The sequence below is a fragment of the Acartia tonsa genome, chromosome 12 (genome assembly GCF_053477335.1).
Source record: "Acartia tonsa isolate MP-2025a chromosome 12, ASM5347733v1, whole genome shotgun sequence".
NCBI lineage: Eukaryota > Metazoa > Arthropoda > Copepoda > Calanoida > Acartiidae > Acartia > Acartia tonsa.
This window is the reverse complement of record NC_137271.1, coordinates 23,972,827-24,117,005: the sequence shown is the minus strand read 5'-3', so window position 1 is coordinate 24,117,005 and position 144,179 is coordinate 23,972,827. Positions and strand designations below refer to the sequence as shown.

General features: G+C 32.4%; 3 protein-coding genes across 3 annotated transcripts; all 3 read left to right on the top strand.

Annotated features, from left to right (window-relative positions):
* The first annotated feature begins 1,929 nt into the window (after positions 1–1,929).
* Positions 1,930–21,348, top strand: LOC145334520 (carboxylic ester hydrolase-like). Its single transcript, XM_080179978.1, has 26 exons — positions 1,930–2,029; positions 3,402–3,494; positions 4,846–4,908; positions 5,134–5,164; positions 5,292–5,347; positions 5,825–5,860; positions 6,331–6,403; positions 7,084–7,150; positions 7,528–7,584; positions 8,172–8,263; positions 8,886–8,923; positions 9,124–9,193; positions 9,601–9,656; positions 9,971–10,043; positions 10,550–10,625; positions 10,795–10,868; positions 11,264–11,356; positions 16,332–16,384; positions 16,863–16,942; positions 17,314–17,347; positions 17,564–17,599; positions 17,939–18,015; positions 18,997–19,080; positions 19,419–19,527; positions 19,882–19,973; positions 20,498–21,348. Exons 1-26 carry the CDS (start codon positions 1,976–1,978, stop codon positions 20,589–20,591), a joined length of 1,761 nt encoding a protein of 586 aa, XP_080036104.1. The 5' UTR covers positions 1,930–1,975; the 3' UTR covers positions 20,592–21,348.
* Positions 21,349–21,916: 568 nt separating this feature from the next.
* Positions 21,917–26,375, top strand: LOC145334521 (C-type lectin domain family 17, member A-like). Its single transcript, XM_080179979.1, has 8 exons — positions 21,917–21,996; positions 22,164–22,250; positions 23,069–23,158; positions 23,488–23,543; positions 24,518–24,619; positions 24,879–24,948; positions 25,491–25,549; positions 26,262–26,375. Exons 1-8 carry the CDS (start codon positions 21,946–21,948, stop codon positions 26,317–26,319), a joined length of 573 nt encoding a protein of 190 aa, XP_080036105.1. The 5' UTR covers positions 21,917–21,945; the 3' UTR covers positions 26,320–26,375.
* A 21,556-nt stretch (positions 26,376–47,931) lies between these two features.
* On the top strand, positions 47,932–135,747 carry LOC145334018 (uncharacterized). Its single transcript, XM_080179296.1, has 26 exons — positions 47,932–48,008; positions 59,484–59,532; positions 66,434–66,500; positions 66,950–67,016; positions 67,470–67,529; positions 84,620–84,675; positions 86,529–86,572; positions 87,008–87,047; positions 94,151–94,277; positions 96,422–96,472; positions 99,353–99,424; positions 102,522–102,561; positions 103,182–103,270; positions 109,584–109,654; positions 110,602–110,753; positions 111,494–111,554; positions 112,337–112,599; positions 113,012–113,073; positions 113,679–113,754; positions 114,358–114,474; positions 115,621–115,659; positions 125,859–125,987; positions 128,313–128,683; positions 130,624–130,685; positions 131,699–131,732; positions 135,303–135,747. The coding sequence occupies exons 1-26, from the start codon at positions 47,992–47,994 to the stop codon at positions 135,361–135,363; spliced, it is 2,277 nt and encodes a 758-aa protein (XP_080035422.1). The 5' UTR covers positions 47,932–47,991; the 3' UTR covers positions 135,364–135,747.
* The last annotated feature ends 8,432 nt before the right edge of the window (positions 135,748–144,179 follow it).

Sequence of the window (144,179 nt, the reverse complement as noted above, 5' to 3'; positions counted from 1 at the left end):
GGCACTCAACTTAATGAACCAAGTTGAACTTAAATAGGATATGAGAAAATCACGTCCAAACTTTTTGTCTCTTATTGAAAGACGGACAGACATTTGGAATTAAACAGTAGCTTTGCTACTAACAAGGATGATAACATCATTAAAATCCCAATGGACAAATGAGAAAAGATAAAAACAGCTGAAATATTTGTAGAGTAGCATTGTTTTGTCATATTGGATATAGTACAGACAGTAATGAGGGGGTACTGGATTGTTTATTGAATTAGTATCCAATGTTTTAATACCTCTTTTGGTTGCCTTTATTGGTCTGTTGATTCAAAACTACTATTGTCTAAACTTTTTAACTAATACTTTCTTATCTACATAAGGGGCATTTTGCTTATAATCATTCAGGATATCCACTAATGCAATGTATTGTTCATTGTCTTAATCCTTGAGTTCGCTTCTTTGTCAAAAAATAATTTACCAGACATATATTTATATAACCTCCAAAAATATTGAAGCTATACATCATTGTTGCGCTATTTATGGAAATATTTGGTCTTGTTTCATAAAAATCTGTTGTGAAAGCAGTTTTATTCAGGGATCTACAGGGATAAGTTATTGGCCGATAAATTGATGTATATCTTCAATGGTAAACACAAAATTACCCCTTCTGTAATTAAGAAAACATTATTATAAAACTTTGGGGACTTTTGTAATTAACAGCCCAATATCCTCCTCCTCTCTGAATTTTATTGAGACATTGGATTATGATATTTGTGTGTTTAACCATTACATTGATCAATCTGTATATTTTAACAAGGATTTTAACAAGGTCACTGGATTTTGATTGGTTAGTTCTAAACTAGAAGTGCCTAAACTTTTTAAGCAATAATTTTAACCTTTAGAGGTATTTTTTTTTATCATTAGTGGAGATTAGATTATATTGTAAATAATTTTTTAGTCCATTGTCTCATCCCTTAAGATCTTTATCATTTATTATTTTTTTAAAGACAAAGCTTTAATGAAAAAAAAGTTTATTTGTTTGAAATATTTTTAACATCACATATTTAAATGTAAATAGACTATTCAGTCATACCAAGCCAATAACTTTGGTTGATTATATTCTTGTATAATTTCTATCTTTTTTAATCAAGCAGACCATGTATAAATAGAACAAGGATGACATCATACTTATGTAGTAAACTTCTGTAAAAAGAAAGATATATCAGAACTAAGAGACGAATGTACAAAGTACAAAGTAAATGCTCTTTAATTTCAATCATCAGGTATAGTTCTTTCGTGACAACGCCTCTAAAGGGGCGTTTCGTCATATTTTCACAGTAGCTTTTGATAGGTTAATTTAGGTTCGGTACTTGCCCCGCTGGGTTAGCAATTGACCCCGCAGTTATAGCCCCCCGCAAGGGCTAGAAATAAGATAAAAGCTACTGTGAAAATGCGACAAAACATCCTTTAAGAGGCGTTGTCACGAAAGGGGCTATACCCCAACCGTCTATCTTAAATGTCAGCTGAGAAAAATATTTCTAAAAGAAAGACAGACAAACGGACATACATAAATGTGGAATTATACAGCAGTTTCACTTTAAAAACAAGGATGACAACATCCATATGAAGCGAAGCACTCAAAGGACAAACATACAAAATGATTTATAGAGAAGATATCATGTGGATAAATGTGCAAGGATTCTTAGAAATCACAAAACCTTTCTGAAATATTATAAAAAATATTAATGAAATATATTTTGACGTCCATCTTTATTTGCAGCCGAGAAAATCTCATTTCCCCCATAGCGTTACGGACGGACTGACGGGCATACATGAATATGGAATTATAGAGCAGTTTTGCTTTAAACCTCTTAAAAAAACTGGAAGGATTTAACGCATCTTAAACATTAAAAAAACTGTTCAAAAATAAGCTTAGTTGATTTTCAAACAATATACTAGAAAGAGCTTTTTTTATGGATTTTTAAAAATGTTATTATTTTTTATAATTGCGTTGTTGCGATTTAATGATATTTTTGGAAAGGTATTTGTTTGGTTAATCTATCTATTTACCTTTCTATCTATCTCTTTATTTATCTCTCTAACTATTTAATTGCCTTTTAATATGTATCTATCTAGTTGCGAAGCTACTCTATAATTCATTTATCTATTTATCTAACTATCTATCTATAAACCTATTCACAATCTGTCAATATATATACCTATCTACTATCTATCTATCTATAAACCTATTCACAATCTGTCTATATGTAAACCTATCTATCATTCTATCTATAAATCTACCCACCATCTATATATTTATATATCTTTAAACTTATCTACTATCTATCATTCTTTCAATAAATCTATCTACTATTTATCTATCTATAAACCTATCTACTATCTATCTATCTATAATCTATCTAATATCTATCTATCTATTTATCTATAAACCTATCTACTATCTATCTATCTATAAACCTATTCACAATCTGTCTATTTATAAACCTATCAACTATCTATCTATCTAACAACCTATCTAATATCTATCATTCTATCTTTAAATCTACCCAATACCTATTTATTTATCTATCTTTAAACCTATCTACTATCTATCATTCTTTCTATAAATCTATCTAGTATCTACTATCTATCATTCTTTCTATAAATCTATCTACTATCTATCTATCTATAAACCTAACTACTATCTATCATTCTATCTATAAATCTAACTACTACCTATTTATCTATCTATAAACCTATCTACTATCTATCATTCTATCTATAAATCTACCCAATATCTATATATTTATCTATCTTTAAACCTATCTACTATCTATCATTCTTCTATAAATCTATCTACTATCTATCTATCTATAAACCTATCTACTATCTATAATTCTATCTATAAATCTAACTACTACCTATCATTCTATCTATAAATCTACCCACTATCTATATATTTATCTATCTTTAAACCTATCTACTATCTATTATTCTTTCTATAAATCTATCTACTATCTATCTATCTATAAACCTATCTATCTATCTATTAACCTATCTACTATCTATCATTCTGTCTATAAATCCAACCACTATCTATATATTTATCTATCTTTAAACCTATCTACTATCTATTATTCTTTCTATAAATCTATCTACTATCTATCTATCTATAAACCTATTCACAATCTGTCTATCTATAAACCTATCTAATATCTATCTATCTATTAACCTATCTAATATATATCATTCTATCTATAAATCTACCCACTATCTATATATTTATCTATCTTTAAACCTATCTACTATCTATCATTCTTTCTATAAATCTATCTACTATCTATCTATCTATAAACCTATCTACTATCTATCATTCTTTCAATTAATATATATATATATATATCTGCGATTAGATAATAGAGACAGTTCGAGTTGAGACCGATATCGGAGCTATTATTGGCAGAAAGAAGTTAGATGACAATGGCTTTGAGTATATCAGCTTTATGGTAACAATATTAGAGTAAAACACTAGAGGGAGAAAGGGTTTAGTAACTGAATCTCCCCATCGCACTGTCCTTGTGTCCTTGTGCCGTTGGGTCATTGAGTTTCAACCAATGGTGTGGTGTGTATTAACACAGCCAAGTAGCAGAAAACAATGTGGTAGCAGACGAATAAGGTCATTGAAAAAGGAAGGAAGGTAGTTATCTGTATACATCTATACTATAGATCTGTTGTAACAATATAAACTGCGAACCAAAAAAATAGGCAAATCTGAATTTGTAGCATAGCAGCTTTAATATTCATTTAGGATGATTTTACTGTAAATATAAAATATAGATGCAGCTTTTGGTTACAAGTTTCCACCGTTAATTTTTCATTAATCAGCACCAATGAAGCACAAGATCTCAAAAACAGCATTTGCTTAAAAACTGGTGAACCAAAAAGATATGCAAATCCAAACAAATCAATGGGAAAAATGATTTTTTTGCACTTTTTTCTTGTTTTAAAGATTGATTCTGATAAATTGAGAATTTTTTAAGGGATTTATGCATTAATTTTTATGAAATATAGTATAAGGTAGAAATTAATGATTTTTAAAATAAGAAATATTAGGAAAAAAATAAATTTGACCCCTATCACTTTAGAGGTCAGCTGCTGGCCTCCAGTTTAATGGATGTAGCCTAATACATGTTAAAGATAAAAATTAACCTGAAAAGTATACAAAAATGCTTTTTATTGTGTATTAAAAACAAAAAAACATTTTAAAATAATATGATTATAAACTTTAGGTACCAGTATAATTTATCGTCCATTGTCTCTTCCCTCCCTGGCCCTTAGTAAATACCAGAATAGTCTGCAGTTCGTTATTACCTTCCTCCCTAGTCATCATAAACTTTGGATACCGGTTTAATGTCAGTCCAATGTCCCCTTCCACGATGAAAAAGAAACAGTATAATGTACATAAAGGGTAGTTACACGAAGTGCATTTAAATTAGAATTTAGTGAACTGCATATTTTTCTCTGTTCATTAGTTTAAACTACATCTATATGACATATATTTGAAAGAATTTAAATTTTCTACCAGGTAGTTCCATACTATAAAGACTTGAAAATCATGTTTTTAAGATATTTGCAACTTATATGGCTGTCCTGTTTTCACAAAAATAGCATGGAAACTATTTTTGTGGTGCCTAATTGATTGTTATTTATTGTAATACAAAATTATATACGTTAAATAGTATTCTTGTAAATTATGCTTTCAATCAAACTTTTTAAATGCACTTCATGCAACTATCCCTTTAAGCATTAATGTCTGTTTGTCATACTTTATGAATATTGTCATCCTTATTCATTTAGGGTGTGCCCTATGCAGAGCCCCCTGTGGGAAACCTTAGATTCAAACCTCCGAAGCCTGTAAAGGTAAAATAAATGTATAAAGAAAGTAGGATGTCTTGCTGTTTGTTCTCCTAAACTGTGAAAGTTCCCATAGGTCCTGGAAAAGTTTATATACATTTTTGGAAGAGAGTAACACCAAGCTCCCAAGAAAACTCAGATTTTCAAGGAAAGTACTATATTATCCGTTCTATTAAAGTCATGAATTATAAAAGACAACTATACCCCTTCATTATTTCATATTTGTTTTAGGGATACACAGAGTTTGAAGCTTTTAAACCAGGTAATAGATATTTAATAATGGATATATCTATATATCTATATATCTATCTATCTATCTATCTATCTATCTATCTATCTATCTATCTATCTATCTATCTATCTATCTATCTATCTATCTATCTATCTAGGAGAGCAATGTTGCCAGGCAGCCATAGTAAAATCAGAAACCCCCGTGTTTACAGGAATACAAATATTTTGATTATAATCTTAGTAGCGAAGCTACCTTGTAAATATAATTTGAAGGTTGAGACATTTTAACGTCAGTATGTCCAACAGCCAAAGGTAACTTATGGCATCAGTGTATAGCAGACGATGAACTATTCAGTTGCATAATCCTTGTAAGTTATCTTAATTGTTTTTATTTAAACTGTATCTTTAATGTTTAGGTTAAAATTTAATACATTTTTAGAATATGATCTATATATTCAGCCGCGATGGACTTATCCTCAAATTTAAACCCGTTTGGATGCTTTGATTTGAAATAAAGATTGCCATATTTGGGCAATGCATTGAATTCATAATGAGTTTTGAAATTGTAAATGCTTGATTTTCCCTCAGAATTACTGGTTTATTTTTCTGTAATCATTCTTTTATGAAATTAGACATAATAAAAAAAAAACTAGTTTTTGTTGCAGAAAAATATTTGTATTTGTGATAAGGATCTGAAGATTGTTTGTTTTTATACATTCATACCAAGGAAATCAGAATTTATTATTTTTAAAATTTAAAAAAATTTATAGATTCTGAGATAATAAGCAAAGGTATTTCTATATTCAAGGCATTTTGTTCATTTGGCAATTCCTATTAAAGTAAGGAAATATAATTTAATTGTATTTTTAAACTTAAATTTAAAAAAAAAATGGTAGGGTCATTTTTGAGAGGATGGTGGTACCCTAACCTCAAATAATTAAAAACCTTTCCAGGACCTATGAGAATCTAAACTGTAAAGGAGAGCAATATCGGATCAGTGGTAAGTGAGATCCTTCGGTACATACACACATTCAAACAGACAAACACAGTGAGATCCTGTTACTTTAATAAGAATATATTTGGCAAAACAGAAAATTTATTTTTATTGATATAATTGACTCATTTTAATGAATTTAACCCTAAAAAGGTTATTCCTATTATGATAAATTAAAAATAAATTCTTCATTAAAATTTTAGAACATAGATCTGTCTAATCCCAAGCCTGTAATGTTATTTTTACATGGAGGAGCTTTTGAATACGGCGGTGGAGGCAGCAATTTAAACTATTTATTATCATTATATAGAGATAGAAAGATAAATATTGCTTAATATTGACATACTTACATTTTAAGACTTGATTATTGAGATGCTTAGCTTTTTACATTGTGCTTAACCATTTTATAATAGATGGACATTATGTATAAAAATATGGTTAAAAATAATGATTTTAAACCTGTTATGAGCTTATGTCCATATATGATAGATTGATAAACAGATAACCGGTTTAAATCAGGTAGGAGCCTATGTCTCCACTCCGAAAATCATAAAGATGGAAGCATAGACATACGTATATATGGAGAGATGATGATAAAATAGCCTAAAACCGGTTGGGATCCTATGTTCTTAATTTGCTGATAGGGGAAATATAAACTTAGAGATAGCTGGATAGCTAGATAATAGATAACTTAGCTTAAAACCTGTTGTTAGGAGACTATATCTCTTTTATTAAACTCTAATAAAATAATATATTGTATTAGAAGGATAGACATACATAAAATTAGACTTATAGATCGATAGACAAATGGGAAATAGTTTAAAACCTGTTAGAAGCCTATGTCCCTACCCTCCTAATCAAAGAAGATTTATTACAAGGATAATTGAACAGATAGATTGATGGATAGAGAGATTGCAACATAGATAGATAGTGAAAAATAGTTTTAAACCCATCAGGAGCATATGTCCCAACCCCGCTAATCAAGGAAGATGTTGTTGGCGTTTCTATCAACTATAGACTAGGAAAAAATTTACTCATTTTTGTTCATCTAGGATATTTATGTATAATACAATAAAAAATAAAATAATGTTTATCACCGATGATGATAAACAAATCTACCTCTTCTTTAGGGGATATTGGTAGTTTGTAGCATCTTGGGTTTAAAAATTGGTTTTAATCTTATAATTGTACATTCTATATCCGCGGAAAGCTGTTTGTAAGACGAGGCGGGGCGAGTATAGCTTTAAAACCGATTAATTTCCATTGGATAGCAACTGGGGCTATCAAAACTAGTTTTAATCTAATAACCTTTATATCAATCCCCAGAAAGCTGTTTATAATACGATGCTATAATTAACTATTAAGAATTGATTAAAATGAGTAAATTTATTATGAAAAGGTGCTCTTGGATTTATAACCTTTGGCAATGATCTTGCTCCTGGTAACTTAGCTCTTAGGTGAGGCTATCTATAATACAAAGTAGAATGATGTCTGTCCGTCCGTCCGTCCGTCCGTCTGAAGCTTAAGATCTCGGTATCCACTGAACCGATCGGATTCTACTCTTCAGGGAATATACCAACTGGTCCTGTGGTGGTTTTAGGCTATTTTCTTGGGGGGTGGGACACCCCCAACCCCCCAAAAAACAAAAAATCCCCCCCAATTTTTTTTGTAGGAGATATCCCTGGTCCTTTTTTTTGCAGAAGATTTCCTCGGTCCTGTTTTTTTTGCAGAAGATTTCCTTGGTCCTTTTTTTTTACTAATTTCACCTTAACTTTTTTTATCAGCCCCTAGAGGCTAGAGGCGAAGCCGCTAGTTTTTATATTTTTATATAATGGATATATTATTACTTGGATGTTGCACTATATTTTCATGTGTTATACCGCCCGCTCTGGCTAAAATAAAGATATCTCCCATCAACCCCCTGAGCCCAATCCCCTTCTCTCATAATGGATGAATGAAAGGGCCAACAAATGAGGACCAATGTAGCCACCTAATTTTATGACAAACTGTCCATATATCCACGTATTCTATATTCATTATCTAGAGATCAGATAGAAGCCCTGAAATGGGTGAAACGTCACATCCATAATTTTGGCGGAGATCCAAACAAGATCACTCTCTTTGGACAGAGCGCAGGTATCCAAGGATCTAAAGGGATAAGACAATGGCCGATAAAATTATATACATCCCCAATGACAATACACTAATTAACTCCTTCTGTAGATTACAAAATATTGTTTAAAACGTTCGGACACTCATCTTAATGAACCAGCAAATCAAAATACATTAAAGTCCTCAAAGTTGGTAGGCCAATAAATAAGAAAATGTTATTATAAAACTTAAGGAACTAGTGTAACAAATAGCCCAATGTTCGCTCCTAATTGCTTTCATGATGTATTTCTCTTCTTGAGAAAATACATTTTGAAACTCTATAGTTTTTCATTTCTTATATCCTAAGCATCCAAATTGACACCATGGAAACTGTCTCAATTTTGTATAACTTTTGCGGAACATTTTCCAGTTACGTCATATTTTTCTTTCCCGAAAAAGGGAAGGGGGAAAGAAAAAAAAGGGAAGGGGGGAAGAAAAAAGAGATGGGAGAAAAGGGGGTTTTCCCCATCTCTTTTGAAGAGATTTTCTTCCCCCCTTCCCTTTTTCGGGAAAGAAAAATATGACGTAACTGGAACATGTTCCGCAAAAGTTATACAAAGTTGGGACAGTTTCCATGGTGTCATCCAAATTAATCTATTTCTTTTAGGTGGTGTTAGCACAAATGCCTTGGTGATGTCCCCAAAGGTAAAATATAACTTTCAAAAAGATTGCTTCAAAATGTTTTTTTTCTTCAAAAAATCACAACATTGTATGAAAGAAATTTTTTTTAATGGCTGGAAATAATTTGATTTATAAATAATGTATTTTTGCAGTCTTTTGGCTTTTTACAAACTCCATAAAATATAAATTACATGACTATTATCTAATTTCAAAGTTTGATCTAGACCCGAGGTATGATATCTAATGCTATAATGATGAGTGGAACAATGATGATGCTTAGGACTACATTTAAAGGTAAACATGCATTTTGTTTAAAGAAATAAATCAAAAAATGAGAGTTTATTATAGTTTACCAAATTTAAACCTTAAAGCTATTAGAACCTTATTCTAGGAAAGTGGAGAGTTTGTGTTACATTTTAGTTTGGGGGATTTTGTATTCCTTCGAATCCTTTAAATTTGGATTTTAGTAGGCTCCTTTGCCCACAAGGATGAATGGATCCATAAAAAATGCATAATAATGGTGAGAAAGCGAAAAATGACTTTGACTCATTTATAGTCAGAAATTCGTTATCAAACATTATTTTTAGCCCTCTAGCTTTAATAGGAGTTGAGATAATAGAGGGGGGCGTTTAAGATCAGGAAAGGGGCCCGACTGTTAAGGGTTAAACTAAATTCATAATCAAAATTATCCTTTTTTAAAGGTAGCCAACCCCAAAGGTTTGCCAGATTACTTGCCAAGGGCTTGGGATGCTCAGAGGTATCAATTATTCTTTTTAATTAGTTGCTAGCTGATTACCAATAACATCTTGGAGCTCTGTATTTGACAGAGCAGATTGGGGATAGAAAAATAGCCTTAAACCATTCTAAGACTGAAAACTGAAGATAGAACAGCCTAAAGCCATAACAAGATCTATGTTTAGCTTACCTAATATGGAGAATTCAATAATAAGATCTAATGCTTCAGACAAAAAATCCTTACAACTTTACATAACAGGATACACTTACATTAAATTTATAACAAAAACTACAGGATTTCAAAGTTAAGATAGTGCTATGTAAATATAATTTTAGGAAAGATTTGATGCTGCTATGCTTGAGTGTATACAGAAGTTTCCTTTCAAGGATATCTTAAATCTAACAAGGAAAGTCTTTATATTAAAATAGTTATTTTTTATCACATTATATTATATATTTCTATTTCAATTGTTGTAAAAGTTGTCTATAATACAATAGAATATATTATTTTTCAGTATGGCTCAGAACCAGTTATAATCCAGCGGTTTTGAAGCCAGACTGGAATTCACATTGAAGAACCTTTTGATATAGTTTGCTACAAAAGAATAAAATATACATACATCTATCTGCCTGTAGATAAAGATATCAATAAGTTCTCCATTTTAGGAAACATCCTATAGATTCCGGGATAGATTTAGAATATTCTAAATTCAAGTCATGGGATGATTTTAAGCCATTTTTCAGCCCTTCCCTGATTCAAACATAGATCTTCTAGATGCCAGAGGCGCAGTAAATTATAAAGGACATCTATTCTTGATTGATGCAGTTTAGGTTAGCAAGATCTTATGGTACCGACAGACACACCCGTAGACATAAATCCTGTTACTTATTATATAAGGATATGCAATTTTAGGACCTCATTTACATTTACTACGGAGGGTTCTAACTTTCCAAGAGGAGCTTGGATACCTTCTGATGACAGCTACTCCAGGAATAAACACATAAAATAACTTTTATAGTCAGTAGATAAAGCATAGGGTAGAACTATAAGATTGAAATATTAATAACCTATAATTAGAGGTTGGGGAGGTTTAATTATATTAAATCTTAAAAAGACAAATGCTTTTTATTTGAGTAAATTTTGTTAAATGTGTTTACAGTGATCCAGTGTTGCCTCTTGAAACTGTGCTTGCCATGAAGAATGGTTACTTTGCAAAAATTCCAATTATGACAGGTGTTCTACATTGATTGAATATTTCCAATTTAAAACTACAATCCTCTGTGATTATCATTAGGAAACCAATTATGAGGATTATTGATTGGTTATTTCTTGCATTGTATTGCAAACAGAGTTTTGCAGATATGAAATGTACAATTATAAGATTAAAACGAGTTTGTTTAACCCTGAGATGCCGAAGGCACAGGCTAAAAAACTGATTTTAATCTTAGAATTGTACAGTTTTATATTTGTAGAAAACTGGATATAATATGTTGCTAGACATAATTTTTCAATATGGCTGATAACTAGTTCCAATCCACCAGATATTGATCGGTTTTGAAGCGATACTGGAAAATAATTTCAATAGGGACAATTGTATAAGATTTGTAACATGGACAACACAATTTCAGGAACAGTTCTGTTTGATGGTGGGGTTCTTATATTCAAAAACAATTTTGAAGAATTCTTTGATGATTTTGGCACCTCTGCTATTCCATTCTCAGGTTGTTGATATTAATAATCTAATTATATTTTTTTATGATGAAATAAATCTACTACATCTAAGTAAAAATGCATTTGGATGATCATTGACAACCGCAGGAATGGCCGTTTTCGTTTTGTAAAACCAATAAACAAATCCTTTTGAGAAGATTTGTGAATACATTAGTAGACATTTGCATATTGACATAAACCTTGTAGACTCAGAATTTATACACGTTTTAAAAGTACAAAGACAAATAACCACTATAATACTTCTTAAAAGTTTAATCAATATCAGATTCTGTTTTGAACATTTTAGTAAATACCAGGGATAAGGGATGGGAAACCTGACCGAAAATTAGGTCTCAGCCTCCTTTTTAAAGTGATGGGGCAACTTTTCTTTTTTGCCTATAAAATCAACTCATTTTCGCCAGTTCATTATTGGCTGTAGGCTAATATCCAATAGCCTGAAACTTGCTTTTAGCATTAACCAATTAATTAATGGGAGACCAGTTACGTGCACGCCGTCCATCCTGCACCGTGCATCAATGATCCTAGGAGCTACACCAGAAGAGTCCTACTGTGCTGGAAAGGTCCTAGGGTAGATGCCAGACTGAATTCTGGTCACTTCCCCCAGTTCAGGGGGTTTGGGTGGGGCTAACAATCCCTCCCTAGAAAAAAACCTGCTTATGTTCAACCCGCACAAAGTAATGACCAATTTAACTTTGGGCTCGGGAACGAAGTAGAGGTTGGAAACAACAATATGATGTTTGGCTGGGAAACCGCTAACGGACCAGTCAGGCGGATGATTCTGAATTCCCGCAGACCAGCAAAAATTTGCACCTGGAATGTTCGGACAATGTTTCAGTCAGGCCAGACAGAAAACATTTGCCGAGAAATGCTAAAAGCCAAGGTTGACATCCTGGCTATCACCGAATCAAGGTGGATAAACAATGGAGAGTTTAAACATCATTCTGGCTTGAAAATACTATACTCAGGTCATATGAATGAGGATCTAGGCCATAATCAAGGGGTGGCTCTTATGCTGACCAAGCAAGCAGAGCAGGCCATGATCAGTTGGCAACCCCATGGTCCTAGAATTATGGAGGCTTATTTCAAATCCTCAGTTAAAAACATCAAACTGAGAATTATAGTAGCATATGCTCCTACAGAACAAGCAAATACAGAGGTCAAAAACGAATTTTATGACCAGCTTGACTCTGTATTTAAAAATGGTCATAAAGAAAAGGATCTGACCATGCTCCTAGGAGATTTCAATGCTCAAGTGGGGAGTAATAATGAGAATTTAGAAGAAGTTATGGGCAGATATGGCCTAGGCTTAAGTAATGGCAAGGAAAATGACAATGGTGATAGACTTGTAAGTTTTTGTACTGAAAACAAACTTGTCATTGGTGGAACCATCTTTAAACACAAAAAGATTCATACTGCCACCTGGAGATCACCAGATCAAAGAACCTTTAACCAGATAGACCACATATGTATATCTAGACGCTTTAAAGGTTCTCTCCTTGATGTCAGGGTTGAAAGAGGACCTGATGTTAATTCAGACCATTATCTTCTATCTTCTAAAGTTCGGCTTAGATTTAAAAAGCAGGACACAAAGCCTAACCCCAGGAAGAAATATAATTTAACAACCCTCCAAAACTCTGAAAAGTTGCAAGAGTTTAAGCTCACTCTAAAGAATAGATTTGAGTTGCTGACTTTTCAAGAGGAAGATGGAGTGGAAGATATTTGGCAAGGTATCAAAAAAGTTTATAATGATACCAGCCAAGAAAAATTAGGTTTCAAAAAGGCTAACCAAAAGCCGTGGATCACTCAAAGATCCATTGATCTCATGGATCAAAGAAGAGAGGTAAGACAAAAGACACTCTCTAGAAACTCTCCAGAAGATAAAGACCTGTATAAGAGGCTCAGCAGGGAAATCCAAAAAAGTGTCAGAATTGACAAAAAAGAACACTTGGAAAACCTTGCCTTGCAAGCAGAAAATGCTGCTAATCAAAATAGAATGAAAGATGTCTATGAGATTACTAAGAGCATTGCAGGCAAAGTACACAAATCAGGATCACACATCAGGGATAAGGATGGTTCACTCCTTAAAACTGATGAGGATATTCTAAATAGATGGGCAGAACATTTCACTGAACTGCTGAATCTTCCAGTTCCAGAGGAAGAAACTGAGATTCCACCCTCAGATGCACTTGACATTGACTGTCGAGCGCCAAATCTATTGGAAATCAAAGAGGCCATTAAAAGTTTGAAAAATAACAAGGCCGCAGGACCTGATAACATCCCAGCTGAGGTCATGAAAGCAGACCTAGACACATCTGCTGAGGCATTCCTACCTTTGATCACTAAGATATGGAATGATGAGTTATGCCCAGAGGACTGGAAAAATGGACATATCTCAATACTGGCCAAAAAAGGAGACTTGACCCAATGTGGAAACTACAGAGGGATAATGCTTCTTTCAGTACCTGGCCGTATCCTTAGTAAGATTCTTCTTAATAGAATAAAGAAGAAGGTTAATGAAAAGCTAAGACCTAATCAGGCTGGATTTAGACCAAACCGTTCCACTATTGATCAGATAACCTCTCTAAGAATCATCATAGAGCAATCCAAGGAATGGAACTCTGAGCTTTTTGTAAACTTTATTGACTACAAAAAAGCATTTGATTCTTTAGACAGGAAATCACTCTGGAAAATCTGCCGACACTATGGCATTCCAGAAAAGATAATCAATATCATTAAAGCTATCTATCATAAAGGAGGTGGAAATGTTATGTATAAAGGTAAACTATCAACCTTTTTTGAGATTGTAACAGGTGTCAGACAAGGATGCCTTCTCTCTCCCTTCCTTTTCCTCCTTGCCATTGACTGGATCATGAAGAACTGTGAAAGCAATGATGGCATTCGCTGGCAGTTATTTGGCAATCCCAAATATTTGGGAGATCTGGACTTTGCTGATGATATTGCTTTGTTAACAAGCAATAGAAGTCAAATGCAAAGAAGGACTAACATGATAGCTGAAACTTCCAAGAAAGTTGGACTTGAAATAAATGTTCCAAAAACTAAAATACTCAGATTAAATGCAAACTCCCAAGAACCAATAACTATTGGAAACCAAATTCTTGAGGATGTTAACTGCTTTGAGTATCTTGGAAGTAAAATTGATGAAGCTGGAGGCACTTTGACAGATGTTAAAGCTAGAATTAACAAATCTAGAACAGCCTTTGCCAGCTTGAATAAAATTTGGAATTCCAACAACATCTCCATAAAGACCAAGTTAAGACTTTTCAAGTCAAATGTTCTGTCTGTTTTGCTGTATGGGGCCGAAACTTGGTTCCTAAACACAGCAGTGGTCTCCAAGCTTCAGACATATGTCAACAAATGTCTTAGGAGAATCCACAAGATCTTTTGGCCAAACAAGATCACAAATGCTGAGCTTTTAGAGCGCAGTGATATGTCAGACATCAAACTGACAATAAAACAGAGAAAATGGAGATGGTTGGGGCACACTCTAAGGAAAGGGCATGATGATTTAACCTATCAAGCCTTGACTTGGGACCCCTTCACAGGAAAAAGGAAACCAGGTAGACCAAAAACAACCTGGAGGAGGGAATTCCTTGAAGAACTGAGTAAAAAGAATTTTTCATCTTTCAGTGAAGCCTCTACTGAGGCCCAATTCAAAGATAAATGGAGAACCATTGTGCGTGGCCTATGCTCTGGAAAGAAGAGATAAATGGCGATGATGATGAATTAATTAATAACCAATGCTTCCCCCAGTTCCTAATTGGCTAAATTAATTCAAGCAAACATAAATTTCTGCTATTAGAATGAAAACAATGGAAATTTTCTGCTATCAGAATGACTACAATATATATGATGTTCAATCACATCAACTTATTATTAAATCTACACATTAATAAATGTCCATATAGCAAAACATAAACAGAGAGATCGTTTTTTGAAGACTGCGTAGGATTCAACATTTTATACTTCAGAACAATGTGAAAAACTCATGTCTTTAGACAATTTAAAAGTTATATTTCATTTGGAATTGATAACCCACCTAAATGATTACAAATACAAAACTAGTTCAATATGTAAATAAAAAGTGTACTGTGTTTTGTTAAAAAATATTTTCATTAATTTTGGTAAAAATTATTGCACACTTAATTAAACTTTTCTGTTAATTTTTAACGTAAAATTATTTTTTTTTAATTCTTAATTTATATGTATGCTATGGAACAATTAGTTGATAGAATGTTACCCATGTACTTATTCAATTCTACTTAATTTATTTATTAAAGCTGGGGGGCTAAAGCGGTGTTTATTTCTATATACAAATTTTGGGGTGAAGTAGATCCCCCCTTAAAATGTTTGAAAATAAATCAGATTTAACCATCTCAAAAAAAAACTTTTTTTTAAATGGGGGGGGGGGGTGGCGAAGTAATGACCATCTTAACGGGATTCTACTTAAACCCACTAACATATTGGTTCTTTGAAAAGTTTTTATTATATTTTATGCTAGGTGGAATCAACTACCTGAATTCTATTCTATACTTTTTTTCTTTGCATTCATATAATAGCTATTTCATCATTGTTCATAGTTTTCAAATCTAACTACTGCGTCATCCCGAAACTAGTTTTTTAGGCCTAGTTGGAAAATAGGCCTGGAATAATATTTTCTTACGTTTCCCATCCCTTATCCCTGAGTAAATACATCTTTTTAAAGAAATGTGTGTAAATGTTTTGAAAACCTCAAATAAGTGCACTTAATAATCACTTTTTTTAACCTTCTTGTATTACTTTTAACAGCAAGCAAGTCACGATTCTTCATACTTGGTTGACTAAGTTCTTTATTCTTAGAGCATAAACAAGCAAATAATATTGAGGGATTTATATTAGCAAGTTTTTACTTGATGGACTAAAAAGTATATCAATAATTAATATACATTTTTTTTTATTGCATGTTAGATTCTCAAGAAGGCACCCGTGATGACCTGATAGACTCAAAAGTGGCTCTGAGGAATGTTCATTAAGATTAAACAATGAAATTAAATCAATTCAAGTCTATTGAAGGCATACTACTATAGGGGTTTCAGCAGCTATATAAATAGAATTTTTCAAGGAAATTTTTAATCTTGAGTTAGATTTTGCTTTGAAAATTAGTGTAAAAGTAAAGATTGATGACCCAGACGAGACAACTACCAGGTTCCAATAATGTAGACCTTTTTGTAGGCAAGCAAATTGTTTTGGCTTTTTTTGTAGCGACTTGGATGTGTTAATATTTATGATGCTATTGGCTGATATTCTAAGACTCAATTGATAGTCAGCAAAGGGTCCCCACCCATGAACATACAGTTATCTAACCCCTACCCCTTCTATTCTTTTACTTTTATCTTTCAAAGTCCTTCAGACAACAAATCCAATAATTGCCTATACTAAAGACTAAAATACACAATTTTTTTGTTCTTCAATTATTCAATGAACAATAAAATTGATAGGTTTTACAATGGTGGTATATATAATATGCTTGAAGCTCTTAATGAAACCATTGATCTCATCACTGATGTCTATTTTCTTAGGTATTCTTTATTGGATCTTGGAAAGAAAACAAAGTATAAGGTTTCGTTGTATTTTAACAGTAGCATTCCTCATAATTATGGCCACTGGGAGGGGCTGTAACCCTGTGTGACCAACTCCTAACCCAGCAGGACAATCATCAACATTTACCTAACCTATCAAAAGATACTGTGAAAATACATGAAACCTGCTACTTCAATTGCTTTTTATGATCCCTTTTTATTTGTTTTTTTTTAAATTTAGTTCAGTGTTTTATAATTGTGTAATTGAGAATAATTAACATATTAAAATGGTACTAAATGGTAATAGAAAAGTATGTGTTCGATTTTTGAAATAAAGTTGGATTGTTAGTTGAAGTTATGTTTTGTTTTAGCCCTGATCAGAAGATTGCTGAATATGCCTCTCAGGAATTCATATTCTGAAAATATAAATCAATTTCAAAAATCTATCTGAAATTTTATTAATTAATTTATCAAGCAAATCTATTTTAATACTTTTTTCTCAAAGTAATTTATATTCAAAGAAAAATATTTGCTGACCTTTATAACTTTGCTACATCAAACTTAAATTGAAATGCAACTACTGTTCAAATGTTAAAATCTTTTAAATGTGAATAATTGAAGTATGTTCCTGTTTACAACTATCTTTACTCATACAAGGTAATTACTTTTCTTTTATTACAATGAATGAAATACTTCTCAATGATAATAAACAAAAACATTCCTCCTGTAGTTTAAAATTATCTATTAAACAGTTATATATGGCTAGTTTTAAACTGGCAAATCAAGTTCTAATAAAAGTAACAAAAAACTTAAGCTAGCTAATGAGGAATTGTGAGTCTAAACTCTTGTTACCATACTAATTTGTACTTTCCCCCCTTTCCCTGGAAAAATTTAAAGGGAAAACCAAGGCACTTTAATAACTCTAATGCTCTAGAATAAATGTATATTTTCTTATCTTTTTTATTCTTGTGTTTCTTGACTGTTGTGATAATGCAGGGTCTGGCATCATTCCTGCCAATGTACATGCTCAATTCTGGAGAAGAATATGGTCCTGAAGCTATTCAAGCTTTTAGGTAATGCATTTATGAATTTGTCATTGTATAGATTTATTGAAAATATCCAATAACCTAAATATTCATGGATCTCTTCTGTTATTAACTTGGTCTATCTTTGATATCAGTATTACACTATTTGTCTATCATCTGTCAAGTTATTAATCTTTTTTATTAATCTTTATATAAATTAGTTGATTAATACAGTGTGTTTTTTTATGAGAACTTTTTGAAAGCAATTTACCCCACTTATATTTATCAGAATTTAATGATTAACGGCTTATTTTCTTCATTTTTTATAACCATTTTTAGAACATCAAAAAATATTTCAGTTTTTATTTAAAAAGTACAGTAAAATCAAAAGTTCAAAACTTAGGTGTCAACATCTAAAACAGGTTTTAGCGCATTTTTCTTAAACTCAAATCTTCTACCCTTTGCAAGAAAAAAATTGGATTTTTAGTAGTCCACTTTAGGGGGCCAGTACTTCCTCCGTGGTTGAGATATGGCCTTCAAACTTTAATATGTTCTAGTACATGTTCCCAAAAGTATCTGTTTCAATTTTTAACTCTGTATCTCAACTAGTGTTTTGCAGCCATTCTTGCAAAGGGTAGAAGATTTGAGCATGAGAAAAATGCGCAAAAACCATTTTTGGATGTTGACTTTGAATTTTTTATTTTACTATACTTTTTAAATAAAAACTGAATTATTTTTTGATGTTCTATAAATAGTTATAAAAAACGAAGAAAATAAGCCATTAATCATTAAGTTCTGATAACTTTAAGTTGGGTAAAATTGCTTTTAAAAAAGTTCTCATAAAAAAAAACACACTGTAGATGTATTTATAAGTTATTCTATTTATATATCTAATTATCAGCCTACCTATTCATCCACGAATCAATCTTCCTAACCTCCAGTCAATTCAGTCTTTATATAATTAATTTTATGATAAAGTATCTCTGAAGGTATCTATCAATCTATCTTCCAATGTTTTAATGAATCTAGACATGTATCACCAGTGCATGGAGATGAGCAGGGGAGATTATTTGATCTTATGATTTCCTCTAATGAACAAGATCATGAAATGAGGTAAAAGTTATCACATTATAATAAAGACAGTTTTTCATGGATAGTAAAATTATAATAGGATTATTTATATTTTTATTTACTCTGGGGAGTAAAAGTCCTGGGCCAATAAAACAGGTATTAATTTTATGATTTTTATTTGCTTCTTTGGACTTAAATTCTGCAAAATATGAAACAATACATGATCTTTTAGTTTGTCTCAGAACTAGTTTTAATATAGCAGGATTGAATCAAACTTGTATCCATACTGGAAATCTCAGTACAACAATTTAATTGTGAAATTATGCTATTCATTTTGAACAAAAAACATCATAATTTACATTTTGTTTTCTTTCATTTAGCAAAGTAATGGTAAAATATTTTACAAATTTTGTGAAGTATTGGAATCCAAGTCCAGAAGGTCAGGAGTCATTCAACATGACCAAGTGGGAAGAATATTCAACTGAAAAGGTAACTATGATGGAACAGTCCTAATAATTCAAAAATCTAAAAGCAACGTGCTTATGGATAGAAGAAGGGCTTGGCAGCTGTCCATTAGTTACAACTATGCCAAAATTTTTACCTGTTAAGATTTTTTAAAATTAGAGATCGCCATATTGAGTCAGGTTTAAACCTAAATCAAATTATTAAATTGTAAAATGTAAAATTCCCTGAGTCTTACAGCCGGCTGCCCATCTGTAAAAGGAAGTAAGAAAATATGTCTAAATGAAAAGATTATACTTCAAATAGCTTAATTATGGACATAAAGACAAGCAAACACCTATCAGACCTCATAATGATTTTATAATTAAATGTTTCTGGTAGAAATATCTTGTAATTGACAAGCAGTGTGAGATGAAGAAAGGAATAGCTGAGCAGAGAATGAGGTTCATGCAACGTATGGTCTGGGACAGAAGGTAGGCTAACCAAGGGATCTTATGGGATAAAACAATGAACTATAAATTAATGTATATTCCCACTAATGTAAATCAAAAATTACCCCATGTAAAGTAGTTTATTGATTAATAAGTTTTGAATCAACTATTTTAAACAATACAATCAAAATTCCATAAAATTAACCAAAACTTTTGAGCCAATGAATAAGATAAAGTGTCTATTTTTGCCTGGAAATAATTTAATAACTATACTGCTAGGCAAAACTTGAAGCACATGAACCTGGATACCAGGTGGTGGAGGGAAAACCTTTAAACCTTGGGGACCAAATCATATATTAATTCTATTATGATATACTTGATATGAAAAAATGTTTAGGAGCATTTTGAACATCTTCCACAATGACCACAGAAATTACATGTACATTTGCAGACCTATATCTAACTAAATTGCATTTTTGTGCCAGTTACTTTACCCCAGCTAATTACAGGCAGTTATAAGTAAAACTGATATTATAATAACTTAAGCTAACATTTTGATAATTTAGGGAAAACAAAGCTGAGCGGAATATTGAGATGAGAAATTATATGAAGCAAGTTCAAGAAAAGATGATCATCAAGGACAATTATGTCCATAAGTAAAAATAGCATAGCACTTTATAATATCCATACTCAAGATATTATTTCTAACAACTTGGAGCTTCTTTAACCATTAATTCTCTTTTCCAATTTATTAGTGGGTGCCCAAGTCAGAATTTTCTCATATTTAATAATGCATAATTATCTTCCATTAAAAATCCATGTAAGCCGAATTTATTTCAAGGATAAATTTTAATTAATAAACACCCAGGGATCTAAAAGGATAAGACAATGACTGATAAATTTATTTACATCCCCAATAATAATATACAAAATTAACCCCTCTGTAGATTAAATTTTGTCAAGAATAAAAAAACTTTGGGGACTAGAATAATCATGGGACCCTTCTTATTATCACCCAATCAATTAACTGTTGAATTCTATTGTGTGATTATCCAGCTGAATAGTGTCTTTTGGCAAATTCTTTTCCTTCCCACAAACAAGAAATATATACATAGAATTGAAAGCCTTAATCCTACAACAAAGTCTTATTTAAAATTTTATTTGATTAATTTTTATGAATATTATTCCATATTATGTGTCTTTGTGAATGTAAACAAATTCAAGCCAAATTCCATAAAGATTTTCATATTCCTAATTTAGGTTTTATAACAATTTAACTGTGAAAAATATTTAAACCTAATAGTACATTATATAAAAAAATTGGCACGTTTTTTCATTTTGCAATTGAAACTGTATATTGTAATTTTATAATTTGTTTTCTAAAAACTGTTTGCTTACGTTTTTATCATTTCAAAATAACAATTGTATGAAATTAACATTTTGATTTAATTTTTAGATTTTTCAATGATTTTTTCTATTAAGAAACTTCTTATTTAGATTTTAATCCATTCATATTGGTTAAAATGTTAATCAGTAATGCTTTTGATTATTATTTATTCATTTTTATTATTCTTGCTTATTAACTTTTTTTTCATTTTATATTCTTTTCCAAATTGTCAATAAATTGCATAATATTATATATTTTTAAATTTTACACTTGCCGGCCACTTTTCAATTTGATCACTTTATAAACAATAAACAAAATAAGAATGAGTTTATCCATAGTAAAATAATTTATTTTTTTAATTAATAAGATAATTCATAAAAAAGTGTATGGTTGACAAAGTGTGGTTATGTTATTCCTGCCATTGTATTATTAGATGCGCATTTCAATTTACATGTTAGAGTTAATTTAGATGTGGAGTAATAATAATAAACTAACACTTAAAGAGAAGCTATGCATCAAAAACTGAAGAGATAATATTTGCACCAGATAAGAATTATAAAATAATATCTAATATAAAATAAAATAAAGAGATTACTAGGTTACTAGTTGTATCTAGTACACAGAGATATGAAGGGGTTATTAGGATTTGCTGCTCTTCTGGCCTTTGCCTTGGCACAGGTGAAATATTATATTCTAAAAAATTTAAATCTGTTAAGAATAGAAACCCTACAATATTTCCATAAAGACCATATTTAAATTTTAAAGATTGTTCACTTAACATTTTTCAGCTTATCAAATACTTATATTTAAGTTTTATATTATAGTAAATCAATGAATTATTTTAGGAAAACCATTGCCCTGAACAATGGCATCTGGCTGATGGTGGTCATGAATGTCTGTATTTTAGTCATCTTAATGAACATGTAACCAAGGTATCTATCTATCTTTCTATCTGTTTTTCTATCAATTGCATGTGATTGTATACCACGAATGCATGTATTTCAGTCATCCTAATGAACATGTAAGTGTAACCAAAGTATCTATCAATCTTTCTATTTAACTATCTGTAAATTGCATGTGACTGAATGTCATGAATGCCTGTATTTTGGTCACCTTAACATGTAATCAAGGAAAGTATCTATATTTGCATTCCATTATCTATCTTTCTATTATATTTATTGCACATAACTGTTAGAGATCATATATTTTAGTCATCTTAATGGAAATGTAACTATTAAGCCCCTTTGTCCTTTATTAGCTATCCATCAATTCTAGATAAACTAAGGTCCTTGGCTGATATTAATATATTTTCATTACCTTATTATTGTATCTATTCCTAGTTTCTTGTCATTTTTATGTGCTATATAAAATTGCAACAATATTTTCATTACCTACCTTTCAAAGAATTAAAAATCAAATTGTTTGTTTCTTGGTTATTTAAATACCATAATTTGTTATTACTCAACCATTAATCTATAAATTTAACTCGCTCCTAGACCATAATCAATAATTACCTTGCCTACCTATGAAAGAATTACTTTTTCTATTCCGAATCTCCTCGACATTTTTAAAATATAAGATATCCTTTTTGTATATATAATTAAGGATGCTAAGATCCTGTTCTATATTGTGTTAGTAAATCAGTATTTGCATTACCTACCTATGAAATAATCACACTATCAAATTGTAAATTCTGTGTTATTTGTTAAATATGTTTTGTTATAAGTTATCTATCAGTCTTAATATTTAGGAAGATGCCAAGATCCTGTGCCATGCCCGCCATTCCTGGCTCCTTGACTTTGATGAGGAGCATGCAGCTAAAAAGTACAATCAAGTCAGGGTAAGTTGCCATATATTATTAACCAATAAAAATATAGATAAAATTACCCTATCTGGTTGAAAAGATTGCATAAGATTAGTTTGAACTAATTAACTAAGCTTTAAGAACACAAAGTTTTGAAGCAAACTAATCAAGAAAAGTGTTTTAAACTGGGTACTAATTTAATTAAAGTCCCCTCACACACTTAAATATACTGGAAAAGATATTCTTATGAGTAATTAAATTATATTATACAATTTTATTTGTAGACTTTGGCATAACATAAAATGTCTTCTTCCATGAGAAAATATTTAATTTCCTAACTACATTCTAATTTTTTTTTTATTTAGAGAATGATCCATGAAATGGTTGGAGATATATACGATGATATGGGACCTGGACCAGTGTAAGTATTCTATATTTTTAATCAACCTTTTAATCAATCTAGCCAGGAATAGAGGGGAAATTGAGCTATATATTGGGGAAATACATTAATTTAATGGCTATTGTCTTATGTCTTCCGATCCCTGCAATCTAGCATTAGCTAAAGTGCATAGCCCTCAAGAATATATATATTTAACTAGGATGGCAGAACAATGGTAGGTAGGAGCTACACTGCATGGTCATCATAATGATCATAACTATGGAAACTATCTATCTAGGATGCATGACCAATGATGGGTAGGAGCTACAGTGCATGGTCATCATGATGACCATAACTATGGAAACTATCTATCTAGGATGCATGACCAATGATGGGTAGGAGCTACAGTGCATGGTCATCATGATGACCATAACTATGGAAACTATCTATCTAGGATGCATGACCAATGATGGGTAGGAGCTACAGTGCATGGTCCTCATGATGACCATAACTATGGAAACTATCTATCTAGGATGCATGACCAATGATGGGTAGAGGCTACACTGCATGGTCCTAATGATGATCATAACTATGGAAACTATCTATCTAGGATGCATGACCAATGATGGGTAGGAGCTACAGTGCATGGTCATCATGATGACCATAACTATGGAAACTATCTATCTAGGATGCATGACCAATGATGGGTAGAGGCTACACTGCATGGTCCTAATGATGATCATAACTATGGAAACTTTCTATCTATGTATCTAGGATGCATGACCAATGGTGGGTAGGAGCTACAGTGCATGGTCCTCATGATGACCATAACTATGGAAACTATCTATCTAGGATTCATGACCAATGATGGGTAGGAGCTACAGTGCATGGTCATCATAATGATCATAACTATGGAAACTATCTATCTAGGATTCATGACCAATTATGGGTAGGAGCTACAGTGCATGGTCATCATGATGACCATAACTATGGAAACTATCTATCTATGTATCTAGGATGCATGACCAATGGTGGGTAGGAGCTAAAGTTCATGGTCCTCATGATGATCATAATTATGGAAACTGGACATGGGATCATGGCAAGACTGAGGTCACATGGTGAGTCAGATAGCTTAGATAACAATGCCATAGTGTACTAGGACAAATGTAGAAGTGACGATTGCAAGATTTTAGAAACAATGTATATGACAATATTTTTTGAGAAAAATACAGGTTAGAATTATTGTAAGAAGGGATATAAAGAAATTAAGCAGCAGTGTTTAAATTTCTTTACTTAACATTACATTTGTAAGACTATCTTAGTAAATTGGTTAATAATGATCTAACATATGTTCAAAGTCAGTATATTTTGCTTAAGGTTTGATTGGATGGAGGGACAACCCAATGATTTCCACAATGAGAACTGTCTTACTATGCAAAGACTTCAGGTTTACAGATTTAATTCAAAAAGCAAATCTACTCTATATATTTTGTAAAGTTTGTTGGTCAATTTTGAGGGTAGTAGTACAAAGTGTCAAATAATCAGCCTTGTGACGTCAAAAAAATGAAGAATTATCCATCTCTTATTTATAGGTTTTCTTTCACACTTCTCCTTCTCCATAATTTTTATGACTTCACATGGCTGATTTTTGATGCTGTCTAAAATGGTGCAAAAAATGGGGACAAATTTCAAATTGTTTTGGCGTGTGACGTCATACCCCCATCTCTTTTCTAGGGGGTTTCTTTCCTCCTTCCCTTTTCTTTCCCCTCACTTGTGACGTAAATAAACAGCCCCGTCAAATCAATTTGAAATTTGTCCCCATTTTTTGCACCATTTTAGACAGCATCTGATTTTTGAGACACTTTGTCCAGCTACATTTTGAACTGGTGAACTTGCTTTAAGAAATACTAAAATATAATAAAAGAAAGAAGTTTCTAAAATATGATTCTTTTTATAAACTTATATCATTTCCTATATGTTTTTTTTCAGGATGCATTGGGCCATGCTACCTACCACTGGAATGACTGGGCCTGCCAAGGATCTGCCAGGTATAAACTATTCATGGATAGAGATCAATATTCAAATTAAAAATTATAATTAGATAAAATTTGACATTTGGATAGATAAAGAGATAAATAAGTGTTTAGAAAAATAGATATATTGTTGAAAGAATAGATAGATAATTGTATAAAAAGCTAGAAAGCTAGCTAGATAGATAGACATTTTAATAGATAAATATATGGAAATTAGATAGATATTATACATGGTTAAATTTATATAATTAATTAGAAAGTTGGATGGATAGATATAAAATAGCACAGATAGATATCAAGAAAAGTGGATGGAAGTTTGAATGAAAAGATTAAAATTTGATAGATAGAAAGATAGATAGATAGTTGGACAAGTTAGGGCGGGAGAGGATATTGGACTGATAATTACACTGGTCATCAAAGTTTTATAACCACATTTGCTTATTCATTGGCTCAAAAACTTTGAAAACTCTTATTGAATTGCGATTGGCTAGTTTAAAACTAGTAGTGTTCCTAATTTTAAACTATAACATGAAATTATAATAGGGGTTATTTTACTTCTCATCATTGGGGATGTAAAAAAAATATATCGTCCATTGTCTTATCCCTTAAGATCCCTAGGATAGTTATAAGATTAGACAGATCTATTTGGTTTATATTGATTAACAAGATGGACTTTAGTATTGAAAAAATAACACATTCTGGCTTTCTAATGAGTATTATTTTACAGATATGTATGCGAAAGATTGAACAAGCCCCATAATGAAACTCAATTTTTCCATTGGTAAATGTAACGATGGTTTCATGCATTTATTTATTGTTTTAATAAATCTTTGAAAATTGAGATTCTTGTATTATTTTCTTAATATGTTTTCAGTAGTTAGAAACTTTACTTTGTAATGCACCGTGCCTGTTCGTCCATTAGACAGTAATACTATAAAGAAAAGTTATTTTTATGGCTCGTATTTAAGACGGCTGAAACTTTTGTTAAGATTCTCTAAACAAAAAGTATTTCCTTCAATGATTTAGTTCTCATTCTTGTTTAAAAGTGAAGCTTTTCTATAATTAGGGTAGGTCCGTACGTCCGTCACAAAAGGATAGCTTTTTTCGTTAATTTAGGCATGTTAGAGTTGTCCTATCGATTTCAAACTTTGCATGGTAATTTCTTTAGTAGTTAGGTACGATTTTGATAGATAGATAGATTTATTAATGTGCGAATTACGCCCGCACAAATGTAGCAGTACATACAATAGAACAGCAGGCTACTGCTAAGTACCTGCTGCACTTTACAATTGGTTTAATAATAAAAATGATTAGCTACCTAGTGAAGGATTCAAAATTTATTGAATTTGATATTAATTTTGTGCGGGTTCACACTTAGCTGACCACGGTGTACTTATTTAAGATGTTGGGGATACCACCTTAAAAATGTGGCGGCCCCACGTACAAGAGCCAGGTGCTTAGTAGCAGTATCTGTGTGTTCCTTGATCTCGCCCACTCATGTAGCCATGGCTAACTACATGGATCATTTGACATAGCAGGAGGGCACAGTGACATTGGACATGGATGCTGGGTGACGCAGACTAGCAACTGAAATAGGAAAGCATTTATAAAATTACATAAAAATTTATTCTACTGAGAGTGTGAAAACGAAAGAAAAGCGAAGCAACTCTATAATCATAACAAGAATGTCCGTACTTCCATTTTAAACATGTTGATTTTTTTTACTTTTTTAATAAAAAAATTTTAAGTTATCTAATCATCCGATTGATCTGATTTTTGGTATGTTGATTCCTGGGACAACAAAGTATAATTTTATAAGTAAAGCCACTCTATAATCAAGTCCTAAAAATGTAAGTATGTCCATAAACATTATCCTGTATCAAGCAGTTTTTAAACAAATTTACTCACAATTTTGCTCCAATTCAAATACATTTATATTCTGATTATTCAGTTCAGACACTATACAAGTGTTAATGTCCGTTTGTCCTACCGTTTCAGTGCTTCGCTTTTATGGATGTTGTCATCCTTGTTAGTAGTTAGAAACTTTACTCTATAGACAGTAATACTATAAAGAAAAGTTATTTTCATGGCTCGTATATAAGACGGCTGAAACTTTTGTTGAGATTCTCTAAACAAAAAGTATTTCCTTCACACCGGTGTCCTGGATAGGAAACTGGTTTTTTTTGACATACGTCTCACAAGACCTATGTAGTCATGACCGGGAGACAATGACGGTTCGGTACATGACTTTCGTTAAATCACAGCTGATCATTTTTGTGGCTTTTTTTGAAAATTACTTTTATACCCAAATTTTCATAGTTTTTCCTTCAAAAATCACAATTTTCTCACATTTGCAGCTTAGTTAACTTAAATTTACACAAGAAAAGTATAATAAATACAGCTGAACTAAAAAAATGCGTTATCATTAATAACAAAATCTTTCAGAATCTTGAATAATCTAAGATTTGTAGTCTAGAAATGAAATAAGAGTTATTTGAAGTAAATATTTGAATTGATGTCTAAACAACTCTTGTAATTAACTTTTTAAAAAATATTTCATGTCCCTGTTGCATGCCTCATGACATATTATATTTTTAAAACAAGTTTCCTTGAAATATTAACAAGTTATCCTGCTCAATATTGGTTCCTGGCTGATTTGATGTCTCAACATCAAAACAATATTGGCTTGGAGTATAACATATATATCCACAACCACAGTTGCCATGTTTAAAGTCCTATATTACCATATGGCATATATACCAGGCTACAATTGAATATACAACCAGTCCTTGGTTCAAAAGAGCTTAGTAGAAGGTTAATATTTTTAACAAGTGGGATTATCACTTGTAAGTGTTTGACATGAACTTGGAATCCGTGTAAAGACCAGTCTATAGCTGGTCTTGATTGAGTCTCTGCCTTTTGTACAAACTGCTTGTCTTTACTACTGATTAAATGTCATAGTGAGAACCATGGAAGGTTTTACATAGGTGAACCTACAGAATGATTATAGATACATATTGGATTCTAAGCTGGGTGAATAATTTGCAAGATAGTGTATTTAAGATAGTTTAAGAGCAGCTAACTGACAGGAAAGCACTTGGCTCATAGCTTGAAGAAAATAATAGTAGCTTATTACTAGAGTGAATGTGAATGCTGGTAACATGATCATTGGATTTTATTCAAGTGTGATTTCCAATGGCGACTTTAAAATCCAATTTGAAAATAAACACAGGCAAGTTCTTTGTCCTAAGCAGATCAATACTACCCTTCCTAAAAGCTACCAGTAGTAAAGGGACCTAGGAAGGTGTTGAACAGGAAGACCAAAATGTAGGATTAGCAAAGCAAAAATAAAGGGCAGTTTGTCTATCAAGTGGTGTTAAATTTGGAATCATAGACCCACCTGACTTTCAATCAGCAGAGTAGGCGGAAACCATGGTGAATTTCTGAGTAATAGAGAATGAGAGGATATGAGCTTTTAGCTGAAGTAACTAAGGCAAGGGAGTCTTAAAGACCATGTAGCTAGATGCATGACAGTCTTGGCTTTCATTCATGGAAAGATCTCTCATGACAGTAGTTGGTTCATAGGAAACCAAAGGAAGTACAAAGTAACAATACTTGAAAGTTTATTCTGAATCTTGAGGTTATCCTTTTATATGGCAAAGTCAAGCCACAAGTTCAATAGCAAACAAGTGCCATAAAGAAAGAGTCAAAAGTGTGTGAAATTGTTGATTAACAAACAAGGTCAGAATTCTAAACTGACTTCCATCAAGATTTATAGGCTGGGTGAAACATGTCAGCCGGCTAGAATAGAGGTCTGGCTATACCAGGGTGGAGATAGGTACCCTGTTTAGTGGAAAGTATTATGAGGCATACTTGTTAAAGTTGTAGGACAGGGACGGAAACTTTAACGTCTTTAAACAAGAAGTTTAACATGTGGATTGTTAGGAGATAATGTTTTAGTGAAAGAAATTTGAGGGCAATAACTTTATGTTGTGGAGTCAAAGGCAAAGTCAGATAGATTGAATCATGTTAAAGCCAGGTGAAAGCCTATGGAGGCTAGAAGCAGTTCTGACGTGCAAATTTATTGTTGAACATTAATTCAAAATAATTAACTCTTACTCAATTTCTAGACTACAAATCTTATTCCATTGATTCTGAAAGATCTTGTTATAGGTGATAGCACAATCTTCAGTACAGCTGTTACTTATTATACTTTTCTTGCGTAAATTTAGGCTAACTAAGCAGCAAATGTGAGAAAATTGAGATTTTTTTGGGAAAAACTATGAAATTTTGGATAAAAAAGTAATTTTAAAAAAAATCCACAAAAATGATCAGCTGTGATTTAACAAAAGTCATGTACTGAACCGTCATTGTCTCCCGGTCATGACTACATAGGTCTTGTGAGACGTATGTCAAAAAAAACCTGTTTTCTATCCAGGACACCGGTGTTCAATGATTTAGTTCTCATTCTTGTTTATATACAAATTACTTTAGTGGCATTTTGATTTCTTTTACAGTTAGGGAGTTGAATCCATTTTTATAGAAGCAGAAATATAATCTATGATTATGGTTTGGACCCTCTAAAACTGTAATCTACCTTTCCACTTTCCCCTCTCTTGGTGAAGATATCTTCAACACCGATACGATTTTTGAAATGTAAGATTCTACTTTCCCTTCTCTTGGTGAAGATATCTTCAACGCCGATACGAATTTTGAAATATATGATTCCACTTTCCCCTCTCTTGGTGAAGATATCTTCACCAAGAGAGGGGAAAGTGGAAGGGTAGATTACAGTTTTAGAGGGTCTAAACCATAATCATAGATTATATTTCTGCTTCTATAAAAATGGATTCAACTCCCTAACTGTTTTATCTTGTTTGGTTTGAAAAACTGTTACAACAAAATAAATAAGAATGAAAACATCCACAAGTAGTGATGGATTCTCAAGCAAATAATTCGAGCTATAGAGCAGGTGTTCAATGCTCATAATTAAGAGATAATGTTTTTTTCTCGTATTCATTCGAATCCGGTGGATAGGAACCGGTTCTTATTCATACGAAAAAACTATGTCTCGCATCGTATTATATCCAGCTTTCTACGAATATAAAAATGTACAATCATAAGATTAAAACCGGTTTTTTAGCCGGTGCCTTGCACCTCAGGGCTAAAAAAATAGTTTTAATGTCATAATTGTACATTCTATATCCGCAGAAAAATGTTTATAATACGATGCGAGAAATAACTAAAATAAATGACAGCCGAACAGTCAAGTGAATTATAGAGTAGCTTTGCTACTAAAAACTCTTCTTCATCTTTATTTGCATGATCAATGTGCGTAAATTGTAAAAAAAAGGTTTATTTTTATCTTTTATTTAATTTAAAAGTCAACACTAATTTTAAATTTCCAACTGAAAATATACATATGCTACAAGAATATTTAATAAGTTGTCCTTTTAATCCAGAGAAGTTTATTTTTCCCTTATAATATGACGTCAATTAGAATACTTCGTCCAAACGTTGTACACAGTGCGTTTGAAGGTGCTTTGACTTTTGTGTCAGAACCTAAATTGGGACATAGTGCATTTCATTACCCTAGGTTAGGTAACTTCATTTCACTTTTCAATAAAATCTAAAATGCAGCCGTTTTGAGAAAATTAGATTTGAAAATTTCAAGTTCAAGTTTCATCCACTAGAAGTTCCCGCATAATCATGACAAGAAAAGCAAGCTTTATTTATTTAAAATTTTGAACAAGTTTTCTTTTATAAAGTTCTTCATAAAATCACTCCTAAAGTGAGTTGATTCATGGACATTTTTACCAGTTGCTTTGCTAAGGTCACGGAAATTCAGCCTTAAATAAATCATAAATTGAGAGGTTTTACCAACTTCGTGTATTCAAAATTAAAAACAAGATTTTCTACATACAGCAGCTGTTTATTACATTAGTCCCCAAAGTTAAAAAAAAAGCTTAAAAAAATAATTCAGAACTGAATAAGCGGAATATAAATTTATAAGTCGAATAAAACTTATTGAATATCTGGTAGGGTGAGAGGTTCGAATCCCTACTAGGCGGCGTAAATTCTGATAGATTCCGCTGGCGGAAAAGTTGGTGGTCGGATTAAAACTGCAACTGTTGCTTGTAGAAGGAGTATATTTGAACTAAAAACAAAAATGGCAAATACATATTGGTTTAAATAGTAAATGTACAATAAATAGATAGATAACAAGGGTAGTATAGACAATGGCTTCATGGCAGTGTTGGACGGGTACATGAAGAAGGGGGTGGTGGATAGGCCAGGTGATAAGGGTGGTGTGGAGGTGTAGCTGGAGAAAGGAAAATGCTCCTCCTCATTGGGGAGGGGGAAGGGGGATGGCAGTCCCCCTGCCCCTCTAGTGGGGTGATGGCTGCTAACAATAACTTTGATAAACAAAGCCATTATCTCGATCTAAATTTAGCCAGTTTTTATTGTGATAACAACAAACCCATAAACAAGCTGGAGCGAAGCTACTCTGTAAAGCTACAGACTGTCAGTCTACCATAAATACAGGATACATTTTTAAGACTTGGGATTATACAGATGCTTGCTTATAATATTTTACCTTTCTGTAAGAGGAATCAGTAGAAGAATATCAGAATAAAAACTTATCATACAAACATGTTTGTCAAATAAAAAAAACAGCTTGTATTAAATGGACGTACGGATTTTCTGGTGACGATTATAGAGTTGTTATCATCCTATATCGTACCTAATTGTTTTGACAATCACCATGCAAAGTTTGAAATCGATAGGACACGTTTAGATTAGAGAAAAAGTAAAAAAATCTACATGTTTAAAATGGACGTACGGACATTCTGGTAATAATTATAGAGTTGCTACGCTTTCTAAATCGTACCTAACTACTACAGGAATCATCATGCAAAGTTTGAAATCGATAGGACAATTCTAACATGCCTCAATTAACGATTAAAAGCTATCTATCTCGGACGGACGGACGTACGGACGGACCGACCCTAATTATAGAAAAGCTTCGCTTTTAAAAATATCTTCATATACAACGAATGAAAGAATATGAAATACTAAATAATTCACATCTCTGCAAAATTTGACATTTTTAAACCTACAAAAATATACATTATACACTGGTTAAATCTAACTAGGAGACTTTTGATGACTTACATTTGTTGACAACTGGACTGTAATTATCAATAGGTACGACAATGGCTGATACATTGATTTTTATTCCCAATGATGACACACCAAATTACTCCTGCGTTTGGACACTGAAATTAATAAACCAACCAGTCAAAATTAATTGAAAGTTCCCAAACTTTTAAAGCCAACAAATAAGAACCGTTACTATAAAACTTGGGGACTAGTTTAATAAACAGACCAATGTCCTTTTCTCCCCGGTAATTTCTACTGGTACCCAAATTTATACAGATTCGTTGTAGTGAAAACTACATGTAACCAATATTCTCTGCTAATATTAGTAATATAAAGAAAAGGCTTGTTTTTCATCATTGGAGATGTATAAATTTATGGTTGATAACATACATACTTTTAGCCAACAGTAAATCTACATGTAAGTGGACGTACAATGTAAGAGGAATATCAGCCAATAGAGTCGGAAAAACTAACATAGCCAAGTCGCTACAAAAGAGCAGAAAGCAATTTGCTAGCAGACGAAAAAGGTTTCCGCCACTCCGGTAAAACAAGACAAATATCTTCTAGAACACAATTTCATAACATGTTTTTTTGCTGATTTAAGCCATGAAATTGCGAACATATTTTTGTACTTTTCACCATATAATTGTCTTTAAGAATTTAGCATAGCTTTTCTGCAAACTTCGGCACAGACATGACAAAATATGGTTTGGTTAATTAGATATATTAATTGCTAGATCTGTTTTTATGTTACCCCTTTTTCCAATATGTTGAACGATCTTTCTCAATAAAAACTTTCCATATTTTCTAAAAAAGGACATTTATAATACAAAGTATAATTATGTTTGTCCGTCCGCCTGTCTGTCTGAAACTTAACAACTTGATAACACTTCAAATACAAGTTTGAAGAAGGGGGTGTCCAACCCCTCGGCAGTTGAAAGCTGAACAAAAAAAATAAATAAAATTCGAAGTGATTTTATTTATTTAAATCCATAGTTTCTATCACTGCATCCCTTTGATATAAGATATGAAGAAAATATTTATTATTAAAATTCAATTCCTCTATCTGGATATACCTTAGGATAGATAAAATTCGGGGAGTTAAGGAATATAAATCTAATATTTTAATGATCTTAACGCTTAACGGTCGGGGGGGAGAGGCGTTGAACGCCCCCCCCCCCCCCTCCGTTTTTTTCTATCTCATTTTCTGTGTGTGAAAGATAAAGAGCCCAAACTGCGTGACTTTTTAAGTATGGGTATGACACATAACTGAGAGTTGGAATTTTTTGAATATCTCCATCCTGGCAGGGAAAAGGATGCCAGCAAACCTGGCAGGGTCATCCAGGTAAAGAGCAAAAATATTTTTTTTGACTAAAACAAAGCATTTTATCATACCAAAATACTAAAATATCCTCTAGTAGTACATCCTTATATGAAATACATGTGTTCAAGTCACTTTCAGGTTCCAGGTATGATCCTGCAGGTCCTGATCCTCCAGGTCTCCATAAATCTTTAAAAGGTTCCTGTGGCCGAAATTTTTTACTTCAAATTTTAAACTTAAGCTTTTCTTACATGTCTACATAACGTATTAAAATTTAATATAGATCCGCCACCATTTTCCCGCCGACTGCTGACTGCGGCGGCTGGCAGCTGCCAAGTACAGCTGCGGCCGCTGAAATTTATATTTTGATATTTATAATGTAAATTTTACATAAAGAAAAACATCTTCTTCTAGCTTCAAAAATAAGAAAATTACAGCCATTTGAATTTTTAAGTAAAAAAGACCTAAAAACAAAGGGGTATAGTCCTTTCCACGACATCCCTCCATAAGGAGCGATTCTTCGTATTTTTCACAGTAGCTTTTCTCCTATTTCTATCACCTGCGGGGGGCTCTAACCCTGCGGGACCAATTACCTAACCCTGTGGGGCAATCACCTAACACAATATAACCTAACCTAACCTAAAATAACCTATAAAAAAAAACATTTTAAAAATACGAAGAATCGCTCCTTATGGAGGGATGTCGTGGAAAGGACTATACCCAAACAAAGGTTGTTAAATAAAAGGTTGAAGGAAGCGAAAATTGACTTAGACTTATAAAAGGTCTGAAATTCATTATCAAACAGGCGACTTGCACAAAAATTAGCCCTCTAGCTATAATAGGAACTGAGATAATAGCCCCCCCCCCCCCAACCGATTAAGGTGCAGCAAGGGGCCCGACTGTAAAGGGTTAAGGGATAATATTATTGATGAATAATTGATAGACAACTCAATCATGAGAAACAAAACTATCCCTTTTGTAGATTAGGTTACGGGTTGAAAAGTTTAGACATACTAGCGTTGGAACCAACAACCAAGATTAAAGTACCGAAAGATTTTAAGCAACGAATAAGATGTGGTGAATGGTAAACTTTAGATACCAGTGCAGTTTACAGTCCAAAGTCCCAAAGATGCAAATTACGATCTTGTATCCCGTCCTCAAAGGCTATCCAGTTTATACCTGGATTTGTCTTCTTACATATAAACCCTTTCATGTCATCAATATTTAACTTTTACATATGTTACATTCCTTTACATAAATATCAACACAAGAGAACTTTACTATTTGTGTTCACTGTATAATTCCTTTACATAATTATCAACACAAGGAAACTTTACTATTTTGTGTTGACTATATAATTCCTTTACATATATATCAACAAAAGAGAACTTTAATAATGTGTTACACCTGTCATATTCCTTTACATACATATCAATACAAGGAAACTTTACTATTTTGTGTTACATATGTTACATTCCTTTACATACATATCATCACAAGATAACTTTACTATTTTGTGTTCTCTATATAATTCCTTACATACATATCAACACAAGAGAACTTTACTATTTTGTGTTCACTATATAATTTTTTTTACATACATATCAACACAAGGAAATTTTTCTATTTTGTGTTTACTGTATAATTCCTTTACATACATATCGACACAAGGGAACTTTACTAATGTTTGTTCTTTTCCTCAAAGTCAACATCGATACCCTGAAATAAGTTAAAAATAGGGGAGGGGCCGCATTTTCTTATGCTTTAACCGTGGCGCCCTATGCTGTCGATACCCTTACTTTACCCAGTATAACCTAACCTAACTTGACCTAAAGTAATAAAAAAAATCTATTTCATAAAAATCTTTGTTAGACATTTAGTCAAAGAAACTATTCTGACTGTGTGTCCGCCCTAAAATTTAAGAGCAGCTATTCTGTAACTCCCCCATAACTCGTATGTCTGTTTGTCTTTGGCGAAGCTTGGAATTTCATGTTTTTCTTGGCAGCCTTTAAAAATTTTTATGATGATTCATAAAACCAATATTGGTTATAGGTTGATTAATACTTTTTTACTTAATTTTTGTGTTATTAATTGATTGTAAGTAATGATTTAAACTTTATATTTTGTATTTTATATTAGTAAATGCAATTTCCATATATCTCATATGATGTCTATTTTACATTGCTTTACTTTTTACATTTCAATTTCATATCTCATACATTAAGAATATATATTCTATCAACATTAAAGAATGGATATAGAATACATGGATATAGTGACAGAAGAAAATTATTATGGACCTCAGTTATTGGCCAGTTTGTTCATCTAGGAGGAAGGGTTAGGATGGGGTGAAGGTGGGTGGATTTTAGCCAGCTGGGAGTATCACTTTATTAAAATACGAAAAAAATCTGGAGAAACATTCATCTATTCTCTTAAGATATAAAATAAAGTTTTGTAAAAACAATTTTACATCAGATAAGTTAGGTTTTATTAGCATTAGCCCCCCCCCCCCCCCTCGGGAGGTTTAGAATAGCAATTGATATATACAAATTTCTTTGACAGAAAATTTACATTAATATAATTTCAAAGATATTTATAATAACTGTAATTATTAACTGTGTTTATGATATAACAAACCTTTATTGCTTTGCTATTAATTTAACTAAATCTTTATATTTATAAATATATTTATGTTTCTCCTATAATCTTGCTTCTCTATAATTGTAAATAAAATGTGAATTTCATGGCCTTAAATAGAAATTTTCAGTTTTACTATAGATACCAAGATGACTGTCAAATGTCTAAAAGTGACTTCAGTAGACTTACTTATTATACCTTTTGTTTGGAAAAAACAAACATAACAACTTTGCGCTATTCTTCTATTTATATAAATAGAGTAATCATTTAGGAATGGAGGGGAACTATTTATTACGCTAGTCCCTAAAGTTTTATGATAAAGTTTTTGGGGACCTTTATTGAATTTGATTGGTAAGTTCATTGAATGCTTAAACCTTTAAACCACTATCTGTAATCTACAGAAGCAATAATTTTGTGTATCATCATTAGACATGTACATTAATTTAAAGGTCATTGCCTTATCCCTAGAGATCTCTGGTTGTTATTGCTGCGCTAGTTAATAACACAGTTGACCTTGTTTGTTTGCGTTATACTTCTAAATAATATATAAATGGAGTAATCATTCAGGGAGGGAGGGGAAATTGGACTATATATTATACTAGTCCTCAAAGTTTGATGATAACGTTTTCTTAATTGTTTGCCTGGCAACTTTGAGGACTTTTAATTTATTTTGATTGACTGGTGAGTGTCCTATCCTACATCAATTTATCGGCCATTGTCTTAATCCTTTAAGTACCTGATTTACTTCAGTGTATAAATAGAGAAATCATTTATATTTATGCTAATTTGTTGTATCAAATGGAATAGGATAAAAATGACGTGTGATTGAAAACATATAGAAGATCTAGATAGACACTCTCTAAATGAGCCAATAGGAAAACAAAAGATAAATTCGGATGTATTATTGATCAGAAAGTGTAAAAAAAATTTCTATAAATAACTGCCCTAAATCGATGCATATCTTAGTATAAAGATTTGATTAGATTATATCATATAATATTGTGATGCATATGAAAAAAACATTTACAATAAGTCAGTTATTACTAGTTGAATTTCTTAGAATAAAGTTAATTTTCAGGAAATTGAACTATCAAAAAATATCATCGGTCGTATTACTGGAATACATCGCATTTATCTATAATTAGACAAAAGGGTTTTTCTGCTTAGAATCCCTTTTTTTAGTTTGGCGGATTATGGGGCCAGAATGACCATCTAGATCTACTAAATCTATTTTGGTTGTATTCAAAAATAGATAGAATACATTGTAATCAGATTTTTAGAATAAGGAATAAAGCGACAAGTAAATTGTTTTATAATTAGAAAATAAGTTAGAAGGGGTTTATAATTCAGAAGGCACTGTAAATAAATCAATAAAATAGTATAAACCAGAGCTGGATCTTTAAATCATTTCAATGGTGATCTAAACCACCCCGCACGAAATTTCAGCCAATCACAGCGGCGCATTTTTAAAATACGCCGCTGTGATTGGCTGAAATTTCGCGCGGGGTGGTTTAGATCACCATTGAAATGATTTAAAGATCCAGCTCAGATGTATAATCACGTTATCTTATTCGTTGGCTAAATATGTTTTAATTGGTTGGTTCAAATAGTGTGTCCAAACTTTTTATCTATTTCAAAAGGAGTAGTTTTGTTTACCATCGTCATTAAAGATGTAGAATTGTTTATCCTACTATTCCCTATTTCGAAGATTTCTTGTTCAATTTATAATTAGATGTTTTATTTATAGGTCTTTCTTATTTAAAAAGAACAGATACATTTATTCTAAAATGAGAAGCTATTTAAAGTGCCTATAAAAAATGACATCATACAATACAAATGGCAAATGATAAGCCAATACACAGACTAAATTACTAATGAATTGCCAGTATATATTTTAATTGACCAATGGTAGGCCAGCTGAACGGATTTTGGAGAATCTTTATATATAAGATTTAATGAACCTATTTTTTGGAAATTTTATCTCTATCTCATCTATATATTCGTTTTTAAATGACTAATGAAACAAATTACGTCAATAAAATTTCCCTTTTATCATCAAAAAAATAATGGGATCAAATAATGATTTTAATATGTTTTATTTAAAAACGTTTCAGCCAAAAAATAAATAACCATCCCAAATGATGATAAACAAAATGTATTAATTAAAAGCTTGGAAACTACGAGCTTCATAGCCAACGAATAAGATTTTAAAACTTAGGGTACCAGTGAAATTTGAATTCCAATTGTATTTCCCTCCATTCCGCATCGACACTCAAATTAGACAATTTTAATCCTTTTAATTTAAAATAAGGAAAAGAAATGATATAATTAAAATTAAAATTTATAAATATTAATCCACACGTGCAATTACCATGTCTAGGATAAGGATTAATATCAGGGTTTGGCAGCCGTGCGTCATCCGCATGTAAGCCTCAGGAAAATCAACCTTTTACAAATTTAAGATATAGCTGGCCAAACGCAAGGATCTAAAGGAAGAAGACAATTACCTGTAAATTTATGTACATCCCCAATGATTTTAAAGAAAAATTTCCCTTCTGTAGATTACACTCAACTTAATGAAACAACCAAATAAAATGAATAAAAGTTCCTAATGTTGTTTACCTAAAAAAAGGTTTTTTTATACAACAGACCAATGTCATCTCCCTCACTAATACATTGTGTCTAAATTTGACGCTTAGTCGCGGCAAAGGCACGGCTGCCGAGCACTGAATAATATTAGCGATACAGGTACAATTTAATGTAAGATATATTGATAGATCTTCCCATAATCTATATTTCAATAATTCTATTTTTATTATTGGAAATTGGGAATGAAATGGTTACTAATTTTGATGTTAAAATAATGTTTAGTGTTATAAATAATGTAGGATAGTTATTACAAAATCATCTAATTCCATGGAAAGATAGGACAATCATTCTCAGTTCCTTAATCATTTCAAGCTAACTTTGAAAGCATACGGGAATCGAAAGCGATAAGACAATGGTTAATAAATTGATGTACTCCACCAATGATGATACACAAATTTAATTTATAAAATAAGTGGTTGAAATGTTTGGACACTCAGATTAGCTTAATAGGTCAACCAATCAAAATATAATAAAATTCCCCCGTGTTGTCAAGCTAACGAATAAGAAAACGTTATTTTAAAACTTCGTGGACTAGTGTAATAAACATCGTAATGTCCCCTTGCTCCCAATCGGTGTAGTATATGAAATAATTCTATTCAAGTTAAATCCAGTAAGTCTGTTTAACTCTTGGAACTGATTTAATTTTTGGGGGAGTAAGTAATAATTTTTCATTGATATTACTCTTAAGAAATAGGACAACTGACAATAAATTAATGTACAGCCATTCTGTAGATTAGATAATTGGTTGAAAAGTTTGATCCAACCAATCAAAATTTATAAAGTTTAATTTGCAGTTCAATATCCCCTCCTTTTTTGCGTTTAATGGATCTTACTGGACATTTCTAACTTTATTAACTTTATTTAGATAGATAGATAAATAGATAGATTGCTAGGTATCTTATCTGTTTTGGATTAACTTATGAAGCCATTTAAATACATTATCATGAACAAAGCTATTATCACAAAGTATTCATATTTTAGTACAAGCCCCTCGAGGCCTCAAGTGGTCCTTGAGGTGGGGGAGGGAGAGGGGGATTGGGAAGTAGATCTCCCCACAACATTTTCTTCAATTGTAGTTTTAAAAATAAAAAGTATTGTCATCCTTGTAGGTAATTTCTCATGGATGGTTGGTAGAACCCTCCCCCAAAATAATGAATACCTTGCTGGGTCCTATGAGAAACTAAAATGTATAAGAGACTCATATTGGTTCAGCGGTTAGCGAGATCCTTTGGTACAAACAGGCACAAGCGTTCAGCAATGTATCTGAACAATAAATTATCAACCATTTTCTTATCGCTTAAGATCTCTGATTTTTGGCTTAATTTTATAACTTTTATATAAATATATGTAGCTGCATAATATAAAATATCCCTACTTGTTATTAGTAGCGAAGCTACTCTATAATTTACTTTGTCTGTCCGTCAGTCCGTTAGTCTTTTCTACAGTCAGCCCGTAACACTATGGAGAAAATGTGATTTTCTTGGCTGTTATAAAAGAGAGACAGCTGAAGACATTTTAGTGAAGATTCCTATGATATATGCAGATCTTATCCTTACATTGTTTTGTCAGTCGGACTGTCGGGCATGCTTCAAAAGATGCAAACGATACATCTTTTGAGGATTTATGATTTTCTTGAAGTTTTTGATTCACTTTTTTAATTGTCGATACTGTGATTTTTTAGCTTCGCTACTCATAGATGTTGACGTCCTTGTTTTAATGTAAAATCAAAAGATTCAATAATAATAATAATATGGAATTATATAAGTTTTCTCTCTACGCACAAGCATCTAAACGTCACAAGATTTTATTTTTATAAAAAAAATAACATAAAAATCAAAAGATCTATTTATTTTCTATAAATATATCAATTAGTGCAGAAAATTTTCCAAAAACGTCACCCAAATAATTATGTATTTGCGTAACGATAACAAGATCGATATATTTTTAAAGAAAAATTAAATAATATTTTAGAAAAATCTTCTGAAACATTTTTAAAAACAATCCTCTTGTTTTTTTAATCTTAGTATTTTTCTGAAGATTGTGAAAGCTTGAAACATTTAGTTAAAGGTAAATAAAATGTAATAAAAAAGTAGTTTTGCTATATAAAGGCACGGACTAACAACAATGGTATTAATTTTATGATTTTTATTTAGATAATGGAACAAAATTATCTGTAATACAATGTTATGAATGAATGAATGAATGAATATATATTTTCGAATCTACATTTAATAAGATTACAATTTTATAAAAATTTATAATTTATATTACATGCAGACCATGGTCAACACCCTCCTATGATATGCTTCAATCAGTGGAGTCTTACAGTTGACCAGTTTCGAATTTACAGGGCTACAGTTTAAAGTGCTTTTGTGGTATCCGCCTTGGTTAAATGGCAGACACCCGAGTTTAAATGACTACGGCAGTGCGAACAGACGTGGACACTTATATTATAGAGAAGCTACGCTTCTCTAGCAATCACTAAATAATAAACAGAGTATATTCAGGTGTTACTTTATTCAGGGTCTAAGGTTTACTAAAGTTATATACAACAAACAATAAATACACAGATTGGAATAAATAATCCTAAAGCAGAATCAATATAAATACATATACAATAATCAGATTGGGCAATAATGATCCCCCATCCCTGGAAAGGGTGGGGGAACCAAACAATACAGCTTAACCATAATAAGGCTGTCAAAATCTATCATTAATTTTAAAGCATAGGGAGGGGTCAGGCTGACCCCTTCCCAGTACTCGGGGGAGGGCCCTCGGCCCTTCTCCGAACCAAGGTCAGGGTTGCCATAGAACATGGCTCACGGCTGCCAAATACCACACTTTAAAGCTACACCAAGCTTAAGAAAACCAGCAGGCTTCCTATGAGATGAGAAAAGGAAGGCTGATATAAACCTACTTTTGCTGATAATTTCATTTTTTTATTGTGTTAGAGTATTTTTTAGTTAAGTCAAGTTTTTTTGATGTAGGTCTATATTTTTGCATATTTTTTACTTTATAAGTGTATTTTTAAAGTGTAATTTTTTTTTGTAAAGTATTTTTTTTAGTGTTTATTTTTATGTTTGTCATTTTTTGTAGTTTTGGTATTTGTTTAGTTTTTTTTTTTAGTGTATTTTAGTAATTTTAGTATTTTTAGTAATTTGTAAAGTAATTTATTTTATGATAACAAGTCTTTTTTCCTGAAATAAATGAGAGGATTTAAAAAAAATTAAAGTGTTAAGCTTTTATTTATTAATGTTATATTTGATATGCTTATTAACCCTTACAGCTCAGGCCCCAATTCCCACCTTAATAGATCAGGGGGGGGGGGGGGGGCTCCAAGAGCCCCCCCCCTCTATCTCGGCTCCTGTTACAGATAAAGACGTAAAAATTTTTTCTGGTGGTTCATGTGTATTTTTAGAGAAAATTACTTTTTCTAGTCATAGCAGCCAGGCCGCTCCTTAGCCGCTTTTTAACGGCCAGCCGCTAAATTTTAAAACAGCTGTAGAGCGGCCAATTTTGCAGCTAGGATGACCAAATTTTAGGACGAACTTTTATTTTTCATAACAAAAAAATTACTTTTTCTGATCATCGCCAAAAAACGGCAAATAATGGAAACCGCCATTTTCGGCGGTTACGGCGGTAAAACGGCGGTTGGCGGCGCCAATTAATATTTTTATCTGTTTGATGTTGCTCAAGGATTTACCAAAAAAATTTATAGGACTCTAGCTGTAATAGAAGCCACGATATTCATGATATATGTCTGTAGTAAAAGCCGGACAAAAATCGGTCATAAAGTCGGTCAGGGAGCGGTCAAACGGTCATAACACATTTTTTCTCAGAAGGTCATTGATATCTAAGTATTCACCAAAAAAAATTAGGTTTCTCCTTATACACAAAAGTCATAATGTAGAAATTAAGATTTTTTTAGAATTTTTTTCTAATTTTGGTGCTACCCAACCGACTTTGACCGGACACCAGGACCGACACAGACCAGATATCCTAATAAAATCAACTCTTGCCGACGTATAATTACTAAACTTAAAAAGTCATGAAGTCACAGCACTCCATCTTACCTACAAAAAAAAAGAGATTGAAAAAACTAGAGGGGGGGGGCTCTTGGAGCCCCCCCCCCCCCCCCCGATCTGTAAGGGTTAAGCAAATTCTTGTAGCGTAAAAAAGAAATAAGTTGTTATTTCATTTAAAATGAATTATTATATATGAAAATAAATAAATATTTAACATTTTTATTAAGGAATGTACTTTACATAAATATCTTTATTTTCTGTGTGTATCCATTTCTCTTTCGATGTTTAAGTTAGGATTACTTACTTCTGGAGCTTCTAATCAAGGCTTGTCCTGCAGACAATAATACATGACTTTTCAATATGGCTGAGAACCGGTATTAATCCAGCGGATATTAATCGGTTTCTATCATAAAGGCAATACGATAAAACAAGGAAAAATTGGTCAATTAAAAATTTAATAAAAATCAAGGATGACAACATTCATAGAAGTGTATCTATAAAACACATTATAGACAAATGAAACTTAAACACTTTTAGAGTTTCAAAACCTAATAGACAGAAATTGATTTTTCATTTCTTGGATCTTCCACAATATTTACCCTATCTCCTTTTTTCCTACTAAATAAACGCACTGACCAATAAGTGGTATTCAAGTTAGCAACCTAAATTGACGACAATTTTCCTTTTGTCATATTATCCACAAATGTTCTTTATCTACTTAAACAGTAGGGTGGTTCGATTTTGGAATTTCATATTACAACACATTAGCAAGGGTTACTGTGCCAATATAAAGCCCGGTGAAACTTGAATGGGGTTTTGTAATCTAATAACAACGGGCGCGCAGGGGGGTATAAAATTTGCACGCCCCCTTATAAAACCAAAAATTATAATTCCTTCAAACACAGGCATGTTGCATATCAACGAATATGAATCTAAAAACTATTTTGAAAATATTGATCCTAGTTCAAATAAGATCGAATTAAGTACCTAAAACAGCTGATTTAGTCAAAACTGTTTATTTTGGTAGGTTATTTAAAGATCAGTTCAGACTGAACCAATATTTTTCAAAATGATTTTTAGATTCGTAATCAGCATTTCAATGCGGTCATTTTGATATGCAACATGCCTTTGTTTGAAGGAAAATAAATTTTTTGTTATATAAGGGTGAGAGCACATTTTATACCCCGTGCGCTTGTTGTTTTTAGATTACAAAACCCCATTCAAGTTTCACAGGCTTTTATATTGGCCCAGTAACCCTTGCCAATGTGTAGTAATGTGAAAATCCCAAAAAGCTTGCAAATCGATCCACCCTATTAAACAGATCATGATTTTTTTGGGAATATTTATTTTTTGTGGGAATGGTATAAAAGGGGGTGATTTACCCCGTGACCAATGTAAAACTTTCAATAAAATTGTTTAACGAGGTCCCACTAGACATTTACAAGATCTTATCATACATACACACATCTTACTACCTTAAAAAGAATTGAACAGTGTACTTTCTTTATCTCTTTTCCCCCAATCGACATCAAAGCAGCTTTGTGTTTTTGTAAAACAGCAAATCTAATAACAGATAAATAGTAAGTATGGAATGGACAAACGGACAAAGTAGGTTATGGAACAGATGTTCAATAACTTTTACAAAAATGAAAGAGAGAGAATAAGCAAAACTCAATATAAACTTTAATGAATGAGGTTTTCAAGCTTGACTAAAAGGCATGCAGACAAAACTATACATAGAGAGATGCGCATATTAGGATATATAAGTTGGAAGGAATTTTAATGTTAAAAGGGAGATTTGAAATCTGCATCAAATTTTAAGGTTTTTTTTTATAAAATTCGTTTTTGTATAATTCTTTATCTAAAAGCGGAAATACAGATTCTGATTGAAAAAGCTTAAGTGTCGCACATCATTCAACCAATTAGAGCGCAGGTAGTTTCCAATCCACCTATCCTATTGGTCAAAATTTATAAACTTAAATTGTATTTCCACTTTTAGATAAAGAATTATACAAAAAACGAATTTTATGAAAAAAATCCTTAAAATTTTATGCAGATTTCAAATCTCCCTCTAACATTGAAATCCCTTTCAACTTATATATCCTAATGCGCATATATCTTAGTAATCTTCATTCAAAATTACAGCTGTCCATCATTAGCCATCGAAATAAACTAATAAATTATAGCATTACGGAATGAGGGAATGATTGACGGACAGACAAAGTGAATTAAAGAGTGGATTTGCTACTAAAATTATTTCCTTTTATCATTATGGGGAGACAATTCCCCACCCCTCCTGAAGGAATTCATTTTGTTTCTATTATGATACATTCCCAAGCTACCACAAGGGAAGATAGGAAGGTTATAGAATGAGCCATAACATGTTAGTGTCACACTAATAAGGATACCTAGCTCTCCATCTTGTTGCTGGTATTATATGTTTTGATTTATCATTAATTGTCCCATCCTAAATTATCTTGAATCAGATTTATTGTGCGGTTTTAATAAAACTCTGAAACTCTTACCTGTCGAGTAAAATAACCGGGGGCCCGGAGGGGTTACACTACACCCCCTTCCCTCCTTTACCTTTAAATAGTTGCTTCGAGAACTCTATCAATTTGAGGCCAAAAACAGATACTCCAAAAAGAGAGAAGAAGAGAGAGAGAAAGAGAAGGAGAGAGAGAGAGAGAGAGAGAGAGAGAGAGAGAGAGAGAGAGAGAGAGAGAGAGAGAGAAAGAGAGAGAGAGAGAGAGAGAGAGAAAGAGAGAGAGAGAGAGAGAGAGAGAGAGAGACTTATTTTACTTTTATATAAAAACTCCCACTCACATATATACTAACCATCGAAAAAGTGTTCCTAAAATAATGTTAATATCTTATTTAGGCAGTAATTTTAAAAGTTTTGGCATTGTTAGTTGGAACCAACCAATCATGATTTTCAATAGGCCCAAAAAGTTTTGAAGCCAATCAAAGATAAAAATAAAACTTTGATTACCAGTCCAATGGGTACACCGACAAATCTCCTAAAGGGACAAACGTCCTAAGGGACAAATGTCCTAAAGAGACAATCGTCCTAAAGGACAAACGTCCAAATGGGACATTGTAAAACCTCAAAAAAAATGTTCACGTGATATTATATTTTCTAATGGTCAATTTTTAAAAAGCAAGATCGTATCAAGTTCGAAACCATATTGTTGGGTAGCCAACACAGACTTTATTTTCGTTGTTTTATTGGAACTCCGAAGCATAGAAACAATATATCCTTGTTGAGTTTTACTGCTTTTGGTTACAGGGATAAGACATTGCAGGATAAACTAATAGTTTATGTCGATGTTATTCTATCCTAAAAAGTAGTAGTTTTTCTTTGTTTGAAGCCAAGGATCTAGAAAAAAAAATTATTCCAAAAAGGCTGCTTAAAACCTTTGGTTGGTTTTGGATATTTTCCTGCCCTCCTATCCTTCCTCTATAAGATAGCGGTGAAGCCTTAAGTCCTATTGTTAAAGTGGTAAGGTAGTTTTTTTTCTGTACCTGTAGACTTTAATAACTACTAAACCTATTGAGTTCTCCATTTTAGGTAAGCTTCACAGTAAAGGTCCATGTTATTATTCTGTTAAATAGTAAAAGCTACAAAAGTTAGAAGTATGAAAGAAGATAAATTTATCGTAGTGTCCTCTTTTCGTTTTCCTGATTTTTTAGTTAATGTAATTATCTTTTTCTCTTTTTCTCTCTCTTTTTTCCTTTTTCTCTTTGTCCCCTTTTATTTTATCTCTCCCATTTCTCTTATAGTTTTGCAACCTCTCTCTCTCTCTCTCTCTCTCTCTCTCTCTCTCTCTCTCTCTCTCTCCTTCTCTGTCTCTCTCTCTCTCTCACCTAACCAGGTTAAAATCCACCTTAGTCAAGCATCTTTATCGGACAGAGTTACAACTATCCCTACTGTTAACTGTTAATCGTAATAATTAAAAGTAACATCTTATCTGTGCGACTGTCTGTGTTAATAACAACTCTAGCGAAACTATTCTAAATGATGTGTGTCTGTCTTAGTGTAGTTAGAGATCTCGCTAACTACTGAACCGATATGGTTCGAATTTACAGTGAAGCTTTACACATGTCCAGGAAAAGTTTGTAACTAGTTTTGGGTTACTACACCCTTCAAAGAAAAATTGTCTCTGGAAAAATATTAATACATACCCCTGTGTGTGACTGTTTGACAAAATCGGTATAATAAATGACTAAATTTTAGTTCTTTTAGACAAATTTAAATCGTAAAGGCTATATTGTGTGATTTATTTTCATTCTATGTTTTTGATTGCCTGACTTATTAACATATTAAATAAGATTAAAAATCAAACAAGTGAAATTTAATTACTTGAAAACGGAAATGTAATATCTGTGTAAAAAAATATTTTTTTATGTTTTTGGAAGCTTTTCTAAGTTCGTTTGGGAGTAGGGGGGTAAAACTAACATTTTGGATGCCAAATCTAAAAAAAAGTAGCTTATTACAAAAGACAATAATAAGGGCATTGTAGTACTGTAGTGTTATAGCTGAATCTCAATTTGAAAACAAGTTGTGACTTTTAAAAAGATATTATTCTTATTGAAGATAAAAAATATCATTTTTGTTATCAAAAATAGATAAAAAAAATGGCTTTGACTTTTTAAATCATATGTTCTTGTTTATTTGGTAAGTCAAAATAAATCTACCGAAACTTAACTTTAAAGTTAGTAACATTAAATGCTTTGATAGTTTAAAAATCTACAACCTTTATATCTCCTTTTAATTAGTTTTTAAATTATTGGGGAATATTTATTCATTGCATGGTATTATAGACAGCTTTCTGCTGATACTAAAATTAAAAGGAATCTTATTTTAATTTTCGTGGAATATTGTCTGTAATACGATGTTATACATTTTTTAAAAGTTTGACTGCTAACCGGTTTTTATCCACCGAATAAGAAATACTCTAAACAATAATAAATCCGTTTTTTCTATCCCTCTCTTATTTTCAAATGCTGATTCGAGTTTTCTAATTTTAACCAATTAAATTTCTCTTCATTTTATAAAGTTAAGTTATTAGCAACTAGTTGCTTCGCCCCTAGCCTCTAGACGAGGCCAAAGGTGGTTAAAAAAGCCTAAAACCACCTAGAGTATTTTCAAAGTTTCCCTCAAAAGTACAATCTATTCGAGCCAGCAGTTTTTGAGATCTTTAGCTTCAGACAAAAAAAAATTATTTTATAGGATGTTTTAGGATTAGTAAAAGCATTTATGTTACTGGCTATAAAGTTATAATTTTTTCAAATCTTTTCTCTTCCCATTTCAAAGTATTTCTTTGACTAATACTTTTCAGGGAGGGAGGGGGCCAGTGGACGGTAAATTATATTAGTACCCAAAGTTTTTAAAAAATATATTCTCAATTTTTGGGGTAATATTTTTGGTACAAAGTTTTTAAATAAAGGAAGAAATCTACAGAAGGGGTATTTTCAGTAATTTTCAATGGGAATGTACATAAATTTATCGTCCATTGTCTTATCCCTTAAGATTCCTGATACTTTTTTCAATCTTTTTTATTTCTTTCTTACATATTTTTTGCTCTACCCTTTCTTTAAAGCATGTTTCTTTCTCTTTAAAATTTTATTATATTTTACAGGTAAAATAATTGTTAAAGGTAAGGTTTTATACCATTTTTATGGCCTATTAATCAATTTCTTGAAATTCTAAAAAAATTAGAAATTAAACTGGTTGTGTCCTTCTTTAATGTGGATAAGCCTGAAAGCTGATAAATTACTACAAATCACGTGGATACTAAATATGATAGTTCATAAAATTAGGGAAAACGCAGAGAGGTATGGGACATGAGGCCATAAATTAAACTGGTACTTTTTCATTGGTCCAATTAATTTGGGTACTTTTTTTTAATTTTGGTTGTTTGGTTCTAAACTTACCGATAATTGTGATATACAGAAGGGACATGTACACAATTTTATTGGTAATTGTTCTATCCATGAAATCCCTGGGAAAACGTGGAAATCTTCAAATCTAAAATGGTTAAGTTTGATTTAATGACAGTTTGACTTTTGAAAAGTGTTTGATGTAGAATTACAAAAATATTTTTTAAAAACACAAATAAAAATATTTTTAAATCTAATTTTGCTTCAATAACTATAAAAGTTTTTCGTTTTATATCGTACATTTGTTTTATACTAAAAATATTTTTTTTAAGCATAGCTTTATTTTCATTAGGGATTAGTCCGTCCGTCCAGTTAGGTTAGATCTTATAAGTAATTTAAGCAAGATAGAATTAACCTATTTACTTTAAATGACGATTCCTCTAACAGTTAGGTAAGATTTAGAAAGCGTAGCAACTCTATAATTGTTTTAAAAAATTACAACATTTTTTTAGTATATATTTATTCTATTTATCTATTTTTTGTAATATTGATTCCTAGAACAATAAGGTACAATATTATAAGCATTGCATATTCATAATCAAGTCTTTAAAATGTAAGTATGTTCTTTTTTTTTAATGTTAGGTGGGTTGAATCCTTAGGTGAATTCTTTTAAAACTTTTGCCTCACTAAAATCAGATTGCCACACTAAAATTTTAGTGATGCAAAATTATCCCCTCTAAATATTTAGTGAGGAAAAAGTTTTTTAAGAATTCATCTCAGTTCTTCCAATCTGCAGACACACCAAGCTAGCCAGTCTACCTTAGCCTTCGGCGCAATTTTTCTTCTAATAATTTGATAATTAAGTTAAACATTTTTAAAGTTTTTGAATTTTATATTCTGTTTGTAAGAAATTTCCCTTGTAAGAAGTGTTCAAATTTGGAAACATCTCCTCCCTTCCATCAGTTTTTCAAAAAGTTATTAGATTTAACCCCCCAAAGCCTCAACCAAACCTTTGAAACTTCTAATTTTTTACTCCTCCCATTCTTTTTAAAAGCGAAGCTTTTCTATAATTAGGGTCGGTCCGTCCGTCCGTACGTCCGTCCGTCCGAGACGGATAGCTTTTTTCATTAATTTAGGCACGTTAGAATTGTTTTATTAATTTAAAACTTTGCATGGTGATTCCTTTAGTAATTAGGTACGATTTAGAAAGCGTAGCAACTCTATATTCATTACCAGAATGTCCTTACGTCCATTTTAAACATGTTGATTTTTAACTTTTTTTAACAACAAATTTTCATGTGATCTAATTATCCGATTGTTCTGATTTTTGGTATATTGATTCCTGGGACCACAAAGTGCAATATTACAAACAAAGCAACTCTATAATCAAGTCCTAAAAATGTAAGTATGTCTATAAACATTATCCTGTATCAAGCAGTTTTTCAACAAATTTACACACAATTTTGCTTTGACTCTTATACATTTATATTCTGATTATTCAGTTGTGACACTATACAAATTGTTAATGTCCGTTTGTCCTATCGTTTCAGAGCTTCGCTTTTATGGATGTTGTCATCCTTGTTCTCATAATATTTTAAAACTCATATTTTGCCTTTTGCATTGTATAATTTCAAATTGTTAGGGATAATACAATAATCTATAAATTGATATACAACCGCAAAGATGAAAAACAAAACTAACTCTTTTTTAGATACCAATGATTGGTTTAAAAGTTTGAACATTGTCCGTTTGACTCAAATACTCATGTTATAGATAAAAATTTCCTTGATGGGGGTGGGGTGGGGGAAGGGTAGTATTTCAGTTGCATTTAATAGGAAATCACCATAATTTGTTCTAAGAAAAGGAAGCCTTATAAAAGAAGGATGCTAGAATGTTTGTTATTTACCTGTGTCTTTGTTTGTTGAGACTAAGAGATCCAGAGCTTTTCTATAATTAGGGCATCACTGGTCGCCGGAAGGGAAACGCAGTTTTTTGAAACAGGCTCCCTGAGATTATTACAGATTCTGATATATACATATATAGACTAGTGAAAAATGCAAAAAAACGAAATTAAAAGCGTCCCTTCTTGGGAGAAAATGCGGGAAAAATATTTTTGCTATTTCTAACCTAAAATTCACATTGGCAAGCCTGTAAAAAAAATACACACATTTTAAACATGTCATTGCTCAGCACCTAGAAGTGGTAGAAAAATGCTACACACACCATGCTACAGGCTTGCCAATATGAATTTTAGGTTAAAAATAGCTAAAATCTTTTTCTCGCATATTCTCCCAAGAAGGAACGCTTTTGATTTCGTTTTTTGCATTTTTCACTAGTCTATATATGTATATATCAGAATCTGTAATAATCTCAGAGAGCCTGTTTCAAAAAACTGCTTTTCCCTACCGGCGACCAGTGGCATGTTAGAATTGTCTTATCGATTTAAAACTTTGCAAGATGATTCCTGTAACAGTTAGGAACCATTTTTAAAAACAGTGCGAACTTTAAAATCGTTACCAGAAAGTCTGTACGCACATTTTTAACATGCAATTTTTTTTTGTATGATATAATTATCCTATTTATCTGAATTTTTTGAACAATGATTCCCAGGACAACACGACAGACAGACAGACAGACAAAGAGTGTTTTCTACATTTAGCATCGGTCTGGACATCAAATAATTGTTTGTATTTAAATCTGACATGTAAGAAATGTCCTATCGTTATCTAACAATTATTTGAAAGTGTAATAACTCTATGTTACAGCAGAAAATATGTACATATTTAATTCTAACCGTGTTGACATTTTAGAAATACTAGTATATTTGGAATGGTGATTTTTAGGATGATTAAGCATAAACTAAGCATCAAGTCCTAAAATGGAAGTTTTACGCAATTTTTGTAAGGATTTACATAACTTTGTAATAGTAAATTTTCGAACAACTGTTCAATCTACTGGGCTTAATTTTTATAAATGTGTTCATCCCTGTTAAAAGTGTGGTTGTGTGTTTGTGAGTTGCAACATGTATATTGAATCACGGAGGGAGGGGACATTGGGCTGTTTATTACACTAGTCCCAAAATTTTTCTTATAACTTTTCTTATTCGTTAGCTTAACAATGTTGGGGACTTAATTGGTTGTTTCATTAATGTGAGTGACCAATCGATTAAAATTTAATTGTATTCTACAGAAGGGGTAATTTTGTGTATATATCATAATTGGGGATGTACATTAACTTATCAGCCATTTGCTTATCCCTTTAGATCCATGGTATTGAATTAATTTGAATATTGACAACATCAAACAAACAAACAAAAACATAAAATAATCTCATCTCGTGCATTAATCCACAGAAAAATATAAAATAAACAAGGATGACAACATTCATAAAAGCAAAGCTTAATATATCACAGGGCCAGATAAACTTACAATGAAATATATAAAATTTATAAATTACATTTTATATTTAACAATATCTATGTAGAAGTTTAAAAGTTTTTATATAAATAAGGGCATGTTTTAGGCTATTTTATGCAGGAAAGAGGTCAATAAAACTTAAAATGCTAGATGGATGACTGTAATCATGAAAGTTTAGTCAATGATCTTGTCAGGGAAAAATACACTTTTAGAAATATTTATTCCTTCAAAATGCCTTGCCAAGCTAAGAAAACCCCCCTCCGTACTTGTTTTGATTTAAATTAAATGGGGGAAGGGGTTAGTTATTTGTTGTTGTTTGTAGTTACTTTTGGCTAGGTTATGTTAAATTGAGTAAGGGTAGTCCCTTAGGGTTATAGCACCTCAGTTATAGGCTACGTAGGGTTAAATCCCCCCACATGGTTATCTGTAAATAAAAGAAACTAACTTTCTCCATTGTTTTCAAACAAATGTAGACGGTTAGGGGTTCTGTGTACACTAGTCATTTAAGGGAAAATTTCTGAAATTAAATAGTACCATTTTTTGGCTTGCATAAGTGTATTCAATATTTGGTTTTTCTTTTATTTTGTTAGAATCAAGAATCACATTTGGCATTTAAATAATCATTTTTTATAAAGTTGAAACATTTGAAAGTTTTATTTCATGTTTTACTAGCGGCTACGCCCCCTATATGCCTCTGTTGGGATTTGAGATTGGAGGGGGAGGGGGAAGGGTGTTAAATTCAACCCTCCATTTTGTATTACTTCAGTTTTTTTTTTTTAAATTGGGGGCGGGGACTCATAGTTATATAACTCTCCATCTATTGTTTTACTTTAATGCTAAATGTTATGTCATCCTTGTTTTTTAAATAATCCTTTCTTGTAGATATTTCTAATACTATGTTAATGTTGGTTAATTACAAATATAATTGTAAAAACCAAACAGAAATAGACACTATACATCATCTATACACTAAAGAAAGAAGATAAAAAATCAGGTATAGTAAAAGTGTTGTTTAAGGTTCAAGTCATACGCAAAAAGATAGTTTATTACTTTAATACATACTATTGGCCTCTATTGCGATTTTTCTGAGAGGAAGATAATAATATCCACAAGTACAAATATTATGTTATCTTGAATAACATTCGAGAAATTGAAGTTTCTATTATACTCTTTCTAGCTTTGCTATTACAAAAAAACGAAAATCTTTCAAACATTTTATTTTGTTATTTTAATAAAATATGACGTCATACAACACAAATGACCAATGATAGGCCAGTATTTAATTTATCTTTGTTTAATTACAATGAAAACTGGCCTATCATTGGTCATTTATATTTTATGGAGTAATTGAAATATAATACTTTGTTTTTAAAATGTATTTTTAAATTAGGGCATGTATATTTTTTAAACAAGCATGTTTTTTGTACATTGACCTTTTTTTCTAATTTACCACGAATACAGGGATAGGATAATGGATGCTAAATTAATCCTATTATCCATATTTATTATGTGTGATTCATATTTAGTTAAATTATAAATATTTGACATCAGTAGATGATTTAGGATTTATGGATCTAGAGGGATAAAAATGGCGGATAAATTGATATACATCCTCAATGATGATACGCAAAATTACCCCTTCATTTAACTACAATTAGGGATTGAAAACGTTTGGACACTTAACTTTATGAACCAACCAATCAAATTCAATAAAAGTCCCAAAATTTTTAAGCCCAACGAATAAGAAAACGTTATAAAAAACGTTAGGGACTAGTGTAATAAACAGCCCAATGTCCCCAACCTCCATGAATTTATCTACCATTGTTCGAACCCGCCCTGATAATTTTTCCAATAGTTATAAATAGCTGCTACCACCTGAGCTCCAAGAACTAGGGTCCAGGATTCTGACAAACAATTCTTAATCAATGGTTGTGTCGACTATATCGCTCTTAATAAGTAGTCATAGACGACATATTTTCCTAAATAAGTTTCTTATTAATTACTAAATTATCTATAATACAAAGTAGAACGAAGTCTGTCCGTCTGTCTGTCTGTCTGTCCGTCCGTGCGTCCCTCGGTAAGATCTCGGTAACCACTGAACCGATCGGATTCTACTCTTCAGGGAATATACCTACTGGTCCTGTGGTGGTTTTAGGCTATTTTCTTGGGGGGTTGGACACCCCCAACCCCCCCAAAAAGAAAAAATCCCTCTCCTATATATTTTTTTTTGTAGAAGATTTCCTTAGTCCTTTTACGTATTTCGCCCAAAAATCACCTCTTGGGGCTTCGCCCCTAGAGGCTAGGGGCGAAGCCGCTAGTGTAATTTATAAAGTAGATATTAACGTGAGAATTTTTTTATGTTCCAATGTCCCCCTTCCTTCCTTCAGTGTATATATATTCCTTGATGTACTTTTGAATTGATCATTTTACAATACAAGAGATGATGGACGCAGATAAAGAAAGAGCAAGTTATTATTTAACAAGGATGACAACATCCATAAAAGCGAAGCACTGAAACGGTAGGACAAACGGACATTAACATTTGTATATTATCTAAACTGAATAATCAGAATTTAAAAGTATAAGAGCCGAAGCAAAATTGTAAGTAAATTTGTTGAAAAACTGCTTGAAGCAGGATAATATTTATGGACATACTTATATTTTTGGACTTGATTATAGAGTTGCTTCGCTTATAATATTGTTCTTTGTTGTCTCAGGAATCAATACACCAAAAATCAGATCAAACGGATAATTAGAACACTTGAAAATTTGTTGTTAAAAAAGTAGAAAAATCAACATGTTTAAAATGGACGTACGGACATTCTGGTAATGATTATAGAGTTGCTACGCTTTCTAAATCGTACCCAACTACTACAGGAATCATCATGCAAAGTTTGAAATCGATAGGACAATTCTAACATGCCTAAATTAACGAATAAAAGCTATCTATCTCGGACGGACGTACGGACGGACGGACGTACGGACGGACCGACCCTAATTATAGAAAAGCTTCGCTTTTAAAAATTGCGTCACACTACTAGTAATACATATGACTGCGAGATCCTGCAATTTTACAAGTTATAACTCTTGTCTCTTCAACTATAAAATTTAATGCAATTATCATAACAAAATACATTGCTGTAATCAGACCAGTAACAATTTTGAGTCTTTTTATTACTAAAATTGAATGTGGGGGTCTCCCCCCCCCCCTCCCCTCCCTTCACCTCATGTGCCCTTAGAGGTCTCTAGAGTGTAATCTAGTCGATATAAATTATAAAATATATCTTGACCAGGAAGGAAGAGAAAATTGGACTGTTTATTACACTAGTCTCCAAAGTTTTCTAATCACGATTCTACATATATTCGTGGGCTAAAGAGATTTGGTACTTTGATTGGTTTGTTCATTAATTAGCAATGTCCAAAATTAGTATTGGGAATGTACGTCAATGTATCGTCTATTGTTCTTATCCCTTAAGATCCCAGAGGTGGATTTTAAAAAAAATTTGCCCCACTAATCGCTTAGTTGGGCAAAATTGTTTTCGTGAAAAATCCACCAAAATCACATTAAAAATATACAAAAATTAAACAAAATCATAGAAGGGTTATTAACATAAGATATTATTTAATTTTTGTAGATTTTTTGTGTGATTTTGAGGATTTTTCACGAAAACAATTTTGCCCCACTAGAGCGATTAGTTAGGCAATTTTTTTTAAGAATCCACCACTGAATCATGACACAATATTATCAAAATTAGGTATTCAATCTACCATTACTGTATCCCTGTAACATTGTTCTAAAAGGAATTTTCCTAAGCATAGCATGAAAAGAAAACCTTTAAATTTTTTCCAATATTTATATGCATGCTTTCTAAGGCCACTTATAACTGTTTGTAATATTTATATTATGTACTATAGATTATAAAGATATTTATCCTATTACATAAAAGTAGAAAGGTTTTTGTTGCCTGAAGCTTAAGATATTAATAACTAATGAACTGATTGGGGTCTCCTTTTTAGGTAAGCTTCTAATAGGTCCTAAAAGGCTGTAGGCTATTTTACTATTAGATTCAGCCCAGAGTTGGTTTTATGCTATTTACTAAAATTTTTATTTAATTGCTTACCTTTTTGAATACAGAACCCCTGGATGAAACTGGTGCAGCCACTATTATTTTATTTAGTTTCTAAAAAATGTCCGTTAATTGTACAATTGGTTTCTATATTTTGATGGTACCTTTTTCTATAGATAAATTCCAATTTGTACAAATATTAAAATAAGTTTTAAAGGTCAAAGTTAAAATATAACAATAATACTTAATAACCATTTGTATCCAAATTTTAATATGTTATTACAAATTATTATTTGTACTTTTACGTGTATTTTTATTTATTTATATTTAATTTTACATCTTATAATAATAAGTATAAAAGTTTTTTTTGTCTTACTAACCACTGAGCTGATTCAGTTCTCCATTTAAAGAACATAGGTCCCAGTATGGTTTTAGGCTATATTTCTTCTGTACACGTTTGATTAAAGATCTCCTAGATGCTAGGGACGCTATTGTGCTGAATCAGAGAGAGAAAGAGAGAGAGAGATAGAAAGAGAGAGAGAGAGAGAGAGAGAGAGAGAGAGAGAGAGAGAGAGAGCGAGATAGAGAGAGAGAGAGAGAGAGCGAGCGAGAGAGAGAGAGAGAGAGAGACACAGAGAGAGAGAGAGAGAGAGAGAGACAGAGAGAGAGAGAGACAGAGAGAGAGAGAGAGAGAGAGAGAGAGAGAGAGAGAGAGAGAGAGAGAGAGAGAAAGAAAAGGATAAACTAGAAATTGTTGTACAGTAGTCTTCAGGGAGGAAATTGCGCTGTTTATTACACTAGTCCCCAAAGTCTTATAACAACGTTGAGTGTCCAAACATTTTAACCACTAAATGTAATCTACAGAAGCCATAATTTTGTGTATCATTATTTGGAATGTACATCAATTAAGCCACAGACTTATCCCTGGTAGTTTCGCTACTGTAATAATTTGAATCTTGATGTAAAGTTATTGTGCAACATTTTAAAAACACATTTGCAATTAATATCCGCCTACAACAGACAACCAATATCCTACACGAAAATGTAAAAGAACAAGGATGACAACATTAATTAGAGCGAAGCTATACTATCCAGGAAATAGTAGTAGACTATTGTCGGTTCGTACATCCGTCTGTCCATCCTTCTGTTTTTTAAGATCTTGGTAACCACTAAACCGATTAGATTTTATTCTTCAGGGAATGTACCAACTGGTCATGTGGTAGTTTTAGGCTACTTTCTTCGGGGATGGGACACCGCGAAACAACCCCCCCCCCCCCCCCAAAAAAAAATACCACGCAATTATTTTATTTGTTTATACCACAAAGTGGCGCAGTTTTAAGTAGGGGGAAAAACCTATTTTTTTATGTAGGTACCTCATTATTAAAATTACCACTTGGGGGGGGGGGGGGGAGAAGCCCCTAGAGGCTAGGGGCGAAGTCGCTAGTACTGAACATATAAGTAGGTATCATTTGATTTATAGCAAAGATGCCAACACACAAAGGCATCAAAATTTGATAATAAAACTGTAACTATATAGAAATTTTTTTTTGATATGTAAGGAATATTTATGCAAATTTGATAAAGCAATTCTATTTTACTTAAACTTTAATACTATACGATAAATATATAATTTATACTAAAAGATCTTCTGCATATGCAACTTTTTTGGAATACTAATTTATATAAATGTATAAAAAATTTCTTGGAATTTGAAGTCAGCTTTTCTCTAACTGAGTTTTCCCTAAATATTACATCATTTTTGACAGTAGATTTTTCAACCTTGTAAAGTATCATAATATTTATTAACAACTTACCTTTTTAAAATGAGCTGTTTATCGCTAGGCGATCCACTAGTTATATTTTTTGGATTGTTGGCTATTTCTCTTGGGAGGGTTGTTGTAACCTCTTCAAAATTAGTTATAAACCTCCCTAGGACCTATGAGAAGCTAAAGCTGTAAAGGAGAACCATATCGGTTTAGTGATTAGCGAGATACTTCGTTGCAAACACACACACACAGATCCTTTTATATTAGGTTCTTAGGTTTATTAATATGTTCAGAAAAGACTTACCTAGCTTGAAGTAAGATTATTTTGTGTCCATTTTGTACAATTTACATTTGTTTTTCTTTAGGACTGCGTGTATATTTAAAAAGGTTTAAATGTTAAAATGTTTAAAACGAATATTTCACACCTTTACATGTAGTATTTTAATGGTTAATATTTGTGTACTTTTCAAACTTGTGTACATTCAAGGCCTATTAAATCTCTGTAATCCTTTAACTTGCTATTTCCCTTAAAGTGGTTAGTTGAGCACAGAAAATCTCATCTCTTTCTCATTTCAAAAACATTTTAATATAGGGGGGGGGGGGGGGGTATTTTCCTTTAAGGTAGGTAAAGTTATATTAGGTACAGGTACTAGTAAATACTATCTCACCCCCCCCCTTTCAAATTATTTCGAATAGGAGGTTGTCAGGGAGAAAGGGAGTTCTCTATGCTCTCTGGGCACTTTAAGGGAAAGCAAAAATTTAATAGTTATTTCTCGCATCGTATTATAAACAGCTTTCCGCGGATATAGAATGTATATAAGATTAAAACCATTTTTTTAGCCCAAGGTGCCGAAGGCACGGGTTAAAAAAACTGGTTTTAATCTTATGATTGTACATTTTTATATTTGTAGAAAACTGGATATAATACGATGCTCGACTTAGTTTTTTCGTAAGGATGAGAACCGGTTATTATCCACCGGATTCGAATGAATACGAGAAAATCATTTATTTTTATTTTCAGGATGGACGCAAATGCCCAGCTTGGTTTAACCATGCTCAACCTATTCAAGGAATTATATAAATCATTAATATAAGCTGTCTATAGCAGAATTCGTTAATTTCAGAGGCTTGTAGATGCGTTGAAGGTGGGTGTTGTATATAATACATGCCCCATAAGCTTACACCCACCTACACCACCATCTTTTTTGGTTCAATAGGGTGTCAAAAGTTTCAGATGCGCTTCCTGCACACCCCTGGTAATATTCTCTGCACGCCACCAGAAACTGATAAATAATTGAACTAAGACAAATCTCTGTATTGTAAATTGAGCATAAATAGAAATTTCTCTAATTTTCATGAAAATTATTCAAATGAAAAGTCTTTGGGATAATTCACCGTTTTCTGGAAGCTCGAAATGGTGTGAATATCCTATTCCCATATTTTACACTAGCAGATACGCCCCTAGAGGCCTCTAGGGGAACTAGAAGTGGGGGTTGGCAGAAAATCTTTCCCGTTTATAATTTTGATTTTAGAAAGAAAAAAATTTAAAATATCTGGGGGCGATATATGATTGTAAATCTTATAAAGTTCTAAATATTCTCTAAGAGTAAATGTACTTTAAAGAACAAATTAGTCGAGTTAAAACATACATTGCCTTCAAGCATACATAATACATATTTATAGCATATTTTTTTTCATTACGATGAAAGCTGCTGTTTTTCTACTTTTACTAATTGCATTATTGAAGAAAAAAACACAATAAAAAACAAGGATTACAACATCCACAAAAGCGAAGTTTAACAAAAAAGATATACAATACAAAATTTATGTTTTTTCTAGAAAAATAGGATAAATTGACATTGTGTAAACGGAGGAAGGAGATTAAAGAGTTGCAAGAATTCCGTATTACTACAGGAATCTTTATTCAGGGTTTATCAATGATATGACGATTCCAATATGCTCTTACTAATAGGTACAGACAGACAGACAACCATTAAATGTAGGTTAGATTTGTTATTGAAAATCCAATAATAAAAAAGTACTAAGAAATGTCACTATGAAGTAAGGTTTAAATTTTCCAATACACTTTATTGGAAGTTTGTTTTTACAAGTCTTTGGGGGGTAGAATCATTTTAGACGGCACTAGATAGCCGATCATTGTCTCCTCAATCCTTCATCCTTTTTTTTTTAAATCTACTCAAGAGCTCTAATGTAGGAGTACATCCATACAAAGGCTATAATTTAATTTTTAAAATTATACTTATTATTTCTTAATTTTTGTTATAATGTAGTTATGAAAAAAAAACAGAAAAATTACGTGCTTCTATCTGTTATGAACATTTTGATTAAGTTACATATAGTCAACATTAACCATTTTATTGTATTGTTGACGTCTATTTAAACCTATGTACTATGTATGCCGTCATAGGTCTAGTAATTAAAACCTAACCTAACCTAAACTTAATAAAACCCATTAATGGTTGGTTATAGCACTGTCCAAAGCAATTCTGTCCATTTCTAGACTAGTTTTTACTTTGTAATAACAAAACTGTTGAAGGCTATTTCGAACTTGTATTGAAATGTAATATTATTGTACAAAAATCCAAGAACCCAGGAATAAGGTATAACCTAAAATAATATTTGGGGGGCAAATGGAGAGGTCGTCAATTTTACGATGTGTTTCCCACCCAACGACAGCTGAAAACACGTATAGGTTTCGTGATTTTCTTCCGAATTAATTTCGTTATTGGTATGAGCTGCCAAGAACCAGCCATTGTTGAGGCCAATTGTACGCCAATTGTCTGACTGTATCGCCATAAATTCTTTACTATTACTAAAACCTAGAAAATCTTTCGTTTAATACCTATATTTGTGACATCTTTTAATGCACAGAAAATACTAATTTTCTACAATTACAAAACACCCCCCCCCCCTCCCTCTCTCTCTCGGGTGGGTTCGAATAAGCGACATATGGGTAAGATTTCCCACATTCTATGGTTCAGCTATGAAAGAAACTGAAATTTATAATTAACCCATTAGTGCCGAGCGCCACTTTTATGGGCCGATCGAGCTGTAAGTTTCAGGGAAGCTTTATAATGGTCAAAACGGAATTCGTATTTTTTTGTTTTGCTCTAGTGGCGTGCACAGGAAAGTTGCAAAAAAACCCGGTTCGGCTTGGCCATAAATACCAACCAGGCATTAACACCCGTTTTTGGTGCTTTCCCCCAGTTTTAAAACCCGGTTGACCTGTATAAACCCGGTTATTTTGACCAAAAATCGAAAAATGTAATTTTTGAACGCCAAAAGTGAGATGAACACTTTTTAGAACTTTGATACGATCCGTAATTGAAAACTACACAACCTCATGTAATCTAAAGAGCTACAAGTATAATACGATGCGATTTATTTCAAATTTAGTGTTTCGGCTATAGGTGCCGCCGTTTTCGGGTAAAAAAACCCGTTGCTCGAAGTTTTAAAAGACACACACTACAAAAAAAGAACATATAAAATTTGGGTGTTACATATCAGAAAACGATCATAAAACTATTGGGTGACACCTATAGAGATTACTAGGGTTATTATGGTGGCTCAAACCCTTACTAATGACGTTAATTGTTATTTTTATTGGTTGAAAAGTTAAAACCGGGTAATAAAAACCGAAACCGAGCCGGGTTTTAAAATTTTCGGGTATGTATGGCCAAGCCGAACCGGGTCATAATAGGGCGTAAAAAAACGATAAAAAAATCATATAAAAAATAATAATTTGAATAAAACGAATTCACATATAGATGTACTTGTCAATAAACATTAGATTTCACGAAAAAAATCAGCGACTTTACTATAAAAACAAAAAAGTTAGATGGGGTATTTTGAATTGTCATGATTTTCAAACTTTGTTGATCTATACCAGCAAACGGAAGTAAGCTAAACTGCCTGCTCCAGGGGGAAATGAAAGCCAGGGTAGTAGAGGGGGGATTCATACTGAGAATGATGCAATTATGAAGCCGGAAACCGGTTTTTTTTCCATTTTCTGGCACCGGGTTTTAAAACCCGGTTCGGCACTAATGGGTTAATAGAAACTATGACATACCACAATAAATTTTAATAAAATGCTTAGTAATACAATAGTAAACATATTAAATCATGATAGGCTGGTTAAAACTAGCAGTCATCAAACTTTTCAACCAATAATTTTAATTATTAGTTGGTGTAATTTGTTTATCATCATTAGGGATGTACATCAATGTACATTCACTGTCTTATCACTTAAAATTCCTGTTTATTAAAATAGTAAAGTTTATGAAAACAATGTACCTATGCTATTGTCTGTACCATGTGACTGTTATTCCATGAAATATTTTCCAAATACAATTTGACATTTACAAACAAAAAAATAACAGACTTTATAGTATGAATCATCAAGTTTTTTGAAGCATAGCACCTCTATAGTAATAAGAGTTATTCGAACGTTTTTTTGGTAATAAAGAGATAACTTTCAACATAATATATATGTTTACAAATAATGAAATAAACAATATTATGAAATAGCAGCTACACCCCTAGCATCAAAGGCTAATTATAGCTGAAAACCATCCCCAAAAACTTAAGCATAAAATAGAATGGCCTAAAACCATTACAGGAGCAATATGAAGCTATGATAAGAAAACTTCAGAAGTTATTGAGATCTTAAAGTTCAGATAAAATCATTACTACTTTAAATAATTAGAATTAGCTTTGTATAATATAATTATCAGTAATTGAAAATATATATAGTTTTTAAAATGTTGCAATTAAATAATATGATTGTTTGTCTGAGAAAAACTCATTCTCACATAAACGACCCCTTAAATAGTGGATGTAAATATTCTTTTTTTCTCCCCGAGGTAGTCATTTATTTCCCTGAGGTAGTCATTTTTTCCCTGAGGTATCATTTTATCCCCTGGTATTATTTTTATCCCCGAGGTAGTCATTTTTTTCCCCCGAGCATGGCAACCGGTAAACAGAATCTCAGTTCTGCACCACAAGCCTTGCACGACTGAAGTTCCCATGTCTATACAGTCATATTTATATGAAAATCTGATAAATTATTTTAGAAGATTTTTGATTTTTTTTAAAGATTTTAGAATTTCTTTTAATTACTAAAAGAAAGCATAATTACCTCGGGGAAAAAAATGACTATTTCGGAGAAATAAATGAAAATTAACAACCAAAATTAAACCCCATTTTAGCACAAAAATAAGTTTTTGATTAAATGAGAATGATATTCCTATCCAGTTTTTTGAATATTTTTTGCCCTTGTGAATAAATGATGGAGCATTTACAGTGATGCCTCATGTCGTGCAAAATCCAAAAAGATTGAAGAACCATTGTTCATGGCCTGCTATCATAGAAGAAATAATTGGTTTCAGTAATTTTTTGTTAAAGATTAGCGGCCAATACATAAGAAAATTATTTAAAAATTAGTTTTTAATATTTAAACCATAAAAAAGCAATCTACGATGATTTCATTTTTTTGTGTAGGAAAGCAATTAGGCAAATTGGATAATGATTTCAAAATTTCTAAATAAGGTCAATTATACTAAATTGAATTAACAAATTGTTATAATTTAAAAATCAATTTTCGCTAAAGATATCAAACAATTATGATGTGATTAAAGTACTCAAAGCCTTTGAGCCAACAAATAAGAGAATGTGGATATAAAACGTTGGGTACTAGTTTAACTTACAGTCCAACATCCCCTTCCTCCCTGAAATTTCCAAGCCCTGTCTAAATGTTTATTTATGTGAAACCTTGACCAACTCTATTCCAATAGATATATAATTACCTGGATGTTGCGCCAGATTTTCATGCATCTTAATAAAGTGATATTTTCAGCTGGCTTTATACCACATCACCTCCCCTACTAATGGATGAAAGAACTGACTAAGAATAAGGTCCATATTAGCATCCTAAATTGACGACAAATTTTCCCCTGTCAATATATCCACATGTTCTATATCCATTTATATTCCAAACTTTGTAAATATTCAGGAATGCAAGGAAAGGACAATGGATTTAAAATTAATCCTTCACCAATTCTTTCTCTCAGGGAGGAAAGGATATGACAATGAGTGATAATTTAATATTAAACTTAATCTTTTTCAAAGGGAGGAGAGATTAATGGATTTTAAATTGTTTACAATTTTTTCCTCAGGGGGAAGAGAACAAAAAGTAATAATTGTTGAAATAATTTACAATTATTACTCTACAAAGATAGGAGATTATCATTCAATGTCATTTCCCTTTATCCTTAGACAATTCTTTTGTAGCTTGAATAGAATGGTAGGGGGAGTTTAATTTATTTGTAAGTATACTTTTTTCCTCTCTTGTAAAATTGCAGTTTTTATATCTCAAGGAAAACTTTTTATTTGCTATTTTTGTAATTTATATCTAACTATTTGCCTTCTTGAAGTTAAGTTTTCATATAAACTGAAAAGTAGAGGACATTGTATTGTAACTTATACTATTACCCAAAGTTTTTTAACATTTTATCTAATTCATTGGCTTCAAAAATTGGGATTAACTGGATCAGTCGCTAGTTTTAAATTTATCAATATCTAGGGATCTAAATGGATAAGAAAATGAACAATAAATTGCTGTTCATCCCGAATAATAATATAAAAAAATTACTCCTTCTGTAGATGATAATTAGTTATTGAAACGTTTGGACACTAAATAAACCAACCAATCAGCATCCATTAAAAGTCCGCAAAGTCGTGTTGCTAATAAAAAGAAAATGCTATTATAAAACTTTGGGGACTAGTGTAATAAACATCCCATTGTCCCCTCCCTCACTGCCAATATATAATGTACAATATACTAAGTATCTAAGATATATATGTATTATAAGTATATTCTAAATATAGAATATAAATCTGACATGAAATAAGTAAATTTTTGATGGATTTTGGTTAACTTCAATAACTAATACATAGTTTTATTCTTAAAACTTAAATAACTTTTTAAAATCGAAGCTTTTCTATAAATAGTTTCAGTCCATTCATAAAGACATGTTAAAATTGTCCTACTAATTTCAAAGTTAGCATGATGATTCCTGTAGTAGTTAGTTTCAATTTAGAAAGCTTATCTACTCTATAATTGATACCAGAATGTCCTTACGTTCATTTATTCTCATTAAAGTTAAGCTATTGTTTATTTTAAATATAGTGTTTGTAATAATAGTTTTTGTTAGGGAGGGATGGGACTTCGGACTATAGTTAAATTGGTACCCAAAGTCTTATAAAGATGTTGTCTTATTAAACTTTTACGGAATTTTTATTAATTGGCTATAATCAAGTAGTGTTAAAACTTTTCTAATATTAATTATAATCTAATAGTTTTGTAAAAATCATTATCAATAAGTCCAATAGTTGTTTCGATATATTGGTTGATATTCCTTTTCCCCTATACCTAATTTAATGTGCAGCTTTGGATGATGTTATTCTTGTTTGTTAAGCCTGAATAACTTTTTTATTTTTAATGTAATTAATGTCATTTGGTATGTACTATGAAAAGTTGTATTTTTAATATCGGAGAGTCATTTACTTTCTCTCTCTCTCTCTCTCTCTCTCTCTCTCTCTCTCTCTCTCTCTCTCTCTCTCTCTCTCTCTATTTTAAAGGGAGGGAAGAAACATTGGACTGTAAAATATGCTGGTAGAGTTTGTTATCCTTACTATTAAATGCAGGATATTGTTTAAGGACATACTTACATTTTTAGTACTTGTTTAATGATTGCAGAGGTACTTTTTGCTAAAACATTATACTTTGTTGTCCTAAGAATTAGTATTCCAAAAATAAAATAGATATATTTTTGCATCAAACTTCTCCTATTCTATAATGTTGACATTTTCCCATTCCATACGAAAAAAAAATCTTCTAAGTTTTAGAAAAAAATCTATGAATTAATATTAGTATGATTTATATTACTGTAGAAGAATAAAGCTAAAAGTGTTGAAAATAGTATAGCCGTTGTAGGAGTTAAAAAGGCACTTTTACTAGGTAAGTTTCTTTCTTTATTAGCAAAGATACTCTACAATTCACGTGTCCGGACGTATTGCAGCTTTTTTTGCAAGCTTTGGTATCGCTTTGTTAGTCTAAAGCAAAATGAGAAACGATAATACTATCAAGGAAATCAGGGATCCAAAGGGATAAGACAATGACCAATAAATTCATGTACATTGCCAATGGAGATATATAAAATTACTCCTTTTTTTAACGTTTGGACACTAAACTTGATAAACCAACCAATCAAAATTCAATAAAAGTCCCCAAAGTTGTTAAGTAAAGTAATAAGAAGGCGTTATTATAAAACTTTGGGGACTAATATAATAAACAGCATAATGTTTCCTCTCTCCCTGCAAGGAAATAATTTGATTTTTTGTAGTTTTCAAGATAAACGTTCAAAGAGTTGGCTGTTTATTAATAATATTTTTAAAAATTATATTTAGGATTTTTATCTCGTGATATTGGTGAAAATGGAGAAACAGACGACGACATTGATTCTTTAGTTTCCAGGTATCTATATATGTATCTACCTATCAATTACCCCATAGGGGCGAGGCTGTGTCCATGACACTCTAACGTCAGGTCCAACAACCAAGGATAACTAAAGGAAGTCATATCTTTCTTTAATGTCCTAACACCTGGGGTATTAGGTTAAGTAACACCCATCAGCTAACCAAATATTTGATTGCACGACCTTTAGCTGGTAGTCCAAACTGTGCATGGTAATATATTGCGCCTGTCTTGAGGTCAAGGCATTCCCATACTATCTATTAATGTCGCGCACCTGACTTAGCAGCAGTAGGAACCATTTTTAACGTCTTTAATGTATGATGTGGTATTAATCGAGCTTTGAATCTATCACCGCCCCCCCCCCCTCCCCCGACGATGAGCGGATGCATTACGTTTTTAGCCACGGTCCCCGGTATCTATCTATATACATATTTATCTATCTATCTATTACAGTGTGGCTGACCTGACAGGAGTAGGAGTTGGAACCCCTTCCTCTACAAGTAATAATAACAGGTAATGTCAATAAATCACATGGCATCACGTGCTATTAGGGTTTTAATAGGAGAATGGTGGATAATTAGTGTTCTCTTTATTCAATTGTGTAAATATTGCCTTTAACAGTTAGTATAAATTGGAAGGAAAAAGAGTTTTTTAGATTAATTAAAAGTTGCTTTCAGAACAAATTATTTACTAAGTATATTTGCGATTACTTTTATTTAATGAAATCTTCCAATATTTAACATTTACAAAAGGGCCTGCTTTATTACATCAAGATCCATGACAGATCTATATAGGAAATAAATGTCTATAAACGAGCTCGAATCTTCCAAACATATGTCGTTCAAAACTCATAGTGCTTCAATGATCACTATTAAACTCTCATTGCCCAGAACGATAATACCCATTATTATACTTTTTGCATCATAAATGCATTTTTTATATTCATGTTGCTATTTAAATAACATTGAAGTATTTGATTTGTATTCATAAAACAGAAAACTTAAGTTAATAATATAGTAAACATAGGAAAACTTAGTTTTATAATGAATTGATTCGTGCGACACTCCCCGTAATGCGGTCAGATATTAAACTAATCATTTTAACCCTTTCAGGACAAAAATTTTAAATGAAAAAATATTAGAATTTTAATCTTTAAAAAAATATTTAAAAATGAAGCAAAACGTTAAATCGTGTATTGTTACATAGGGTGTAAATATAAAACAAATTACTGAATAAATAAGTTAACAGATATTCAAAGATGTTAAAGTTGTAACTTATTATTTTGTTGAGTATGAAGAGAGGGAGAGTGAGAGTGAGAAGCAAGAGAAAGAGAGAGAGAGCGAAAGAGAGAGATTGGGGGAAGGAGAGAAAGAGAACGGAAGGAGAAAGAGAGACAGAGCGAGAGAGACATAGAGAGAGAGAGGGGGGGAGAGAAAGAGAACGGGGGGAGAGAGAGAGAGACAGAGTGAGAGAGACCTTGAGAGAGAGAGAGAATGAGAGAGAGAGAGAGAGAGAGAGAGAGAGAGAGAGAGAGAGAGAGAGAACGGGGAGAGGTTGAAAGAAAGAAGTAGAGAGAGACAGAGAGAGGAGGGGAGGTTATATCGCTCGATCATTTATTTCCTTGAGATTTAAATATTCATTTATGCTAAATTTTGTTTGATTAAATTTAATAACTCATTTAATTGAAGAAAAAGAGAATAAAATTTGTAAGGCAATGAGTGAGAGTAATTATTAATTATTAATTAAAAAGAGTAATTATCTCTGATAATTAATAAGATTAACAAGAATGACAAAATCCTTAGAAGAGAAACTCGATCAATTCTATATAAGAAATTTAGAGTAACTGCACTTAAGATGAAATATCTAGATTTACCAAAAATAGTAATTATATCATTTAATAGCTTAAATACAAGATATTTTATTTGGACATACTAACGTCATGGTGATAGGGCAACTATGTAAAGCAATGGTAAAAAAAAAAAAATTTTACTTTGACTTCATTGCAGGACATAACAGTTTCAAGAATTTTATTGTCGAGTTTGAATTCAATAGGACAATTATAATATGCCTAAATTAACAATCAGAACTATCTGTTAGAGACGTACGGATGGACAGACAAACCCCCACTGTAAAAAAGTTTTGCTTTTAACAAGAAATAGATCATTAACAACATTATACAACCCTTTTACCCCATTTCCTTCCCTCTTACTGGATGAATGAACTGACCAATAAATGAGGCCCATACTGGAAAGCTATGTTGGGAGTATTTACACAACTTTTCAGCCATTGAATAGCAAATGAGAAAATCACATTTTCCTCTAATCATAGCCAACAGACGAACAGAAGGACATTTTGAATTAAAGATAATCTTCGCTACTAAATGAAAATGAATTTTGCAAATGTGTCATTATAATCTTGATTAAAAATTTAAACCATCTAATTTTGATAGCAGCTGAGAAAACAAATATTTTAGCTATTAAAATATGAAATCTCGATCCAAGAGACTAATGGACCATGTGAATTATAGAGTAAGAAGGATAGTTTCAATTCCAGAATTTCTTTTGCTCAGGGAAGAAGGGAACATTTGACTGAAATTACACTGTAAACCAAAGTTTAGTAACCAATTTGACTAAAAAACTTGATCTGTGTTTCGTCACTTCTAAACAAGAAGTGTCCAAACTTTTCAATCAACAGAAGGCTTACCTTTATTTATCATCATGGGGGATGTAAAATAAATATAGTACATTATCTCCTAAGATCCATGAGTTTAAAAATCATCAACAAGGATGATAATATATCCACATGTAGCAACGTTCCTATAAATTGTAAAAGTAAAAACACAAAAGCAAAAACAAGGAAAGGGGGCATAACTGACAGAATGACGAACAATGATCAGTGCAGTGGTCATACAAATCTTCAAACAAAATATTAGCAGTCTTTGACATCAGAAAAAGAAGTTGTGTTTATGCAGTACTGATTGATCGACGGTTATGCGGGCAGAAGTGCATTGGTCTCAAAAAAATTCAATCTTCTATGTTAAAGAGCAGAGGGGAAAATAAACATTTTCCCTACAGTAATTTTAATAATTTCAAAGCACTATAGACAGAATAACGAAGAAGGTGAGAAATAAAACTTTTAACAAATAAATAAGGATGACAACATCCATAACTATAGAAGCTCTTGAATTAAAAAAATAGAAGGAAAAGCAAATGAAAGCAAAAATGGTGCACAACAGACAGACATAGTAAGTAATGATGCTTAGTGGTATTTGAATATTTACACAACATTTAAAAAGATTATCATTGATAAAAGCTAAAAAAAAATATTTTAGAGCATTAACGATAAATCGCCGGACAATGTTATTCATAGAGTAGAGGTGCATGGGTCAGCAAACATAAAAAAGCCTTCTGTCTTATCCCTGAAAGATCAGGCCCTAAACGAATTCTTAATTACTGGATTTTATACTCTTATAATTGCATCACCATTATACCCTTTCCCTACAGATATTTAATGTTCTCAATAGCATTACAGACCAGCGAACAACGTGAGCTGTAGGCTAGTATATATATATATACTAGCCAAGAGCGCGCTATGAGCGCGCTATTGGCTGCGCATTTCTTAACTATCTTCTGATATATTATTTGTAGGATCAATATATTATTTTGTATTTCAATTATTATATATTACAAATATTAATTAAAATTAATACATCCTTGAATACAATGTTATTTACATAATCATCAATTAATGCAATTTTCAAATGTTCTGGTAATCTTACTCTTGAAATTTTTCAAGAAAAATCGTGGTGCAGGCACCACCTAAAAAATTCAATTCTTTTATTGTCTTATCCCCATCTAATAGCTCTAATATCCCTGACTATTAACCCTTTACTTTCATTGTCTTATACCTGACTATTAACTCTTTTCTTCCAATGTCTTATCACTGCCTTTTAACTCTTTTCTTTCATTGTCTTATCCCTGAATATTAAACTTTTTCTTCCATTGTCTTATCTCTGACTAAGAAAGTAAGAAAAAAATCAAAGTACAAATATTCATATTACAAAGATTTAATGTCCCTCTCTATCATCCCTTTTCTTCCGTCTCTTTATTAGTTTCATTATTTTATTTAAAAACATATTTATAATTTTGCCTCTCTTTTTAAAAAATATTAGGTATGGGATCCTACTATATTTTTTAAATTTTTTTTTTTAGAAAAAGGAAACATGTTATAAAACTCAAAATGTTGTGTTGCGATAATCACGCAACTCCCAAAATGTTAAATGTAAAATCACGCAACCCCCCTGATTTTATTTACCCTTCAAGGAAGATTTCTATATTTTTTTTAGTGTACGAAGCATTCAAAATTAATTAGTGGGATTTTAAGTTTATATTATAATGTCTCATCCCTCCCTGATAAAACTTTTCTTTTCAAAACACAAATCTATAACAATTTCAGTATTCTAAAAGATTCCTTCTTCTATTGCATTGGCTGAGTGATTTTGAGGGCTAAGGCGTCTGCTTATATAACTATTAGAGGCCGCGTTCTAAAATTATCACGCGATTGGCTAGATTTATTCAATGTTTTATTTACTTTCTTTTGGTTTTACAATATATAAGATACGCTCTATATTACTATAAAATCTTTTCTTAAATTGTATTTTGTATTAAAATTCCAGTATATTATTACGTAGATAATATTTGACCTTCTCTTTTAGTTTCCGATTTAGCAAAGATGACTATCCTCCTCCCCCTACCTTTTCCCTTCCAATTACGATTTCAAAGGTCATCCCCCCCAGTGGCGTGCGAACCGAAGGGGGCGTTTGGGGCAATCGCCCCCCCCTAGCGACCAAAACGCCCCCCCCTGCCCCCCCCTAGCCATCGCCCCCCCTGCCCCCCCCTAAATGTCGAAAAATGCCCCATTTTGCCCCCCCCTGGTCAACAAAAATGCCCCTTTTTGCCCCCTACCCTACAAAAAGCAAAACTATCCTAGTTTCCAAAAAAAAAGATCAAGAAATACCCCAAAAAAAAAATTTTGGCGCTTCGCGCCAATCAGAAAGTTACTATTCATTTAACCTTACCAAATTTTCTAATTAGTGTAGAAATTAGGTTATAATCTTTTTCACTGAACATATCAAGCCAGGTAATAGGAAGTATTTTATTTTGTATAATATAAACTTTTTACCAAAGAAATTTTGTAAATCCCCAATGATGATACACAAAATTACCCCTTATATAGATTACAATTAGTGGATGAAATGTATGGAAACTCGACTTAATTAACCAACCAATCAAAATTCCATAAAAAAACATGTTTTTTTGTAAGGGTATGTACACAAGTCCCCAAAGTTGTTGAGCCAACGAATAAGAAAATTTTATATGAAATATTGGGGACTAGTGTAATAAATAGCCCAAAAACCCCTCCCTCCCTGCATATTTGAAGAAAAAAATTTTCGCTTTGCGCCCTTCCAAATGGTTTCTGCTTTTTATCATATTGTATATTTTGTTTTTATTTCTATAAAAACATGTGTAAACAACAAATATTTAATCAAAAAGTTATTTTATATATAAAAGAAATAGCATTGATATTTATCTAAGCCTTTTTCTCAACACTGTATGTCTGTCTGTATAACTATATATATGATGTCATATTATTTTCAGGATAAGTTTATCATTTTTTTGTGTACATACCTTTACAAAAAACATGTTTTTTTTATGTAAATTTTGAATTTTCATTAAAAACCCTTAAAACTAACTACACTCTATATTCCTAACTTGATAAAATACGCCACTCTTGTTGTCTTTAATTGATTTTAGTTCAAAGGGGGAGTAAATATTTTAGGTGCGCTTCACACACCGCCCTTATAAATCCTTGGAAACACCACTTAGTGAAAAATTAACAGAGTTTTAAAGTGCCATTTAAAGAGGGTAGGATATGTTGATATAACTTTTTAGCTTCTCTATAATCCACTATGGCTGTCAGTACGTAATGCTAAAGGGGAAATGTGATTTTTTCAACTGCAATTAAAGATAGAAGGCTAAAACTTAATGTTAACATTCTCATCATTATGGAGTATAGTTAACTATTAAAAATTCATGGAGGTCGGATGTTTTTTTTGTGCTTTGATACTTAAAGATATTGTCATCCTTGTTGTCATACAATAAAGAAATATTTAAAATCAGTTTTACATAATAGGTTAATTTTTGGTAAATTATTTCCAAAATGAGTGTTTTTATCTCCACCCCCCAAAAAATTTTTTTTAATGGGGTTTTTCATCCTTTCTGCTGAGATTTTATAACATCCCCTTCTACCCATAAAAAATGTATTGTGGTGGGGGGGGGGGGGAAAGGTTAAATTATCTTCTGTATTTTTTTTTGAAGATGCTTTCTAGCTCCCTTCCCCTCGGTCATTGCATTGTGGGGAGAAGGGATGGGGGAGAAGAGATGGGGGGGGGAAGAGATGGGGGATATAAATGGGAAATAGGGATGGGGAAGAAGGGATAAGGACTAGAAGGCCCATAATTAAATAATCCCACCCCTTAAAACGCCCTTATTTAAAATTAGTATATATAATCAAAATGCCCCCCCCTAAAGCAAAGTGCCCCCCCGGGGCACTTTGATTTAGGGGGGGGGCAAAATTTTACAAAATCTTCAAAATGCCCCCCCCCTAGACAAAGTGCTTCGCACGCCACTGAATTCCCCCCCCCCTCCCCACACATTTTATTAATGTAAAGTCTATTCAACAAATCGATAAATAACTATTTGGATGGAGCAACATATTTTTTCCTACTCTAATAAAATGGCCCTTCTGACTCTCTAATATAATGATCCACCCTTTTTATCCCTTCCCATACTCTCCTACTGGAGGAAAGTACTAACAAATAAATGAGGACTAAAGTCGTAGCATAAATTTACACAAAAAAATTCATTGTAATAATATCCTTGTTTATTATTTCCATTATGCAAAAATTATGCCTTCCAAACCTCAGTGATTAACACAGCATGAGAGAGAGAGAGAGAGAGAGAGAGAGAGAGAGAGAGAAAGAGAGGGAGAGAGAGGGGGTATTGTAGAAATTCCTATTTCTCTGTTAAATAGATTGTTATATTATAATTAGAAGCAGAGATGCCAAATGAAATTTAATATTTGTTTAACATTTCTCACAACTTTCTTTTAATTAATACATGTGCGTATTAATTGGATATCAAATCACAACCGCGTGTACTTGAACAGAATATGTCCTTTTGCCAACGACTGATATCATGTTTTCTATTTTAAAAAATGAACTATAACAATGTGGATATGGCAACATGAGGAATTGCATGCACACCTAAATTAGAACATGTTAAACTTTATAAATATTCAAATCTCCAAACCTCCGTAATTATCGTCGAAGCTCCTTTAAATTCAAAATGGTTGTCAATACATTTGTTGCCTACATATAAATGAGAACATACATAGAAAGGTTTCTAATATTATGCGTACATTTTTATGAGGTCAATATCTTCCGCATTTTTTATTTGTAAAAAATAAATTATTACTTTTAAAAAATACTAAATAATTTTATGAATGTCTCTTCACCTTTAGTCTAGGGGCTAGTGCGACAGTCTTGTATTGGAAAGGTTCGAGGTTCAATCCCACTAAGAATTGAATGTCAATAAGTTTTTATTCTGCAATGGACAATGGACAATAATGTGGCGTTTCCTCTCATTTATAAGTAATATTTCTTTCAAAAAAAAAAAAGATATAAAATAAAGGTTGAATATAAGGTGTAAAAAAGTTAGAGGAGATTTGTTTTAGCAAAACTTACTTTATTTTTATTATTATCACCTAAATTTTTATCTAACATATCTTTATACCTACTGTCTAGGGCTTAGTGCGGCAATCCCATGTTAGAAAGGTTTTCGGTTCTATTCCTCCAAGTATTGAAAACGAATATTTTTAAAACCTTGTAGTAAGTATAAAGGGTTATTTTGATTGTAGATTAAGAATTCGATAACAACTGAACTGATTTAATTCTTCTTTTTAATCCAAATTTTTGAATTTTTTTTTAAAAACTAAAATTATAACTGGTGGTTGCTTGACCCCCCCCCCCTCTCTTTTCCCACCAAAAAAAACTAAAATCACCCTACCCCCAAAAATCAATTCGGGGATTAGAACCTGGATGATAGATGGTTCTCTGCAGTCACTGTACCAAAGAACTATTAGAACTAAATTGTTTTAGTAGAAAATCTGTCCTATTCTTACATCAGTAAGTAAAATATGATGTCCATTTGTTTGTCTATCTGTTGGTACCAAAATAATCTTGCTAACCACTAAACCGATATGGTGCTCTTATACAGGGTAGTTTCTTATGGGTCCTGGGAAGGTTTATAACTATTTTGGGGGAGGGTATCATCACACTGCCAAAAAAATCACGTTAGAAAAAAATTTCAATCCACCACAAAATTAAAAACTTAAATTAAAAATGGAGGTTAATTGACCTTTCCCCCCCTCCAACCCACCCAATAAAATCACAACTCCCCCAAAAATTTGATGAAAGATAGGGGATTAGAACCGTAACTGTAGATCTTTCGTTACTGGTGTTTAACCACAGGGCTATTAGCAACATCAAATTGCGTTGTTAAAATTGGTCTATCTGTAAACAATGACTATATAAATAAAATATTGTCTACTATGTTTTAATATTAATTTAATTGAGTTCTTTTTCTAGTATCGCTTCTGGTGGAAAAGAAGCAGATATCAGTCATACTGATAAATTATTTGGGATCATATTCTATTCAGTTTTTGTTCACATCGGTGCAAAAAATATCATTTTTAATCTTACTTCTGTACATTTTTATATCCGTGGAAATCTTCAAATAATTTGTGTTTCTTGGGATGGGATTAAATATGTCTATTTTCTCCCTACATTTAAGCACCGACGTTGCTTTGTGGTAGAGTAACAGTAAAGTTTTTCTTTTAGTTTTTACTTTATCTGCAGGTCGCGTGTTCAAATCTCCGCGGTCAAAGAACAAAAAAATTCATTTTTTTATTTTCTGAAATTTTCTCTCTCTCTCTCTCTCTCTCTCTCTCTCTCACTCTCTCTCTCTTTCTCTCTCTCTCTCTCTCTCTTGCCGGTTCGAGTCTTGGCTAAAATATTTTTTTTTAATTGCTTTTTCCAAGATTTTAAGTGACTTTTCAAAATTGGTTTTATTTTTTTTTTACTTACGATGTTATCAATGTTAAAAAATAATATTTTTGCACACTGAAGTGGTTTTGATCCAATATGCTTCAGACTGATGGGATTAAAACTATTTGTTGAGCTACAGAGAAGATTATTATAATGAGGTGAATTTAAACAATCAGTGTTGAAAATGTTGTCTATTTTGTCTTTTTCACCAAGAATGTTCGGTTGTTTTCATAGCTCATTGACTTAAATTTTACTGTTTCATACCTATTCTTCTTTTAGAGGTTATCGTGCTAGTTGGAAGGTTTTAACTCCGTGTCAGCTAATATTTTTTTAAATTAGAGAGAGAAATGTTATGAAAATGATTATGTTGTCTTTTTTCGCTATACTTATATAAAAATCACACTAAATTAATTGTGCCGGTGTAGTCTTGGGGCAAAATTTTACGTAACTTATCTAAGAATTCCAGTTCAAATCCCGGCAAGTAACTTAAAAGATTGTAGCTATCATCTATATAATAAAGTAGCAGGATGTTTGTTTGGCTCTCTGTTTATTTATTTGTACCAAAGAATCTCACTAACTACTGAAACATTATAGCTCTCCTTTACAGGTTAGCTTATCATAGTTCCTGGGAAGGTTTAAAACTATATTGAGTGAGGGTTCCACCACCCTCCTAAGAATAAATTAAAACCAATTTTTGAGCCCTTGCCTTTGGTATTTCGTGACTAATTTAACTGGCTTTTTTGGAAAAATTCTTTTCTTTTTTAGTCTTGTGGTTAGCGTCAAAGTGTTGTATTACAATGGTTGCAGGATCTAGACCGCGCAGAAAAAATTATTATTTTATTATGGGATAATAGACATCAAGTTGTTCTTCCTTTAAAAATAACATATAACAGTAGTGCTTCGAAACCGATTTATGTTTGTTGGATTATAACCGGTTCTCAGCCATACTGAAAAATTATGTGCAGAGTAAGGTAGAGAGAGTATTGTATTCTATACCTAAATTTTCATGCAAAAAATCTTGTCTTCTTTAGTGTAGGGGTTATCGCGCTAGGGTATGGATAGGAAGATTGCAGGTTCAACTCCTCCAATGTTAAAGTTTTACTATTTTATCAATTGTCATGATATCTACTCTCTAAAAAAATTTTAAAAAAGCTATTTTATATTTTAAGTGAATGTTGTTATAATGTAGTTTTTTAAAAATATTATTACTTATACCAAATATTACTTGTTATCTCAGACATTGAAAATTATATTCAGTGTATGGAGAGATTTGAACACACAACTTTCCTACTGGAACCTCACCTCTACCCCTGAGATAAGATTACAGACATGAATATCTGTGAAATTTTAAAGTATACGATAAGAAATAACTTTTTGTCTACATTGTCTTTTTTCACCACCGATAATTGGTCACCTCCATAACTTGTTTATAGAATGTTGATTTCCTTATCCGTGAGTACCGGGTTCGATTCTCTCCGAGAGGGGCGGGGTTTTTGTTGATGTTAAAAATTGGAGTAATTTATAGAACAAAAGTTGTCGCAAATATAGGTATTAAATAAAAGCACAAAAAACTCCCCCACCCCGGACCCCCCCCCCCTCTAATTTATAGGACACGAAGGGTTAGATATTAAAAAAATATCTCCTATTATTTAACATTACAATAGAAAAGATAAAATAAATTGAAAATAACACAATAAAATAAGTTTCTCCCATATGTTGTAAAGGAAAAAGTTCTTCAAATCCTTTTAGTGGATAGTAAAGCATTTTTAATAAACCTCTCAATTATGATTGATATAATACGGGCAAAAACCCTTTTTAATATTAATATTATTTATTGAAAACTGTAAATACCTCTAGTTTAAGAACCAATCGATAAGAATTTTTGGATATAGTACAATGACAACCCAACTTAAGGGGCGTTTCGTTGTATTTAGACAGTAACTTTTCTCCTATTTTTAGTTTACTAATGACAGAAGCGTTTATAAAACTATGAGATTAATTTTGTACAGTCTTATGTCCCTTTTATAGCTGAGGTTGTAAAGGAACACAGTAAAAGTGTTGGACTGATTGTGACGTAAAAAAAAATAGCCAATGGTAAAAATTCATAGTGGCCTCTCATTGGCTAATTTTTTTACGTCATAATCAGTCCGACACTTTTACTGTGTTCGTTGTAAAGGGGTTAACTGGGGCTCCACTTTTGATTCAAGGGATTGTACCATTAACTCTAACTTTAATGAACTCTACTTTGTCAGTAAAAGGAAGGGATTGGTAGTCAAAAGACAATAAAAGATAATTTTTCACCCCATGCAAATAGTATAAAGTCTTCTAAAGCAGGAATCTTAAGGGATAAGACAAAGGCCGTTAAAGTCCCCAAAGTTGTTGCTAACGAATAAGAAAACGTTATAATAACAGCCCAATGTCCCCTCTATCCCTCCTTCTAGAGTTTTCGGGTACAATTTTTAAGAAAGAAGGTGTTGTAATTTTGTTTGACCCCAATTGTCCTCTCCCTCCCTGGTAATGGGTATTTAAAACTTTTTTCCTACCTAACTTTTCCTTTAAATACGGGATTATGAAAATATATAAGTAAAAATAAAACTGATATTTCATTAAATGTCTTAGGAACTTCATTAAATCGCAGGGGCTTAAAGGGATAAGACAACGGCCGATAAATTGTTGTACATCCCTAATGTTGATACACAAAATTATCCCTTCTGTAAATTGAAACTAGTGGTTGAAACATTTGGAACTCAACTTAATAAACCAACTGTTCAAAGTTCAATAAAAAGGGCCCGAAAGTTGTTAAGCCAACGAATAAAGAAAATGTTATTATAAGACTTTAAGAACTATTGTACTAAACAGCCCTCCCTCTTTGCTTTTAGGTTTCTTAAAATTACTTATGGAAATAATTGTCCTTGTTTCATTGTAGAAATTGTTCCATTTCTGATAAATTGTAAAATAAAAACAACTACTTTATGACAAGGAGGGGAGAGGACATCGGACTGTAAATTACACTGGCTTGGTACTCAAAGTTTTATTATAATAAACTTTGTGTACTTTTATTGAATTTTATTTGTCATTTTAAGACTGGTAGTGTCTTAAACATTTCAATCAATAAATAAATTTTTCAGAAGGAATAATTTTGTTTATTTTCAATGCAGAGCTGGATCTTTAAATCATTTTAGTGGTGAGCCAGATCTGGGTGAGCCGAATTTCAGCCAATCACAGCGCGGCATTTCATAAAAATGCTGTGCTCTCTTTGGTGAAAAGTTGGCTCAACCCGATCTGGCTCACCACTAAAACGATTTAAAGATCCAGCTCAGATGTTTATAAATTTATCACACATTGTCTTATCCCTTAGAATCCCTGCCTTTATGACGAAAATAAATGCCAATATTTATTTTCCCTTCCGAAGCCGATAAATTTTATTTATAATTCAACGTAAACTCTATTTTATAAACCTAAATAAAAAAAAATGAAATATCCTATAATATAAAGTAGAAAGATAGTCTGTTTGTTTGTCCATGTAAGGCATAAGATCTCGGTAACCGCTGAACCAATTAAATTATGATTAAGGAATGTACCTACTAATCTTGCCATGGTTTTAAGCCTTTTACTAGGGGTGGTGAACTCTTATTGGGTGACGCCCCTACAACATAGGGGTAAAGCAAATTTTGATTAAAAATCAGTCTGTTTTTGTTTGTTATGATCTCACTAACCACTGCACTGGATTGATTTTAAGAAAGCTTTACAATGATTCCAGGATATTTTTAAAATTCTTAAATTTTTTTTGGATAGTTTTAGGTTATTTTACTGCACTTCCTTAAGGCATATTTCTTATAATTGTTTGAACATCACAATATTTTGGAAATTTCAGGGAGGGAGGGGATATTAGACCGTAAAATGGTATATAAAACTTTATAAATACATTTCATTATTCTTTGGCAAAATCTTTGGGAACTTGTTTTAAATATTAATTGTCTTCTTTTTTTCTTTGAGGTATTTTTTTATTATCAAATTCATGATGACTGTTAAGGTTTTAAGATTCCAAAAAAGTATTTTTTGACATAAACAAAATATTTAATTGTAAATTAAATGTTAATGATTATATAATATTAATAATTGTAATATACAAAACTTAATACTACGAAATCCGTTTATGTAACTGCAGTTTTTTAGTAGCAAAGCTACTCTATATTCTAATTTATCTATATGTTCGCCTTTTATGGATGTTGTCATCCTTGTACAGTTGCGAAGCTACCATTTCCATTAAATTGATTTATTTAAAGAATTTAAAACATGAATTTAACAATTTTATGAATAAGGTTATTTATATCGGTGACTAATTTATCCCAAAATATCTTCATTTAAACATTATACTTTTTTTAAAAGCTTTTCTAAAACTTTCTACAAGTGATTTGCTCGTTTGTCCTTTCTTCTAATTCAAGAGCTTCGCTGAACTACTTATGGACAAGGTTTTCCTTCTTAAAAGCGAAGCGTTCCTAATATTACTTTGTATGTCCCTCCGTAAGTCATTCCGTAACGCTATGGAAGGAATGTAATTGTCTTTGTTGCTTATCTAATCTATACATTGTTTTGTCCGTCAGTCAATATGTCAACCTTATATTTTAAGGTTTTATGATTTTCTTGGAGTTTTTGCATATTCTCTCTCCCTTTCTCATTGTTTTGACATCTGAACAACTGTTCTATAACTCACTTTGTCTATTTTCTATTCTTTGATATTTTTAACTTTGCTAAATATAGATATTGTCATCCTTGTTATTTATTACTATAAATAATGATTTCATAATTATTTATGTGATAAAGAACAATATAAACATGAATCTCATTCATACATTCTTTGATATATGAAAGCGTAGAGAGAGGTTGGACACATTAGCCTCTAAAGTTTTATAATAACATTTTCTTATTTGTTGGCTTTACAACTTCAGAGAATCTTACTAAATTTTGATTGGTTGGTTTATTAAGTTTAATGTTCAAAAATTTAAAAGAATAATTTTAATCTACAGAAGGGGTAATTTTGAGTTTCATCACTAGAAATATACATCAATTTATCTGTCATTGTCTTACCCCTTTAAATCCCTGTAAAAGCATAAGATACAATATAAGTGGGATATTTTTTGTTTGAAATGCCAGTTATTTTTAACATTTTAACTTGATTAGTAAATACATATATTCCTATAAAATTCAAATAAAAAGAAAGACTAATCTAAAAAAATAAATAACCTAAACAATTCCAGGGACCTATGTGAAGCTTCCATAGAATGAAGAAATCAATGGGTTTAGTAGTTATCGAATATTAATCTACAGACGTAAAACCTTACTAACTTTATATAATAAAATTTACTAATCTAAATTACATAACCCCTAAAAAATTAAATAATTTAATCTATAGATATCGAAATTTAGTGGCAAAAAATGGATTTATTTACTATGTAAGCATTTCTTTTCTGTGCAAAAAGTGCTGCGTTGTATTTTTTTGCTTAATTTTCCTTATGCAAAATCTTAGTGCAATGGATATAATACACGTGGATGTATTGACCAGGGATAAGGGATGGGAAACGTAGGAAAATATTATTTCAGGCCTATTTGTAGCCTAATAAACCAGTTTTGGGATAGCGCAGTGGTTCGTATAAAATGCTAATGAAAAAGCTGTGTGTGTGTGTGTAGATAAAGTATAGAATCAAATTCAGGTAGCTAGTTTAAAGTAAAAAACATAACTTTTTATAAACCTATATATTAATGGCTTTTGTTAAAATGAAGTTTTTTCTCTCCCAAAATTTTTTATCTTTTACTTTGGTAATTTGAACTGTCAGAAAGCTATCGTTGGGTTTCCCTCAGACAGATTTTAGTTTGTATTATTTGCATTTTTATTAATGAGTAAAAATTTTATTTGAAAATTTCATTGCCAATTAAAATTAAAAATAAATATGCACTTGGGTAACATTCTATCAAGTTCTTTGGATACTATACTGGATATAATGTAATGATATATCTGTACTGTGTTGTATTGTACAAAAATTAGGGTGAAGGTGTTGTATCAACTCCGTACTAAATTTTTAAAATTCAAAATACAACATCTAATTTATAAACTACCAAATGAAAATTCGTAGCTACCTTCTTTCCAAAAAAATAATCCCGTTATTTTTGTTTTTTCTATGTGGCCCTTTTTTAATGTTTAACTCTAAGCAGATTTAATAATTAAACTAATGTGATCTAACACCATTTATATTTATTTTTTCGTAGCAGACGAAATCATTATTTTTTCTAGAATTGTCTGCTTGTAAAATTTCCGCCATCTGTGATTTGGGCTTGTTTTGTATCAACCAATCACCAATTGGCTCCGCCAATTGGTGATTGGTTGATACAAAACAAGCCCAAATCACAGAACACTATTGGTTTAGAGCGGTAGCCAATATGAGCCGTCCGCCAGTAAGGTCATTAAATTAGGCAAATGGTAAAAGTTGCATGATCCCTTTCAAAATCAGGCCGAGACCTAATTTATGGCCAGGTTTCCTATCCCTTATCCCTGGTATTGACAGGGAAAATTTGTCAATTTAGGTTGCTAATATGGACCTCATTCATTTCTTCATAAGGAAGGGAGAGGAAAGGGTAAAGGGGAGGATAGGGAGAATTTTTATTATAGCCAGCTGTGAGTATCACTTAATTAGATTACATATAAATCTGGTGTAACATCCAAGTAATTATACATCGATTGTTAGTGCAAAAATATGTCTTATTTTGAAGAAGTAAAAATTTATTTTCAATTAAATGAGACATAATTGGAAATCAATTACGTTTTCTAACTTCATGTATTAAAACGTGTTCTATAAAGCTTTTTCTCATAATCTTAATTTTTTATTTTTCCATTTTCTTTAAACATTAAATGTCAATGATCTAAAAGAAATTGTCTGATAAATTGATAAATACATCCACAATGATGGTGCACAAAATTACCCCTTTTGTAAGTTACAAATAGTGGTTGAAGCGTTTGAAACTCAAATTAATGAACCAACCTATCAAACTTCAAAAAAAGTCCCCAAAGCCAACAAAAAAAAAGTTATGATAAAACGTTGGAGACTAGTGTATAAACAGCTGAATGTCCCCTCCCTTCCTGATTAAATATACATTAAATTAAATGTGTTTTAGATGTACTGAATTTTATTTTCCGAAAGTGTACCTATTAAAGTAATATATATAGAGCGATGAATAGTACATGTAACAATCACCCCTTTTCAAAGGCCTTCTACCAACTTTGGGTTGGGTCTTCGGTGTCAACTGAATCTTTCAAAAATGTAAATACAACTGGGTGCTGGCAAAAGAACAAAAGGCAAATTGTAAACTAATGTTAACACAAGGACGCCCAAGCTTTTTACTTTGCATTGGGGTAAAATTAGGGGTTCTATACGTTCAAGGGGAGTAATCAAACATATTTTTAAAAAAACTTGAGGGGTGTAAAATAAGATATTCAAAGTCTAAAGGGGTAAACACTGGACGTCTATGCATGACCTTTAATGATTTCTGCATTTTTTCCTAGTTAATTTCGTTTTTGTATTGTTTAAATACTGTTCATTTGTTGAAAAATATTTTAAAATTATCTATTGATCTCATATAACTGACAATAACCCAATAGTTTAAAATAAGGACATAGATAATTTTCCAACACCTCATGAAGAGCTCAACCCTTTACGGAAAAATAATTGAAAACAATGTATATTAAAATAAATTTGGGAACATATGCAATATATTAGTTCTATATTTGTCGCTAGGTGTCACTAAAAACTTAATAATTATGATTTGCAAGAAAGTATTTACATCATTAGGAAAAATGTCTTGTTAATCACAAATAACTAGGTTTAAAAATACAGTATTGTAAATCGGAAAAGATGATTTTGAATATAATTTTATAGTCAGAAGCCTAGTTGTGAGAAATTGATAATGGCAGTTTTAAATACTTCATATAAGTTTAGACAGAAATGGCAATTTTTTACAAAAATTGTCCTTTTCTTTTTCAAAAAGCAGAAGAAAGCATTATATAGCTGAATTTAGAAAGCAAAGTTTAATGAAATTATTCTCGTCTGCTGAGCTATAGGTCTTTGCAATTGGAAATCATTTAGTAATCTGTTTATACATCTATACTATAAATTTATTGTGTACCTAGCTTCCGCATCCTATCTCAATATTTGCTACTAGCTAAAAAAGCTTCAAACTTCCACAAAAAAATCAGAATTTAAAAAATTTAAATTTGGATTGTATAATGTATAAATCGTTTAAACATTATATCGCTTTTCCCTTTGACCGGTATAGCTGAAAATAGCGTTTGCAATAATTGGCTTATCTGCTGTACAACTTTGGAAATTAGGGAAGAAATAGGCAATCCATTTTCCGCACATCGTGTTTTATCAATTATTTTTTTTAGAAGTGATTCTCTGGTGTTTAATGGATACTCAAACTCAAATGAGGATGGGAGTTCAGGTGCATAGATAAATAGATAGGTGGATAGATAGATAGATAGATAGATAGATAGATAGATAGATAGATAGATAGATAGATAGATAGATAGATAGAATAGATAGATAGATAGATAGATAGATAGATAGATAGAATAGATAGACAGATAGATAGATAGATAGATAGATAGATAGATAGATAGATAGATAGATAGATAGATAGATAGATAGATAGATAGATAGATAGATAGATAGATAGATAGATAGATAGATAGATAGATAGATAGATAGATAGATAGATAGATAGATAGATAGATAGATAGATAGATAGATAGATAGATATATAGATATATAGATATATAGATAGATAGATAGATAGATAGATAGATAGATAGATAGATAGATAGATAGATAGATAGATAGATAGATAGATAGATAGATAGATAGATAGATAGATAGATAGATAGATAGATAGATAGATAGATAGATAGATAGATAGATAGATAGATAGATAGATAGATAGATAGATAGATAGATAGATAGATAGATAGATAGATAGATAGATGGATAGATAGATTTTTCCCATCAATTACTTCAAACGGGTGAGGCTGCTATCCATATCACTTTAACGTCAGGTCTAGCAACCCAGGATAACTTAGGGGAGCCAAATCTCTGCTTTCATGTCCAACCACCCAGGTTATTAGGCTAAGTAACAACCAACAGACAACTAGTAATGTCGTGCACCTTACATAGCATCACCAGGAGAACGATTTTTAACATCTTTGACGCGATATTAAGACGGGATTCAACCCGTTCACCTCTCAGATGACAAGAGGATACGCTGCGTGTTGAGCCACAGCCGTTGTTTGAGGATAGATAGATAGATGATATAGAAAGTTAGTTATCCTTATTGATATAGATAGATAGATAGATATTGGATAAAAATTGATAGAAAGATAGATAGATTTAAAGTTAGTTATACCTATTGATATGGTAAGATAGAAAGATATTGGATAGAAATTGATAGAAAGATAGATAGATTTAAAGTTAGTTATACTTATTGATATGGTAAGATAGATAGATAGTGGATAGAAATTGATAGAAAGATAGAAGGTTATTTATCCTAATTAGTATTGCAATATATGAACAACATATTGTTTCAAAACTAATGAAATTTGTGCCAAAATTTGTGTACTACGTAGGAAGGTGTGTAATATTGAATTAATCAGAGGTGGATTCTTTAAAAAAAACTTTTTGGCTCACTGTCTCACTAAAATTAGTGAGGTTCGTTAAAAACTTTTGTAAAAGAATACTTCAAAATCGCATAAAAAATCTACAAAAATTAAATAAAATCATCAAAGGGTTATTAACATAAGATTTTGTTTAATTTTAATGCGATTTTGGAGGATTTTTCACAAATTTTTTTGCGAGCCTTACTAATTTTAGTGAAGCAAAGAGCCAAAAAGTTTTTTTAAGAATCCACCTCAGTTACATTACTTCTTTATAATTCTATTTGTCTTTGTTTTTATTTAACGTTATAGGAGAAACATTATTTCATCGACTACTATTTAGGATAGACTGCTAATTTTTGTATAGATATCTATTTCAAATGGGCATCCATTATACAACTTACTTGGTATGTCAGTTTGTTTTTTCGGACGGTCTTCCAGATATCAGAGCTGGATCTTTAAATCATTTTAGTGGTGAGCCAGATCGGGTTGAGCCGAATTTCAGCCAATCACAGCGCGGCATTTCATAAAATGCTGTGCTTTCATTGGTGTAAAGTTGGCTCACCCCGATCTGGCTCACCACTAAAATGATTTAAAGATCCAGCTCAGGTCATATTCTTGTACAATAACAGGCATTTATTTATTTTAGATGACAGCGGAGTAACTTCGAATAGTGAAAGTGGAACAATCAAGGAAAATCAACAAAAATAATCATGTTATAAATACAACAAAACTATTGATTTAAAAGATTGGACACTGATAGTTTTTTAAAAACCAATTGAAATTAAATACAAGTACCCATATTCTTTGAACCAACTAATAAAATAACGTGGTTATGAAACTTTGGGTACCAGTGTAATTTACATTTCAATTTTCCATTTCTCCCAGCAAATATCTAGTTTCATTCTCTAAAATCGGGAAAAACAAAAGAATCATACTACTTAATTTAGACACACAGAGTATTAAAGATTGAACTTTAGAGTATCTTTACTATAAAAAATTATCAAATTTAATTACCAAAAAATCCTTTTTTTGTAAATTTGGTATAAAATAAGATTATATATTTTTTTCATCCAATTAATATTTCTTTTTAAAACTGATTACATTTTTATTGATTTTAATATTCAGAGAGCCGCGAATAAGACAGCTTCAATCAATAATAAGAAAGGTAAGTTTCTCTTATTCATTCGAATCTGGTGGATAGGAACCGGTTCTCACCCATACGAAAAAACTATGTCTAGCATCGTATTATATCCAGCTTTCTGCGAATATAAATATGTACAATCATAAGATTAAAACCAGTTTTTTAGCACGTGCCTTCGGCACTTCGTGGCTAAAAAACTGGTTTTAATCTTATAATTGTACATTCTATATCCTCGGAAAGCCGTTTATAATACGATGAAAGAATAACTATTTTCCTATTCATTCGGAACCGATAAATATCCGGTGGATTATAACTAGTTCTCAGTTCTAAAATTATGTCTAGCATCGTATTATATCCAGTTTTCTATTAATGTGAAAATTGACTTTAATTTTTTTAATTGTACATCCGCGGAAAGCTGTTTATAATACGATTCGAGAAATGGCTATTATTAAAACTTTTATAGGCGATGCTACTCAATAATATAACTAATGTAATAAAGACGTTCAAGATTATCTTGTGAAGGGGGTAAAATGAAGGACCTCACAGATTCTAGGGAGGTAATCTAATTTATTTTCAAATCGTAGAGTTGGGTAAAATGAGGTTTTCAATGGTTTGAGGGGAATAAATCCCCCCCCCCCCCTTAACGTTTATATAAGGGTATAATCTCCAAGGTATTAGAATTTATAGGATGATTAATTAACAAGGATGACAACATCATTAAGTAGCGAAGCTTAAAAAAATTGGATAGTACTAGACATCCAGAAAGAAATGAACTATAGATCATTGTTATAAAAAAAATAAACATTAAACTTAAATTAAATAAATTACGAATCCTTTTAATTGATTGATTGATTAGCCATAGTTTCTTAGGGTTTGGATCTAAGTAGTTATGGAGTAGGTTGAGACACTTTTGTATAGCCACTAGGGCTATCAAGCTCCACGTTCAAGCACATTTTGACTAGACCCGCTATCTCATGAGAGCTACTCATTATTACCTCACCCTCGCCGAGTATGGCAGGTGTCCCAAATTAAGTCACCGTAATGAATGATGCTCTCCGCCGAGGAGCTTGGGATAAGGGTAGTACAGATATTATGTACTTGACTATTAAGTATCCAAACTTACTCAATAATCCCCTTCTTACACAACCAGGGGAAGTTGCGTGAATATATTCAACTGAGAAATTCGAGTTGCCATATGGGGACTAGAACTCGAACTCTCATCACCGTAACTCAGTGCGTTACCACTGAGCTACGACGCCCCTTTTAATAATTTAATCCTTTTAATAATTTATATTGGTGTTTTGAAACATTAGGCTAATAGGGAAAACGTGAAAATTTAGGAATTGATCTAGAACCCAAGGAATAACAAAGTCTTTATAAGACTTGATAAAAATATGGAGAATCTAAATCCTAATCCTTATTTAATCCCTAAAATTCCAGTCTTCTATCTTCAATAGGAGCCGAGAAAATCACGTCCATGGCGTTACTGACGGACAGACAGACGGACATTTCAAATTATAGAGAAGCTTCAAAACTGCAACACCTTACAGAACAAAAGACAAAAACACTACGAGATTATCTTTGCTACCAAAAAATACTATTTAGTTGTTTTCTATAACTAGAAATGTTGGGTATAGCCCTTTCCACGACATCCCTCCATAAGGAGCGATTCTTCGTATTTTTCACAGTAGCTTTTCTCCTATTTCTAGCCCCTGCGGGGGGCTCTAACCCTGCGGGGCCAATTACCTAACCCTGTGGGGAAATCACCTAACACAATATAACCTAACCTAACCTAAAATAACCTATAAAAAGCCATTCTAAAAATACGAAGAATCGCTCCTTATGGAGGGATGTCGTTGAAAGGACTATACCCGAAATTTTTTCCTCCTTCTACTAAAATATGTAATGAATACCAATGTAAACAAGAACGCAAGAATACAAAAGCTACACAACCACCAGGGATAAGACAATCAACGATACATTATTGTTCAACCCCAAAAATCTGCCAAAAATGAGTAATTTTGTGGATCATCATTGGGGGCCTACATAAATTTATTGGCCATTGTCTTGTCCCGGTATATCACTGGTGGAAAGTTGCATTAACTTTTAAAGTTGGAGGGTTGTATTGGCCCCTTAACAGGCACATCGCAATATAACACAATTTTTTGGGGATTTTCGAAAATTTTAATAATCTTCAGAGAAGCTTTACATCTAGCAATTCATTTTAGTAACGAAGCTACGCCATAATTTACTTTGTCTGTCCGTCCATTAGTCCGTAACGTTGCAGAGAAAAAACATTTGTTTGGCTGCTGTAAAACATAGACATAAACTATAATTGGGGATTCCTATGACATATGCGCACCTAATCTATACATTGTTTTGTCCCTATGTCTATCGGTCATGCTTCAAAAGATGTAAACGTTATTTTTCAAGTTTTCGAGATTTTCTTAGTTTCTTTTTAGCACAATCTCTCACTTTTTTTATTGGCAGAGAGAACTGAACATCTGATCTGCAAATCAATTTGTCTGTTTGTCCTTTTATATTTTTTGTGCTTCGCTACTTATGGATGTTGTCATCCGTGTACTGATTAATATTTAGTATGCACTTAGTCGTATAGTATCTTCTCAATATTTAATTAATATGTGAATAACTGCAAATTATGTATCTTTTGATCTACTGCAGTTCACGGTAAAATATTGCTGGTAACGAATATTGCCGAAAATCTATGAATTTTAAAGGCTGCTAGCTGCCAAACGGCTGAACGTACAGATCATGCCCGCACACTGTTTTAAGCAGCATAAAAAAGCCTACAAATAATCTGGAATAGCCATAAATCAACAATGCATAATTATTTCGCAGTGCAGAGAAATGCGCGAAAAAAGGCATATTTTACGCGTTTTTTCTTCAGTGAAGCTTTCCCTGTAAATCATTGGATCTTGGCTATTCCAGATTATTTGTAGGCCTTCTTATACCGCTTAAAATGGTGTGCGGGTATGATCTGTATGTCCAGCCGTTTGGCATCTAGCAGCCTTTAAACTTCAAAGAGTTTTGGAAATATTGCTTACCAGCAATTTTTTTTACCGTGAACTGCAGTAGATCCGTATGTATGTTTATCCAGGGAGGGATTAGACATTGTGCTGTTTATTTTTGTCCCCAAAGATTATTACTATGTCTTATGTTCGTTAACTTAACAATTTTGGAGACGTTTATTAAATTGAGTGTCCAAACGTTTCAATAACTAATATTCATCTACTGAAAGAGTAATTTTGAGTATCATAATTGGGGATGTAAATGAATTTATCGGCCATTGTCTTTTCCCTTTAGATTTGTGACCTTATTCCGAGGGGTTAGAGTGGTGACGTTTAACATTTAAGGATTCCAACCCATTTTTTTACATCTCATTTACATTTTGTTAAAGTTAGAGTTACTCTTAAAATAAAATCAACAAATAATAAACTTACGAATCTTAAGGGATATGACAATGGACGATAAATTTATATACATCCCCAATATTGAATTACCGTTTAATCAAAGTTTAATAAAAGTACCCAAAGTTTGTTAGCTAACACGTGAAAGAGTGTGTTTAAGAATCATAAATTTTGAAAATTTGAATGAATACCTAACGAAATATCGATTTGTGAAAATCAATACGTTTTTATAAACATATTAACCAAATTATCTATGAATAGTATGAATAATAGAAATTGGAAGGTTTTTTTTACAATAGAAATTAATCATAAATGACGCAAAACTTATTTTATATAAATTATGAATCATAACTTTTTATGTAAAGTGTAATAGAAATAGAATATAATTAACTTTGTCTGTCCGCCCGTTATTAATTTAATGATTTTCTTGGCTGCAATTTGAGATAGACTACTGAGGTGAATTCTTAAAAAAAAACTTTTGCCCCACTAAAATCAGTTTGCCTCACTAAAATCTTAGTGAGGCAAAATTATCCCCTCCAAATTTTTAGTTTGCCTCACTAATTTTATTTGGGCAAAAGTTTTAAAAAGAATTTACCTCTATTTTTTTAAAGATACCCATTATCAATGAGCATCCAGTATGTAAGTTAATTGGTCCGTTGGTCAATCAGTCATACCACAACACTATAGCTGCACTTCTTAAATCGTTCCTAATGGTCAAAGGAATCATCATGCAAAGTTTTAAATCTATAGGACAATTCTAACATGTCTAAATTAACCTAAAGAGCTAACCGTTCCGGACGGACAGATCCTAATTATAGAAAAGCTTCGCGTTTAAAAAGGATATAGAATTGTATAAATGTATGATGAAAGTAATTGTATTAGGATGAAATATTTTCAGGAAATATATGGATAACAATTTAAAAATAAGTTTTATTTACTAATCTATAATACAAAGTAGCTTGATGTCTGTCCGTCCGTCCGTCTGTCCGTCCGTCTGAAGCTTAAGATCTCGGTAACCACTGAACCGATTGGATTCTACTCTTCAGGGTATATACCTATTGGTCCTGTGGTGGTTTTAAGCTATTTTTTGGGGGGGGGGGGTGGGACACCCCCAACCCCCCATAAAATAAAAAAATCCCCCCCCCCTTTTTTTTTTTTTTTTTTTTGTAGAAGAATTCTTTTGTAGAAATTTTCTTTTGTAGAAGATTTCATTTGTAGAAATTAATTTAGTTCTTCTTATTTTTTTTTTTTTTGATTTTTTTGTTGTTGTCATCTCTTGGGGCAAAGCCCCTAGAGGCTAGAGGCGAAGCCGCTAGTATATTAAATACTAGCGGCTACGACCCTAGTGGCATTAAAATGTTGTTTTTTTATTTTAAATATCTAATTTGAGAAATAATTTGTCTATGTTAAATCAGCTGTTAAATTCACTTCTCTACACAGCGCCACTACTAGTGGTACCCTCCTCGAAAATAGTTATTAACCTTCCTAGGATCTATGAGAAGCTACCCTGTTAAGGAGAACCCGATCGGTTCAGCGGTTAGCGAGATCCTTCGTTACAAACACACAGACAAACACACAAACAGACATCCTGTTACTTTAGTTTAAGGATATCTTATCTTATTAAATAGAAACTTAAAATTTCAAAACTACAGTTTTTCCACTGTAGGGAAGCTTCACATAGGTCCCCATACGGTTTTGGGATATTTAACATTTTATTTAAATTTTGGGATGGTTTTAAGCTATTCTTCTGCTTTCCTATAAAACTATCCGTTACATACGGACGAACCTCCTCTACACATAAAAAAGCTAGACTTTTAAAATATTTTTGTATCGCATCGTATTATAGACAACTTTCCGCGGATAGTAAAACGACAAATTATTAGATTAGTTCCGGCGTTTATAATACAATACAATTAAAAGAAATGATAAGAATAAAACATTGTAAAACACTTAATATCTCTTTATCCTATAATGGTTGGAGAGATTGCATGATGAAACTTTGATATTTAAAGTCTCAGCTGCCATTTACAATTCAGCCAGCCACTGCCATAGCCGCCCACTTAAATATTTGATTTTTAAAAGCAAAGCTTTTCTATAATAAGGTTCTTTTCATTGCTGTGCAATGAACGGAGGTTTTTTTTGTGGATTTACAAGTTTATAACCTTTTAAAAAGTGATATAAAATTGAGGGGTGATATTTTTTGGATGGATAGTGGTACCCTCCTTAAAAATGGGTAGATACCTTCCAAGGACCTATGAGATGCAACACTGCACTGTAAAGGAAAACCTTATTGGTTCAGGAGTTAGCAATGTCCTTCGGTACAGACAGACAGACAAGGATCATGTTACTTTTATTAATGGATGGATATAATACAAGAACAATTATTTATAATTCATATATAGTATCATGCTATTTTGAATAATATTTGCCATGAAATTATAATCATAGTAATGCCAAAACACAAACCATTTTATCTGTCGCTACTTTATTGGATCATCCTTGTTTAATTTTACCCAGGAAAGGAAGGGACAACGAAAGTTGAATTGATATGCATTGCTTACGTATTACCAAAGGCAATATTTTAAGGGATCTAAGTGGAAAATCCCCTAAAATTATACACAAAATTACCCTTTCTTTTGATTACAATTAGTATTTTAAACGTTTGGATACACAACTTAATGAACTAGCCAATTAAAATTCAATAAACATTCAATGTCCCCGCCCTCCCTGCAAAACAAAAATATTGGGGGATTGTTTGATTTATCGTCCATAGTATATCCCTGTTATCTGGATCTCCCCCCGTAGACTGAGGAGAAATTGAACTATCGAAAAAGCATTAAATTCGGGGAGGTAGGCGACTTGGCACTCTAAACTATATCGGTTTTAAAACCATATCTTATGCGTTGGCTCAAAATACTCTGGTTACTTTTATTGAATTTAGTTTTGTTGGTTCCAAACTAGTAGTGTTCAATACTTTTCCACCAATAATTCCATCTTGTTTGTTATAATTGGGACTGTACAGCATGCGCATTGTATCGTCCATTGTCTTATCCTTAAATATTTTAAATTAGGTTGCGCTCCTAGCATTTAGGAGCTCTGTATTTGAAGGAGTAAGGCAAGTAGGAAAATAGCCTAGAACCAAACATGTACGTACAAATTAACTAGCCAAAAACCATCCAGGAACCTATAAGAAGATAACTTGTAAGATGTAACCAATTAACCAATATGTATGTTTTTAAGATCTTACTGGTTACAAAAATAATCTATGATAAATATTAATAAAATTTTCAATATTTAATTTGATTGAAGAATATTTTTATCTTTATGATATTGCGTGCCACACATTATAGAACTTTTTATACTCTGTTAAAAATCATCATACATTTTTATAAGATTTATTCAGCTGTATGAATGCATTTTTTTTTATAAAATCACGAAAACGGCTTAAATTATGAGTCAAAATTTTCTGCTGTTTTCTGAGAACCCGATCGGTTAAGCTGTTAGTAAGATTCTTTGGTACAAAGAAACAAACAGACAAATAGACAAACAAACATCCTGTTACTTTATCATAAGGATCTGTTGTAATATATTTAGTGCAGTAGACGATGAAACTATCCCACTACGATTATTCTGGTTTATTTTCTTATCCTCGGGGATAACAAAACTAGTTTTACTCATATTTTTTTTTTATAATTTTAGATAAGATAATTGCAGAAGAAAGTACTCCGCCTACAACAGCTACAAACTCTGATACAATTGAGATGAAGCAACCTCAATCAGAAGACAGCATTGATAAAGACCAAAACTATAATAAACCTGTTCATAGGTAATATATTTCAATTACGTTAGTTTCGAGTTGATTATTGTGTTTTCATATATAGGTATTAGGTATGAGATACTACTTTATATCTAAAACTACTTAATAAATATTTATTATTATGTATAAATTTTTTATATAAACAAATTACATATCTTTTTGGAGGGGGGGGGGGGGTGGAGATAATTACCCCCTTCCCCCCTCAACAGTTTATAAAGAATTTACCTCCGGGTAAAAAAACATTTTTCTTCTTTATTATTGGTGTTACAATTCGTCCTCATAATAAGGCAACTAAAGGGATAAGACAATTCAAGAGAAATTAATTTTAATTCCCAATCGCGATAAATAAAATTGTAACCTTGTATAGATTAAAATTATTGGTTGTGCATTCTACAAACATTTTAAAATTTTATATTTTTATCTTTTGATAACATTTAACCAAATCTATTATTCATGATTTTGACCAATTAAAGGCTTCTCTTAGGTCAAAGTAACATAAATTACAATAATAAAATATCAAAATATGTTATTTCCAAACGCTTTTTTAATGCTAAACAATTATAAATTCTTCTATAAATTGATAAGACCTTCATTTTTATAAAAAGATATATTCCCAATAACAATCAAAAGAATTATGTACATTTCGTATTTTCTGCCAATTCAAGTTTTTAAGTTTAATCCTCATAAAACTTAAAAATACAATATTGAATAGAATTTAAACTTTTTTAGCAAGTTTTAGCAAAACCCCTCCAATCTCTCATAAACGTCCACGGAGGGGGGGGGGGGGACTGTGTTTACCCCCATTGAACATTAGAACCCATCATATTACTCTTCTTAGAATTCTAAAAAATAAAGTTTACTTAATTTACTCCCCTCAAGGTGCTTGGACGTTTCTGCTTTTGTTCTAAAACTATTTACACTCTGTACCTGGATGACCCTAAAAGGTTTGCTGTCGTCCTGTGCTTGCCAGGACGAGGTTATTTTAAAAATCCAATTCATTTAGTTCTTATTACAACATTAAGTTTGTTCTTATATCTTTAACACACAGTAAAATCAAGAGTGTTATTTAAAGATTCATATTAAAAAATTATATAAAAATATAGGGGGGGAGGTGGTAATTGTATAATAGTCGTTTAGGTGGATTCAACCCAAAATTTTTATTGAAAGTTTTTAAGAAGTTTTAAAATAAGTTTATCGTGTTTACACAGGTTATTATCAAATTTATATTTTTTACATATAGCCAAGGCTTGACATCCGCATAATGATGCATTTTCGCGAATTTAAAGCAGTTTTTCCTATGATGTTATTTTTTTAGATTTTTGTCCCCCATAACGCATTTTTTAGACTATAAACAAACTTTTAAAGTTAAAAATATATCGTTAAATTTGTGCTTATTTTAGATTAGATTGTGTTAGGTAATGATAATCAGGGATCGGAAGCCTCACGTAAGCCGCGCATAAGCCTCAGTTTAAAACCTGCTTGTGAGCAGAAAAAAAAATTTCAGAAAGAAGGATTGTCTGCTAAAGAGCCGTTTTATACATCCAGCTGAATTTTATTGTGATAAAATCACGATTTCACTGAGGCTTACACGCGGCTTACGTGAGGCTTCCGATCCCTGATGATAAATTGTTTGTAAAAATCTAAAAAAATAACCTTTTGCAAGTGTTCCTAATAATAAGTGTCGTACCAAGCCGTAAATACGCGGCTGCCAATCCCTAAGCACAGAATAAACTTTTGATAAATAGTGTAAAAGTTTATTATATGTGAGGATTATAGACTGTACTTCTTTACATTTATAGATAAGAATAGGAGAGTAATCTCTACAAAACTAGTGCTTTCACTTGAGGGCCCACTGAGCATAGAAACCTAATATTTGTGAATTTAGTTGAAAATAAGAAGTTGCTTGCGAATTTCTTTTTGGATTGCAAATGCTATGAACCATAACCGTGACTGGCCACTGGGGGACTTACCTCTACCCAAAATACCTAACCTAACCTAAGTTTTTAAAAAATTATTAAAAAACTACCTACTGTCCTTTTTTCAATTACTTTAAAATTAAAGGGAAGTGGGGTGTCACGACTGGACATTTTGATGGAAACCGCCCTTTCTATTTAATAATTATTATTTATATAAATCTATCTATGTTGGTTTAGGTGTATACCTAGTAAATCTGAAGCATTCAAGAAACTCAGTTATGAACAAAGGTTTTAAAAATAGATTAGCTAATACATTTAATAGTTTAATAATGTATAACCCAGACAACTACCTGGCCAAAGTGGTGGAGACCCTTTTCGTCTGCTAGCATTTTGCTTTCTGTCCTTTTGTAGCCTAGGGACTTAGCTGTGTTTATGTATTATTAGTTGATTTCAAAGGGATCCCTTCCCTCGAGGTATAGTTGCATATACCTCATACCCCCTCTATTCTTTTCTTAGAAATGTAATAGTGTAGTTACTGTTTGGATAAATATAAATTAAATTCTATCTAAACTCCAGATTTAAAAGAAATTAATTTAATTGAAGTTATTAACAAAAAAAAACCTTAAAGGATGATTAAATTCCAGTTTACAGAAGCACCAGAGTTGTAAATAATGACAGAGTGATATAGAAAGCTTTCCGCGGATATTAAAATAAAATTATTAAGTTTAAATCACTTTTGTTAGATCTGAGTGGCCGATGGCCCAGTCTAACAAAACTGGTATTAATCTTATGACTTTCATTTCAATATTTGTGAAAAATTGTTTGTAATACGATTCTACGCATGATTTTCTGATTGCTAAGAATTGGTTCTAATTTGGCGGATATTAACCGGTTTAAAATACTTGAAAACTAATTAAATATATTATTAAAGTATAATAGATATAATTATAAAAAATAACAATTACTTAAAGCTAAATCAATTGTAGAATAGAGTAGCTATATGATTAAATTATAATTTAAATAGTTTATAATAACAACAATCATAAATAAATAAATATTCTTTAATATTTTGCTTATATATGAAAAGCATTAACTTAGTCTATTTTTAGAAATATACAACAATAATGGATTTATTATTACTTGGATCTTAGACCAGATCTCTATCTATGTACTATGTAAGTGAGACTTGTAGCGGGTAGGAAAAAAAACGATCTTTCCAACCCAACCCCTTTTGCCATAGAATCTTCTCTCTTACTGGATTTACTTACTGACCAATAAATGACTAGGAAAGTATCAACCTAAATTTTCGACGATTTTTTCCCTGTTAAAATATCCACGCATATCTACATCCATTATAACATTAGATTCTAAAATTAGAATTTTACACCCAACATGAGTAAACAAAATTCACAATAATGCATGTACAATATACGTGGATATTATGCCAGGGGGAAAATTGTCGTCAATTTAGGTTTCTAACTTGAACATAACGTATTGGTCAGTTCGTTCATCTAGTAGGAGGGGGGGGGATTGGTTAAAGAAGGTGAAATTTAGACAGCTACAAGTTTTACTATATTAGGGTACAAAATAATATGGTGTAGTATCCAAGTAGTAATAATTCTATTTTCAAAAAGATGTCATTATTTCCGTTGTTTTTAGTTTAGAAGCTAAGCTTCTCTATAATTATGACCATCGGCTACGCCCCTAGAGGCCTCTAGTGGCATTTATTTTTCTTTTATTTTAAATATTTATTTTGATAAATAATTTGTCTATGGTCAAACCGCTGTTAAATTCATGTCTCTACGCAGCGGCGGGAATATTAAAATAGTTTTAAACCCTCCCAGGACCTATGAGAATCTACTCTGTTAAGGAAAACCCGATCGGTTCAGCGGTTAGCAAGATCCTTCGGTACAGACACACAGACAAACATCCTGTTACTTTAGTATAAGGATATGTCCGTCCGTTTGGTGGCCATTGGTCAATTTATGCACATTCTTTTCATGAAGGCAAACATTAATAGATGAAATTGCTCTAAAAATTTATAGTCTTACTAAATATGTTAATTTAGGCTTCTTGTTGGACTTGAGGAGGGTGGGGGAGTCAACCACCACCCATTTATGATTTTATTTTTTGGTGTTAATTCTTTTCTACAGTGATTTTTCTCGGAAGGGTGGTGGTACCCTTCCCAGGAATAGTTATTTATGAATATAACCAGGACACAGGATATGTAAAGGAGAACCATATCGGTTCAGTGGTTAGGATGATCCTTCGTTTACATACAAAAACACACACATTTATTATGTTACTTTATCATAATGATATTTATTTTGGGGTTGCGCCGGATATCCGGCCGGATACAGGATATTAAAACTATCCGGTTACATGATATCCGGCTGATTTTTGACGCCAGATATCCGGTTATCCGGCCGGATATCCGGTAATTTGCCGAATATCGAACGTTGGCTAGATATCCGGCCGGAACTTAATATCCGGCATTAGAAATAAGCCGGATATCCGGTATCCGGCCAAAAAAGTATCCGGCCCAACCCTAATTTCTTTATATTTGTTTTACTTCATATGGACAGGACATGAACATACTTTTAGTACATTTTACAAAGCTGTAAAAAACATATAATCAGTTTTCCAAATAGTTAAATTTATATTTATCCAGAGTTCTTTTAAAAATACCTTTTCTTAGTTGGCTCTAATCCGGTTCTAATCCAGCGGATATTAATCCGTCAGTTTCGAAAACAATGTCTAACAGTTTTCCATATAGTCAAATTTATATTGGTCCTTCAAAACTACGTTTAAACACCCCCACCCCGGCCCCCTACTTTCCGTTATGCAAACTTAAATACATACAAAAGTACAATTGCACAATATTAAAAAATTAGAGTAAATATAGTTTTTAAGAACGACAAATTTTGGAAGTTAAGCCAGGCATCTCTATAATTATATAATTAGAATTAAAGTACCTCCTTTCCTGTAGCCTGTATTTAACAAATTTTGCAACAACTTATTCTATGCAAGTTCTACATGAATTATTGCCCGTTTGTCTTTCCTTCTCATTTTATGGATGTTGTCATTCTTATTAGTATATATGTATATGTAGATTTAGAAATGATATATTTTTAACATATTTTTGCTGATATAGATATGTAATTTTAGGAAAAGTATATCTTGGTCGAGTGGAACGGGAACCTCTCAATCCACAGGCACTTCACAATCAAGCCCTCTAAAGTAAGTAGAGCCCTGAGCTGGATCTTTAAATCATTTTAGTGGTGAGCCAGATCGGGGTGAGCCGAATTTCAGCCAATCACAGTGCGGCATTTCATTAAGGGATCTTAAGGGATAAGACACCAGATCGGGGTGAGCCAACTTTCCACCAATGAGAGCACAGCTTTTTATGAAATTCCGCGCTGTGATTGGCTGAAATTCGGCGCACCCCGATCTGCCTCACCACCAAAATGATTTAAAGATCCAGCTCAGCAGAATAAGTTAAAACACATGCCAAATTGATTAGAATATTACTTATTTAAATGTTCGAGCATTGATTTTATTCCAACGCCAATTTTATAAGGCCAACGAATCACAGATCAAGTTAATAAAACTTTGGGTACCAGTATTTATTTGTAATCCAATGTCCTCTACTCCATGCGTATTTGGTCTGTTTGTACGTCACTTCAATGGAAGGACAAACGAACATTAACACTTGTAGATTGTCAGAACTGAATTTGCAGAATATTAATGCATCAGTACAAACAATATTGTAAGTAAATTTGTTGCAAAACTGCATAAATAGATGATACTGTTTAAGGACACACTTACATTTTTGAGACTTGTTTATGGAGATGCTTCGCTTATAACATTGTACTTTGTTGTAATAGAAATCAGTTTTTTAAAAATCAGAAGAATCGGATAATTCTTTCATACAAAAATTTGTTGTCAAAAAAGTAAAAAATCGACATGTTTAAAATGGACGTACGGACATTCTAGTATTGGTTTTAGAGTTGCTACGCTTTCTAAATTGTAAAACTAATACAGGAATCATCATGTATAGTTTTGAATCTAGAGGAGATTTCTAACCTGTTTAAATTAACGAAAAGAATTAACTGTTTGTGACGGACGGACCGACCCTAATTATAGAAAAGCTTCGCTTTTAAAATACTTTTCTTCTTTAAACAATAAGTATTACCTTCTTTAACCTTATTTTTGAAATAATCTTTGTACTATTATTTTTCTGAAGATGTTTGTTATTGTTTGACCTAATAATATTATCTATACAATATGAATTAATCCTTTCTTAAGTATAAACATAATAAACAACATCAAAGTATGACCGATCAATATCCGCTTGATTAAAACCGGTTATCATCCTTACTAAAAATCATGTATTGCATAGTATTACAGATAATTTTTAATGAATATTAAAATAAAAATAATAAAATTCAAACCAGTTTTGTTAGCCCGGAAAGTTGTCTTTGAAACGATGCGAAAAACAACAATATTAATATTTTGTATCTAATACTCTTTTGCAAACTTAATAAAAGCTACAAAATTGCGCAATCAAAGTGTAGATGTATACACAACCTGGTCCAAGTGGAGAAGACCCTTTTCGTCAGCTAGCAAATTGCTTTCTGTTCTTTAGTTGGGACTCGGCTTATATTTTCGATGCTATTAGCTGATTTTAAAGACCCATTACAAAATCAGGATAGGTTTTCGACCTGTGGGCAGAGTTACATATAGCTAAAAATATTTATTACATGAGATCAAATTGACAATATGTTTACAAATAAAATATTTTTATTAATTATTACTATTATTGTATATTGTAAATCATGATGATTTTGGTTGAGTTCATAAAAGATAAGATCCATGTGATCCAGATTCCAAGAAGGCATGTAAGCTATCCACTGTTACAAGGAAAGCTTGCCTGTAAAGCTGGTTCCGGAATAGAGTAATTAATATTAATAGTAAAATGGTGATGTTGTTGTCAGGAGTGGTGGCTCGGTGGCTCGGTGGTAGCTCATGCGGCATGCCCCCTAATTATCATTCTTTATTAGTTGGGAAATTAAAAGATGTATAGAAATTATTATATGGTAAAATTAAAGTTAAACAAGGATGACAACATCCATAAAAGCGAAGCACTGAAACGGTAGGACCAACGGACATTAACACTTGTATAGTGTCAGAACTGAATAATCGTAATATAAATGTATAAGAGTCAAAGCAAAATTGTAAATAAATTTGTTGAAAAACTGCTTGATTCAAGATAATGTTTATGGACATACTTACATTTAAAGGACTTGATTATAGAGTTGCTTCGCTTATTACATTATACTTTGTTGTCCCTGGAATCAATATACCAAAAATCAGATCAATCGAATGATTAGATAACAAAAAAATTTGTTGTTAAACACTAAAAAATCAACATGTTTAAAATGGATGTACGGACATTTTGGTGATGATTATAGAGTTGGTATGCTTTCTAAATCGTACCTAACTACTAAAGGAATCCCCATGTAAAATTTGAAATCGATAGGAAAATTCAAACATGCCTAAATTAACAAATAAAAAGCTATCCGTTACGGACGGACGGACCGACCCTAATTATACAAAAGCTTCGCTTTTAACAATCATAAAAAAAACAAATAATTACAGTAAATAATTTTGGGGGTAATATTAACATAACCTCATCAAAATGGTTTTAAACATGTTCATTTAAAATATAAAACTTTCCTGAAAAGTATTAAAATATTGACAGACAAAAAAAGGGTTTCTAAATGGATAAAACAATGGCTGATAATTTGATGAGTAACCCCAATGATGATACACAAAATTACACCTTTTGTAGATTACAATAAGCGATTGAAACGAAATAACATTTAAATTAATGAACCAAGCAATCCAAATTGAATAAAAGTCTTCAATATGTTAAGCCAACGAAAAAGAAATCTTTTAAATAAAACTTTAGGGACTAGTGTAATAAACAGCCTACTGTTCCCTCTAAATTTCTAACAATATTTGTACCTTATTATATTTTCTGAAACTCTTGCATTTTTCTTATTTAGCATATAAATACCATTTAAAGAAATTTGCAAAGTCGCAAAAAGAATAAAATTGTGAGAATTACAAAAGTCCGTCAGTCGGTGGTACAGACGAGATTTTATTGAATGCTGATTTTTTTTGTGTGAAGATTTCTCATTATCTGTTTTCAAAATGTCTTATTAAGCCATTTTAAATACAAGAGTTTTTATTGTTTTCTGTTTGATACAGGCTTCTAAATTCATTAATTTTTCGCTCTTGAAAATTATGTCATCCTTGTTTTTATTTTTAGAAAGAGTGATTCAAAGGTTGGTGGCGAACCTTCTAGTCAGGTATTATTCTTTTCAAATTTATTATACTGTGATCTTTGATATGTTTTCTATGTATTTTTGAAACAACAAAAGACATCAAGTTTCTATCATTTTCATCAATAAAATTTTTCATTAGAGTCTCCCATTGAAAAAATAAGAATGGAAAATGTTTGTTTGCTGTGTAATGTGTTCGGTCAGGTTATTTTTGGGTATTTGGTATCCTAGCAGTGCCACCAGCAAGGGTTGAACTATCCCATGAAGAAACTACCCCTCCTCTTTTCTCCTATTTCTAGCTCCTGCGGGGGGCTCTAACCCTGCGGGGCCAATTGCCTAACCCAATATAACCTAACTTAACCTAAAATAATCTATAAAATGCCATTTTAAAAATACGACGTATCGCCCCTTAAGGGGCGTTGCTACGAAAGGGACTATTCCCGTTAATTCTTTCTTGGTATTTGTAAGAACCAAGGGACCTATAAAACAATGATCTAAGGGTGAATGTTTTCCTGTGTGTCCATCACTTTTTAAAATTTCTATAAATAGTTAGAACTTACAGACAAAGGTCGAGCAAGAAATGATAAAATGAAACAAAGCCAAAATAAGTATGTATATCATATTAATTATGAGAATATATTTTATAGAATAAGAATGTGGAGCGTAGCTGCTGTACACAGTGTGGACATACTCCCCAAGATAATAATGATAAGAAGGAGATTTCTAATAGACAAAGGTATATAGATAGATAGATAGATAGATAGATACATAGATAGATAGATACATAGATAGATAGATAGATAGATATATAGATAGATAGATAGATAGATAGATAGATAGATAGATAGATAGATAGATAGATAGATAGATAGATAGATAGATAGATAGATAGATAGATAGATAGATAGATAGATAGATAGATAGATAGATAGATAGATAGATAGATAGATAGATAGATAGATAGATAGATAGATAGATAGATAGATAGATAGATAGATAGATAGATAGATAGATAGATAGATAGATAGATAGATAGATAGATAGATAGATAGATAGATAGATAGATAGATAGATAGATAGATAGATAGATAGATAGATAGATAGATAGATAGATAGATAGATAGATAGATAGATAGATAGATAGATAGATAGATAGATAGATAGATAGATAGATAGATAGATAGATAGATAGATAGATAGATAGATAGATAGATAGATAGATAGATAGATAGATAGATAGATAGATAGATATCAGATATCTCCCTATTTATCTATCTATCTCACATCTAGATTACACCAGATATCTCTATCAAAAAGTTGCTAAGCAATCTGAAATAAAACGCCCAGTTTTATCTTTACAATATGACCCCCGTTTACCCTCTATTTCAAATATAATTTTTAGATTTTGGAAAGTTATGGTAAAAAATCCTAGACTAAAAAGAATTTTTCCCCATCCACCAATGATTACTTGGACTAGGCCAAAAAATCTCAGAGAATATTTAATTCGAGCCAAACTTCCTGTTTTAAATGATCGAAAATCAGAGAGAAAAAAGATTGGTTTTAAACATTGTAATAGAAATTGTAATCTTTGTAAACATTCACCCAGATTTGCAAATTATTTAACATCATCAACAACAAATGAAAAATTTCCTATTCTCTCTAGTATGAATTGTTTATCTTCTAATGTAATTTATTGTATAACATGTGTTAAACAATCTGGCAATTGTAGACTAAAACCACAGTACATTGGCAAAACAAAAAATCGTATTTGTGATAGATTTAATGCCCATAACAGTTCCATTAAACCAAATTCAACCAAAGCTGTAGGTATTCATTTTTCTTCTAATGGACACCAGCCCAATGATTTTCAAATGGTGCCATTAGAGCAAGTGCAGAGTAATGACCCTTGGATTTTGTTATCTAGAGAAAATTATTATATTCGTAAATTTGACCCTGTATTAAATATTAGAATGTAAAATGCAGTTGCAATGTTTTAAAAAAAATGAAAATAACAACCACACCACAATCCCCTCTTGCTACGCCCATTCAAAATCTTCAACCCTTTCTTTCAGCTGTTTTTTTTGTTTGTTTTGAAATGGTCTGCTGTTAGACCATAAATAGATATGTAGCGGGAGTGTAAATATGTTTAAAATGTCAAAAAAGTTTATAGGTATGTGTTTTTATTAATATGAATTATGAAAATTTAATTTTAACAGCATTTTTAATTACATAACCTTTTATAAAGATGCGATGCATCTCTACAATTCTTCAAATCAAAAAGAAAAAAAGAAACGTTAAATATCTTATTCAGATTCTTCAAAAATAGACTTTTTGTATGTATTATTTACTGATTTGTGTTTTTTTCCTTTACAGGACGATTGAGAATGATAACCTTAGTTATTGAAATATATATATGGCCTGTACAAAGATGTTAGTTTGATAAAGTAGTCTTGGGTTGAGATGGATCAATAGCTTTTAAATCTATCTATCTATTTATCTATCTATCTATCTGCAACTAGCCTACATCTCGTGCTATAAAAAGTATATATTTGCAAAATTAAATTCTAAAAATAGCCCTGGGATGGTGGGAGCAGATGAAATTATCAGGGATCTGAAGGGATAAGACAATGGCCGATATTTTGATGGATATTCCCAATGATGATACGCAAATTTACCCCTTCCTCAGATTTAATTAATAGTTGAAACATTTGGAATAAATGTACCAACCGATTAAGCCAATAAATAAGAAGCATTATTATAAAACTTTGGGGACTAGTTTAATAAACAGCCCAATGCTCCCTCCCTCCCTGGGATGAAATTCTACACAGATTAAACAGAGAATATGCAAACCAGATACTATAAATAACATCGGAGAGGGAGGGGATATTGGGCTATTTATTAAACTATTTCCTAATATTTTTCTTATTCGTTGGCTTAATAATATTGGGAAATTTTATTTAAATTTTAAATTGGTTGGTTCATTCAGTTGAGTGTCCAAACGTTTCAACCACTTATTGTAATCTAAAGAAATGTGTAATTTTGGGAATTATCTTGTGGGATGTAAATCAATTTCTCAGCCATTGTCTTAGCCCTTTATACATTTACTAGCGGCTAGGTCCCCTAGAGGAGGACTCTAGGGGACCTTGGGGCTGTGGTAAATTCGATCCCTCCCCCACTGGAAATTGTAGGTTTAAAAAGAAAGGTTAAACAAATTTTTAGGTGGGGTAATTTCTCGTGGGAGTTTGGTGGTATCCTTCGCCAAAATAATTAAAAACCTTTCCTGGACGTATAAGAAGCTTCATTGTAAAGCATAATCATATTGGCTCACCAGTTAGCGAGATCCTTCGCTACAGACAAAAAAAAGCTTGCTACTTTATATACTAGGATTGTCAAGATCTTGACTATAGAGTAGCATTAATAATGTAAAACTGTAAAGAAATACAGTATAAACTCCTGACTAGAGAGACCTGACTATAGCGTAGCATTAATAATGTAAAACTGTAAAGAAATACAGTATAAACTCCTGACTAGAGAGACCTGACTATAGAGTAGCATTAATAATGTAAAACTGTAAAGAAATACAGTATAAACTCCTGACTAGAGAGACCTGACTATAGAGTAGCATTAATAATGTAAAACTGTAAAGAAATACAGTATAAACTCCTGACTAGAGAGACCTGACTATAGAGTAGCATTAATAATGTAAAACTGTAAAGAAATACAGTATAAACTCCTGACTAGAGAGACCTGACTATAGCGTAGCATTAATAATGTAAAACTGTAAAGAAATACAGTATAAACTCCTGACTAGAGAGACCTGACTATAGAGTAGCATTAATAATGTAAAACTGTAAAGAAATACAGTATAAACTCCTGACTAGAGAGACCTGACTATAGCGTAGCATTAATAATGTAAAACTGTAAAGAAATACAGTATAAACTCCTGACTAGAGAGACCTGACTATAGAGTAGCATTAATAATGTAAAACTGTAAAGAAATACAGTATAAACTCCTGACTAGAGAGACCTGACTATAGAGTAGCATTAATAATGTAAAACTGTAAAGAAATACAGTATAAACTCCTGACTAGAGAGACCTGACTATAGAGTAGCATTAATAATGTAAAACTGTAAAGAAATACAGTATAAACTCCTGACTAGAGAGACCTGTCTATAGAGTAGCATTAATAATGTAAAACTGTAAAGAAACACAGTATAAACTCCTGACTAGAGAGACCTGACTATAGAGTAGCATTAATAATGTAAAACTGTAAAGAAACACAGTATAAACTCCTGACTAGAGAGACCTGACAAAGTAAAATTTACAGCTCTCTCTCAAATACTCCAGAAGCAGGGGATCTGTTGTCAGAAAGAAAAAAGAAAAAAATTATTTTCAGTAGGTCTATTTTTTTAATTGTCTACTAATCCTTATCATCCTTATCCTAAACCAGACAGGGGTTTTTCTAATCTTCACTTAGGCTAACAAATTCTTTTTTTTTCCAAAATAAAATAACTAAAGATATCTGAAATTTAAAATGTTTCTTTTTTCAGTTGTAGTCATATAAATTTAGCTAAATTAAATTATTGACAGTAAAGAAATTAGCTATATAGGAAATTAAGGACAGGTTTAAGGAGGTTTAAGAGGTCGGATGGAGGGTACCGTTATTTTAACCAGCTGTGAGTATTACTTTATTAAGAGTACATGGATATCTAGTGCAACATCCAAGTAATTCTATATATAGATTCATAAACAAGAATTGCTATGCAATGAGATTAGATACTTCCCTGAAAGTTTTGTATCATCTTATTTCATTAATTCAATGGAATAAAATATGTTCAGTCATGAAATTTCTTGGAAATGTGTGACAATTAACCTTTTATCTATAAGATTATCAGATTTCATGCAGGATATATTAACATATACAGTCACACTAGGTTAGGATACAAGAAAAGTTGTATTGTAATAAAACAGCTTTCCTCGGATGTTAAAATGAAAACTGATAAGATTCAAACTGGGGTAACATAACTGATTAAAAACTTAACAATAAATCATAAAAAAAGCTTTTCTTATTCTTAAAAATTTTCACAGTCAACCTATTTTTAATTAAGAATAATGTGGAAAATGATTTATTGTATTTTTTATGAGAAAAGTACATCACAGATGCAGGGATCTTTAGGGATAAGACAATGGCCAATAAAATGATGCAAATCCCCAATGATGATACACAAAATTACCTATTATGTAGATTGCAATCAGTGGTGGACGCGTTTGTACACTCAACTTAATAAACCAAACAATTAAAATTCAGTAAAAGTCGTTAAGTCTACGAAAAGAAATAAAATATTATAACTAGTGTAATAAACAGTCCAATGTCCCCTCCTTCTGTGACTAAAATCCTTTGTTTCTATGTAAACCAATTATACAATGTTGTTTTGGGAAAAATCTTCTGAAATTTTTCTTAAAAACATCTAAATTGCTTTTATCCAAGAGTAAACAAATGCAGTTGAATACTTTATCTATAACTAGCGGCTGCGTCCCTAGTATTTAGGGATATTAGAAAGGACATGAAAGTGCAGAAAAATAACTTAAAACCTTACAACGACTTTTTTGTAAAAATTAAACAGCCTAAAACCACCCTGGGACCTATAAGAAGCTTCACTCTAAAGGAGAACCATATCGGTTCAGCGGTTAGCGAGATCCTTCGCTACAGACAAAAAAGCTTACTACTTTATATAATAGGATACAAAATAGAATGATGTCTGTCCGTCCGTCTGTCTGACTATCCGTCTGTCTGTCTGTCTCGGTAACCACTGAACCGATCGGATTCTACTCTTCAGGGAATATACATACTAGTCCTATGGTGGTTTTAGGCTATTTTTTTGGGGGGTGGGACACCCCCAACCCCCCCAAAAACAAAATTTGTTTTTAAAATTATTTAAAATAGTGGTGGAGTGGGGGCTCTCTCCAGGAATTAAAAGATGTAATTATACCTCTTGGGGCAAAGCTCCTAGAGGCTAGGGGCGAAGCCGCTAGTGTACTATAAAAAAAAAACAATTTCAAAACCACTTTTTTATAAATCGATTTTTAAAATAAAATCTTTTCTATATTTAGTGTGGTCCGTCGGTAATAGCTCTTTCCGTTCATTAATAAATGTTAGAATTGTCTTATCGATTTAAAAAGTGTAGATTTAGAGAGTGTAGCAACTATACACTTGTTGTTCAGTTTCAATATTCACTGTCCTACCATTTCAGAGCTTTGCTTTTATGGATGTTGTCATCCTTGTTTTGTCTTCTATCTGGAAACTTCCTTCTCAGGACATGTAGAAAGCTACAATATACATCGGTTCAGTGGTTCTCTACAGACAGACAAGTGTCCCACAGTGTAGTGGTTAGCGCACTACGCTGTGTTTGGGAGAACCCGAGTTCAAGTCCTCACATAGACTTTGCACTTGGTTGACAAATGGTGTCGCAATTTGACAGATTATGATCACGCAATCTTCCCTGAGATGCCCTGTGGTTGTAAGGAGGGAGATTTGTAGGAAGTTAGGATTCTACAAATCATGCAGCTTTAACCATGCTTTCCCTCGTCCATACTCCTCGTATGAGAGTGCCATTAATTAGGGTGGCTTAATATGGAACACCTTTCAAAACTCTAGGCCAGGGTGATGTAATAATTGAGAAGCTACCACAAGAGTTGCGGGTCAGCTTGTAATGTAACAAATACAATCAGCTGTGCGCAAAGCTTACCAATCTAAGATTTGCCAAAGGATTCTCACTTCCAGTCTCCGTGTGCATCTGAGTCCTAACTTCAGAGAATCATAGCTACAACAACAACAGACAGACAACGACAAAAGGTTTTCTCTAAATCTCAGAAGTTCGTTTCAAATAATCTTTAAATGTTGTTGATAGATAGATAAATAGACAAATAATCTTAAGTTATTCATTCTATGTGGACTATATATAGATAGCTAATTGGTAGATAGATAGCTAAATTGTTAGATAGAGAGATAATAGAAAGATAGATAGCTAACATTTGTTGTTTATTTTAGAAGAAGATTTCGCAGACAAGCATCTTTTGATAAAGAATTTAGCAGCACCAGCTCATCACAAAGTTCTCTTGGTAAGGTTAATATTTCCAGTATGGATTTGAAACCGATTAATATCCTATGGATAAGAAGAGGGTTTCAGCCATACTACGCCCCCTAGAAGCCTCTAGGGGCACTTAAGTTAGGAGGGGGAAAAGTCGACCTCGTCCCATATTAAATTTGAGTTTAAAAAGAATAAAAAAAATAGTTTATAACCTTCCTAGTACCTATAAGAAGCTTCACTGTAAAGGAGAACAATATCAGTTCACTGGTTAGTGAGATCCTTTGGGACAGACAAAAAACGCTTACTACTTTATATTAAAGGATAGCATCGTCTTACAAATAAAGTTCAATAACAGTTTTGTTAAAAAGGTCCCTCGGCTCTCGGTTTTAATCTTAAAATTTTAATTTTAATATCCGTGGAAAGCTGTCTATAATACGAAGCGATAAATAACATGTAATGTTTATATTTTACTTCAATAGAGAAAAAGCGTCTCTGTCAGCTAAACTACTTAATAATTCGAAACAAGTATGTCTGATTGAAACATTTTGAAGAAAACCATGATTTTCTCAGCTTCTATTTAAGATAAATGGTATGGCTTTGGCTATATTTTTTGTAAAGATTCGGTGTACAAATGAGCATCCAGGACAGTACTGTTTGCAATATTGGTCTGTCACTAATAATACAGACATGTATATATGTTTTAGTAAAGGTTTCGTGATTTAATCGGTTTGTTAATCCATCATTTTTTGTGCATGGCTACTTTTTGACGTAGTGATAGTTGTTTTTAAACCCTATGTCAAGATTAAGTTTCCATATAAAGAAATATCAATAATAACATAAAAATAATCAATGTAATTATTATACTATATAAACTAAAGTATTAATTATATTATTCAATTGATTTACAGCAATGGTTTTACCATAACAATAAAATTTTTTATTATGCCACCTAGCCTTTTAAATATGAACTAATTTCAGCGTCAATCTCATCTGGTTACAACACCACGTCCACCCCCCAACATCACCTGCACTCCACCCACACCCCCTGCTATTACCATCCCTCCATGTTGGATGCAAGAATACCCCCCATTCCGGACCCACACTGCCTTGCACCCCCTCAACCAGCACAGGTGAGCAGAGCAATAGATAGATAGATTGACTGATTTATATACATATAGCTTGAGAGGTAGATGGATTTAAAATAAATTGATCAATAAATAAATGCATAGATTAATAGATATATTAATTAATAAATGGATAGATAAATGATTATCAGATGGAAAGATTGCTTGATTGTTAATATATCTATAATACAAAGTAGAACGATGTCTGTCCGTCTGTCTGTCTGTCCGTCCCTTAAGATCTCGGTAACCACTGAACCGATCGGATTCTACTCTTCAGGGTATCTACCTATTGGTCCTGTGGTGGTTTTAAGCTATTTTCTTGGGGGGTGGGACACCCTCAACCCCCCCCCCCCAAAAAAAAAAAAAATCCCCCCCATTTTTTATTTTTTTTTGTAAGAAATATATCCTTGGTTCTTTGTAGAAGATTCCTTTGTGGAATATTTCCTTTGTGGAAGATTTCCTTGGTCCTTCTTATTATTATTTTTTTACAAATTTCACCTTACACTTTTTTTACCATCTCTTGGGGCAAAGCCCCTAGAGGCTAGGGGCGAAGTCGCTAGTAGATATATATATTGATAGATATATAGTTATTAGATATATAGATGAATTAATAGATTATATAATTATTAGTTTGATAGAAAGATAAATAGATAATTAGATGATTAAATAGAAAATTTAAAAAAGCAACTAATGATTACAATCATAAATGATATAAATATTAAAATTGTTGATCTCAGTATTTTCAGATGATCCCCTTCCTACCTGTGAATCCTTTGTTCTTCTCCATGCCTCCAGGTTCTAACACAGGCAGGGGTAAAGGAATTAATAAATGGAGAATAATCTATAGATGTATATACAGATAACTACCTGCCCCCATTTTCCAAGGACCTTTTTCGTCTGCTAGCACATTGATTTACGCTACTTGGCTTTGTTAATATTCCCGACACTATTGGTTGATTTTTAAATACCCATTGTCCCTAAATAAATGGATAAAATACTTAAATATCTACTAGCAGCTATGCTCTTTGAGGCCTCTAGGAGCACTTTAGTTGGGGGTGGGGGTGGAGTTGATCCCCCTTTTCAATTATAAAAAGAATAAGAAAAAGTTGTAAGGTAGGGGGGTTGGTAGATAAAATAGTTCGAAACCTTTCCATGACGCATGAGAAGATACATTATTAAACAAAACCAGAAAAGTTAGCAAGATCATTAGGCAAAGACAGACAGACACATAGACATCCTGTTACAGATAACTATAACTTTAAACTATTGCATTTTCTCTATATCTAAATTGTGAAATTTTAACTTTTAGTTTATGACTATGGGAAAATGGGAATAGAAGTCACCGCTTCTGGCCTGCCTTGTCTATTGACGTCATAGTAAAGGGAAAGACGAAGAGAAGGGGAAAAGAAACCCCCTAGAAAAGAGATTGGGTATAGGTTTTTTTCCCGACGTCAATAGAAAAGGTAGGCCAAAAGCAGTGACATCTATCCCCATTTTGCTAGGGCACTATAGACAGGTACTGACTTACATATAGTGCTTAATCTAAGTTAATTTCCATTTATTCATACCTTTATACTTTACGACCACAGGTAACATGAACAGCCTGTACCCACCACCTCAGACCAGCTCAGGCCACCTTACCCCCAACATGAATACCCTCTACCCTCCCTCCCCCCACTACTCCCCCCTCCCGCCCTCCTCCTCCTCCCTTTCCTCCTCCACCCACACCCTCTACCCGCTGTCTCTCTCTCCTAGTGGTGGGATGACCTACCTACCTCAGCCGAGTCCCGGTCACTCAAGGTGTAGCACACCCAGCTCTCCCTTCCGGTCACTGGCGAATCCAGCGGGACAGGTAATATCTACTGATAAAAGGGATAAGACAAGGGTATATGAATTGATGTAAATCCCTACTAATTTAAACACTGACCCAACTAAACAATATTCATAAAAGTACCCAAGGTTGCTAAGCCAACGAATAAGAAAACCTTATTATAATACTTTGGGGACTAGTTTGATAAATAATCCAATTTCCCCTCCCACCTTGCATAAAACCTTACTTCTTTTTATAATAGGATTGAAGCAAATATATAATGTAAATTGTTCTAATGTATATAGAATACGTGGATATATGTCAAAATATGTCGTCAATTTAGGTTGCTACAGTGGTGCTTATTTATTAGTCAGTTCATTAATCTTAGCTTTAAAGGAGTACATGAACACCTGGTGCTACATCCATGCAATTATATATCTATTTATATTGTTAGGAAGAAGATATTGGACAAAGGAAAGATAAAAGAAAACTATCTTTCTGCCTTTCTGATAATAGGTATTGCTTCATTTTATACAATAGAATTTCATTATAACGATGATATGAAATAGAGAGAAAGATAGAGTTGAAGAGAAATTATATTTTAAAGAGTTGAAAATCTTAAAAATTGTTTATTTTCCTAATAAAAATTTCAATTCTAAATTACACCAGCTAAAAGCAAAATTCTAAGCTAATTTTTTAATAGTTTCCATATTTCTGCAGTTGTAGAGTGTCTTTCCTGTAGGCTTCATTTAAAACAAAAATAGGAAAACAAATTGATTGAATTAAAATCTACTGACTCAATAAATTAGGTTATATGGACAAAAAGGAAGTTAAAAAATTTAACAAATTATAAAACTTTAGTCCAAAGTATCCCATTTCGTCATAATTTGTATAATTTACCATTTTTTTGATAATTAAATCTTTTTTATATCATTAAAGTAAAAGAATATACTTATGGTACTCTTCCCACAGAGGGGACCCTGTGGTTTGCTAACTTTCAATTGGCTCTTTGAATATCAGCCAATAGCGTCAATACAAATGAGCCGAAATCAATTTGCAAAAAGACAAAAAAAGGCCCCCACCACTTAGGCCTGTATACTATACTTGTACATTTATTTTAGATCTATCCCCTCACCATCACCAACGCACAAACGAGATAGGTCTCCGCTAGGACGTAATGCCAGCTTACCATTTAATGTAAGTATTTATTATAGAGTAGATACGCTATTCTATATTTGAGATACGTCCGTCAAAAATAAACCCTTGGGACATCTTGACTTTCAAAGAAACTACTTATTACACATGTTATATTTTTTTCTGTTTTTAGTCAGGGATCATAGGGGATAAGACAAAGGCCGATAAATTGATATACAAACCTTATGATAAAACACCAATTTACCTCTTCTGTAGATTACAATTAGTGGTTAAAACGTTTGGATACTCAATTACCAACCAATCAAAATTCAATATTCAATATTTAGATAATTGATCTATTTAGCTACCGAAAAACCAGAAATTGTGATATGACACAAGTTAATTAGTTCCCAAAATTGTTAAACCAACAAATAAGACACTTATTACACGTTAGGGACTTGTGAAATGATCAATCCTATGCCCCCTCTTTACCTGGTTTTCAGTAGCTAGATAAACTAATTTTTAAAATATAACTTTTGCCAAAAAAGAATTTATAGGAGAATATGTGAAAATAGATTCAAACCTGCCAATTAATTATTCCATGTTTACCTGGAAATGTTTTTGAAATTTTACCGGATGCATTTAAATAATGAAATATAATTTCAGGAAAGATATTCCCATGGACGCAAGGCCAGCCTGCAGTTGAGTGAGAAAAATCCTTTCCTTGCTCCTCCGTCACCCATGGCATACAACCCTAAAGTTGTAAGACCTAGATTCGAACAGGTTATTATCTATCTATTAATCTGTAAATCTCAAGCTCCAGATCCCTAAAATTGTAAGACATAGATTCAAACAGACATCTATATATAAATTTATATAAAAATCCCAAACTCTAGACACTTTGAAACCTGAATTTAACCAGGTATCTATCTATACATGTTTAAACCTCCCTCACCAATGGCATACAACCCTAAAATTGTGAGACCTAGATTCGAACAGGTAATTATCTATCTATCAATCTTTAAAGCTCAAGCTCTAGATCCCTAAAATTGTAAGACATGGATTCAAACAGACATCTATATATAAATTTATATAAAAATCCCAAACTCTAGACACTTTGAAACCTAAATTCAACCAGGTATCTATCTATACATGTTTAAACCTCCCAAACCCATTGCATAAACCCTAAAGTTGTGAGACCTAGATTCTGTCAGGTATCTATCTATAACAGGGATCTGATAATGGAGAAGAAATCGATGTACTTCCCCATTGATGATACACAAAATTACACCTTAAATATAATACAATTGGTGGTTGAAAAGTTTGGACAATCAACTTTATAAACCAACCAATCAAAAGCCTCTAAAAGACCTCAAGTTGTTCAGCCTACGAATAAGAAAAAGTTATTATAAAACTTAGGGGACTTTGTCCCCTTCCTTCCTTGATATACTTGTAAATCTTAAAGTCTAGATTCTTAACTGTTTTGTTCTTAGATGGATCATTAAATCATTTTAGTGGTGAGCCAGATCAGGGTGAGCCGAATTTTTAGCCAATCACAGCGCGGCATTTCATAAAATGCTGTGCTCTCATTGGTGGAAAGTTGGCTCATCTCGATCTGTCTCACCACTAAAATGATTTAAAGATCCAGCTAAGAACATGTTTCTAAAAATCTAAAAATCCTATACTTTTGCCTCTAAACTTTCTCATTTATTGGCTTTAACCCAAACAATAACTTTAATTCTATTAGTTATTAATCTATATGACTAAATATATGTCTATAAAATCTGTATGTTTATCTAAATGCAAAAGATCTAAGACTAAGGTCTATCATGCATCAATCTTTTTTAGCTATTTATCTAGCTGTATAGCTGATTGGTACAAGCTGCCCCCCCCCCCCTCCAAAAAAAATCAAAGTATTTTTTTGTACAGGAAAATCCCGAAGCAGAGAAAGATGGAAATGGAAAAAAGGTAAAAATTTTTACATTAAGGACAACCATACATTTGATTGAATAACACTTGTCTATAAATACTAACTAAGCACTACATGTCGAATCTAAAGCCAAGTCGAAATACATGCTCAAAAATGAACGAAAATCTAAAAAATGTCGGCACCTAATACAATGATAAATGTGTAAGTGTAGATTTTATATATTATATATAATATTATAAGAATAGAGGGAGAATGGGCTATATGTAACTCTCCCAACAGTGTTTCAAGTCAGCTAATAGCATCGGAAATATAACCATAGCCAAGTAACTAAATAAAACAAAAAGCAATTTGCTAGCAGACAAAAAGGATTTCTGGCACTTGAAGCATAAAGTTGTCTGGATTATGCATCTATATACTTATATGGATATTGTTATCCTTGTTAAAGTGTACTTTATATTTTGTGTATATATGTAAACAATATACACAAAAGTTTATAGATTAAACAAAAACATTAATATTCATAAGTAGCACAGAAAAATATATGACAGTCCTATTATATAAAGTAGTAAGGTTTTTTGTCTGTAGCTTATGATTTGTACTAGGTTCAAATAAAGATTAGAATTTAAGTAGTAATAATGGATTTATTATTACTTGAATCTTACACCAGATTATAATGTACTCTAATAAAGTAAAACTTGTAGCTGGATAAAATAACGATCTCCCCCATTCACCCCCTGCACCTAATTCTCTCCTCTTCTACTGGATGCACGAACTGACCAATAAATGAAGTCCATGTATATTCTATATTTATTGTAGTTTTTATGCACTAGTTATAGAGTAGCTGCGCTACTAAAAAAAGTTTAGTAGCAGACTTTGGAAAGTGGTTAGTTGCATAAATATTTATGGAAATAGAGAAGGGCCACTTGAGAAAAAAACTGTAAGGAAATACATAAAAAAATATATAAGGATCTTATAAAATACTAGCAGCTATGCACCTAGAGGCCTCTGAGGGGGGGGGGGATCGACCCCCCACTTTAAACTGCAGTTTTAATAAGAAAAATTTAGGCACCCTTGTGCAAAGGAAAGTTCAGTAAGTCATTCAGTGGTTCTGCCTAGCGACATTTTAAAATATTTCTTGGGAAGATTGTGGTACCCCCCCTCGGGCCCTCCCAATATTTATAAACCTTCCCAGACACTATGTGTGTCGGTATGTATTTCTTGTATTCCCCGGCAAGTTCGAACCCATTAATCCCCTTTTTCCTTACACCAGAATTCCCCAGAGAATGAGTGTGTTATGCGGCATTCCTAACTATCTCCGCGCGTGGCTTGTAAACAAACAAAAAAGACGCGCACTTTTCCTTTGATGATTCCCATGTGAGGAGCTACGTGAATGAAAATAATGTATTGCTTGAATATACATGCGCTCTAATCCGTGGAAGATCTCAAATAAGCCTTCCTGCTTAGTTTGACATCATATGTGGTAAGAATTTATCTTTTAATTCTTGAAAATAAGCGTAGAATGGTACAATTTTATGAAGAAATTTAAATCATTAATTTTTCAATAAATAGACCATTTAACTGCTAAGTTTTGATATACGAATATTTACTTTTATATTATTGATCATTTTATTCTAAAATTATCAATTTCTGATGCGATTTAATATGATTCGTGCCAATTTAAAGTTTTTTAGAAAATTCATATTTTTTATTAAATTGAAATCACGCAACCTCGATGTTACAAAATAATAACAATTAATTTTATGTAATTAATTCTTATATTTTTGTTTTAGACTTACTGTTTTCATGGTAATAAATACACATTCGTAAACTTCACTATGTTGGTCATTCGGAGGGCTTCGAGATAAGATTTCAAGAACGGCTAGGCATTGCGTTCCGAAACAATGAAAACAAGACAGAACAGATGCAGCTAAGAAGAATCTGTGAAGTTTTGTGAATGTGTTGGTTGTGATACCTTACCACACATTAATATAGTCATAATCAGTACAGTTAACTTTAGTGACAATCATGGGTCCTAAAAAGAATAAAGGTGATCAATTGGGAAAGCGGCTGCGCCCAGCCGTTGAGGCCCTAACCAGTGAACTAAGTAGAGTGATGAAGTTGGTCAGTGATTCTTCAGAACTTGATGTTAGACATTTCACTAAGGAGTCAATCCTTGTCCATGACAAGTTCGAGACATTCGACAGCATCATGGTCGGTTTTAGCAAGCTTGGTTTGAGAATCCAAGAGCTTGATGAGTTTAGTGACATTTATTCTGATATAGTTACTGTGCAAAAAGACTATAGTGCTTTGAAGGACGCTCTTGATGCTATAGAAGAGCTTAGTGACATTCAAAGTGTTGTTGATTTAGTTGGTGATAATTTGCCTGACCATAAGGCTGAACTATATGATCGATGCTTGAAGATTGTGAAAGTTATTAAAGGGTCATATTTTCCCTTACCCGAACCAATTATAAACACTTTGTCTGCTTTGATGAAACAATTGGCTGAGGTTAAGCTCGAACCTATGAAGCCACCCACAACGACGGCGGGTGCCTCGACAGCATCGCCATTTGTGTCACCGTTTGGCACACCACAGTTTGGCACCGGTTCTATGTTCACGCCAGGATATATGAATCGTGTCGACGAACGTCTTCTTCCCTCCTTTGACGGCCAGGAAGCATCTTACGTAAGTTTCAAAGACAATTTTAAAAAGCTTACTGTAGGACAGGACCCGTCATATTTACAGTTATTGTTGAGCAGTGAGAAGGTCTGTAAAAATAAAGAGCTGAGACTCCAATTAACTCAGATTCAATCGCATGAATCTCAGTGGGCTTACCTTGACGCGCGTTTCAAGTCTAAGACACGTCAAATGCTCTGCCTTTTCAACCAATGGGAGAAGAAGTCTAAACCGTCGGACTCCAACCAGATTGTGACTGTGTTAGCAGAGTTTGGTGGTGCAGTTAGCCAGCTGGAGCAGCTAACTAAAGATGATGAAGATGATGAGGTTACCACCAGCCAGTGGTTGACCGTGATCCTTATCCAAGAAGTTACCCCGAGATTTTCAAGACAAGCTTAATTTGGCATTGGGCTCAATGGATGTCCCGAACGTGCCAAAGTTGTTGCAGATTATTGAGGAACAGAGGGGCGCTATTTTAATGAGGTGCTCGACTGATACAGACACCCCCTCTAAGAAGAAGGGTAATCCTGCGGCAGCAGCTACAGCCGTAGGTAAACCTGGGTCTCCAGCAAAGACCAAGAAGAAACAGCCTTGCCCGTCGGAAGGTTGCAGTTCTGAACACTTGTTGTTTAAGTGTTCCAAGTTTAGGGATTTGTCTGTTCCTGAACGTAAAAACTTTATCAAGAAAATTGGTGCCTGTTTGTTGTGCTTGCAAAAGGGGCACAGGGTTGCTGATTGCCCTAAGGCTGATAGACTTGGCAGCTGTACCATAGACAGCTGCAATCAGCCCCATAATTCGTTATTACACGAATCTGTTGCTGGTGGACAAGTTGCGGCAGTTTATGAATCACAGTTATTCAGCAAGAATAATTATATGCTGATGTTGCAGCAGCTACCAGCTGTGGCAGCTGACAATCGCCAAGTCACCGTCAATGCAATGTGGGATTCTGGAGCAAATCTCACATTGATTTCTAGAAGTATCGCCAAGAAGTTAGAGTTGCCATCAACTGGTCGCACAGCTACTATTTCTTTGGCAGATGGAAAGAGCCAAGCATGTCCTACAGTTAAAATCTGCTTGGTTGACCGCAACCGGAATTGCCATATTCTGGAGGCGGCGGTAGTGCCCAGCATTGGTACTGACGAAGGGTTACGTTCTATTGATCCTGCAGCCGCCGCCGAAATTTTTGATATGAAGCCTGATAATTTCTCTATGGTTGACAGTAAGATAGACGTGCTTATCGGTCATCTGACACCAGCTATGTTCCCGTGTGCAGATAAAATGGTTGGTGATTCTAGACTGTACAGAAGCTTATTTGGTACAGGTTATCTAGTTGTGTCTGCGGACGGCAGGACTGTTGCTAATCCTGTCGCTTGTAAAGCTACTAAGCTAGAGGTCAGCAAGTTGGAGTTCCTTTCCACAGAAAGTTTGGGGATACAGCCGCCATCAATGTGCAGCGGCTGTAAGAACTGCCGCCATTGCGCCGCCATTGCCGCCGGGCAGTCCGCCTTGGACGTGCGTAAGCGGCAGCTGATTGAAGAAGGTTTGACGCTGGATCTTGAGAGCCGTATCTGGACGGCTTCATATCCTTACAAGACGCCGCCAAGTGTGTTGTTTGATAACTCAGAGCAGGCGTACAAGATTTGCCTGCGTGACCGGCAGAGAATGGTCAAAAAAGGCGAATACGATACTTTCTGCCAAGTGTTCAATGAAGCTGTTTCTCGTGGCGTGTATACAAAAGCGTCACCAGAAGATCTGTCTTATACTGGGCCTGTGTATTATTCGAGCCTAGTCTGCGCATATAAAGAAAGTATTTCCACGCCGTTGAGGATATGCGCCAACAGTAGCCTCTGTTGCAAGGGGCTAAGTCTCAACAGTATTATGATGGACGGGCCAGTTCCATTATATTCCCTGATGCACAATCTTATTCGGTTCAGAAGTTACAAGTGTGCACTCGTGGCTGACATCCAGAAGTTTTATAATAGTTTGTTAGCTACCTATGAAGATTCTCAGCTGAAACGTGTATTTTTTGCTGATACAGTTGATGGAGAGCCGGAGGTTTACCTCACCAGAACTGTTAATTTTGGTGAAGCCCTCGCCGGCAATATGGCCATGACCGCCCTCAGACTCACTGGTCGTATTTTTGGTGGAAGATCCCTACAGGATGTTCATGATGTTTATGGATCTGAGAAGATTAGAGGTTCTGATGTTGTAGCCCATCAAGATGTGTGGAGAGATGTTCAGCAGCCACTCAGATCTGAATTTGTATTGTATCAAGATCCTCCTTCTGTCAAATTGGAGACTTGTACTTACGTGGATGACTGTTTAAGCGGTCATAACAGTAAACCTGAAGCTGTCCAGCTGGTCCGAGAGCTGGAGCAGATGATTGAACCTGGAAATTTCAGATTTAAATCTGTTATTTATTCTGGAGATGATGTTGACAGTGTGAAAGTTTTGGGCATTGTTTGGGTCCCAAAACAGGATATATTGTTCTTGCCTGTCAGAGCCAACCACGGCGCGAAGATAAAGGGTAGAAAGTTACTAGAAGACCTGGATTTGGAGGATCTCTGGAGAAGTCTACCTGAGACGATAACTAAACGAGAAGTTTGGAGAATCGTACAGCAGTTATATGACCCATTGGGTCTTGCAGCACCATTGCTGCTTAAATCCAAGCTATGTCTACGCTCAGTTTGCATACATGGATGCGACTGGGATGATTCCATACCTGGAGAGTTGAGGTCAGAATTCGTGAGCAGCCTCCAGGACAGGGCGGCACTTGGAAATGTGTCGTTCAGACGTTCGATGGTTCCTGATAAGCCATTGGGGCTTCCAATGGTAATTGGTTTCTGTGATGCATCAAGTTCAGCCTATGCAGCCATCACCTACCTGAGATGGCCAGTTGCTGGAGGTTTTGATGTAGTTTTGTGTTGCGCCAAGTCACGTGTCGCACCAGTTAAGATAGAGTCTATACCAAGGTTAGAAATGCTATCTTGCCTTATCTTGGCAAGGCTTGTGGATACAGTTGTCAGAGCCCTACCGTTCAGCATCTCTGGCAAAGTATTTTTTAGTGATAGCAGCTGTGCCCTGGCGCAGTTATCCAGTGACAGTGTTATGCTAAATGTTTTCAACAGTCATCGTGTTTCTGAGATACAACAGTTGACGAGCCCTGAAGATTGGAGATGGGTTCCAACCCAACACAACATCGCCGATTTAGCTACGCGAGGTTTGTGTACAATTGAGGATGTACAACCTGGATCTACATACCAGGAAGGTCCAAGCTGGTTGCGCCTGGAACAGGACCAGTGGCCCGTTAAAACGGCGGGTGAGGTTAATGCATCTATACCTGAGAGCGAGCTTAATCCAAAGATGGCGAAGCTCAAGGTAATGTTCACACAGATGGTGGACAATGATTTCTGGAGGTCGCTGGCAAGGAGGACCTACAGGCAGGCAAGAAGGACTGTAGCTGCAGTTCTTAAGGCTGCTAACTGTTTCAAATTGTTGCTTGTCAAGAAACGTGGTGTTGCAACAAATGAGGATGGTGGTAGCAACAATGATAGTTCTAGGTATTATGAGAACTATACTTTCACAAACACTTACTTGGATTCTGTTTGTGACCTGTTTTTGACATCCTTCAACCAAGAGAAGGATATGACCATGGACGCCGAGGGGAAATTCGATTCTCTTCAACCGTATCATCACAAAGTCCAGGTTTGTTGGCCCATAGTGGGTCATGATGGATGTTTTCCTCTTCGGTCATTTACAATACTCAAAATGGCCGCCAGAGGTGATGAAGCTCTTGAGGCCGCAGCTGGAGGCCCAAGGAAAGTTATGAAGGACAGCCCAGGTGTTGTCTTGCTTAGCCGCCACAACAGGCTGGCAAAGCTCATCCTTCAACAGTCTCACGATGAGCTGGGCCATGGAGGCCATCGTAAGACATTGGCGCAAAGCCGAAGGTATGCTTGGATCACACATGGCCGCATGGAGGCTATGAAAGTGGTCAAGAATTGTGCTGCATGTTCCATCGAGTATGCCAAGCGTTCGAGTCCCGCAATGGCTAATATCCTGCCAGACCGTGTGGAGCCGTCAGTGCCCTTCCAAGAGGTGCACATGGACCTTGCGGGGCCCATAGAAGTTGTGAAACCTGGCGTTGGCACCAGGAGAACCAAGACAAAGTACAAAGTCTGGTTGTTGATAGTAGCTTGTAGATTTACACAGGCTGTGTTTATTGATGTTTTGACAGATTATTCAACTGAAGCCGTGCTGGTCGGCTTGAGAAAGCTTCAGGCGTTCTACAATATGCCAAGAAGAGTTACTACTGATCGTGGTACCAATATGGCTGGTACCAAGCGCATTCTAGATGAACTTTTGAAGGATACCAGGATGCATTTTGAATGGCATCTTGTGCCCACAGCTGCACATTCGTTCGTTGGCACTGTAGAGAGGCAGGTTGGGCTGGTCAAGCGGGTGTTGAACAAGAAGTTGGCCGGTGCTACTGTAACCTTCAATGATTTACTGGTGTTGTGTGCTGAGACAGCTAGAGTGCTGAATTCAAAACCATTGACGTATGCCACTGCAGGAGAAGACGTCAATACCTGGAGAATAATTTCACCTGCTGATTTGCTTGGAGGCAGGACAAATGATGCAATCTGTACGTTTGAAACCGGTTGCAAAGAACCCATTACCAGGAGGTTGGAGAACCTGGAGGAGTTGACCCGGCAGTTCCATCAGGTGTACAAGGAGCAGCTCATGCCCGAGCTGTTGAAGTCCATCAAGTGGCGCCGCAACGAGGTGCTGCTCGAGCCAGGAGATGTGGTGCTTGTTGATGACAGCACAAGTTTGATGAAGAAGTTTAGATTGGGACGTGTTCAAGAAGTGCGCCCAGGTGGAAGGACCGTGGTTGCCAAATACAAATTATCAGATGACGCAGCCGCCACAAATAACGAGACTTCCGCAAGACGACTGCTCAAGATCAATCTACCCAAAGTTTAGTATAAGTATCGTTCTTGTTTAACTTTGAATTTTTATTTTTTTTCGGTAGATTTATCAGATTTTTTTCGAAAGACAAAAAACGCAATTTTTGATACAATTTCGTTTAAACTTTCAAATCAATGCAAGATTTTTTTCATTTGAAATGCAAACTTAAGTTTTTTATACGTTTTCGCAAGTTTTTTCAATGATTTAAGTCTTTCCGAGACCAGGGATTTTTTTCGAGGAAAATTTCCTAGGTACCTACGCAGATATAAACAGATATCCTTGTTGGATTGAAATTCGATATGATAAGAAATTAACAAAATGAGATTTTTACATCATTTAAATATTTCTTTAAGATTTATTACAATCACATAAATAATTTAATAATACATGCATATTAAAATTATTACTATTTACCTTTGAACTGATGTACCTAAAGAAAAAATGCAGATTTTTTTCGCGATGAATTAAGTAGATTCTTTGATATTCGCAGAATTAAGCTTAATAAGACCGCTTTACGCCGTACCTAAGCTCTGTTTCCTCGGCCAGGCATGACGCAAAACGGCAAAACTAAAGCATAAAATATTTTAATTTTGATTTGCTTTGATTGATGAATTTAAAAGTTTCTTTGAATTATTTCATGATTCTTTTTATTTTTGATTTGAATTAAACATCACTAATTATGTTTGTTTCAGTTGATGCAGCCCTGGGCCAGAAATCCTGTTGGAAATTATGCAGTATCAAAAGATGTGATGGAAAGTCATAACGTCCGACAGGATAGCTGGAACAAGGCATTTATTAATATTTGATGGATGTTGTTAGTTTGTACCTTGAGGGATTCATTCTAACTGAGGCCCAAATTGCCTTTAATTATGACTGTATGAATATGTATACATTGCTTTCTTCTTAAAACAGAGAGAAATTGAAGATTCAGCATTTTAGAAAAGTTCTTTTCTTACATTGAGCTTTTGTTTTATTTTAGTAAATTTAATTTGCATATTTCAATTGCAATTTTAATTTTACGCAATTTTGATTCACGAAGATTTAAAATTATGAAATTTTAACTTTCCGAAGTTTGATGATTTTTTTACAGTCATATTTTATTTAGATTTAAGTATCTATTTTATTAAAACATGTTTAGATTTAAGGATCTTACTTATCTTATCTGAAAAATGTTTAGATGTAAGCAAGTTATTTTTCTGTCGAAGAAAAATTCTAATTATTGAGAAGTTTTTATGCAATTTTACTTTTCTTTTCTAGCAAAAAGATTTAGTAGAAAAAATGTTATTATTTAATCTTTCTTTCTTTTGATGAAAAAAGTTTGAGTTGATTATTTAATTATCGATGCGATTTTTAGTATAAAAATCATATACCTATTTTATTATGTAGGTACCTAATTGAAGTTTAGGTACTAATGATTATTAATTCATGTATTTGCAATTACATGGTCTGTAATTCTAATTTTATTGAGATTATGAGGCCATGATATAATGAGATGTGTGAGTGGTAAATGTACAATTCATGAATGTTGAATGCTTTTCCCATTCCTTATTCCTGTCCTTATGTGGTAGCTGAGGCGGTTTGAGTTATTGTGGTATTCGTAAGTTACCATAACTAATTTAGGCCTTATGGCCATGACATTTTAAACTCTTGTAATTTATGCGTTATGAGATTGTGATTTCGTGGACACTGTCTGCACGTATATTGCAAAGATGAGGTATTGTGTTCGATTCCCAGTGAATAGACGGGTGTGTGTCGGTATGTATTTCTTGTATTCCCTGGCAAGTTCGAACCCATTAATCCCCTTTTTCCTTACACCAGAATTCCCCAGAGATGGAGTGTGTTATGCGGCATTCCTAACTATCTCCGCGCGTGGCTTGTAAACAAACAAAAAAGACGCGCACTTTTCCTTTGATGATTCCCATGTGAGGAGCTACGTGAATGAAAATAATGTATTGCTTGAATATACATGCGCTCTAATCCGTGGAAGATCTCAAATAAGCCTTCCGGCTTAGTTTGACATCATATGTGGTAAGAATTTATCTTTTAATTCTTGAAAATAAGCGTAGAATGGTACAATTTTATGAAGAAATTTAAATCATTAATTTTTCAATAAATAGACCATTTAACTGCTAAGTTTTGATATACGAATATTTACTTTTATATTATTGATCATTTTATTCTAAAATTATCAATTTCTGATGCGATTTAATATGATTCGTGCCAATTTAAAGTTTTTTAGAAAATTCATATTTTTTATTAAATTGAAATCACGCAACCTCGATGTTACAAAATAATAACAATTAATTTTATGTAATTAATTCTTATATTTTTGTTTTAGACTTACTGTTTTCATGGTAATAAATACACATTCGTAAACTTCACTATGTTGGTCATTCGGAGGGCTTCGAGATAAGATTTCGAGAACGGCTAGGCATTGCATTCCGAAACACTATAAGAAGCTATACGGAGGGGTTGGTGTAAATTGGGTTGTTGGGAAGGAACGTTATAATAGCCAGCATAGAGTATCACTTTATTATAGTACATGAAAATCTGATGTAACATTCAAGTAATTATTATTTATTATTTCAGAGTTTGGCTGTGAACCACCAGAACTTGCGGAAGGGTCTAGAACTCCCACGGAAAGATGATACAATGTTGCTATCACCAAGTAAAAGTATGCTGGATGTAGAAAGGCCTAGGAGAGCTTCTATACTAAAGGTATTATAGTATTTCCTTATATAAAAGTAACAGGATCTCTGTCTGGCTGTCTGTACTGAAGGATCTCGCTAACCACTTAATTGATATGTTTTTTTAGAGTATAGCGTCTTACAGGTCCTTATAACCATGTCATATTATTTGTTGGCTAAAAAATTTTGGATAGATTTATTGATTTTTCATTGATTGGTTCAAAACTAGTAATTGTCAAACTTATCAATCTATAGAAGGGACAATTATGCTAATAATCATTAGAGATGTAAAATGTAACGAAAATTGTCTTATCCCTTAAGATCTCTGCAGTCATGTAAATTTCTTTTCTTGCCAAAAGACAAAAGATAATTAACACCATGTACTATATCTTTATGAATACCAAGGCTAATTCAATCTTTAAGTAGTACAACCACTAATAATCTAACAAGGATGACAACACCCATAAAAGCAAAGCTCTAAAATCAGTAAGAAGGACAAACGAACAATAACTCTTAGAGAATGTCATAACTTAATGAGAATAACTTTAATTTCTAAGTCTAAGCGAAATTGTACATTAATTTGTTACATAATTACGTAAACATAAGATACGGTAAAAGGACATACTTTCACTTTTAGGATTTGATTATAGAGTTGCCTCGATTACAATACCTTGTTGTCCCAAGAATTATTATTCCAAAAATAAGATAAATAGGATAAAGTTTGATATCAATAACCTTAATTAACGAAAAAAACTAACAGTTACGGATGGACAGACCGACAATAATTTTAGAAAAGCTTCGCTTTAAACAATATGGTTTGCCATGTGTCTTTTTGTACATTTTGTTTCTTTGTAAACAAAATCAAGGAATCAATAATTAGGAAAATTAGATTAATACTTCGCTCAATAGAAGGCAGAAAGGGAGGGGGCATTGGGCTGTTAATTACACTTGTCCCCAAAGCTTATCATCACGTTAGCTTATTTGTTGGCTTATAAACTTTTGATTAGTTAGATCAATTTTTCTTGAGGTGGTATATCTTTTCATTGATGATGTTCTGTCAGGGATCTAATGGGATAAGACAATGTACATTTACAATGATGATTCACAAAATTACCCTTTCTGTAGATTACAATTAGTAGTTGAAACGCTAGTACACTTCACTTAATGAACGAACAAATCAAAATTCAATAAATGTCTCCAAAGTTGTTGAGCCAACAAACTTAAGCAAACGTTAATATAAAACTATGAAGACTAGCGTAATAAACAGCCTATTGTATCTTCCCTTCTGTGTTCTATGGTGATAATAAGTTTGATATTTTTGTCATGCATAGAATTAATAAATTATTACTATTCATATGTATAATCAGGGAGGTAGGGGACAGTGCACTGTTTATTACACTAGTCTCCAATGTTTTATAATAACGTTTTCTAATTAGAAAAATAACTTTTGGGATTTCTATTGAATTTTGATTGCTTGGTTTATTAGGTTGAGTGTCCAAACGTCTAGAATACTAATTGTAATCTACAGAAATGCTAATTTTGTGTATATTCATTGGGATGTACATTAAATCTTCTCTGCAATTGTCTTATCCCTTTAGATCCCTGTGTATTCATATATATGTTCATTAAAAGTATACTGTATAATTATAGTAATACGAAGGGAGGGGTACTTTGGACTGTAAATTATGCTGGTACCCAACGTTTAAAATCAAATTATCCTATCAATCAACTCAAAAACTTTGTAGACATTTATTCAATTTTTATTGGTATGGTCTAAAAAAAAGTGTCCAAACGAATAATTTCAATGTAAATAAGTGGTAATTTTGTTAAATTTTATCGGGGATGTATATCAATATACCGTCCATTGTCCTATCACTTAAGATCCTTGTTATATTTATTGATTATAGAGCGAATGAATCGGTTATGAAGGCTCTATAACCCATTTTCTCAATTCCACCATCCAATATTTTGTTTGTGCTTCTCTTCTACTGAATGGCGTCATCCTTGATTTTTTTTTGTAATAGTTTATGGACGGGAATGGATTTATTATTACTTGGATCTTACACCACATTATCATGTACTCTAATAAAGTGAAACTTGCAGCTGGCTAAAATAACAAACATCCCATCCACCTCTATACCCTATTCCCTTCCCCTCCTACTGGATGTAAAAATAACTGATAAATTATGTTAATGTTAGCAATCTAAATTGACGACAATTTTCCCCTGTCATGATATCCACGTATATTAAATATCCATTTGTACGGGCTTATGTATTTTCATTTGTATTATAAACAATGATAAATTAGATAACTTGATTTTTGTATAAAAAATAACTGTTTCTATTTTTAAATCAGAAGGAGCGATCATTCGAGCTAGCTCTAGAGAAAGTATACCCGAGCGTCACCCCAACCAACACTAATAATACCCCAGAATACCTAACCATAAAGCCACCCGCAGTCAAGCAACCCTCAACAAATGCACAATCAGCTGACAAAACAGCAACAGAAAAATCCTCCAATAGTTTGGACAAAAGTGAAAAATGCGCAACTCAAACAAGCGCAAATGCCGCACCCTCAAGTGATACACCGACAAATCCGCCGTTGACTAATGGTATTGCTACCGACACTGATCAGGAGAAACCGCCGCAGCAGTTGGCAGGCCTTTCTACCGCCATAGTGCATCCGTTTTCGGAGAGGAAAATTGGCGCTTTTCTTGAACCCCCGAGGTATTTTTTTTTCTTTTGTAAAGATGCACTCTGCAAGTTCTATATATGTTAACTAGCGGCTTCGCTTCTAGCCTCTAGGGGCTTTGCCCCATGAGGTAATTTAAAAAAAAAATTTAAAAAAGAGAAAAAATTTGGGTGCTGCGCTCATCATTTATGGTCAGCACCATTTTTTTTTAGGTGGGGAGGGGGAATTTTCATTTTTGGGGTGGTTGGGGGTGTCCCACCCCCCCCAAGAAAGTAGCTTAAACCACCACAGGACCAATATGTATATACCCTGAAGAGTAGAATCCGATCGGTTCAGTGGTTACCGAGATCTTAAGGGACAGACGGACGGACGGACAGACAGACAGGCATTGTTCTACTTTGTATTAAAGATATATCTGTTTGTATTAAAAAGATGTAAAAAGAAGTTAAATGTCTATTTACCTCTCTGGTATTTAATAAATTTGGCAATGGCTGAAATAATATCGGAATTTCTTTCAATACTCTTTGTAAATAAAGATTCTATAGCACACCCTCAAAGTTTATGAGTCAATGTTAAGCAGAAATATATAGTGTTAGCATTTATTTCCCCTCCCTCCCCACCTAAAATCTTTAGCAATAAAGTCCCATTGCCACTATTGATTTGATTAGATACTTAAATCTGAAATCTCAAATATGATTTAAAGCTAAGGTGCCCACCCTCCCCTTTATCTTAAATAAATTGAATTTATTGCTCGGGGTTTAGAGTTCAAGAATCCTGCGGGTGGGGGGTGGGAGCTAATCCTACGGGACCTATACACAGTATAACCTAACCTAACCTGATCTAAAGTAATACGAAAACTATTCCCATTTCCCACCTACCTTATTTATAGTTAATATTAATAGTAAAGCGAGGAAAGGGGTTCTCTGTTCGATTCGCAATTTTAAAGAAAAACTCCTAAGCTTGTTAAAAGCAAAGCTTTTCTATAATTAGGGTCGGTTCGTCCGTCCATACGTCCGTCCGTAACGGATAGCTTTTTTCATTAATTTAGGTATGTTAGAATAGTCCTATCGATTTCAAACTTTGCATGGTCATTCCTTTAGTAGTTATGTAAGATTTTGAAAGCGTAGCAACTCTATAACCATTACCAGAATGTCTTTACGTCCATTTTAAACATGTTGATTTTTTTTACTTTTTTAACAACAAATTTTCATGTGATCTAATCATCCGATTGATCTGATTTTTGGTATATTAATTCCTGGGACAACAAATTTTAATGTTATAAGCGAAACAACTCTATAATCAAGTTCTAAAAATGTAAGTATATCCATAAACATTATACTGTATCCAGCAGTTTTTCAACAAATTTACTTACAATTTTGGTTCGACTCTTATACATTTATATTCTGATTATTCAGTTCTGACAATATACAAATGTTCATGTCCGTTTGTCCTACCATTTCAGTGCTTCGCTTTTATGGATGTTGTCATCCTTGTTATTACTAAATTTACTTAAAGTTATGAAAAGTTTAAGTTTAAAATTGTATAATATGATTCAGATAAATCGGTATATCATTATTTGGATGTTGCCCCAGATTTTCATGTACTCTAATAAAGTGATATTCCCAGCTGGCTAAAATAACATACCCCTCCACCCCCTTTTACCCCACTGGACAAATGAACAAACCAATAAACAAGGTGTACATCTTTAAATGTAATGTATATTTCCATTGATGATACACAAAATTAATCCTTATGTAGATTAAAATTAGTGGTTGAATTATTTAAACACTAATTTACTTAATGTATAAACCAATCAAAATTCACTAAAGTCCCTAAAGTTAATAAGCCAATGAATAAGAAAAGTTTATTATTAAATTGTTGGTGCTACTGTAATAAACAGCCCATTGTTTCCTCAAATTAGCCGCCTAAATCTTTCCCTGTTGATATATCCACTTATTATTAAATCCATTTTCAGATTTGAACCAGCTGTAGCAGAGAAAGAATTTCCGCGAAGAGCTAATTCTTTTTCAGAGAAAGGTTAGTAATATCAGATAAGAGAAAGGGATATATATTTTTAGCAGGGATAGAGGGATAGGATAATGGAGGATTATTTAGCCTTCCCCTTATAGTTGGAATAGTTTTGACCCTCAGACTGGTTTTATCATATGAGAAAGAAAGGAGAAATTTGAATCGTTTTATTTTACTTTAAACGTGTACTTTTTTTGTGTATTTATTACAGCATAAATGTTTCATGTTACTGATTTGATAAGCAATTAGTAGCGCTTTGACTTTACTAAAGTGTTTAACAATTTAAAGAATTAAATTAAAGTCAACTAGGCTGCAGATACTATGCAACAAAGGTTTAAACGTCTACCTATAATGAGTCAGGTAGCTTAAAATACTTTTGATGGTGTTAAAGAGTAAGAGTTGAACTACCCCTCTCTCCCCCAACCTCCCATAAATAAAAGAAGTTTAAAATAAACTAGCTAACCTTTCATAAACCTCAATTTCAATACTTTATCTGTTTTTAAATTTTGATACCTCTCCCCACCCTCCTCATTAAATTCAGTTTTCAACCCCCTAAGATGCATATTCACATTAACCTCTCCTAGATCTCAGTACCGTATTTTTGAGAGTTAAAGATCATTTAAAATTATCAACTACGTACAACAAAACGCTAAAAAATAATCAAATTTCGACAATTTTGATAAAGCTAAAAGTATTGATTATCTAATACTATGAGGTCATAGATTTAATTTCTTTGTTGATTTTCTATGACTTTTATAAATATAAATAAATAATTTTCAAAACTGATTTTTGTCCACTGGATTAAAAGAGGTTCTCGGCAATAATGAAAACCATGTATAGCATTGTGTCACAGACAACTTTCCACGAATATTAAACTAAAAATCATATAATAAATACCAGTTTGTTAGGCAGGTCATAAAGTCCATCTGTGCTAATAAAACTGGTTTATTTTTTTATTTAATATCCGCCGAAAGGTGTTCTATTATGATGCAATAAATACCTCAATTAAATTATTTTTTTAGGCAATATTTTGTCTGAAAACGGCTCAGATAGTAGGTAAGTCTTTTTTTTAAGACTTGGTGCTTTCCCTCAAAGTTTGTGTCGAGCACGAAACCCCTCCCCCTAATTTTGAAAAAATTGTAAATATTTTATTTATGTCTTTATAAGTCCAACCCCTGTTGAGGGTTCTAACTATGGGGTATCCTAATCCTGCAAGGCTACCCATTATCAAATATAACCTATCCTAATTTGGCCTAAAGTAAAAAACAAGACTAAAATTTTCTCCCGACACAACCCAATCTTTCCAGATTTTGTATAATTTTTTGAGGAACACGACTCCAGTGACGTCATATTTTTCTTTCCCGAAAAAGGGAAGGGGGGAAGAAAAAAAGAGATGGGAGAAAAGGGGGGTTTTTCCTTATTTCTTTTGAAGAGATTTTCTTCCCCCCTTCCATTTTCGGGAAAGAAAAATATGACGTCACTGGAGTCGTGTTCCTCAAAAAATTATACAAAATCTGGAAAGATTGGGTTGTGTCTTATCTCCCCCTCCTCCCATAGCCTTATTTTTAATCTTCTTTCAAAGAGGGAGGGTTTCTGTGTTAAACAAGGCTCTTTGACGGAAACCCCAAAAACTTGTGAATACTTTGTTATGACCATTTGTCTAAATGTTTAACTTCTGTTTCGTTTTTTTTTTCATTTTGTTTAAATTATATATATGTATAAGATATTAAAATATCTTGCAAAATATTTTATTATTTTCTTTCATGTTGAAAAATATAATTTTAAAAAGAAATATACTGAAAAAAAAAATAAATGTAATACAAAGAAAAGTTTACATCATGACAAAGTTGGGATAATAATAACAAGTAATAAAAATTAATCTTATAGAGGGATCAAAGTTTTAAAGGATTTTTTTATTTTTTTCCATTTTACCACCCTCCCCATATAAAATTTACCCCCCCCCCCCCCACTTCAACAATCAAGATTTTTTACCATCGCCCAAAATCAAACGAATATTTAGTTACACCAGATAAAAACAGTTCTGAACCATGATAAAAATACATAGTTTGTAATGGCCTTTTAATACAACAATGCACTGGGTGTGTCTAAACAATGTCTATTCAAAGAAGTGAAAGTTTCCCCATTATTAAGAAGAAAAAATTTAAATCAAAACTAATTGTCTAGCTTCCATAAAATAGATAGATCAACTCAATCAGTGTTTTTTAATATTAAAATTCGACTTTTGAAACGGCTAAAAATCACCAAATGATAATTTAGCTCTGTATTTGCCCTTCTGTGCATTGTATAAGATTTCCAAATTGTAAAAATAATTTTTAAATCTAAAGGATCCAATTATTATTTCTTTTTTAAATTCTAGTTATTTTTAAAGAGTACTTTTTCTTTTGAAACTTATAAAACTTTTTTTGTTAACTTGAACTTTTCCTTTTTTATTTATGTAAATTTTTTTTTAAAAAATTTCAGGGTATAAAAACAAAAGCATTGAGAAAATTCTAGGTGATTGGGATCAGGTGCAGTTTATGGTAATAATGTTCCTGGTATATTTCCAAAAAGTCTTTAAACTTTAAAGGCTTCTAGCTGCCAAACAGCTGAACGACCATGTCAGGCCCACACACCGTGTAAAGCAGCTTAAGAAGGCCTATACGTAATCTGAAGTAGCCAAGATCCAATGATTCACAGGAAAACAGAGAAACGCTTAAAATAAGTCTTTTTCCCAAATTTATGAACACTTCAAGATAGTTTCAAATTATTGAGATATGAATATTCTAGTTTATTTGTAGGCCTTCTTTTGCCAATTAGAAATAACTTCGTTAGAGCATAACAAATAGGTCCAGCCGTTTGGTCGTTAGCAGCAGCCTTTAAAGTTAATAGATTTTTGGAGATAATCGTTACCAGGAACATTTTACCGTGAACTGCTCTAGGTCCGGTGATTGTGTGCCAGTATTCTTAGATTATAGCTTTAGTTATTTAATAATATTTAGTTTGGAAAGCATTTTTTAACAATTTTCCTTTATTCAGATAAAGTAGAGTTAAAGCAAATAAGATTTTTTTTTGGGGGGGGGGGAGGCGGAGGGCTTGGGGAGGTTACAACTAAGCTCCTTGTTGTTGCCTATATATATATATACAAAATAATTAAATAATTTCTAAAAGCATTTTATTATTTATGCTTTTTCTCCTATCGATCACTTATCCCCCCCTGAATATCTATTCTATTCTATTCTATTAGTTAATAAATTCTATTCATCCCCCCCCCCCCCTGAAAAATTGATAATACATTTTTTTTCTTTGTCTAACCCCTACGGGGCTACCCAGTACCCAATATAACCTTACCTAACCAGAACTAAAGTGAATAATTAAACACACAAAATACCCTTTCATACCCCGGGGGATTTCTGTACTTAATGAGACTCATAAAGGAAATTATCAAGAAATGGAACACAGTAATAGTGTCTGACTGATTTTGACGTAACAAAAAAATAGCCAATGAGAGGCCGTTATTGACCAATGGTAAAATTTATAGTGGCCTCTCATTGGCTAATTTTTTTTGTTACGTCATAATCAGTCAGACACTATTACTGTGTTCAAGAAATGCTTTTCAAACTCTATAAGCTGAAATACAATAAAAACTGAACATATAACGTTTAGTTCACCTAAATTGAATATTATGATAATGCATACAATTAGATTTAGTTTCCAAATTAATGAAAAAAGAAGCTAAATGAATTTTTAATTGCTTTGTACTAATTAAAAATGTTTTTTATGGATTTTAAAAAATACAAATGTATTTTTCAAATATTTTAGGCATTAGAGAATGTTTTTTTGTATATTTTTAGATTAGTGATTAACTTACTGCCATGCTTAGGTTAAATCAAGATATACACGGTGATTCAGAAAAAACTTCGTTTTCCATTATTCTGATACAACCAGAAGGAATACAGAAAAAAATGATTATACGTCCTTGTTCTCTGATAAAAGGTACATCAAATTTGTAAAAGGTGTTTTTCATTATCTATAAAAATGCGGCCTCTATTTTGTATAAAAAAAAATCTTTAAAAAAAACTTTTTTTTACAACAAACTAAAGAAAAAAAAGTTATTGAAATTTGAATTTTATTTACATATAAAAAATAAATTTTATTATATATTCAGAGATATTAAAAAAGACCTTTTCTAAGTTTAATGTATTTTAATACAGAGAACAAGGATGTATAATTATTTTTTCTGTATTCCATCTGGTTGTATCAGAAAATCGGAAAACGCAGTTTATTCTGAATCACCCTGTATTTTTTTGAAAATTTAATAAGTAGGGTTTAATTCAATGTAGATTGTAGGTATATTTTTTTTTCATAATGAAGTTAAAATAAAATCTTGATTTAAGCGAGGCGTGGCAGATTTAGTTTCTTATTAATGTAATCTAATAGGCGTTGCTACAAAAGACCAACGCCTAATTGGTCTTTTGTAGGCGTTGGTCTTTTGTAGAGTTGGTCTTTTGTAGGCGTTGGTCTTTTGTAGAACCGACTAGTTGGTCTTTTGTAGGCGTTGGTCTTTTGTAGAGTTGGTCTTTTGTAGCAACGCCATCTAATATACATATTTTATCTATTTTTGTCTAGGTTTAACTCGCTGGATATTCTAGAACATAGAAGAAGTTCAGTCCTGGTCACAGACCTATGAATATGAACATGTTATAGAGTAGCTGTGCTACTTACAAACTACAAAAGTGATAATACAAAATTTAGAAACTATAATAGTTATTTATCGCATCGAATTATAGACAGCTTTGTGCGGATATTTGAATGAAAAATCATAAGATTAAAAACAGTTTTGTCAGCCCAAAGAATTAATCTTATGATTTTTATTTCAATAACCGTGGAAAATTGTCTGTAATACAATGTTTTACGTTATGAGAACCGGCTCTAATCCAACAGATATTAATCGGTTTCAAAGCCATACTAGAATAAATATTATATAGATAAACAAAAACAAGTAATATTACAAATCTTTATTTTTAGGGAGTTTAGGGGATAAGACAATAGGTTTGGTTGTTATATTTTAATAGTTATTTCTCGCATCGTATTATAAACGGCTTTCCGCGGATATAGAATGTACAATTATAAGATTAAAACTAGTTTTTTTAGCCCCGAGGTGCCGGAGGCACCGGCTAAAAAAAACTGGTTTTAATCTTATGATTTTACATTTTTATATTCGTAGAAAGCCGTTTATAATACGATGCTAGACATAGTTTTTTCGTATGGATGAGAACCGGTTCCTATCCACCGGATTCGAATGAATACGAGAAAATATTTTACTATATTATTGTCAAACTTTATCGGTATTTTTAAAGTAATTTACTAGAACGAATGTTTTATCTCGGATGGATAGGACAATGGCGGTTAAATTAATCTACGAATTTTTACCCCCCTAAATAAATACCATAGACATGTTTTTAACAAAAATCAATAATGGGAGATTTATCATTCATTGTCCTATCCCTTATATAAAATTGACTGTTATATTGTTACATATTAAATTTATAATATTGATTATCATATTTTAGTCTTGTCATTACTAATTAACATTCTAATACTATATATTAAAGTTGTTTTTAGATATCTAGTAACAAAACTACTTTATAACTAGAATATTTCGTCTGTGGTAAGACAAAAAAGTTTTATTTTTATTTTTAAAAGCATAAATAATTGCAAATTGAAAATAGATTTTGTTTTTACTAACCATTTTTAGGGAAGGAAGGGGAGGACAAAGGACTGCAAATTTTACTTGCACTCAAAGTTGAACAATTCTTATCATTATTCCTGAAAATTTTGTATACCATGCAATTGCTGCGCTACTAATGGATGCTAAAACATGCACAAAAAATATCTTAAAAATATTATCTAAAACCCCAAAGTGTAACCATCCAAGTGTCTTATTTAAAATCTCTATACAATCATAAATTGTAAAAAAAAACAAGAATGACCGCATCGATAAAACCGAAGTATGAAAAGTATGTAAAACTGTAATTTGAATGTAAATGTCAAAATCACATAAAGAATAATGTCAAAAAGTTAAAGTTAATGCATATAGGTAACTATTATAGAGTTGCTACACTTTTGAAATTTTATTAACTATAACAAAAACACCATACTACGATTGAAAAAATAGAATAATTCTAGCATGCCTATATTAATGATAAGAGCTGTCTGGTTCGGACGGACATGCCCCAAAGATAGAAAAGCTTCGCTTTAAATTATATTAGTGAACAATATAATGGACTAAACAATTTTTAAGGTGCAATATCCCTTTATGAAAGTTATTAGCAATCAATTTCTAAATTAAGATTCTCTTATTTGAATCTCTCAAAAGATTCTTTAAAACTAGTCCATCTCAAATAATTAAGTTAAAATGTATTTAAGTTATTGAATATAATTATGATATTATAAATTGTAAATATTATTAAAATGTATATAAACTATGAATAACCCTTAATAATTTTACACATAATATATTATAGATTATAAAAAAAAAGATTATTTATAATTTTCTTCTTTTAATTGACTTTGTCTGACCGTCTATCTTAATAGGGTAATGAAATTTTATTGGCTGCTAAGATAAGATAGAAATATGCCGTTTTTAGGTAGATTATTATAAATAAATTGCATTAATTAGATTATATAAAAGCGCCCATACGATATTTTTATTAGCAAAGCTACTCTATGTTTTAATTTGTCTGTCAGTCATTGTATGGGGAAAGTATTATTTTCTCAGCTGCTTTTCAAGATAAACGGCTGAATTAATTTATGAGATTCCCTTTACCAAAGACCATCTAGTATGTAATTTACTTTGTCAGTCTTAATTTTTTTAAAATATAAAATTATTTGAGAAAAGTTTCGTGATTTTTTTCCCCCAATAAATCTTGATTTGAGTAAATGCTCTTTAAAACTTCTTGTCTGAATTCCCATCTATGATTGTTTTGTCTTTTGCTACTTATGGATAATGGATAGATATTGCCATCCTCATATATGTATATGAATTATGTTGTTTATATAAGGTTTTCTTTGTGTGTCAAATGTTTTACTAAATTCAAAAAGACACAAACAAGTCGTTTATTATTAGCTGAAATTTGGTAATTCCAGCTGATTTTTTTTCGTGATTTAGGGGGGGGGGAGCAACGATTCATAGTAAAGACGACCTTTTTATCTGCCTTTCAAATATTATTTTACATATATTTCACTTGTTGGCTAATCCTTATTCCTGGCTTAATAAGTTTTTTTTGTTTAAATTCATAGTAAATTTTTTACATTCTATTTTCATTTCAGCTTTCTATAATAAGTAATATTTAATTCATTTTTTGTTTCAATATTAGAAAATTAAATATTTTTTTTAATTTTAAACTTAAATTAATCTTTTCGTCTAGAATAAGTTTTCGATAAAAATCTCATAAAATATTAAAATCTTGTGTTAGCATGGAGAAATAGATTTATACTTGACATATAAACTACAGCAAAAAATATAAAAGATAATTATTGCATCGTATTATAGACAGCTTTCTGCGGATTTAAAAAAAATAAGATTAGAACACAAAATATAATTTAATTTTATGATTTTTATTTTGACATTCGTGGAAAATTGTCTGCAATAAAATGCTTTACATGTTTTTTTTAGTATGTTTATGAACCGGTTCTAATCCAGTGGATATTAATCGGTTTCGAAGCCATACAGGAGAAAAAATTTATTCATAACAGCAAAGTTAAACAAATCAGACAGACAGAATTAATTAATACTTCATTGACTTATCCTTGCAGCCTTGCAATAGAGAACCCACAAAATATTAGGATTATAAAATATATTTTCTGGGAGCAAAACTACTGTATAACTCGTCTGTATGTCTGACCTATGAACATCCAGTTTAAAATTTACAATGTTTATTGATCTGTCGGTTATGTGCAAAAGACGTAATTATCAATAAACAACTGCTCTTTAATTTTCTTTATCCGTTTAACCCAAAATGAATTTTTTTACTTTTGGATGTTGTCATTCTTTTTTTATAACATCAGTCTTAACAAGATTTTTAAACATGAAAATGTATTAGGTAAGATAACATGGTTAGGAAATTCAACGTTCTGTTCAGTAGCGACGCTACTCTATAATTCCAAATGTCTATCTGTTATGTAATAACTGATAGACGTTCTAATCAATAAGCAGCTAATCCAGGGCAGTTAAGCACCCCTATTTTTTTCAATTTTCACTAGAGTCCCCCCCCCCTGAATAACTAATTGAATTTTACTTTAAAAATATGAATATACACTGATGTATCTTTGTTTAACATTAACAACTAGAAATATAAACATTTTCTTTTATAAATATTTTAAAAAGTTTAGTATTTTCAAACAAACTAAAAAGATTTTATGTAATTTTAGATGATCTAATTTTCTCTTTGTATGATTTATCTTGTTTTCAATACTATCCTTGAGGAGTAAATTCATGTACAGGGTGCGGCACATAAATCCGGACGTTTTTTAAACGGCCATAGCGTCAAAACTACTTGAACAATCAGGACGTTTGACCCCCTTAAAAAGCTTTGGTAATGACCTTTTAGGATAAAAAATCTTTGGACGAAGATGGACGTGTGCACTGAGCTGGCCGCGCATATGTACAACAAGGCAGATTCTAAATGCGCCGGTGGTTTAATCTGGATTCTCGACTAGGGCCCACTAAATCTGACCTCAGCCCATCTGTAGGTGAAGTAGAGTTATGCAACTTGCTGGGGATACTGTCAGATACATAAGTAAGACACTAGAAAAGACTAGAGCGCTCTATCTGAAATGGCTTGGCCGTAGTACTCCAGCAAAGTGAAACGGGGCAAATTTTGAGATGTAAAAAACGTCAAAAACCGTGAAAATTCGTGAAAATTTCTAGGTTCTTGACTTAAGGGACCCATATTGAACTTTAAAACTCATTTTATACTATAGGTTGCCTTCACAACCCTAGCTGAAACTTCATGCCATTTCTAAAAAGGTAAAGAACGTCGTTCTAGCCTAACTGTGGTCCAAATAGGAGCCTCTGTGTCTAAGGGTAGCTTGAAAGTTGGGCTAATTTGGATCCTGCGGTTACTCACGTTCATAGGGAAACGTGGTCTCCCAGCAGCCTGATCTTAACTCTATGGACTTTTGGGCCTGGGGCTACTTTGAAGCATGCACCAATAAGCGTGCCCATACCACAAAGACCTCCCTCATTGCCACTATCAAGGAGAACTAAGCCATCTTGGACAGGTACATTTTGACCTGGACCTGGTTGAGTAGGCGGGTAGAGGCAGTGATTGAGGTTGGCGGCCATTTTTATGAATAATTTAATAGTACTATACCCATTCTGCCTCTCAGTTTTTAAAATTCAATAAAATCTTAAAAATTGACGATTTTATGTTCATTTGTTTGAAAATTAGAATTTGTCTGGATTTATGTGCCGCACCCTGTATATAACACCCATGGTAGTCCAGATGCTAAAATTAGCAGCATTTAGCAGTTCTGTCTTTTACAGACCATTTCCATATTATCTTTGGTGATTTTAGTCCGATTTATAAATTTTTGTGGTTGATAAATACAAAACTAGATTTCCCATCTTTGTAAAGATTTTTGTTCAAAGATAAAATAAAAAAATTCTCATACATTTTTGTGATTTTCTTGCTGCTATTTATGATAGATGGTTCATTTTTTGCATGAAGATACCTTATTCCAATGAGCTTCATTGTGTGTTTTTCCTAATTAGTAACTGAGAAAATCTCATTCACACATAGCATTTCACAATAACAGATAAACTAAGAGATTGACAGACATACAAATAAATTCATTTTTATATCATTTATGTATAATCAAAAGGGAATCATGGAAAAGATATTTTTTTATACAGTTCGACAAATAATTTGACTTATAGAGTAGCATTACTGCTAAAAATAAAACAAAAATTTTACCTTGAACAATGTTATGAAAATAAAAATCTTTAAACTTAAATAGATTTCAAACTCTTGATATACTATCATATACAATAATCTGGCATTAATATAAGAAATTCCAATCAGTAGAATTTTTTATGATTCAATTTTAATTTGATATAATTATTTGATAGCTACAATTATCATATTAAATTCAACTATTTAAAGTTGATTTATTGGCAATTATATTTTTTTTCAAATATACTTCGATTACATTATACAAGTTAAGACATATCAAAGAATACAATATGTGTTTTCTTTAAACAAATAAAATATAAAAATTTGATAGCTGTACAACTTCTATCAATAATATTTCTAGAATGTCCCTCTACTATTTTTAAATCAAACATTTTTTACTGATTAGGTATCTAGCTCTTCTATATTTATTCCTTATCTGTTGTTTTTTTTTATTTCATTAAATGATTCAGTAAGTCCAAAGCTTCATATAAATACAAGCTGAACTTTAACATATTGCAATTAGATTATACCTAAGCAATATGAGAATTGCTGTTAATTTAATTTTTATAATTCCACTTGTTGAATATTGTACAGGTGAGGATAAAAGGCTGACTCCATTTAAACCTCTCCTTGAAAAAGTTAGTAAAGAGTTGGGAAAAGCAATGGGAAACGTAATGACAAGAGTTGATAAATGTTTAGAACAACGGTACTGCTTTGCTGGTGTGGAATCTAGGAACGAATATGATGTGGGTTATCCTCCTGTAGCTTATGCAAGAAGGAAGTACCCACAATTTGGGAATATGTTACAAGCAACAATTAAAGAAGTTCAAGTGGTAAAGAATACTGGTAATATGAATCTTTTAGTCATGGCTTATAGGACAGGACGCTCAATTGTTGATGATGATAAAGAGTTTCCATTAGGCATGTGGAATCCAGAAATTTTAGATGAAGGTTATTGCTTAGATACGTTTCCTTGTTCGTCAGATAAGAAAAAAAAGAAAATTTGTTTTGAGATAGAAACAACATGTCCCATGATAAAGATTCACTGTGAAATGTTTGGTAAAAACCAGGCATGGAAGAAATTTTTCATAGGGCGATTGAGCAGATGGCAGAAAGTTTATCAAAACTGTAAGAATGTAATGGCAGATTGCAAGGAATGGACTAGAATGTGTAAAAAATAGATCCACATATCAACCAAGAAAATTCTGACTATTTGGGACGATGGAACCGGTACGAAAATTTTATGTTTTTCTCCTCTTTATTCGACTAACGAAATACTTTGATTTCAACTATTTTTATTTTTAAACAAATTATTGCAATAAATATATGAATTTAGTTATGTAATAATACTCATTGTGACTAAACGTGATTTATCTGGTATATGATGTTAAAACGTGGAATGATAAGTGAATTAGGTTTTCCTAAATGCATAAAATCTATCTTTGCAACATCCATTATTTTGTTAGTTATACCCTCTCCTCAATTACCTAATATGGGAGAAACTGTTGTCCATGACCAACAAATAGAGTAACAAATAGGAGCCATATATCACTTTTTCTGTCCAAAAACCTGCGGTGATAGATTAAGTAACACCCTTCAGACAACTTTTAATAGCACATATTTTGTCCAAAAGTCCCAACAGTGCATTGTAATTAGTTGCACCAAGGCATTCCTTCTACTCTAACTATTAAAGTAGTGCATCTGATATAGTAACAGTAGGAATAATCACCCTAATAGTATTCTTTAATTTGCCTGGGGAGTGTAATGGTGCAAAACAAAACAAAAGGATTTGCTGGACTCTCATTCAACTATTCAAATTCCAGAAAAACTTTCAGATTATAAGAAATCTTGTTTTAATAAAAGTAATGTATTTTTAAGTCAAAGCTTTTCTCTAATAAGGGTTTGTCCGTCAGTCCGCAATAGATAGCTCTTTTCCTTAATCTTTACTTGTTAGAAAAGTCCTATCGATTTCAAATTTTGCATTGGGTGATTACTATAACAGATAGAGGTCTGTATTCTTTGTCTAGTGTTTATTCCCTTATCTATGGGGCATGATTTATTAAAACAATATTTTTAAGTAGTAGAAGCTACTCTAAAATTCACGTTGTCCGTCCCTCCGTCAGTCCGTCTGTCCGTAACGCTATGTGGGAAATGGGATTTCTATTTTTATATTTTTCACATTTTCTCCATATCTTCAGTGTTTATAGTCAGATTTTCAAAAATTTTTTAGTTATAGAATTAGATACCAAATTAAATTTTCTGCCTTTGAAAGAAAACAACCATGACGGTCAGACTGCCTTTTTAGCAGGTTTTTGGCTATTTTTATATTTTTAACATTTTTCTCCATATCTTCAGTGTATATGGTCTGATTTAAAAAAAAAATAAGTTAAGGATATAAAAATTTAATTTTCTGTCGTTTTAAGAAAACAACCATGGCGGCCAGACTGCCTTTTATCAGGTTTTTGGCTATTTTTATATGTTTTACATATTTCCCCATATCTTTGTTTTTTTATCCAATTTTCAAAAAAAATTTTGATATCAGTATCAAAATAATTTTTCCCATTGTCATGAGTATCTTTAATGTAATTTACTTTGACCATAGTCATCATACGAAATAAAACAAGGTTTTGTGTTTATTTAATCCAATAAATCTATTCTTGATTTTAATAAATACCCTTTAAATCTACTTGTACGTATTCCCATCTACGATTTTTAGTGCTTCGCTACTTATGGATGTTGTCATCCTTGTTAAGTAGTAGAAGCTACTCTATAATTGAGGATGAACGTTTTTTTTATCAAATTCTTTAATACTCATTGTTCGTCCACAATTTTTTTTTATAAAATACGTTTTTGTCACAAAAAGATTTGATGAAAAAACTGTAAGGTTACTAAAATAGAAAATATATGCATAATTAAAAGAAAACAGGGACAATTATGTTTATAAGTAGCGCAGCTATACCAGGCAAAAAATTAACTTTTATTTATCTTAATCAAATAAATATGGAAAGTTTTTTCCCTAAAAACCCTTCTCAAAAAGGGTATTAATATAATAATGATAAAAAGAATACGATTTCTATATACATAAAATAGTTAGATTCCAAAAAATTGGCAAAATAAACTAGTGTTATATAGAAGCTATGCTCATTACGATTAATTTATATTATGACACATTGTGTAAAAAGCTATGATAATTTATATTGTAAAGAAGAACCATATCGGTTCTGCGGTTAGCGAGATCCTTCAGTACAAACAGACGAACACACACTGCCAAATCCTGTTACTTTTATATAACAAATATATAAAAGTAATTTATTGCATTGTATAAAAAAAATCTAAACATTCAAAACAGTTTTGTTAGCCCCGAGGGGTATCAATCTTACGCTTTTTATTTTAACAGTTGTTAAAATGTTCTGTATTACTGGAAAAGAGTGTTATTGTAGTGAAGCTTCGCTTCTAATGATGATAGATTTTATATGACGTGTATATATTTGTTAAAGGTTAGATTACTTCAATTCTTAAAATAAACCAGCAAAATAAAATTTAACTA

What these genes read in the sequence shown, in the direction of transcription:
- LOC145334018 (XM_080179296.1), top strand. An exon ending in ATTGATTCTTTAGTTTCCAG is followed by an intron (nt 67,017 to 67,469) that starts GTATCTATATAT and finishes TATCTATTACAG; the next exon opens with TGTGGCTGACCTGACAGGAG. An exon ending in TGGCGAATCCAGCGGGACAG is followed by an intron (nt 112,600 to 113,011) that starts GTAATATCTACT and finishes TTATATTGTTAG; the next exon opens with GAAGAAGATATTGGACAAAG.
- LOC145334521 (XM_080179979.1), top strand. Translation starts at nt 21,946, where the DNA reads ATGAAGGGGTTATTAGGATTTGCTGCTCTTCTGGCCTTTGCCTTGGCA. An exon ending in TTAATGAACATGTAACCAAG is followed by an intron (nt 22,251 to 23,068) that starts GTATCTATCTAT and finishes CTTAATATTTAG; the next exon opens with GAAGATGCCAAGATCCTGTG. An exon ending in GATATGGGACCTGGACCAGT is followed by an intron (nt 23,544 to 24,517) that starts GTAAGTATTCTA and finishes CTATGTATCTAG; the next exon opens with GATGCATGACCAATGGTGGG.
- LOC145334520 (XM_080179978.1), top strand. Translation starts at nt 1,976, where the DNA reads ATGTTATTATTTTTTATAATTGCGTTGTTGCGATTTAATGATATTTTT. An exon ending in CCTTGGTGATGTCCCCAAAG is followed by an intron (nt 8,924 to 9,123) that starts GTAAAATATAAC and finishes AGTTTGATCTAG; the next exon opens with ACCCGAGGTATGATATCTAA. An exon ending in AGGGCTTGGGATGCTCAGAG is followed by an intron (nt 9,657 to 9,970) that starts GTATCAATTATT and finishes ATATAATTTTAG; the next exon opens with GAAAGATTTGATGCTGCTAT.